Genomic DNA, 144,179 nt, shown 5'->3' with positions numbered 1-144,179 from the left:
GTACTTTCTGATATTTTATTTACAGTAAATAATATACATTTGGTGTAATTTTTGATATTTTATGTACAGTATATTAAATATAATTACTGTAGTTTTTGATAGTTTATTTACAGTATATATAACACATATTTCGTGTACTTTTTGATATTTTATGTACAGTATGTAATATATATTTACTGTAATTTTTGATATTTTATTTACTGTATATAAAATGTATTTGGTGTACTTTTAGTTAATATTATATGTACAATATATGAAATATATTTACTGTACATTTTGATATTTTATGTAGAGTATATAAGGTATATTAGGTGTCCTTTTGATATTTTATGTAAATTATATAATATATATTTGGTGTAGTTTGTGATGTTTTACATAGGGTGTGTAATATATATTTACTGTACTTTTTGGTATTTTATTTACAGTAAATAATATACATTTTGTGTAATTTTTGATATTTTATGTACAGTATATTAATATAATTACTGTATTTTTTGATAGTTTATTTAGAGTATATATAACACATATTTGGTGTACATTTTGACATTTTATGTACAGTATGTGATATATATTCACTGTAATTTTTGATATTTTATTTACACTATATAAAATGTATTTGGTGTACTTTTAGTTAATATTATATGTACAATATATGAAATATATTTACTGTACTTTTGATATTTTATGTACAGTATATAAGATATATTTGGTGTCCTTTCGATATTTTATGCAAATTATATAATATATATTTGGTGTAGATTGTGATATTTTACATATGGTGTGTAATATATATTTACTGTACTTTTTGATATTTTATTTACAGTAAATATCATACATTTGGTGTAATTTTTGATGTTTTATGTACAGTATATTATATATAATTACTGTAGTTTTTGATAGTTTATTTACAGTATATATAAAACATATTTGGTGTACTTTTTGATATTTTATGTACAGTATGTAATATATATTTACTGTAATTTTTGATATTTTATTTACACTATATAAAATGTATTTGGTGTACTTTTAGTTAATATTATATGTACAATATATGAAATATATTTACTGTACTTTTTGGTATTTTATGAACAGTATATAAGATATATTTGGTGTCCTTTTGATATTTTATGTAAATTATATAATATATATCTGGTGTAGTTTGTGATATTTTACACAGGGTGAGTAATACATATTTACTGTACTTTTTGATATTTTATTTACAGTAAATAATATACATTTGGTGTAATCTTTGATATTTTATTTACATTATATTAAATATAATTACTGTAGCATTTTATAGTTTATTTACAGTATATATAACACATATTTGGTGTACTTTTTGATATTTTATGTACAGTATGTAATATATATTTACTGTACTTTTTGATATTTAATTTACAGTATATACAATGTGTTTGGTGTACTTTTAGTTAATATTATATGTACAATATATGAAATATATTTACTGTACATTTTGATACTTTATGTAGAGTATATAAGATATATTTGGTGTCCTTCTGATATTTTATGTAAATTATATAATATATATTTGGTGTAGATTGTGATATTTTACATATGGCGTGTAATATATATGTACTGTACTTTTTGATATTTTATTTACAGTAAATAATATACATTTGGTGTAATTTTTGATATTTTATGTACAGTATATTAAGTATAATTACTGTAGTTTTTGATAGTTTATTTACAGTATATATAACACATATTTGGTGTACTTTTTGATATTTTATGTACAGTATGTAATATATATTCACTGTAATTTTTGATATTTTATTTACACTATATAAAATTTATTTGGTGTACTTTTAGTTAATATTATATGTACAATATATGAAATATATTTACTGTAATTTTTGATGTTTTATGTACAGTATATAAGATATATTTGTGTCCTTTTGATATTTTATGTAAATTATATAATATATATTTGTCGTAGATTGTGATATTTTACATATGGTGTGTAATATATATTTACTGTACTTTTTGATATTTTATTTACACTATATAAAATGTATTTGGTGTACTTTTAGTTAGTATTATATGTACAATATATGAAATATATTTACTGTACTTTTTGATATTTTATGTACAGTATATAAGATATATTTGTTGTCCTTTTGATATTTTATGTAAATTATATAATATATATTTGGTGTAGATTGTGATATTTTACATATGGTGTGTATTATATATGTACTGTATTTTTGATATTTTATTTACAGTAAATAATATACATTTGGTGTAATTTTTGATATTTTATGTACACTATATTAAATATAATTACTGAAGTTTTTGATAGTTAATTTACAGTATATATAACACATATTTGGTGCACTTTTTGATATTTTAGGTACAGTATGAAATATATATTTACTGTAATTTTTGATGTTTTATTTACGGTATATAAAATCTATTTGGTGTACTTTTAGTTAATATTATATGTAAAATATATGAAATATATTTACTGTACAATTTGATATTTTATGTACAGTTTATAAGGTATATTTGGTGTCCTTTTGATATTTTATGTAAATTATATAATATATATGGTGTAGTTTGTGATATTTTACACAGGGTGTGTAATATATATTTACTGTACTTTTTGGTATTTTATTTACGGTAAATAATATACATTTGGTGTAATTTTTGATATTTTATGTACAGTATATTAAATATAATTACTGTAGTTTTTGATAGTTTATTTACAGTATATATAACACATATTTGGTGTACTTTTTGATATTTTATGTACAGTATGTAATATATATTTACTGAAATTTTTGATATTTTATTTACACTATATAAAATGTATTTGGTGTACTTTTAGTTAATATTATATGTACAATATATGAAATATATTTACTGTACTTTTTGATATTTTATGAACAGTATATAAGATATATTTGGTGTCCTTTTGATATTTTATGTAAATTATATAAGATATATTTTGTGTAGATTGTGATATTTTACATATGGTGTGTAATATATATTTACTGTACTTTTTGATATTTTATTTACAGTAAATAACATAAATTTGGTGTAATTTTTGATATTTTATGTACAGTATATTAAATATAATTACTGTAGTTTTGATAGTTTATTTAGACTATATAAAACATATATTTGGTGTAATTTTTGGTAATTTATGTACAGTATGTAATATATATTTACTGAAATTTTTGATCTTTTATTTACACTATATAAAATGTATTTGGTGTACATTTAGTTAATATTATATGTACAATATATGAAATATATTTACTGTACATTTTGATATTTTATCTACAGTATATAAGATATATTTGGTGTCCTTTTTATATTTTATGTAAATTATATAATATATATTTGATGTAGTTTTTGATATTTTACATAGGGTGTGTAGTATATATTTACTGTCCTTTTTGATATTTTATTTACAGCATATAATTTACATTTGGTGTAATTTCTTATATTTTATATACCGTACATTGAATATAATTACTGTAGTTTTTGATATTTACAGTATATATAACACATATGTGGTGTACTTTTTGATATTTTATGTACAGTATGTAATATATGTTTACTGTAATTTTTGATATTTTATTTACAGTATATAATGTACTTTTGGTGTAATTTTTGATATTTTATGTACTGTATATTAAACATAATTACTGTAGACTTTGATAGTTTATTTACAGTATATATAACACATATTTGGTGTACTTTTTGATATATTATGTACAATATGTTATGTATATTTACTGTAGATTTTGATATTTTATTTACAGTATATAAAATGTATTTCGTGTACTTTTAGTAAATATTATATGTACAACATATGAAATATATTTACTATACTTTTTGATATTTTATGTAGAGTATATAAGATATATTTGGTGTCCTTTTGATATTTTATGTAAATTATATAATATATATTTGGTGTAGTTTTTGATATTTTACATAGGGTGTGTAGTATATATTTACTGTCCTGTTTGATATTTTATTTACAGTATGTAATATACATTTCGTGTAATTTTTGATATTTTATGTACAGTATATTAAATATAATTACTGTAGTTTTTGATAGTTTATTTACAGTATATATAACACATATTTGGTGTACTTTTTGATATTTTATGTACTGTATGTAATATATATTTACTGTACCTTTTCATATTTTATTTACTATATATAATGTATTTGGTGTACTTTTAGTTAATATTATATGTACAATATATGAAATATATTTACTGTACTTTTTGATATTTTATTTACAGTATATAAGATATATTTGGTGTCCTTTTGATATTTTATGTAAATTATATAATATATATTTTGTGTAGATTGTGATATTTTACATATGGTGTGTAATATATATTTACTGTATTTTTGATATTTTATTTACAGTAAATAACATACATTTGGTGTAATTATTGATATTTTATGTACAGTATATTAAATATAATTATTGTAGTTTGTGATAGTTTATTTACAGTATATATAACACATATTTGGTGTACTTTTTGATATTTTATGTACAGTATGTAGTATATATTTACTGTACTTTTTGATATTCTATTTACAGTACATAAAATGTATTTGGTGTACTTTTAGTTAATATTATATGCACAATATATGAAATATATTTACTGTACTTTTTGATATTTTATGTACAGTATATAAGATATATTTAGTGTCCTTTTGATATTTTATGTAAATTATATAATATATATTTGGTGTAGTTTTTGATATTTTACATAGGGTGTGTAATATATATTTACTGTAATTTTTGATATTTTAGATTATATAATATACTTTTGGTGTAATTTTTGATATTTTATGTACAGTATATTAAATATAATTACTGTAGATTTTGATAGTTTCTTTACAGTATATATAACACGTATTTGGTGTACTTTTTGATATTTTATGTACAATATGTAATATATATTTACTGTACTTTTCGATATTCTATTTACAGTACATAAAATGTATTTGGTGTACTTTTAGTTAATATTATATGCACAATATATGAAATATATTTACTGTACATTTTGATATTTTACTTACAGTATATAAGATATATTTGGTGTCCTTTTGATATTTTATGTAAATTATATAATATATATTTGGTGTAGTTTTTGATATTTTACATAGGGTGTGTAGTATATATTTACTGTCCTGTTTGATATTTTATTTACAGTATATAATTTACATTTCGTGTAATTTTTGATATTTTATGTACAGTATATTAAATATAATTACTGTAGTTTTTGAAAGTTTATTTACAGTATATATAACAAATATTTGGTGTACTTTTTGATATTTTATGTACTGTATGTAATATATATTTACTGAAACTTTTGATATTTTATTTACAATATATATAATGTATTTGGTGTACTTTTAGTTAATATTATATGTACAATATATGAAATATATTTACTGTACATTTTGATATTTTATGTACAGTACATAAGATATATTTGGTGTCCTTTTGATATTTTATATAAATTATATAATATATATTTTGTGTAGATGGTGATATTTTACATATGGTGTGTAATATATATTTACTGTATTTTTGATATTTTATTTACAGTAAATAACATACATTTGGTGTAATTTTTGATATTTTATGTACAGTATATTAAATATAATTACTGTAGATTGTGATAGTTTATTTACAGTATATATAACACATATTTGGTGTACTTTTTGATATTTTATGTACAGTATGTAATATATATTTACTGTACTTTTTGATATTCTATTTACAGTACATAAAATGTATTTGGTATACTTTTAGTTAATATTATATGCACAATATATTTAACATATTTACTGTACTTTTTGATATTTTATGTACAGCATATAAGATATATTTAGTGTCCTTTTGATATTTTATGTAAATTATATAATATATATTTGGTGTAGTTTTTGATATTTTACATAGGGTGTGTAATATATATTTACTGGAATTTTTGATATTTTAGAGTATATAATATACATTTGGTGTAATTTTTGATATTTTATCTACAGTATATTAAATATAATTACTGTAGTTTTTGATAGTTTATTTACAGTATATATAACACGTATTTGGTGTACTTTTTGATATTTTATGTACAGTATGTAATATATACTGTACTTTTTGATATACTATTTACAGTACATAAAATGTATTTGGTGTACTTTTAGTTAATATTATATGCACAATATATGAAATATATTTACTGTACTTTTTGATATTTTATGTACAGTATATAAGATATATTTAGTGTCCTTTTGATATTTTATGTAAATTATATAATATATATTTGGTGCAGTTTTTGATATTTTACATAGGGTGTGTAATATATATTTACTGTAATTTTTGATATTTTAGAGTATATAATATTCATTTGGTGTAATTTTTGATATTTTATGTACAGTATATTAAATATAATTACTGTAGTTTTTGATAGTTTATTTACAGTATATATAACACGTATTTGGTGTACTTTCTGATATTTTATGTACAATATGTAATATATATTTACTGTACTTTTTGATATTCTATTTACAGTACATAAAATGTATTTGGTGTACTTTTAGTTAATATTATATGCACAATATATGAAATATATTTAGTGTACATTTTGATATTTTATCTACAGTATATAAGATATATTTGGTGTCCTTTTTATATTTTATGTAAATTATATAATATATATTTGATGTAGTTTTTGATATTTTACATAGGGTGTGTAGTATATATTTACTGTCCTTTTTGATATTTTATTTACAGCATATAATTTACATTTGGTGTAATTTCTGATATTTTACATACCGTACATTGAATATAATTACTGTAGTTTTTGATATATACAGTATATATAACACATATGTGGTGTACTTTTTGATATTTTATGTACAGTATGTCATATATATTTACTGTGTTTTTGATATTCTATTTACAGTACATAAAATGTATTTGGTGTACTTTTAGTTAATATTATATGCACAATATATGAAATATATTTACTGTACTTTTTGATATTTTATGTACAGTATATAAGATATATTTAGTGTCCTTTTGATATTTTATGTAAATTATATAATATATATTTGGTGTAGTTTTTGATATTTTACATAGGGTGTGTAATATATATTTACTGTAATTTTTGATATTTAAGAGTATATAATATACATTTGGTGTAATTTTTGATATTTTATGTACAGTATATTAAATGTAATTACTGTAGTTTTTGACAGTTTATTTACAGTATATATAACACGTATTTGGTGTACTTTTTGATATTTTATGTACAGTATGTAATATGTATTTACTGTACTTTTTGATACTTTATTTACAGTATATAAAATGTATTTGGTGTACTTTTAGTTAATATTATATGTACAATATATGAAATATATTTACTGTACTTTTTGATATTTTATGTAAAGTATATAAGATATAATTGGTGTCCTTATGACATTTTATGTAAATTATATAATATATATTGGTTGAGATTGTGATATTTTACATATGGTGTGCAATATATATTTACTGTACTTTTTGATATTTTATTTACACTAAATAACATACATATGGTGTAATTTTTGATATTTTATGTACAGTATATTAATTGTAATTACTGTAGTTTTTGATAGTTTATTTACAGTATATATAACACATATATGGTGTACTTTTTGATATTTTATGTACAGTATGTAATATATATTTACTGTAATTTTTGATATTTTATTTACAGTTTATAATATACTTTTGGTGTAATTTTTGATATTTTATGTACTGTATATTAAACATAATTACTGTAGATTTTGATAGTTTATTTACAGTATATATAACACATATTTGATGTACTTTTTGATATATTATGTACAATATGTAATGTATATTTACTGTATATTTGATATTTTATTTACAGTATATAAAATGTATTTGGTGTACTTTTAGTTAATATTATATGTACAATATATGAAATATATTTACTGTACATTTTGATATTTTATGTACAGTATATAAGATATATTTGGTGTCCTTTTGATTTTTTATGTAAATTATATACTATATATTTTCTGTAGATTGTGATATTTTACATATGGTGTGTAATATATATTTACTGTATTTTTGATATTTTATTTATAGTAAATAACATACATTTGGTGTAATTTTTATATTTTAAGTACAGTATATTAAATATAATTACTGTAGTTTTTGATAGTTTATTTACAATATATATAACACGTATTTGGTGTACTTTTTGATATTTTAAAGTACAGTATGTAATATATATTTACTGTAATTTTTGATATTCTATTTACAGTTCATAAAATGTATTTGGTGTACTTTTAGTTAATATTATATGCACAATATATGAAATATATGTACTGTACATTTTGATATTTTATCTACAGTATATAAGATATATTTGGTGTCCTTTTTATATTTTATGTAAATTATATAATATATATTTGGTGTAGTTTTTGATATTTTACATAGGGTGTGTAGTATATATTTACTGTCCTTTTTGATATTTTATTTACAGCATATAATTTACATTTGGTGTAATTTCTGATATTTTATATACCGTACATTGAATATAATTACTGTAGTTTTTTATATTTACAGTATATGTAACATATATGTGGTGTACTTTTTGATATTTTATGTACAGTATGTATTATATATTTACTGTAATTTTTGATATTTTATTTACAGTATATAATATACTTTTGTTGTAATTTTTGATATTTTATGTACTCTATATTAAACATAATTACTGTAGACTTTGATAGTTTTTTTACAGTATATATAACACATATTTGGTGTACTTTTTGATATATTATGTACAATATGTAATGTATATTTACTGTACTTTTTGATATTTTATTTACAGTATATAAAATGTATTTGGTGTACTTTTAGTAAATATTATATGTACAATATATGAAATATATTTACTATACTTTTTGATATTTTATGTACAGTATATAAGATATATTTGGTGTCCTTTTGATATTTTATGTAAATTATATAATATATATTTGGTGTAGTTTTTGATATTTTACATAGGGTGTGTAGTATATATTTACTGTTCTGTTTGATATTTTATTTACAGTATATAATATACATTTCGTGTAATTTTTGATATTTTATGTACAGTATATTAAATATAATTACTGTAGTTTTTGATAGTTTATTTACAGTATATATAACACATATTTGGTGTACTTTTTGATATTTTATGTACCGTATGTAATATATATTTACTGAAACTTTTGATATTTTATTTACAATATATATAATGTATTTGGTGTACTTTTAGTTAATATTATATGTATAATATATGAAATATATTTACTGTACATTTTGATATTTTATCTACAGTATATAAGATATATTTGGTGTCCTTTTGATATTTTATATAAATTATATAATATATATTTTGTGTAGATTGTGATATTTTACATATGGTGTGTAATATATATTTACTGTATTTTTGATATTTTATTTACAGTAAATAACATACATTTGGTGTAATTTTTGATATTTTATGTACAGTATATTAAATATAATTACTGTATTATTGATAGTTTATTTACAGTATATATAACACATATTTGGTGTACTTTTTGATATTTTATGTACAGTATGTAATATATATTTACTGTACTTTTTGATATTCTATTTATAGTACATAAAATGTATTTGGTATACTTTTAGTTAATATTATATGCACAATATATGAAATATATTTACTGTACTTTTTGATATTTTATGTACAGCATATAAGATATATTTAGTGTCCTTTTGATATTTTATGTAAATTATATAATATATATTTGGTGTAGTTTTTGATATTTTACATAGGGTGTGTAATATATATTTACTGGAAATTTTGATATTTTAGAGTATATAATATACATTTGGTGTAATTTTTGATATTTTATGTACAGTATATTAAATATAATTACTGTAGTTTTTGATAGTTTATTTACAGTATATATAACACATATTTGGTGTACTTTTTGATATATTATGTACAATATGTAATGTATATTTACTGTACTTTTTGATATTTTATTTACAGTATATAAAATGTATTTGGTGTACTTTTAGTTAATATTATATGTACAATATATGAAATATATTTACTGTACATTTTGATATTTCATGTACAGTATATAAGATATATTTGGTGTCCTTTTGATATTTAATGTAAATTATATAATATATATTTTGTGTAGATTGTGATATTTTACATATGGTGTGTAATATATATTTACTATATTTTTGATATTTTATTTACAGTAAATAACATACATTTGGTGTAATTTTTGATATTTTATGTACAGTATATTTAATATAATTACTGTAGTTTGTGATAGTTTATTTACAGTATATATAACACGTAATTGGTGTACTTTTTGATATTTTATGTACAGTATGTAATATATATTTACTGAACTTTTTGAAATTCTATTTACAGTACATAAAATGTATTTGGTGTACTTTTAGTTAATATTATATGGACAATATATGAAATATATTTACTGTACATTTTGATATTTTATCTACAGTATATAAGATATATTTGGTGTCCTTTTTATATTTTATGTAAATTATATAATATATATTTGATGTAGTTTTTGATATTTTACATAGGGTGTGTAGTATATATTTACTGTCCTTTTTGATATTTTATTTACAGCATATAATTTACATTTGGTGTAATTTCTGATATTTTATATACCGTACATTGAATATAATTACTGTAGTTTTTGATATTTACAGTATATATAACACATATGTGGTGTACTTTTTGATATTTTATGTACAGTATGTAATATATATTTACTGTAATTTTTGATATTTTATTTACAGTATATAATATACTTTTGGTGTAATTTTTGATATTTTATGTACAGTATATTAAATATAATTACTGTAGTTTTTGATAGTTTATTTACAGTATATATAACACATATTTGGTGTACTTTTTGAAATTTTATGTACTGTATGTAATATATATTTGCTGTACCTTTTGATATTTTATTTACAATATATATAATGTATTTGGTGTACTTTTAGTTAATATTATATGTACAATATATGAAATATATTTACTGTACTTTTTGATATAATATGTACAGTATATAAGATATATTTGGTGTCCTTTTTATATTTTATGTAAATTATATAATATATATTTTGTGTAGATTGTGATATTTTACATATGGTGTGTAATATATATTTACTGTATTTTTGATATTTTATTTACAGTAAATAACATACATTTGGTGTAATTTTTGATATTTTATGTACAGTATATTAAATATAATTACTGTAGTTTTTGATAGTTTATTTACAGTATATATAACACATATTTGGTGTACTTTTTGAAATTTTATGTACTGTATGTAATATATATTTACTGTACCTTTTGATATTTTATTTACAATATATATAATGTATTTGGTGTACTTTTAGTTAATATTATATGTAAAATATATGAAATATATTTACTGTACTTTTTGATATATTATGTACAGTATATAAGATATATTTGGTGTCCTTTTTATATTTTATGTAAATTATATAATATATATTTTGTGTAGATTGTGATATTTTACGTATGGTGTGTAATATATATTTACTGTATTTTTGATATTTTATTTACAGTAAATAACATACATTTGGTGTAATTTTTGATATTTTATGTACAGTATGTAATATATACTGTACTTTTTGATATACTATTTACAGTACATAAAATGTATTTGGTGTACTTTTAGTTAATATTATATGCACAATATATGAAATATATTTACTGTACTTTTTGATATTTTATGTACAGTATATAAGATATATTTAGTGTCCTTTTGATATTTTATGTAAATTATATAATATATATTTGGTGCAGTTTTTGATATTTTACATAGGGTGTGTAATATATATTTACTGTAATTTTTGATATTTTAGAGTATATAATATTCATTTGGTGTAATTTTTGATATTTTATGTACAGTATATTAAATATAATTACTGTAGTTTTTGATAGTTTATTTACAGTATATATAACACGTATTTGGTGTACTTTCTGATATTTTATGTACAATATGTAATATATATTTACTGTATATTTGATATTCTATTTACAGTACATAAAATGTATTTGGTGTACTTTTAGTTAATATTATATGCACAATATATGAAATATATTTACTGTACATTTTGATATTTTATCTACAGTATATAAGATATATTTGGTGTCCTTTTTATATTTTATGTAAATTATATAATATATATTTGATGTAGTTTTTGATATTTTACATAGGGTGTGTAGTATATATTTACTGTCCTTTTTGATATTTTATTTACAGCATATAATTTACATTTGGTGTAATTTCTGATATTTTATATACCGTACATTGAATATAATTACTGTAGTTTTTGATATTTACAGTATATATAACACATATGTGGTGTACTTTTTGATATTTTATGTACAGTATGTAATATATATTTACTGTAATTTTTGATATTTTATTTACAGTATATAATATACTTTTGGTGTAATTTTTGATATTTTATGTACTGTATATTAAACATAATTACTGTAGATTTTGATAGTTTATTTACAGTATACATAACACATATATGGTGTACTTTTTGATATATTATGTACAATATGTAATGTATATTTACTGTACTTTTTGATATTTTATCTACAGTATATAAAATGTATTTGGTGTACTTTTAGTTAATATTATATGTACAATATATGAAATATATTTACTGTACATTTTGATATATTATGTACAGTATATAAGATATATTTGGTGTCCTTTTGATTTTTTATGAAAATTATATACTATATATTTTCTGTAGATTGTGATATTTTACATATGGTGTGTAATATATATTTACTGTATTTCTGATATTTTATTTACAGTAAATAACATACATTTGGTGTAATTTTTGATATTTTATGTACAGTATATTAAATATAATTACTGTAGGTTTTGATAGTTTATTTACAGTATATATAACACGTATTTGGTGTACTTTTTGATATTTTAAAGTACAGTATGTAATATATATATACTGTAATTTTTGATATTCTATTTACAGTACATAAAATGTATTTGGTGTACTTTTAGTTAATATTAAATGCACAATATATGAAATATATTTACTGTACATTTTGATATTTTATCTACAGTATATAAGATATATTTGGTGTCCTTTTTATATTTTATGTAAATCATATAATATATATTTGATGTAGTTTTTGATATTTTACATAGGGTGTGTAGTATATATTTACTGTCCTTTTTGATATTTTATTTACAGCATATAATTTACATTTGGTGTAATTTCTGATATTTTATATACCGTACATTGAATATAATTACTGTAGTTTTTGATATTTACAGTATATATAACATATATGTGGTGTACTTTTTGATATTTTATGTACAGTATGTATTATATATTTACTGTAATTTTTGATATTTTATTTACAGTATATAATATACTGTTGTTGTAATTTTTGATATTTTATGTACTCTATATTAAACATAATTACTGTAGACTTTGATAGTTTATTTACAGTATATATAACACATATTTGGTGTACTTTTTGATATATTATGTACAATATGTAATGTATATTTACTGTAGTTTTTCATATTTTATTTACATTATATAAAATGTATTTGGTGTACTTTTAGTAAATATTATATGTACAACATATGAAATATATTTACTATACTTTTTGATATTTTATGTACAGTATATAAGATATATTTGGTGTCCTTTTGATATTTTATGTAAATTATATAATATATATTTGGTGTAGTTTTTGATATTTTACATAGTGTGTGTAGTATATATTTACTGTCCTGTTTGATGTTTTATTTACAGTATATCATATACATTTCGTGTAATTTTTGATATTTTATGTACAGTATATTAAATATAATTACTGTAGTTTTTGATAGTTTATTTACAGTATTTATAACACATATTTGGTGTACTTTTTGAAATTTTATGTACTGTATGTAATATATATTTACTGTAACTTTTTATATTTTATTTACAATATACATAATGTATTTGGTGTACTTTTAGTTAATATTATATGTACAATATATGAAATATATTTACTGTACTTTTTGATATGTTATGTACAGTATATAAGATATATTTGGTGTCCTTTTTATATTTTATGTAAATTATATAATATATATTTTGTGTAGATTGTGATATTTTACATATGGTGTGTAATATATATTTACTGTATTTTTGATATTTTATTTACAGTAAATAACATACATTTGGTGTAATTTTTTTTTTTTTATGTACAGTATATTAAATATAATTACTGTAGTTTGTGATAGTTTATTTACAGTATATATAACACATATTTGGTGTACTTTTTGATATTTTATGTACAGTATGTAATATATATTTACTGTACTTTTTGATATTCTATTTACAGAACATAAAATGTATTTGGTGTACTTTTAGTTAATATTATATGCACAATATATGAAATATATTTAGTGTACTTTTTGATATTTTATGTACAGTATATAAGATATACTTAGTGTCCTTTTGATATTTTATGTAAATTATATAATATATATTTGGTGCAGTTTTTGATATTTTACATAGGGTGTGTAATATATATTTACTGTAATTTTTGATATTTTAGAGTATATAATATTCATTTGGTGTAATTTTTGATATTTTATGTACAGTATATTAAATATAATTACTGTAGTTTGTGATAGTTTATTTACAGTATATATAACACATATTTGGTGTACTTTTTGATATTTTATGTACAGTATGTAATATATACTTACTGTAATTTTTGATATTTTATTTACAGTATATAATATACATTTGGTGTAATTTTTGATATTTTATGTGCTGTATATTAAACATAATTACTGTAGATTTTGAAAGTTTATTTACAGTATATATAACACATATTTGGTGTAATTTTTGATATATTATGTACAATATGTAATGTATATTTACTGTACTTTTTGATATTTTATTTACAGTATATAAAATATATTTGGTGTACTTTTAGTAAATATTATATGTACAACATATGAAATATATTTACTATACTTTCTGATGTTTTATGTACAGTATATAAGATATATTTGGTGTCCTTTTGATATTTTATGTAAATTATATAATATATATTTGGTGTAGTTTTTGATATTTTACATAGGGTGTGTAGTATATATTTACTGTCCTGTTTGATATTTTATTTACAGTATATGATATACATTTCGTGTAATTTTTGATATTTTATGTACAGTATATTAAATATAATTACTGTAGTTTTTGATAGTTTATTTACAGTATATATAACACATATTTGGTGTTCTTTTTGATATTTTATGTACTGTATGTAATATATATTTACTGTACCTTTTGATATTTTATTTACAATATATATAATGTATTTGGTGTACTTTTAGTTAATATTATATGTACAATATATGAAATATATTTACTGTAATTTTTGATATTTTATGAACAGTATATAAGATATATTTGGTGTCCTTTTTATATTTTATGTAAATTATATAATATATATTTTGTGTAGATTGTGATATTTTACATATGGTGTGTAATATATACTTACTGTATTTTTGATATTTTATTTACAGTAAATAACATACATTTGGTGTAATTTTTGATATTTTATGTACAGTATATTAAATATAATTACTGTAGTTTGTGATAGTTTATTTACAGTATATATAACACATATTTGGTGTACTTTTTGATATTTTATGTACAGTATGTAATATATATTTACTGTACATTTTGATGTTCTATTTACAGTACATAAAATGTATTTGGTGTACTTTTAGTTAATATTATATGCACAATATATGAAATATATTTACTGTACTTTTTGATATTTTATGTACAGTATATAAGATATATTTAGTGTCCTTTTGATATTTTATGTAAATTATATAATATATATTTGGTGTAGTTTTTGATATTTTACATAGGGTGTGTAATATATATTTACTGTAATTTTTGATATTTTAGAGTATATAATATATATTTGGTGTAATTTTTGATATTTTATGTACAGTATATGAAATATAATTACTGTAGTTTGTGATAGTTTATTTACAGTATATATAACACGTATTTGGTGTACTTTTTGATATTTTATGTACAATATGTAATATATATTTACTGTATTTTTGATATTCTATTTAAAGTACATAAAATGTATTTGGTGTACTTTTAGTTAATATTATATGCACAATATATGAAATATATTTACTGTACATTTTGATATTTTATCTACAGTATATAAGATATATTTGGTGTCCTTTTTATATTTTATGTAAATTATATAATATATATTTGATGTAGTTTTTGATATTTTACATAGGGTGTGTAGTATATATTTACTGTCCTTTTTGATATTTTATTTACAGCATATAATTTACATTTGGTGTAATTTCTGATATTTTATATACCGTATATTGAATATAATTACTGTAGTTTTTGATATTTACAGTATATATAACACATATGTGGTGTACTTTTTGATATTTTATGTACAGTATGTAATATATATTTACTGTAATTTTTGATATTTTATTTACAGTATATAATATACTTTTGGTGTAATTTTTGATATTTTATGTACTGTATATTAAGCATAATTACTGTAGACTTTGATAGTTTATTTACAGTATATATAACACATATTTGGTGTACTTTTTGATATATTATGTACAATATGTAATGTATATTTACTGTAGTTTTTGATATTTTATTTACAGTATATAAAATGTATTTGGTGTACTTTTAGTAAATATTATATGTACAACATATGAAATATATTTACTATACATTTTTATATTTTATGTACAGAATATAAGATATATTTGGTGTCCTTTTGATATTTTATATAAATTATATAATATATATTTGGTGTAGTTTTTGATATTTTACATAGGGTGTGTAGTATATATTTACTGTCCTGTTTGATATTTTATTTACAGTATATAATATACATTTGGTGTAATTTTTGATATTTTATTTACAGTATATTAAATATAATTACTGTAGTTTTTGATAGTTTATTTACAGTATATATAACACATATTTGGTGTACTTTTTGATATTTTATGTACTGTATGTAATATATATTTACTGTAAATTTGATATTTCATTTACAATATATATAATGTATTTGGTGTACTTTTAGTTAATATTATATGTACAATATATGAAATATATTTACTGTACATTTTGATATTTTATGTACAGTATATAAAATATATTTGGTGTCCTTTTGATATTTTATATAAATTATATAATATATATTTTGTGTAGATTGTGATATTTTACATATGGTGTGTAATATATATTTACTGTATTTTTGATCTATTGTTTACAGTAAATAACATACATTTGGTGTAATTTTTGATATTTTATGTACAGTATATTAAATATAATTACTGTAGTTTGTGATAGTTTATTTACAGTATATATAACACATATTTGGTGTACTTTTTGATATTTTATGTACAGTATGTAATATATATTTACTGTACTTTTTGATATTCTATTTACAGTACCTAAAATGTATTTGGTGTACTTTTAGTTAATATTATATGCACAACATATGAAATGTATTTACTGTACTTTTTGATATTTTATGTACAGTATATAAGATATATTTAGTGTCCTTTTGATATTTTATGTAAATTATATAATATATATTTGGTGTAGTTTTTGATATTTTACATAGGGTGTGTAATATATATTTACTGTAATTTTTGATATTTAAGAGTATATAATATACATTTGGTGTAATTTTTGATATTTTATGTACAGTATATTAAATGTAATTACTGTAGTTTTTGACAGTTTATTTACAGTATATATAACACGTATTTGGTGTACTTTTTGATATTTTATGTACAGTATGTAATATGTATTTACTGTACTTTTTGATACTTTATTTACAGTATATAAAATGTATTTGGTGTACTTTTAGTTAATATTATATGTACAATATATGAAATATATTTACTGTACTTTTTGATATTTTATGTAAATTATATAAGATATAATTGGTGTCCTTATGATATTTTATGTAAATTATAAAATATATATTGGTTGAGATTGTGATATTTTACATATGGTGTGCAATATATATTTACTGTACTTTTTGATATTTTATTTACACTAAATAACATACATATGGTTTAATTTTTGATATTTTATGTACAGTATATTAATTGTAATTACTGTAGTTTTTGATAGTTTATTTACAGTATATATAACACATATATGGTGTACTTTTTGATATTTTATGTACAGTATGTAATATATATTTACTGTAATTTTTGATATTTTATTTACAGTATATAATATACTTTTGGTGTAATTTTTGATATTTTATGTACTGTATATTAAACATTATTACTGTAGATTTTGATAGTTTATTTACAGTATATATAACACATATTTGGTGTACTTTTTGATATATTATGTACAATATGTAATGTATATTTACTGTATTTTTGATATTTTATTTACAGTATATAAAATGTATTTGGTGTACTTTTAGTTAATATTATATGTACAATATATGAAATATATTTACTGTACATTTTGATATTTTATGTACAGTATATAAGATATATTTGGTGTCCTTTTGATTTTTTATGTAAATTATATACTATATATTTTCTGTAGATTGTGATATTTTACATATGGTGTGTAATATATATTTACTGTATTTTTGATATTTTATTTACAGTAAATAACATACATTTGGTGTAATTTTTGATATTTTAAGTACAGTATATTAAATATAATTACTGTAGTTTTTGATAGTTTATTTACAGTATATATAACACGTATTTGGTGTACTTTTTGATATTTTAAAGTAAAGTATGTAATATATATTTACTGTAATTTTTGATATTCTATTTACAGTTCATAAAATGTATTTGGTGTACTGTTAGTTAATATTATATGCACAATATATGAAATATATTTACTGTACATTTTGATATTTTATCTACAGTATATAAGATATATTTGGTGTCCTTTTTATATTTTATGTAAATTATATAATATATATTTGGTGTAGTTTTTGATATTTTACATAGGGTGTGTAGTATATATTTACTGTCCTTTTTGATATTTTATTTACAGCATATAATTTACATTTGGTGTAATTTCTGATATTTTATATACCGTACATTGAATATAATTACTGTAGTTTTTGATATTTACAGTATATATAACATATATGTGGTGTACTTTTTGATATTTTATGTACAGTATGTATTATATATTTACTGTAATTTTTGATATTTTATTTACAGTATATAATATACTTTTGTTGTAATTTTTGATATTTTATGTACTCTATATTAAACATAATTACTGTAGACTTTGATAGTTTTTTTACAGTATATATAACACATATTTGGTGTACTTTTTGATATATTATGTACAATATGTAATGTATATTTACTGTAGTTTTTGATATTTTATTTACAGTATATAAAATGTATTTGGTGTACTTTTAGTAAATATTATATGTACAACATATGAAATATATTTACTATACTTTTTGATATTTTATGTACAGTATATAAGATATATTTGGTGTCCTTTTGATATTTTATGTAAATTATATAATATATATTTAGTGTAGTTTTTGATATTTTACATAGGGTGTGTAGTATATATTTACTGTCCTGTTTGATATTTTATTTACAGTATATAATATACATTTCGTGTAATTTTTGATATTTTATGTACAGTATATTAAATATAATTACTGTATTTTTGATAGTTTATTTACAGTATATATAACACATATTTGGTGTACTTTTTGATATTTCATGTACCGTATGTAATATATATTTACTGAAACTTTTGATATTTTATTTACAATATATATAATGTATTTGGTGTACTTTTAGTTAATATTATATGTACAATATATGAAATATATTTACTGTACATTTTGATATTTTATCTACAGTATATAAGATATATTTGGTGTCCTTTTGATATTTTATATAAATTATATAATATATATTTTGTGTAGATTGTGATATTTTACATATGGTGTGTAATATATATTTACTGTATTTTTGATATTTTATTTACAGTAAATAACATACATTTGGTGTAATTTTTGATATTTTATGTACAGTATATTAAATATAATTACTGTAGTTTGTGATAGTTTATTTACAGTATATATAACACATATTTGGTGTACTTTTTGATATTTTATGTACAGTATGTAATATATATTTACTGTACTTTTTGATATTCTATTTATAGTACATAAAATGTATTTGGTATACTTTTAGTTAATATTATATGCACAATATATGAAATATATTTACTGTACTTTTTGATATTTTATGTACAGCATATAAGATATATTTAGTGTCCTTTTGATATTTTATGTAAATTATATAATATATATTTGGTGTAGTTTTTGATATTTTACATAGGGTGTGTAATATATATTTACTGGAAATTTTGATATTTTAGAGTATATAATATACATTTGGTGTAATTTTTGATATTTTATGTACAGTATATTAAATATAATTACTGTAGTTTTTGATAGTTTATTTACAGTATATATAACACATATTTGGTGTACTTTTTGATATATTATGTACAATATGTAATGTATATTTACTGTACTTTTTGATATTTTATTTACAGTATATAAAATGTATTTGGTGTACTTTTAGTTAATATTATATGTACAATATATGAAATATATTTACTGTATATTTTGATATTTCATGTACAGTATATAAGATATATTTGGTGTCCTTTTTATATTTTATGTAAATTATATAATATATATTTTGTGTAGATTGTGATATTTTACATATGGTGTGTAATATATATTTACTGTATTTTTGATATTTTATTTACAGTAAATAACATACATTTGGTGTAATTTTTGATATTTTATGTACAGTATATTAAATATAATTACTGTAGTTTTTGATAGTTTATTTACAGTATATATAACACATATTTGGTGTACTTTTTGAAATTTTATGTACTGTATGTAATATATATTTACTGTACCTTTTGATATTTTATTTACAATATATATAATGTATTTGGTGTACTTTTAGTTAATATTATATGTAAAATATATGAAATATATTTACTGTACTTTTTGATATATTATGTACAGTATATAAGATATATTTGGTGTCCTTTTTATATTTTATGTAAATTATATAATATATATTTTGTGTAGATTGTGATATTTTACATATGGTGTGTAATATATATTTACTGTATTTTTGATATTTTATTTACAGTAAATAACATACATTTGGTGTAATTTTTGATATTTTAAGTACAGTATATTAAATATAATTACTGTAGGTTTTGATAGTTTATTTACAGTATATATAACACGTATTTGGTGTACTTTTTGATATTTTAAAGTACAGTATGTAATATATATATACTGTAATTTTTGATATTCTATTTACAGTACATAAAATGTATTTGGTGTACTTTTAGTTAATATTAAATGCACAATATATGAAATATATTTACTGTACATTTTGATATTTTATCTACAGTATATAAGATATATTTGGTGTCCTTTTTATATTTTATGTAAATCATATAATATATATTTGATGTAGTTTTTGATATTTTACATAGGGTGTGTAGTATATATTTACTGTCCTTTTTGATATTTTATTTACAGCATATAATTTACATTTGGTGTAATTTCTGATATTTTATATACCGTACATTGAATATAATTACTGTAGTTTTTGATATTTACAGTATATATAACATATATGTGGTGTACTTTTTGATATTTTATGTACAGTATGTATTATATATTTACTGTAATTTTTGATATTTTATTTACAGTATATAATATACTGTTGTTGTAATTTTTGATATTTTATGTACTCTATATTAAACATAATTACTGTAGACTTTGATAGTTTATTTACAGTATATATAACACATATTTGGTGTACTTTTTGATATATTATGTACAATATGTAATGTATATTTACTGTAGTTTTTCATATTATATTTACAGTATATAAAATGTATTTGGTGTACTTTTAGTAAATATTATATGTACAACATATGAAATATATTTACTATACTTTTTGATATTTTATGTACAGTATATAAGATATATTTGGTGTCCTTTTGATATTTTATGTAAATTATATAATATATATTTGGTGTAGTTTTTGATATTTTACATAGTGTGTGTAGTATATATTTACTGTCCTGTTTGATGTTTTATTTACAGTATATCATATACATTTCGTGTAATTTTTGATATTTTATGTACAGTATATTAAATATAATTACTGTAGTTTTTGATAGTTTATTTACAGTATTTATAACACATATTTGGTGTACTTTTTGAAATTTTATGTACTGTATGTAATATATATTTACTGTAACTTTTTATATTTTATTTACAATATATATAATGTATTTGGTGTACTTTTAGTTAATATTATATGTACAATATATGAAATATATTTACTGTACTTTTTGATATATTATGTACAGTATATAAGATATATTTGGTGTCCTTTTTATATTTTATGTAAATTATATAATATATATTTTGTGTAGATTGTGATATTTTACATATGGTGTGTAATATATATTTACTGTATTTTTGATATTTTATTTACAGTAAATAACATACATTTGGTGTAATTTTTGATATTTTATGTACAGTATATTAAATATAATTACTGTAGTTTGTGATAGTTTATTTACAGTATATATAACACATATTTGGTGTACTTTTTGATATTTTATGTACAGTATGTAATATATATTTACTGTACTTTTTGATATTCTATTTACAGAACATAAAATGTATTTGGTGTACTTTTAGTTAATATTATATGCACAATATATGAAATATATTTAGTGTACTTTTTGATATTTTATGTACAGTATATAAGATATACTTAGTGTCCTTTTGATATTTTATGTAAATTATATAATATATATTTGGTGCAGTTTTTGATATTTTACATAGGGTGTGTAATATATATTTACTGTAATTTTTGATATTTTAGAGTATATAATATTCATTTGGTGTAATTTTTGATATTTTATGTACAGTATATTAAATATAATTACTGTAGTTTTTGATAGTTTATTTACAGTATATATAACACGTATTTGGTGTACTTTTTGATATTTTATGTACAATATGTAATATATATTTACTGTACTTTTTGATATTCTATTTACAGTACCTAAAATGTATTTGGTGTAGTTTTAGTTAATATTATATGCACAATATATGAAATATATTTACTGTACATTTTGATATTTTAACTACAGTATATAAGATATATTTGGTGTCCTTTTTATATTTTATGTAAATTATATAATATATATTTGATGTAGTTTTTGATATTTTACATAGGGTGTGTTGTATATATTTACTGTCCTTTTTGATATTTTATTTACAGCATATAATTTACATTTGGTGTAATTAGTGATATTTTATATACCGTATATTGAATATAATTACTGTAGTTTTTGGTATTTACAATATATATAACACATATGTGGTGTACTTTTTGATATTTTATGTACAGTATGTAATATATATTTAATGTAATTTTTGATATTTTATTTACAGTATATAATATACTTTTGGTGTAATTTTTGATATTTTATGTACTGTATATTAAACATAATTACTGTAGATTTTGATAGTTTATTTACAGTATATACAACACATATTTGGTGTACTTTTTGATATATTATGTACAATATGTAATGTATATTTACTGTAGTTTTTGATATTTTATTTACAGTATATAAAATGCATTTGGTGTACTTTTAGTAAATATTATATGTACAACATATGAAATATATTTACTATACTTTTTGATATTTTATGTACAATATATAAGATATATTTGGTGTCCTTTTGATATTTTATGTAAATTATATAATATATATTTGTTGTAGTTTTTGATATTTTACATAGGGTGTGTAGTATATATTTACTGTCCCGTTTGATATTTTATTTACAGTATAAAATATACATTTCTTGTAATTTTTGATATTTTATGTACAGTATATTAAATATAATTACTGTAGTTTTTGATAGTTTATTTACAGTATATACAACACTTATTTGGTGTACTTTTTGATATTTTATGTACTGTATGTAATATATATTTACTGTAATTTTTGATATTTTATTTACAATATATATAATGTATTTGGTGTACTTTTAGTTAATATTATATGTACAATATATGAAATATATCTACTGTACATTTTGATATTTTATGTACAGTATGTAAGATATATTTGGTGTCCTTTTGATATTTTATGTAAATTATATAATATATATATTGTGTAGATTGTGATATTTTACATATGGTGTGTAATATATATTTACTGTATTTTTGATATTTTATTTACAGTAAATAACATACATTTGGTGTAATTTTTGATATTTTATGTACAGTATATTAAATATAATTACAGTAGTTTGTGATAGTTTATTTACAGTATATATAACACATATTTGGTGTACTTTTTGATATTTTATGTACAGTATGTAATATATATTTACTGTACTTTTTGATATTCTATTTACAGTACATAAAATGTATTTGGTGTTCTTTTAGTTAATATTATATGCACAATATATGAAATATATTTACTGTACTTTTTGATATTTTATGTACAGTATATAAGATATATTTAGTGTCCTTTTGATATTTTATGTAAATTATATAATATATATTTGGTGCAGTTTTTGATATTTTACATATGGTGTGTAATATATATTTACTGTATTTTTGATATTTTATTTACAGTAAATAACATACATTTGGTGTAATATTTGATATTTTATGTACAGTATATTAAATATAATTACAGTAGTTTGTCATAGTTTATTTACAGTATATATAACACATATTTGGCATACTTTTTGATATTTTATGTACAGTATGTAATATATATTTACTGTACTTTTTGATATTCTATTTACAGTACATAAAATGTATTTGGTGTACTTTTAGTTAATATTATATGCACAATATATGAAATATATTTACTGTACATTTTGATATTTTATCTACAGTATATAAGATATATTTGGTGTCCTTTTTATATTTTATGTAAATTATATAATATATATTTGATGTAGTTTTTGATATTTTACATAGGGTGTGTAGTATATATTTACTGTCCTTTTTGAGATTTTATTTACAGCATATAATTTATATTTGGTGTATTTTCTGATATTTTATATACCGTACATTGAATATAATTACTGTAGTTTTTGATATTTACAGTATATATAACACATATGTGGTGTACTTTTTGATATTTTATGTACAGTATGTAATATATATTTACTGTAATTTTTGATATTTTATTTACAGTATATAATATACTTTTGGTGTAATTTTTGATATTTTATGCACTGTATATTAAACAAAATTACTGTAGATTTTGATAGTTTATTTACAGTATATATAACTCATATTTGGTGTACTTTTTGATATATTATGTACAATATGTAATGTATATTTACTGTAGTTTTTGATATTTTATTTACAGTATATAAAATGTATTTGGTGTACTTTTAGTAAATATTATATGTACAACATATGAAATATATTTACTATAATTTTTGATATTTTATGTACAGTATATAATATATATTTGGTGTCCTTTTGATATTTTATGTAAATTATATAATATATATTTGGTGTAGTTTTTGATATTTTACATAGGGTGTGTAGTATATATTTACTGTCCTGTTTGATATTTTATTTACAGTAAATAACATACATTTGGTGTAATTTTTGATATTTTATGTACAGTATATTAAATATAATTACAGTAGTTTGTGATAGTTTATTTACAGTATATATAACACATATTTGGTGTACTTTTTGATATTTTATGTACTGTATGTAATATATATTTACTGTACTTTTTGATATTTTATTTACAATATATATAATGTATTTGGTGTACTTTTAGTTTATATTATATGTACAATATATGAAATATATTTACTGAACATTTTGATATTTTATATACAGTATATAAGATATATTTGGTGTCCTTACGATATTTTATGTAAATTATATAATATATATTTTGTGTAGATTGTGATATTTTACATATGGTGTGTAATATATATTTACTGTACTTTTTGATAGTTTATTTACAGTATATTATACATTTGGTGTAATTTTTTATATTTTATGTACACTATATTAAATATAATTATTGTACTTTTAGATAGTTTATTTACAGTATATATAACACATATTTGGTGTACTTTTTGATATTTTATGTACAGTATGTAATATATATTTACTGTACTTTTTGATATTTTATTTACAGTACATAAAATGTATTTGGTGTACTTTTAGTTAATATTATATGCACAATATATGAAAAATATTTACTGTAATTTTTGATGTTTTATGTAGAGTATATAAAATATATTTGGTGTCCTTTTCATATTTTATGTAAATTATATAATATATATTTGGTGTAGTTTTTGATATTTTATATAGGGTGTGTAGTATATATTTACTGTCCTGTTTGATATTTTATTTACAGTATATAATATACATTTGGTGTAATTTCTGATATTTTATATACAGTATATTAAATATAATTACTGTAGTTTTTGATAGTTTATTTACAGTATATATAACACATATTTGGTGTACTTTTTGATATTTTATGTACTGTATGTAATATATATTTACTGTAATTTTGATATTTTATTTACAATATATATAATGTATTTGGTGTATTTTTAGCTAATATTATATTTACAATATATGAAATATATTTACTGTACATTTTGATATTTTATGTACAGTATATAAGTTATATTTGGTGTCCTTTTGATATTTTATGTAAATTATATAATATATATTTGGTGTAGTTTGTGATATTTTCCATAGGGTGTGTAATATATATTTACTGTAATTTTTGATATTTTATTTAGAGTATATAATATACATTTGGTGTAATTTTTGATATTTTATGTACAGTATATTAAATATAATTACTGTAGTTTTTGATAGTTTATTTACAGTATATATAACACGTATTTGGTGTACTTTTTGATATTTTATGTACATTATGTAATACATATTTACTGTACTTTTTGATACTTTATTTACAGTATATAAAATGTATTTGGTGTACTTTTAGTTAATATTATATGTTCAATATATGAAATATATTTACTGTACATTTTGATATTTACGTACAGTATATAAGATATATTTGGTGTCCTTTTGATATTTTATGTAAATTATATAATATATATTTGGTTTAGTTTGTGATAATTTACATAGGGTGTGTAATATATATTTACTGTACTTTTTGATATTTTATTTACAGTAGATTATATATTTGGTGTAATTTTTTATATTTTATGTAGAGTATATTAAGTATAATTATTGTAGTTTTTGATAGTTTATTTACAGTATATATAACACATATTTGATGTACTTTTCGATATTTAATGTACAGTATGTAATATATGCTTACTGTACTTTTTGATATTTTATTTACAGTACATAAAATGTATTTGGTGTACTTTTAGTTAATATTATGTGCACAATATATGAAATATATTTACTGTACTTTTTGATATTTTATGTACCGTATATAAGATATATTTGGGGTCCTTTTGATATTTTAAGTAAACTTAATATATATTTGTAGTTTTTGATATTTTACATAGAGTGTAATATATATTTACTGTCCTTTTTGATATTTTATTTTCAGTATACAATATATATTTGGTGTAATTTTTGATATATTATATAAATTATATAATATATATTTGGTGTAGTTTTTGATATTTTACATAGGGTGTGCAGTATATATTTACTGTCCTTTTTGATATTTTATATACAGTATATAACATACATTTGGTGTAATTTTTGATATTTAATATACAGTATGTTAAATATAATTACTGTAGTTTTTGATAGTTTATTTACAGTATATATAACACATATTTGGTTTACTTTTGGATATTTTATGTACAGTATGTAATATATATTTACTGTAATTTTTGATATTTTATTTAGAGTATATAAAATGTATTTTGTGTACTTTTAGTTAATAATATATGTAAAATATATGAAGTATATTTACTGTACATTTTGATATTTTATGTACAGTATATAAGGTATATTTGGTGACCTTTTGATATTTTATGTAAATTATATAATATATATTTGGTGTAGTTTGTGATATTTTACATAGGGTGTGTAATATATATTTACTGTACTTTTTGGTATTTTATTTACAGGAAATATTATACATTTGGTGTAATTTTTGATATTTTATGTACAGTATATTAAATATAATTACTGTAGTTTTTGATAGTTTATTTACACTATATATAACACATATTTGGTGTACTTTTTGATAATTTATATACAGTATGTAATATATATTCACTGTAATTTTTCATATTTTATTTACACTATATAATATGTATTAGGTGTACTTTTAATTAATATTATTTATACAATATATGAAATATATTTACTGTACATTTTGATATTTTATGTACATTATATAAGATATATTTGGTGTCCTTTTGATATTTTATGTAAATTATATAATATATATTTGTTGTATATTGTGATATTTTACATATGGGGTGTAATATATATTTACTGTACTTTTTGATATTTTATTTACAGTATATAAAATGTATTTGGTGTACTTTTAGTTAATATTATATGTACAACATATGAAATATATTTACTGTACTTTTTGATATTTTATGTACAGTATATGAGATATATTTGGTGTTCTTTTGATATTTTATGTAAATTATATAATATATATTTGGTGTAGATTGTCATATTTTACAGATGGTGTGTAATATATATTTACTGTAATATTTGATATTTTATTTACACTATATAAAATGTATTTGGTGTACTTTTAGTTTATATTATATGTACAATATATGAAATATACTTACTGTACATTTTGATATTTTATGTACAGTATATAAGATATATTTGGTGTCCTTTTGATATTTTTTGTGAATTATATAATATATATTTGGTGTAGATTGTGATATTTTACATATGGTGTGTAATATATATTTACTGTACTTTTTGATATTTTATTTACAGTAAATAATATACATTTGGTGTAATTTTTTATATTTTATGTACAGTATTTAAAATATAATTACTGTAGTTTTTGATAGTTAATTTAGAGTATATATAACACATATTTGGTGTACTTTTTGATATTTTAAGTACAGTATGTAATATATATTTACTGTACTTTTTGATATTTTATTTACAGTATATAAAATGTATTTGGTGTAATTTTAGGTAATATTATTTGTACAATATGTGAAATATATTTACTGTAGTTTTTGATATTTTACGTACAGTATATGAGATATATTTGGTGTCCTTTTGATATTTTATGTAAATTATGTAATATATATTTGGTGAAATTTTTGATATTTTACATAGGGTGTGTAATATATATTTACTGTATTTTTGATATTTTTTTGACACTATATAATGTACATTTGGAGTAATTTTTGATATTTTATGTACAGTATATTAAACATATTTACTGTAGTTTTTGATAGTTTATTTACAGTATACATAACACATATTTGGTGTACTATTTGATATTTTATGTACAGTATGTAATATATATTTACTGTACTGTTTGATATTTTATTTAGAGTATATAAAATGTATTTGGTGTACTTTTAGTTAATAATATATATACAATATATGAGCCATATTTACTGTACATTTTGATATTTTATGTACAGTATATAATATATACTTGGTGTACTTTTGATATTTTATGTAATTTATATAATATATATTTGGTGTAGTTTTTGATATTTTCCATAGGGTGTGTAATATATATTTAATGTACTTTTTGATATGTTATTTAGAGTATATAATATTCATTTGGTGTAATTTTTGATATTTTATGTACAGTATATTAAATATAATTACTGTAGTTTTTGATAGTTTATTTACCGTATATATTACACATATTTCGTGTACTTTTTGATATATTTTGTACAGTATCTAATGTATATTTACTGTACCTTTTGATATTTTATTTACAATATATATAATGTATTAGGTGTACTTTTAGTTAATATTATATGTACAATATATGAAATATATTTACTGTACATTTTGATATTTTATGTACAGTATATAAGATATATTTGGTGTCCTTTTGATATTTTATATAAATTATATAATATATATTTTGTGTAGATTGTGATATTTTACATAGGGTGTGTAATATATATTTACTGTATTTTTGATATTTTATTTACAGTAAATAACATACATTTGGTGTAATTTTTGATATTTTATGTACAGTATATTAAATATAATTACTGTAGTTTGTGATAGTTTATTTACAGTATATATAACACATATTTGGTGTACTTTTTGATATTTTATGTACAGTATGTAATATATATTTACTGTACCTTTTGATATTTTATTTTCAATATATATAATGTATTTGGTGTACTTTTAGTTAATATTATATGTACAATATATGAAATATATTTACTGTAATTTTTGATATTTTATGAACAGTATATAAGATATATTTGGTGTCCTTTTGATATTTTATGTAAATTATATAATATATATTTTGTGTAGATTGTGATATTTTACATATGGTGTGTAATATATACTTACTGTATTTTTGATATTTTATTTACAGTAAATAACATACATTTGGTGTAATTTTTGATAGTTTATGTACAGTATATTAAATATAATTACTGTAGTTTGTGATAGTTTATTTACAGTATATATAACATATTTGGTGTACTTTTTGATATTTTATGTACAGTATGTAATATATATTTACTGTACTTTTTGATATTCTATTTACAGTACATAAAATGTATTTGGTGTACTTTTAGTTAATATTATATGCACAATATATGAAATATATTTACTGTACTTTTTGATATTTTATGTACAGTATATAAGATATATTTAGTGTCCTTTTGATATTTTATGTAAATTATATAATATATATTTGGTGTAGTTTTTGATATTTTACATAGGGTGTGTAATATATATTTACTGTAATTTTTGATATTTTAGAGTATATAATATACATTTGGTGTAATTTTTGATATTTTACGTACAGTATATTAAATATAATTACTGAAGTTTGTGATAGTTTATTTACAGTATATATAACACGTATTTGGTGTACTTTTTGATATTTTATGAACAATATGTAATATATATTTACTGTAATTTTTGATATTCTATTTACAGTACATAAAATGTATTTGGTGTACTTTTAGTTAATATTATATGCACAATATTTGAAATATATTTACTGTACATTTTGATATTTTATCTACAGTATATAAGATATTTTTGGTGTCCTTTTTATATATTATGTAAATTATATAATATATATTTTATGTAGTTTTTGATATTTTACATAGGGTGTGTAGTATATATTTACTGTCCTTTTTGATATTTTACTTACAGCATATAATTTACATTTGGTGTAATTTCTGATATTTTATATACCGTATATTGAATATAATTACTGTAGTTTTTGATATTTACAGTATATATAACACATATGTGGTGTACTTTTTGATATTTTATGTACAGTATGTAATATATATTTACTGTACTTTTTGATATTCTATTTACAGTACATAAAATGTATTTGGTGTACTTTTAGTTAATATTATATGCACAATATATGAAATATATTTACTGTACATTTTGATATTTTATCTACAGTATATAAGATATTTTTGGTGTCCTTTTTATATTTTATGTAAATTATATAATATATATTTGATGTAGTTTTAGATATTTTACATAGGGTGTGCAGTATATATTTACTGTCCTTTTTGATATCTTATTTACAGCACATAATTTACATTTGGTGTAATTTCTGATATTTTATATACCGTACATTGAATATAATTACTGTAGTTTTTGATATTTACAGTATATATAACACATATGTGGTGTACTTTTTGATATTTTATGTACAGTATGTAATATATATTTACTGTAATTTTTGATATTTTATTTACAGTATATAATATACTTTTGGTGTAATTTTTGATATTTTATGTACTGTATATTAAACATAATTACTGTAGATTTTGATAGTTTATTTACAGTATATATAACACATATTTGGTGTACTTTTTGATATATTATGTACAATAAGTAATGTATATTTACTGTACTTTTTGATATTTTATTTACAGTATATAAAATGTATTTGGTGTAATTTTAGTTAATATTATATGTACAATATATGAAATATATTTACTGTACATTTTGATATTTTATGTACAGTATATAAGATATATTTGGTGTCCTTTTGATATTTTTTGTAAATTCTATAATATATATTTTGTGTAGATTGTGATATTTTACATATGGTGTGTAATATATATTTACTGTATTTTTCATATTTTATTTACAGTAAATAGCATACATTTGGTGTAATTTTTGATATTTTATGTACAGTATATTAAATATAATTACTGTAGTTTTTGATAGTTTACTTACAGTATATATAACACGTATTTGGTGTACTTTTTAATATTTTATGTACACTATGTAATATGTATTTACTGTACTTTTTGATACTTTATTTACAGTATATAAAATGTATTTGGTGTACTTTTAGTTAATATTATATGCACAACATATGAAATATATTTACTGTACTTTTTGATACTTTATGTAAAGTATATAAGATATAATTGGTGTCCTTATGATATTTTATGTAAATTATATAATATATATTGGTTGTGAATGTGATATTTTACATATGGTGTGCAATATATATTTACTGTACTTTTTGATATTTTATTTACACTAAATAACATACATATGGTGTAATTTTTGATATTTTATGTACAGTATATTAATTATAATTACTGTAGTTTTTGATAGTTTATTTACAGTATATATAACACATATATGGTGTACTTATTGATATTTTATGTACAGTACGTAATATATATTTACTGAAATTTTTGATATTTTATTTACAGTATATAAAATGTATTTGGTGTACTTTTAGTTAATATTATATGTACAATATATGAAATATATTTACTGTACATTTTGATATTTTATGTACAGTATATAAGATATATTTGGTGTCCTTTTGATATTTTATGTAAATTATATCATATATATTTGGTCTAGATTGTGATATTTTACATATGGTGTGTAATATATATTTACTGTATTTTTGATATTTTATTTACAGTAAATAACATACATTTGGTGTAATTTTTGATATTTTATGTACAGTGTATTAATTATAATTACTGTAGTTTTTGATAGTTTATTTACAGTATATATAACATATATATGGTGTACTTATTGATATTTTATGTACAGTACGTAATATATATTTACTGAAATTTTTGATATTTTATTTACAGTATATAAAATGTATTTGGTGTACTTTTAGTTAATATTATATGTACAATATATGAAATATATTTACTGTACATTTTGATATTTTATGTACAGTATATAAGATATATTTGGAGTCCTTTTGATATTTTATGTAAATTATATAATATATATTTTGTGTAGATTGTGATATTTTACATATGGTGTGTAATATATATTTACTGTATTTTTGATATTTTATTTACAGTAAATAACATACATTTGGTGTAATTTTTGATATTTTATGTACAGTATATTAAATATAATTACTGTAGTTTGTGATAGTTTATTTACACTGTATATAACACATATTTGGTGTACTTTTTGATATTTTATGTACAGTATGTAATATATATTTACTGTAATTTTTGATATTCTATTTACAGTACATAAAATGTATTTGGTGTACTTTTAGTTAATATTATATGCACAATATATGAAATATATTTACTGTACATTTTGATATTTTATCTACAGTATATAAGATATATTTGGTGTCCTTTTTATATATTATGTAAATTATATACTATATATTTGATGTAGTTTTTGATATTTTACATAGGGTGTGTAGTATATATTTACTGTCCTTTCTGATATTTTATTTGCAGCATATAATTTACATTTGGTGTAATTTCTGATATTTTATATACCGTACATTGAATATAATTACTGTAGTTTTTGATATTTACAGTATATATAACACATATGTGGTGTACTTTTTGATATTTTATGTACAGTATGTAATATATATTTACTGTAATTTTTGATATTCTATTTACAGTGCATAATATACTTTTGGTGTAATTTTTGATATTTTATGTACCGTATATTAAACATAATTACTGTAGACTTTGCTAGTTTATTTACAGTATATATAACACATATTTGGTGTACTTTTTGATATATTATGTACAATATGTAATGTATATTTACTGTAGTTTTTGATATTTTATTTACAGTATATAAAATGTATTTGGTTTATTTTTAGTAAATATTATATGTACAACATATGAAATATATTTACTATACTTTTTGATATTTTATGTACAGTATATAAAATATATTTGGTGTCCTTTTGATATTTTATATAAATTATATAATATATATTTTGTGTACTTTTTGATATTTTACATAGGGTGTGTAGTATATATTTACTGTCCTGTTTGATATTTTATTTACAGTATATAATATACATTTGGTGTAATTTTTGATATTTTATGTACAGTATATTAAATATAATTACTGTAGTTTTTGATAGTTTATTTACAGTATATATAACACATATTTGGTGTACTTTTTGATATTTTATGTACTGTATGTAATATATATTTACTGTACCTTTTGATATTTTATTTACTATATATAATGTATTTGGTGTACTTTTAGTTAATATTATATGTACAATATATGAAATATATTTACTGTACATTTTGATATTTTATGTACAGTATATAAGATATATCTGGTGTCCTTTTGATATTTTATATAAATTATATAATATATATTTTGTGTAGATTGTGATATTTTACATATGGTGTGTAATATATATTTACTGTATTTTTGATATTTTATTTACAGTAAATAACATACATTTGGTGTAATTTTTGATATTGTATGTACAGTATATTAAATATAATTACTGTAGTTTGTGATAGTATATTTACAGTATATACAACACATATTTGGTGTACTTTTTGATATTTTATGTACAGTATGTAATATATATTTACTGTACTTTTTGATATTCTATTTACAGTACATAAAATGTATTTGGTGTACTTTTAGTTAATATTATATGTACAACATATGAAATATATTTACTGTAATTTTTGATATTTTATGTACAGTATAGAAGATATATTTAGTGTCCTTTTGATATTTTATGTAAATTGTATAATATATATTTGGTGTAGTTTTTGATATTTTACATAGGGTGTGTAATATATATTTACTGTAATTTTTGATATTTAAGAGTATATAATATACATTTGGTGTAATTTTTGATATTTTACGTACAGTATATTAAATATAATTACTGAAGTTTGTGATAGTTTATTTACAGTATATATAACACGTATTTGGTGTACTTTTTGATATTTTATGAACAATATGTAATATATATTTACTGTAATTTTTGATATTCTATTTACAGTACATAAAATGTATTTGGTGTACTTTTAGTTAATATTATATGCACAATATTTGAAATATATTTACTGTACATTTTGATATTTTATCTACAGTATATAAGATATTTTTTGTGTCCTTTTTATATATTATGTAAATTATATAATATATATTTTATGTAGTTTTTGATATTTTACATAGGGTGTGTAGTATATATTTACTGTCCTTTTTGATATTTTACTTACAGCATATAATTTACATTTGGTGTAATTTCTGATATTTTATATACCGTATATGGAATATAATTACTGTAGTTTTTGATATTTACAGTATATATAACACATATGTGGTGTACTTTTTGATATTTTATGTACAGTATGTAATATATATTTACTGTACTTTTTGATATTCTATTTACAGTACATAAAATGTATTTGGTGTACTTTTAGTTAATATTATATGCACAATATATGAAATATATTTACTGTACATTTTGATATTTTATCTACAGTATATAAGATATTTTTGGTGTCCTTTTTATATTTTATGTAAATTATATAATATATATTTGATGTAGTTTTTGATATTTTACATAGGGTGTGCAGTATATATTTACTGTCCTTTTTGATATCTTATTTACAGCACATAATTTACATTTGGTGTAATTTCTGATATTTTATATACCGTACATTGAATATAATTACTGTAGTTTTTGATATTTACAGTATATATAACACATATGTGGTGTACTTTTTGATATTTTATGTACAGTATGTAATATATATTTACTGTAATTTTTGATATTTTATTTACAGTATATAATATACTTTTGGTGTAATTTTTGATATTTTATGTACTGTATATTAAACATAATTACTGTAGATTTTGATAGTTTATTTACAGTATATATAACACATATTTGGTGTACTTTTTGATATATTATGTACAATAAGTAATGTATATTTACTGTACTTTTTGATATTTTATTTACAGTATATAAAATGTATTTGGTGTAATTTTAGTTAATATTATATGTACAATATATGAAATATATTTACTGTACATTTTGATATTTTATGTACAGTATATAAGATATATTTGGTGTCCTTTTGATATTTTTTGTAAATTCTATAATATATATTTTGTGTAGATTGTGATATTTTACATATGGTGTGTAATATATATTTACTGTATTTTTCATATTTTATTTACAGTAAATAGCATACATTTGGTGTAATTTTTGATATTTTATGTACAGTATATTAAATATAATTACTGTAGTTTTTGATAGTTTACTTACAGTATATATAACACGTATTTGGTGTACTTTTTAATATTTTATGTACACTATGTAATATGTATTTACTGTACTTTTTGATACTTTATTTACAGTATATAAAATGTATTTGGTGTACTTTTAGTTAATATTATATGCACAACATATGAAATATATTTACTGTACTTTTTGATACTTTATGTAAAGTATATAAGATATAATTGGTGTCCTTATGATATTTTATGTAAATTATATAATATATATTGGTTGTGAATGTGATATTTTACATATGGTGTGCAATATATATTTACTGTACTTTTTGATATTTTATTTACACTAAATAACATACATATGGTGTAATTTTTGATATTTTATGTACAGTATATTAATTATAATTACTGTAGTTTTTGATAGTTTATTTACAGTATATATAACACATATATGGTGTACTTATTGATATTTTATGTACAGTACGTAATATATATTTACTGAAATTTTTGATATTTTATTTACAGTATATAAAATGTATTTGGTGTACTTTTAGTTAATATTATATGTACAATATATGAAATATATTTACTGTACATTTTGATATTTTATGTACAGTATATAAGATATATTTTGTGTCCTTTTGATATTTTATGTAAATTATATCATATATATTTGGTCTAGATTGTGATATTTTACATATGGTGTGTAATATATATTTACTGTATTTTTGATATTTTATTTACAGTAAATAACATACATTTGGTGTAATTTTTGATATTTTATGTACAGTATATTAATTATAATTACTGTAGTTTTTGATAGTTTATTTACAGTATATATAACATATATATGGTGTACTTATTGATATTTTATGTACAGTACGTAATATATATTTACTGAAATTTTTGATATTTTATTTACAGTATATAAAATGTATTTGGTGTACTTTTAGTTAATATTATATGTACAATATATGAAATATATTTACTGTACATTTTGATATTTTATGTACAGTATATAAGATATATTTGGAGTCCTTTTGATATTTTATGTAAATTATATAATATATATTTTGTGTAGATTGTGATATTTTACATATGGTGTGTAATATATATTTACTGTATTTTTGATATTTTATTTACAGTAAATAACATACATTTGGTGTAATTTTTGATATTTTATGTACAGTATATTAAATATAATTACTGTAGTTTGTGATAGTTTATTTACACTATATATAACACATATTTGGTGTACTTTTTGATATTTTATGTACAGTATGTAATATATATTTACTGTAATTTTTGATATTCTATTTACAGTACATAAAATGTATTTGGTGTACTTTTAGTTAATATTATATGCACAATATATGAAATATATTTACTGTACATTTTGATATTTTATCTACAGTATATAAGATATATTTGGTGTCCTTTTTATATATTATGTAAATTATATACTATATATTTGATGTAGTTTTTGATATTTTACATAGAGTGTGTAGTATATATTTACTGTCCTTTCGGATATTTTATTTGCAGCATATAATTTACATTTGGTGTAATTTCTGATATTTTATATACCGTACATTGAATATAATTACTGTAGTTTTTGATATTTACAGTATATATAACACATATGTGGTGTACTTTTTGATATTTTATGTACAGTATGTAATATATATTTACTGTAATTTTTGATATTCTATTTACAGTGCATAATATACTTTTGGTGTAATTTTTGATATTTTATGTACCGTATATTAAACATAATTACTGTAGACTTTGATAGTTTATTTACAGTATATATAACACATATTTGGTGTACTTTTTGATATATTATGTACAATATCTAATGTATATTTACTGTAGTTTTTGATATTTTATTTACAGTATATAAAATGTATTTGGTTTATTTTTAGTAAATATTATATGTACAACATATGAAATATATTTACTATACTTTTTGATATTTTATGTACAGTATATAAGATATATTTGGTGTCCTTTTGATATTTTATATAAATTATATAATATATATTTTGTGTACTTTTTGATATTTTACATAGAGTGTGTAGTATATATTTACTGTCCTGTTTGATATTTTATTTACAGTATATAATATACATTTGGTGTAATTTTTGATATTTTATGTACAGTATATTAAATATAATTACTGTAGTTTTTGATAGTTTATTTACAGTATATATAACACATATTTGGTGTACTTTTTGATATTTTATGTACTGTATGTAATATATATTTACTGTAACATTTGATATTTTATTTACTATATATAATGTATTTGGTGTACTTTTAGTTAATATTATATGTACAATATATGAAATATATTTACTGTACATTTTGATATTTTATGTACAGTATATAAGATATATCTGGTGTCCTTTTGATATTTTATATAAATTATATAATATATATTTTGTGTAGATTGTGATATTTTACATATGGTGTGTAATATATATTTACTGTATTTTTGATATTTTATTTACAGTAAATAACATACATTTGGTGTAATTTTTGATATTGTATGTACAGTATATTAAATATAATTACTGTAGTTTGTGATAGTATATTTACAGTATATACAACACATATTTGGTGTACTTTTTGATATTTTATGTACAGTATGTAATATATATTTACTGTACTTTTTGATATTCTATTTACAGTACATAAAATGTATTTGGTGTACTTTTAGTTAATATTATATGTACAACATATGAAATATATTTACTGTACTTTTTGATATTTTATGTACAGTATAGAAGATATATTTAGTGTCCTTTTGATATTTTATGTAAATTGTATAATATATATTTGGTGTAGTTTTTGATATTTTACATAGGGTGTGTAATATATATTTACTGTAATTTTTGATATTTAAGAGTATATAATATACATTTGGTGTAATTTTTGATATTTTATGTACAGTATATTAAATATAATTACTGTAGTTTTTGATAGTTTATTTACAGTATATATAACACGTATTTGGTGTACTTTTTGATATTTTATGTACAGTATGTTATATGTATTTACTGTATTTTTGATACTTTATTTACAGTATATAAAATGTATTTGGTGTACTTTTAGTTAATATTATATGTACAATATATGAAATATATTTACTGTACTTTTTGATATTTTATGTAAGGTATATAAGATATAATTGGTGTCCTTATGATATTTTATGTAAATTATATAATATATATTGGTTGAGATTGTGATATTTTACATATGGTGTGCAATATATATTTACTGTACTTTTTGATATTTTATGTACACTAAATAACATATATATGGTGTAATTTTTGATATTTTTTGTACAGTATATTAATTATAATTACTGTAGTTTTTGATAGTTTATTTACAGTATATATAACACCTATATGGTGTACTTATTGACATTTTATGTACAGTACGTAATATATATTTACTGAAATTTTTGATATTTTATTTACAGTATATAAAATGTATTTGGTGTACTTTTAGTTAACATTATATGTACAATATATGAAATATATTTACTGTACATTTTGATATTTTATGTACAGTATATAAGATATATTTGGTGTCCTTTTGATATTTTATGTAAATTATATAATATATATTTTGTGTAGATTGTGATATTATGCATATGGTGTGTAATATATATTTACTGTATTTTTGATATGTTATTTACACTAAATAACATACATTTGGTGTAATTTTTGATATTTTATGTACTGTATATTAAATATAATTACTGTAGTTTGTGATAGTTTATTTACACTGTATATAACACATATTTGGTGTACTTTTTGATATTTTATGTACAGTATGTAATATATATTTACTGTAATTTTTGATATTCTATTTACAGTACATAAAATGTATTTGGTGTACTTTTAGTTAATATTATATGCACAATATATGAAATATATTTACTGTACATTTTGATATTTTATCTACAGTATATAAGATATATTTGGTGTCCTTTTTATATATTATGTAAATTATATACTATATATTTGATGTAGTTTTTGATATTTTACATAGAGTGTGTAGTATATATTTACTGTCCTTTCGGATATTTTATTTGCAGCATATAATTTACATTTGGTGTAATTTCTGATATTTTATATACCGTACATTGAATATAATTACTGTAGTTTTTGATATTTACAGTATATATAACACATATGTGGTGTACTTTTTGATATTTTATGTACAGTATGTAATATATATTTACTGTAATTTTTGATATTCTATTTACAGTGCATAATATACTTTTGGTGTAATTTTTGATATTTTATGTACCGTATATTAAACATAATTACTGTAGACTTTGATAGTTTATTTACAGTATATATAACACATATTTGGTGTACTTTTTGATATATTATGTACAATATCTAATGTATATTTACTGTAGTTTTTGATATTTTATTTACAGTATATAAAATGTATTTGGTTTATTTTTAGTAAATATTATATGTACAACATATGAAATATATTTACTATACTTTTTGATATTTTATGTACAGTATATAAGATATATTTGGTGTCCTTTTGATATTTTATATAAATTATATAATATATATTTTGTGTACTTTTTGATATTTTACATAGGGTGTGTAGTATATATTTACTGTCCTGTTTGATATTTTATTTACAGTATATAATATACATTTGGTGTAATTTTTGATATTTTATGTACAGTATATTAAATATAATTACTGTAGTTTTTGATAGTTTATTTACAGTATATATAACACATATTTGGTGTACTTTTTGATATTTTATGTACTGTATGTAATATATATTTACTGTAACATTTGATATTTTATTTACTATATATAATGTATTTGGTGTACTTTTAGTTAATATTATATGTACAATATATGAAATATATTTACTGTACATTTTGATATTTTATGTACAGTATATAAGATATATCTGGTGTCCTTTTGATATTTTATATAAATTATATAATATATATTTTGTGTAGATTGTGATATTTTACATATGGTGTGTAATATATATTTACTGTATTTTTGATATTTTATTTACAGTAAATAACATACATTTGGTGTAATTTTTGATATTGTATGTACAGTATATTAAATATAATTACTGTAGTTTGTGATAGTATATTTACAGTATATACAACACATATTTGGTGTACTTTTTGATATTTTATGTACAGTATGTAATATATATTTACTGTACTTTTTGATATTCTATTTACAGTACATAAAATGTATTTGGTGTACTTTTAGTTAATATTATATGTACAACATATGAAATATATTTACTGTACTTTTTGATATTTTATGTACAGTATAGAAGATATATTTAGTGTCCTTTTGATATTTTATGTAAATTGTATAATATATATTTGGTGTAGTTTTTGATATTTTACATAGGGTGTGTAATATATATTTACTGTAATTTTTGATATTTAAGAGTATATAATATACATTTGGTGTAATTTTTGATATTTTATGTACAGTATATTAAATATAATTACTGTAGTTTTTGATAGTTTATTTACAGTATATATAACACGTATTTGGTGTACTTTTTGATATTTTATGTACAGTATGTTATATGTATTTACTGTATTTTTGATACTTTATTTACAGTATATAAAATGTATTTGGTGTACTTTTAGTTAATATTATATGTACAATATATGAAATATATTTACTGTACTTTTTGATATTTTATGTAAAGTATATAAGATATAATTGGTGTCCTTATGATATTTTATGTAAATTATATAATATATATTGGTTGAGATTGTGATATTTTACATATGGTGTGCAATATATATTTACTGTACTTTTTGATATTTTATGTACACTAAATAACATATATATGGTGTAATTTTTGATATTTTTTGTACAGTATATTAATTATAATTACTGTAGTTTTTGATAGTTTATTTACAGTATATATAACACCTATATGGTGTACTTATTGACATTTTATGTACAGTACGTAATATATATTTACTGAAATTTTTGATATTTTATTTACAGTATATAAAATGTATTTGGTGTACTTTTAGTTAACATTATATGTACAATATATGAAATATATTTACTGTACATTTTGATATTTTATGTACAGTATATAAGATATATTTGGTGTCCTTTTGATATTTTATGTAAATTATATAATATATATTTTGTGTAGATTGTGATATTATGCATATGGTGTGTAATATATATTTACTGTATTTTTGATATGTTATTTACACTAAATAACATACATTTGGTGTAATTTTTGATATTTTATGTACTGTATATTAAATATAATTACTGTAGTTTGTGATAGTTTATTTACACTGTATATAACACATATTTGGTGTACTTTTTGATATTTTATGTACAGTATGTAATATATATTTACTGTACTTTTTGATATTCTATTTACAGTACATAAAATGTATTTGGTGTACTTTTAGTTAATATTATATGCACAATATATGAAATATATTTACTGTACATTTTGATATTTTATCTACAGTATATAAGATATATTTGGTGTCCTTTTTATATTTTATGTAAATTATATACTATATATTTGATGTAGTTTTTGATATTTTACATAGGGTGTGTAGTATATATTTACTGTCCTTTTTGATATTTTATTTGCAGCATATAATTTACATTTGGTGTAATTTCTGATATTTTATATACCGTACATTGAATATAATTACTGTAGTTTTTGATATTTACAGTATATATAACACATATGTGGTGTAATTTTTGATATTTTATGTACAGTATGTAATATATATTTACTGTAATTTTTGATATTTTATTTACAATATATAATATACTTTTGGTGTAATTTTTGATATTATATGTACTGTATATTAAACATAATTACTGTAGACTTTGATAGTTTATTTACAGTATATATAACACATATTTGGTGTACTTTTTGATATATTATGTACAATATGTAATGTATATTTACTGTAGTTTTTGATATTTTATTTACAGTATATTAATTATAATTACTGTAGTTTTTGATAGTTTATTTATAGTACATATAACACATATTTGGTGTACTTTTTGATATTTTATGTACTGTATGTAATATATATTTACTGTACCTTTTGATATTTTATTTACAATATATATAATGTATTAGGTGTACTTTTAGTTAATATTATATGTACAATATATGAAATATATTTACTGTACATTTTGATATTTTATGTACAGTATATAAGATATATTTTGTGTCCTTTTGATATTTTATATAAATTATATAATATATATTTTGTGTAGATTGTGATATTTTACATATGGTGTGTAATATATATTTACTGTATTTTTGATATTTTATTTACAGTAAATAACATACATTTGGTGTAATTTTTGATATTTTATGTACAGTATATTAAATATAATTAATGTAGTTTGTGATAGTTTATTTACAGTATATATAACACATATTTGATGTACTTTTTGATATTTTATGTACAGTGTGTAATATATATTTACTGTACTTTTTGATATTCTATTTACAGTACATAAAATGTATTTGGTGTACTTTTAGTTAAGATTATATGCACAATATATGAAATATATTTACTGTACATTTTGATATTTTATCTACAGTATATAAGATATATTTGGTGTCCTTTTTATATTTTATGTAAATTATATAATATATATTTGATGTAGTTTTTGATATTTTACATAGGGTGTGTAGTATATATTTACTGTCCTTTTTGATATTTTATTTACAGCATATAATTTACATTTGGTGTAATTTCTGATATTTTATATACCGTACATTGAATATAATTACTGTAGTTTTTGATATTTACAGTATATATAACACATATGTGGTGTACTTTTTGATATTTTATGTACAGTATGTAATATATATTTACTGTAATTTTTGATATTTTATTTACAGTATAGAATATACTTTTGTTGTAATATTTGATATTTTATGTACCGTATATTAAACATAATTACTGTAGACTTTGATAGTTTATTTACAGTATATATAACACATATTTGGTGTACTTTTTGATATATTATGTACAATATCTAATGTATGTTTACTGTAGTTTTTGATATTTTATTTACATTATATAAAATGTATTTGGTGTATTTTTAGTAAATATTATATGTACAACATATGAAATATATTTACTATACATTTTGATATTTTATGTACAGTATATAAGATATAATTGGTGTCCTTTTGATATTTTATATAAATTATATAATATATATTTGGTGTAGTTTTTGATATTTTACATAGGGTGTGTAGTATATATTTACTGTCCTGTTTGATATTTTATTTACAGTATATAATATACATTTGGTGTAATTTTTGATATTTTATGTACAGTATATTAAATATAATTACTGTAGTTTTTGATAGTTTATTTACAGTATATATAACACATATTTGGTGTACTTTTTGATATTTTATGTACTGTATGTAATATATATTTACTGTACCTTTTGATATTTTATTTACTATATATAATGTATTTGGTGTACTTTTAGTTAATATTATATGTACAATATAAGAAATATATTTACTGTAATTTTTGATATTTTATGAACAGTATATAAGATATATTTGGTGTCCTTTTGATATTTTATGTAAATTATATAATATATATTTTGTGTAGATTGTGATATTTTACATATGGTGTGTTATATATACTTACTGTATTTTTGATATTTTATTTACAGTAAATAACATACATTTGGTGTAATTTTTGATATTGTATGTACAGTATATTAAATATAATTACTGTAGTTTGTGATAGTTTATTTACAGTATATATAACACATATTTGGTGTACTTTTTGATATTTTATGTACAGTATGTAATATATATTTACTGTACTTTTTGATATTCTATTTACAGTACATAAAATGTATTTGGTGTACTTTTAGTTAATATTATATGTACAACATATGAAATATATTTACTGTACTTTTTGATATTTTATGTACAGTATATAAGATATATTTAGTGTCCTTTTGATATTTTATGTAAATTATATAATATATATTTGGAGTAGTTTTTGATATTTTACATAGGGTGTGTAATATATATTTACTGTAATTTTTGATATTTAAGAGTATATAATATACATTTGGTGTAATTTTTGATATTTTATGTACAGTATATTAAGTATAATTACTGTAGTTTTTGATAGTTTATTTACAGTATATATAACACGTATTTGGTGTACTTTTTGATATTTTATGTACAGTATGTTATATGTATTTACTGTACTTTTTGATACTTTATTTACAGTATATAAAATGTATTTGGTGTACTTTTAGTTAATATTATATGTACAATATATGAAATATATTTACTGTACTTTTTGATATTTTATGTAAAGTATATAAGATATAATTGGTGTCCTTATGATATTTTATGTAAATTATATAATATATATTGGTTGAGATTGTGATATTTTACATATGGTGTGCAATATATATTTACTGTACTTTTTGATATTTTATTTACACTAAATAACATACATATGGTGTAATTTCTGATATTTTATGTACAGTATATTAATTATAATTACTGTAGTTTTTGATAGTTTATTTACAGTATATATAACACATATATGGTGTACTTATTGATATTTTATGTACAGTACATAATATATATTTACTGAAATTTTTGATATTTTATTTACAGTATATAAAATGTATTTGGTGTACTTTTAGTTAATATTATATGTACAATATATGAAATATATTTACTGTACATTTTGATATTTTATGTACAGTATATAAGATATATTTGGTGTCCTTTTGATATTTTATGTAAATTATATAATATATATTTTGTGTAGATTGTGATATTTTACATATGGTGTGTAATATATATTTACTGTATTTTTGATATTTTATTTACAGTAAATAACATACATTTGGTGTAATTTTTGATATTTTATGTACAGTATATTAAATATAATTACTGTAGTTTGTGATAGTTTATTTACACTATATATAACACATATTTGGTGTACTTTTTGATATTTTATGTACAGTATGTAATATATATTTACTGTACTTTTTGATATTCTATTTACAGTACATAAAATGTATTTGGTGTACTTTTAGTTAATATTATATGCACAATATATGAAATATATTTACTGTACATTTTGATATTTTATCTACAGTATATAAGATATATTTGGTGTCCTTTTTATATTTTATGTAAATTATATACTATATATTTGATGTAGTTTTCGATATTTTACATAGGGTGTGTAGTATATATTTACTGTCCTTTTTGATATTTTATTTGCAGCATATAATTTACATTTGGTGTAATTTCTGATATTTTATATACCGTACATTGAATATAATTACTGTAGTTTTTGATATTTACAGTATATATAACACATATGTGGTGTAATTTTTGATATTTTATGTACAGTATGTAATATATATTTACTGTAATTTTTGATATTTTATTTACAATATATAATATACTTTTGGTGTAATTTTTGATATTATATGTACTGTATATTAAACATAATTACTGTAGACTTTGATAGTTTATTTACAGTATATATAACACATATTTGGTGTACTTTTTGATATATTATGTACAATATGTAATGTATATTTACTGTAGTTTTTGATATTTTATTTACAGTATATTAATTATAATTACTGTAGTTTTTGATAGTTTATTTATAGTACATATAACACATATTTGGTGAACTTTTTGATATTTTATGTACTGTATGTAATATATATTTACTGTATCTTTTGATATTTTATTTACTATATATAATGTATTAGGTGTACTTTTAGTTAATATTATATGTACAATATATGAAATATATTTACTGTACATTTTGATATTTTATGTACAGTATATAAGATATATTTGGTGTCCTTTTGATATTTTATATAAATTATATAATATATATTTTGTGTAGATTGTGATATTTTACATATGGTGTGTAATATATATTTACTGTATTTTTGATATTTTATTTACAGTAAATAACATACATTTGGTGTAATTTTTGATATTTTATGTACAGTATATTAAATATAATTACTGTAGTTTGTGATAGTTTATTTACAGTATATATAACACATATTTGATGTACTTTTTGATATTTTATGTACAGTGTGTAATATATATTTACTGTACTTTTTGATATTCTATTTACAGTACATAAAATGTATTTGGTGTACTTTTAGTTAAGATTATATGCACAATATATGAAATATATTTACTGTACATTTTGATATTTTATCTACAGTATATAAGATATATTTGGTGTCCTTTTTATATTTTATGTAAATTATATAATATATATTTGATGTAGTTTTTGATATTTTACATAGGGTGTGTAGTATATATTTACTGTCCTTTTTGATATTTTATTTACAGCATATAATTTACATTTGGTGTAATTTCTGATATTTTATATACCGTACATTGAATATAATTACTGTAGTTTTTGATATTTACAGTATATATAACACATATGTGGTGTAATTTTTGATATTTTATGTACAGTATGTAATATATATTTACTGTAATTTTTGATATTTTATTTACAGTATAGAATATACTTTTGGTGTAATTTTTGATATTATATGTACTGTATATTAAACATAATTACTGTAGACTTTGATAGTTTATTTACAGTATATATAACACATGTTTGGTGTACTTTTTGATATATTATGTACAATATGTAATGTATATTTACTGTAGGTTTTGATATTTTATTTACAGTATATTAATTATAATTACTGTAGTTTTTGATAGTTTATTTACAGTATATATAACACATATTTGGTGTACTTTTTGATATTTTATGTACTGTATGTAATATATATTTACTGTACATTTTGATATTTTATTTACAATATATATAATGTATTAGGTGTACTTTTAGTTAATATTATATGTACAATATATGAAATATATTTACTGTACATTTTGATATTTTATGTACAGTATATAAGATATATTTGGTGTCCTTTTGATATTTTATATAAATTATATAATATATATTTTGTGTAGATTGTGATATTTTACATATGGTGTGTAATATATATTTACTCTATTTTTGATATTTTATTTACAGTAAATAACATACATTTGGTGTAATTTTTGATTTTTTATGTACAGTATATTAAATATAATTACTGTAGTTTGTGATAGTTCATTTACAGTATATATAACACGTATTTGGTGTACTTTTTGATATTTTATGTACAGTATGTAATATATATTTACTGTACTTTTTGATATTCTATTTACAGTACATAAAATGTATTTGGTGTACTTTTAGTTAATATTATATGCACAACATATGAAATATATTTACTGTACTTTTTGATATTTTATGTACAGTATATAAGATATATTTAGTGTCCTTTTGATATTTTATGTAAATTGTATAATATATATTTGGTGTAGTTTTTGATATTTTACATAGGGTGTGTAATATATATTTACTGTAATTTTTGATATTTAAGAGTATATAATATACATTTGGTGTAATTTTTGATATTTTATGTACAGTATATTAAGTATAATTACTGTAGTTTTTGATAGTTTATTTACAGTATATATAACACGTATTTGGTGTACTTTTTGATATTTTATGTACAGTATGTTATATGTATTTACTGTATTTTTGATACTTTATTTACAGTATATAAAATGTATTTGGTGTACTTTTAGTTAATATTATATGTACAATATATGAAATATATTTACTGTACTTTTTGATATTTTATGTAAAGTATATAAGATATAATTGGTGTCCTTATGATATTTTATGTAAATTATATAATATATATTGGTTGAGATTGTGATATTTTACATATGGTGTGCAATATATATTTACTGTACTTTTTGATATTTTATGTACACTAAATAACATATATATGGTGTAATTTTTGATATTTTTTGTACAGTATATTAATTATAATTACTGTAGTTTTTGATAGTTTATTTACAGTATATATAACACCTATATGGTGTACTTATTGACATTTTATGTACAGTACGTAATATATATTTACTGAAATTTTTGATATTTTATTTACAGTATATAAAATGTATTTGGTGTACTTTTAGTTAACATTATATGTACAATATATGAAATATATTTACTGTACATTTTGATATTTTATGTACAGTATATAAGATATATTTGGTGTCCTTTTGATATTTTATGTAAATTATATAATATATATTTTGTGTAGATTGTGATATTATGCATATGGTGTGTAATATATATTTACTGTATTTTTGATATGTTATTTACACTAAATAACATACATTTGGTGTAATTTTTGATATTTTATGTACTGTATATTAAATATAATTACTGTAGTTTGTGATAGTTTATTTACACTGTATATAACACATATTTGGTGTACTTTTTGATATTTTATGTACAGTATGTAATATATATTTACTGTACTTTTTGATATTCTATATACAGTACATAAAATGTATTTGGTGTACTTTTAGTTAATATTATATGCACAATATATGAAATATATTTACTGTACATTTTGATATTTTATCTACAGTATATAAGATATATTTGGTGTCCTTTTTATATTTTATGTAAATTATATACTATATATTTGATGTAGTTTTTGATATTTTACATAGGGTGTGTAGTATATATTTACTGTCCTTTTTGATATTTTATTTGCAGCATATAATTTACATTTGGTGTAATTTCTGATATTTTATATACCGTACATTGAATATAATTACTGTAGTTTTTGATATTTACAGTATATATAACACATATGTGGTGTAATTTTTGATATTTTATGTACAGTATGTAATATATATTTACTGTAATTTTTGATATTTTATTTACAATATATAATATACTTTTGGTGTAATTTTTGATATTATATGTACTGTATATTAAACATAATTACTGTAGACTTTGATAGTTTATTTACAGTATATATAACACATATTTGGTGTACTTTTTGATATATTATGTACAATATGTAATGTATATTTACTGTAGTTTTTGATATTTTATTTACAGTATATTAATTATAATTACTGTAGTTTTTGATAGTTTATTTATAGTACATATAACACATATTTGGTGTACTTTTTGATATTTTATGTACTGTATGTAATATATATTTACTGTACCTTTTGATATTTTATTTACAATATATATAATGTATTAGGTGTACTTTTAGTTAATATTATATGTACAATATATGAAATATATTTACTGTACATTTTGATATTTTATGTACATTATATAAGATATATTTTGTGTCCTTTTGATATTTTATATAAATTATATAATATATATTTTGTGTAGATTGTGATATTTTACATATGGTGTGTAATATATATTTACTGTATTTTTGATATTTTATTTACAGTAAATAACATACATTTGGTGTAATTTTTGATATTTTATGTACAGTATATTAAATATAATTAATGTAGTTTGTGATAGTTTATTTACAGTATATATAACACATATTTGATGTACTTTTTGATATTTTATGTACAGTGTGTAATATATATTTACTGTACTTTTTGATATTCTATTTACAGTACATAAAATGTATTTGGTGTACTTTTAGTTAAGATTATATGCACAATATATGAAATATATTTACTGTACATTTTGATATTTTATCTACAGTATATAAGATATATTTGGTGTCCTTTTTATATTTTATGTAAATTATATAATATATATTTGATGTAGTTTTTGATATTTTACATAGGGTGTGTAGTATATATTTACTGTCCTTTTTGATATTTTATTTACAGCATATAATTTACATTTGGTGTAATTTCTGATATTTTATATACCGTACATTGAATATAATTACTGTAGTTTTTGATATTTACAGTATATATAACACATATGTGGTGTACTTTTTGATATTTTATGTACAGTATGTAATATATATTTACTGTAATTTTTGATATTTTATTTACAGTATAGAATATACTTTTGTTGTAATATTTGATATTTTATGTACCGTATATTAAACATAATTACTGTAGACTTTGATAGTTTATTTACAGTATATATAACACATATTTGGTGTACTTTTTGATATATTATGTACAATATCTAATGTATGTTTACTGTAGTTTTTGATATTTTATTTACATTATATAAAATGTATTTGGTGTATTTTTAGTAAATATTATATGTACAACATATGAAATATATTTACTATACATTTTGATATTTTATGTACAGTATATAAGATATAATTGGTGTCCTTTTGATATTTTATATAAATTATATAATATATATTTGGTGTAGTTTTTGATATTTTACATAGGGTGTGTAGTATATATTTACTGTCCTGTTTGATATTTTATTTACAGTATATAATATACATTTGGTGTAATTTTTGATATTTTATGTACAGTATATTAAATATAATTACTGTAGTTTTTGATAGTTTATTTACAGTATATATAACACATATTTGGTGTACTTTTTGATATTTTATGTACTGTATGTAATATATATTTACTGTACCTTTTGATATTTTATTTACTATATATAATGTATTTGGTGTACTTTTAGTTAATATTATATGTACAATATAAGAAATATATTTACTGTAATTTTTGATATTTTATGAACAGTATATAAGATATATTTGGTGTCCTTTTGATATTTTATGTAAATTATATAATATATATTTTGTGTAGATTGTGATATTTTACATATGGTGTGTTATATATACTTACTGTATTTTTGATATTTTATTTACAGTAAATAACATACATTTGGTGTAATTTTTGATATTGTATGTACAGTATATTAAATATAATTACTGTAGTTTGTGATAGTTTATTTACAGTATATATAACACATATTTGGTGTACTTTTTGATATTTTATGTACAGTATGTAATATATATTTACTGTACTTTTTGATATTCTATTTACAGTACATAAAATGTATTTGGTGTACTTTTAGTTAATATTATATGTACAACATATGAAATATATTTACTGTACTTTTTGATATTTTATGTACAGTATATAAGATATATTTAGTGTCCTTTTGATATTTTATGTAAATTATATAATATATATTTGGAGTAGTTTTTGATATTTTACATAGGGTGTGTAATATATATTTACTGTAATTTTTGATATTTAAGAGTATATAATATACATTTGGTGTAATTTTTGATATTTTATGTACAGTATATTAAGTATAATTACTGTAGTTTTTGATAGTTTATTTACAGTATATATAACACGTATTTGGTGTACTTTTTGATATTTTATGTACAGTATGTTATATGTATTTACTGTACTTTTTGATACTTTATTTACAGTATATAAAATGTATTTGGTGTACTTTTAGTTAATATTATATGTACAATATATGAAATATATTTACTGTACTTTTTGATATTTTATGTAAAGTATATAAGATATAATTGGTGTCCTTATGATATTTTATGTAAATTATATAATATATATTGGTTGAGATTGTGATATTTTACATATGGTGTGCAATATATATTTACTGTACTTTTTGATATTTTATTTACACTAAATAACATACATATGGTGTAATTTCTGATATTTTATGTACAGTATATTAATTATAATTACTGTAGTTTTTGATAGTTTATTTACAGTATATATAACACATATATGGTGTACTTATTGATATTTTATGTACAGTACATAATATATATTTACTGAAATTTTTGATATTTTATTTACAGTATATAAAATGTATTTGGTGTACTTTTAGTTAATATTATATGTACAATATATGAAATATATTTACTGTACATTTTGATATTTTATGTACAGTATATAAGATATATTTGGTGTCCTTTTGATATTTTATGTAAATTATATAATATATATTTTGTGTAGATTGTGATATTTTACATATGGTGTGTAATATATATTTACTGTATTTTTGATATTTTATTTACAGTAAATAACATACATTTGGTGTAATTTTTGATATTTTATGTACAGTATATTAAATATAATTACTGTAGTTTGTGATAGTTTATTTACACTATATATAACACATATTTGGTGTACTTTTTGATATTTTATGTACAGTATGTAATATATATTTACTGTACTTTTTGATATTCTATTTACAGTACATAAAATGTATTTGGTGTACTTTTAGTTAATATTATATGCACAATATATGAAATATATTTACTGTACATTTTGATATTTTATCTACAGTATATAAGATATATTTGGTGTCCTTTTTATATTTTATGTAAATTATATACTATATATTTGATGTAGTTTTCGATATTTTACATAGGGTGTGTAGTATATATTTACTGTCCTTTTTGATATTTTATTTGCAGCATATAATTTACATTTGGTGTAATTTCTGATATTTTATATACCGTACATTGAATATAATTACTGTAGTTTTTGATATTTACAGTATATATAACACATATGTGGTGTAATTTTTGATATTTTATGTACAGTATGTAATATATATTTACTGTAATTTTTGATATTTTATTTACAATATATAATATACTTTTGGTGTAATTTTTGATATTATATGTACTGTATATTAAACATAATTACTGTAGACTTTGATAGTTTATTTACAGTATATATAACACATATTTGGTGTACTTTTTGATATATTATGTACAATATGTAATGTATATTTACTGTAGTTTTTGATATTTTATTTACAGTATATTAATTATAATTACTGTAGTTTTTGATAGTTTATTTATAGTACATATAACACATATTTGGTGAACTTTTTGATATTTTATGTACTGTATGTAATATATATTTACTGTATCTTTTGATATTTTATTTACTATATATAATGTATTAGGTGTACTTTTAGTTAATATTATATGTACAATATATGAAATATATTTACTGTACATTTTGATATTTTATGTACAGTATATAAGATATATTTGGTGTCCTTTTGATATTTTATATAAATTATATAATATATATTTTGTGTAGATTGTGATATTTTACATATGGTGTGTAATATATATTTACTGTATTTTTGATATTTTATTTACAGTAAATAACATACATTTGGTGTAATTTTTGATATTTTATGTACAGTATATTAAATATAATTACTGTAGTTTGTGATAGTTTATTTACAGTATATATAACACATATTTGATGTACTTTTTGATATTTTATGTACAGTGTGTAATATATATTTACTGTACTTTTTGATATTCTATTTACAGTACATAAAATGTATTTGGTGTACTTTTAGTTAAGATTATATGCACAATATATGAAATATATTTACTGTACATTTTGATATTTTATCTACAGTATATAAGATATATTTGGTGTCCTTTTTATATTTTATGTAAATTATATAATATATATTTGATGTAGTTTTTGATATTTTACATAGGGTGTGTAGTATATATTTACTGTCCTTTTTGATATTTTATTTACAGCATATAATTTACATTTGGTGTAATTTCTGATATTTTATATACCGTACATTGAATATAATTACTGTAGTTTTTGATATTTACAGTATATATAACACATATGTGGTGTAATTTTTGATATTTTATGTACAGTATGTAATATATATTTACTGTAATTTTTGATATTTTATTTACAGTATAGAATATACTTTTGGTGTAATTTTTGATATTATATGTACTGTATATTAAACATAATTACTGTAGACTTTGATAGTTTATTTACAGTATATATAACACATATTTGGTGTACTTTTTGATATATTATGTACAATATGTAATGTATATTTACTGTAGGTTTTGATATTTTATTTACAGTATATTAATTATAATTACTGTAGTTTTTGATAGTTTATTTACAGTATATATAACACATATTTGGTGTACTTTTTGATATTTTATGTACTGTATGTAATATATATTTACTGTACATTTTGATATTTTATTTACAATATATATAATGTATTAGGTGTACTTTTAGTTAATATTATATGTACAATATATGAAATATATTTACTGTACATTTTGATATTTTATGTACAGTATATAAGATATATTTGGTGTCCTTTTGATATTTTATATAAATTATATAATATATATTTTGTGTAGATTGTGATATTTTACATATGGTGTGTAATATATATTTACTCTATTTTTGATATTTTATTTACAGTAAATAACATACATTTGGTGTAATTTTTGATTTTTTATGTACAGTATATTAAATATAATTACTGTAGTTTGTGATAGTTCATTTACAGTATATATAACACGTATTTGGTGTACTTTTTGATATTTTATGTACAGTATGTAATATATATTTACTGTACTTTTTGATATTCTATTTACAGTACATAAAATGTATTTGGTGTACTTTTAGTTAATATTATATGCACAACATATGAAATATATTTACTGTACTTTTTGATATTTTATGTACAGTATATAAGATATATTTAGTGTCCTTTTGATATTTTATGTAAATTATATAATATATATTTGGTGTAGTTTTTGATATTTTACATAGGGTGTGTAATATATATTTACTGTAATTTTTGATATTTAAGAGTATATAATATACATTTGGTGTAATTTTTGATATTTTATGTACAGTATATTAAGTATAATTACTGTAGTTTTTGATAGTTTATTTACAGTATATATAACACGTATTTGGTGTACTTTTTGATATTTTATGTACAGTATGTTATATGTATTTACTGTACTTTTTGATACTTTATTTACAGTATATAAAATGTATTTGGTGTACTTTTAGTTAATATTATATGTACAATATATGAAATATATTTACTGTACTTTTTGATATTTTATGTAAAGTATATAAGATATAATTAGTGTCCTTATGATATTTTATGTAAATTATATAATATATATTGGTTGAGATTGTGATATTTTACATATGGTGTGCAATATATATTTACTGTATTTTTTGATATTTTATTTACACTAAATAACATACATATGGTGTAATTTTTGATATTTTATGTACAGTATATTAATTATAATTACTGTAGATTATGATAGTTTATTTACAGTATATATAACACATATATGGTGTACTTATTGATATTATATGTACAGTACGTAATATATATTTACTGAAATTTTTGATATTTTATTTACAGTATGTAAAATGTATTTGGTGTACTTTTTGTTAATATTATATGTACAATATATGAAATATATTTACTGTACATTTTGATATTTTATGTACAGTATATAAGATATATTTGGTGTCCTTTTGATATTTTATGTAAATTATAAAATATATATTTTGTGTAGATTGTGATATTTTACATATGGTGTGTAATATATATTTACTCTATTTTTGATATTTTATTTACTGTAAATAACATACATTTGGTGTAATTTTTGATATTTTATGTACAGTATATTAAATATAATTACTGTAGTTTGTGATAGTTTATTTACACTATATATAACACATATTTGGTGTACTTTTTGATATTTTATGTACAGTATGTAATATGTATTTACTGTACTTTTTGATATTCTATTTACAGTAAATAAAATATATTTGGTGTACTTTTAGTTAATATTATATGCACAATATATGAAATATATTTACTGTACATTTTGATATTTTATCTACAGTATATAAGATATATTTGGTGTCCTCTTTATATATTATGTAAATTATATAATATATATTTGATGTAGTTATTGATATTTTACATAGGGTGTGTAGTATATATTTACTGTCCTTTTTGATATTTTATTTACAGCATATAATTTACATTTGGTGTAATTTCTGATATTTTATATACCGTACATTGAATTTAATTACTGTAGTTTTTGATATTTACAGTATATATAACACATATGTGGTGTACTTTTTGATATTTTATGTACAGTATGTAATATATATTTACTGTAATTTTTGATATTTTATTTACAGTATATAATATGTATTTGGTGTACTTTTAGTTAATATTATATGTACAATATATGAAATATATTTACTGTACATTTTGATATTTTATGTACAGTATATAAGATATATTTGGTGTCCTTTTGATATTTTATGTAAATTATATAATATATATTTTGTGTAGATTGTGATATTTTACATATGGTGTGTAATATATACTTACTGTATTTTTGATATTTTATGTACCGTATATTAAATATAATTACTGTAGTTTGTGATAGTTTATTTACACTATATATAACACATATTTGGTGTACTTTTTGATATTTTATGTACAGTGTGTAATATATATTTACTGTTCTTTTTGATATTCTATTTACAGTTCATAAAATGTATTTGGTGTACTTTTAGTTAATATTATATGCACAACATATGAAATATATTTACTGTACTTTTTGATATTTTATGTACAGTATATAAGATATATTTAGTGTCCTTTTGATATTTTATGTAAATTATATAATATATATTTGGTGTAGTTTTTGATATTTTACATAGGGTGTGTAATATATATTTACTGTAATTTTTGATATTTAAGAGTATATAATATACATTTGGTGTAATTTTTGATATTTTATGTACAGTAAATTAAATATAATTACTGTAGTTTTTGATAGTTTATTTACAGTATATATAACACGTATTTGGTGTACTTTTTGATATTTTATGTACAGTATGTAATATGTATTTACTGTATTTTTGATACTTTATTTACAGTATATAAAATGTATTTGGTGTACTTTTAGTTAATATTATATGTACAATATATGAAATATATTTACTGTACTTTTTGATATTTTATGTAAAGTGTATAAGATATAATTGGTGTCCTTATGATATTTTATGTAAATTATATAATATATATTGGTTGAGATTGTCATATTTTACATATGGTGTGCAATACATATTTACTGTACTTTTTGATATTTTATTTACAGTAAATAACATACATTTGGTGTAATTTTTGATATTTTATGTACAGTATATTAAATATAATTACTGTAGTTTGTGATAGTTTATTTACAGTATATATAACACATATTTGGTGTACTTTTTGATATTTTATGTACAGTATGTAATATATATTTACTGTACTTTTTGATATTCTATTTACAGTTCATAAAATGTATTTGGTGTACTTTTAGTTAATATTATATGCACAATATATGAAATATATTTACTGTACATTTTGATATTTTATCTACAGTATATAAGATATATTTGGTGTCCCTTTTATATTTTCCGTAAATTATATACTATATATTTGATGTAGTTTTCGATATTTTACGTAGGGTGTGTAGTATATATTTACTGTCCTTTTTGATATTTTATTTGCAGCATATAATTTACACTTGGTGTAATTTCTGATATTTTATATACCGTACATTGAATATAATTACTGTAGTTTTTGATATTTACAGTATATATAACACATATGTGGTGTACTTTTTGATATTTTATGTACAGTATGTAATATATATGTACTGTAACTTTTGGTATTTTATTTACAGTATATAATATACCTTTGGTGTAATTTTTGATATTTTATATACTGTATATTAAACATAATTACTGTAGACTTTGATAGTTTATTTACAGTATATATAACACATATTTGGTGTACTTTTTGATATATTATGTACAATATGTAATGTATATTTACTGTAGTTTTTGATATTTTATTTACAGTATATAAAATGTATTTGGTGTACTTTTAGTAAATATTATATGTACATCATATGAAATATATTTACTATACTTTTTGATATTTTATGTACAGTATATAAGATATATTTGGTGTCCTTTTGATATTTTATGTAAATTATACAACATATATTTGGTGTAGTTTTTGATATTTTACATAGGGTGTGTAATATATATTTATTGTAATTTTTGATATTTAAGAGTTTATAATATACATTTGGTGTAATTTTTGATATTTTATGTACAGTATATTAAATATAATTACTGTAGTTTTTGATAGTTTATTTACAGTATATATAACACGTATTTGGTGTACTTTTTGATATTTTATGTACAGTATGTAATATGTATTTACTGTACTTTTTGATACTTTATTTACAGTATATAAAATGTATTTGGTGTACTTTTAGTTAATATTATATGTACAATATATGAAATATATTTACTGTACTTTTTGATATTTTATGTACAGTATATAAGATATATTTGGTGTCCTTTTGATATTTTATGTAAATTATATAATATATATTTGGTGTAGTTTTTGATATTTTACATAGGGTGTGTAGTATATATTTACTGTCCTGTTTGATATTTTATTTACAGTATATAATATACATTTCATGTAATTTTTGATATTTTATGTACAGTATATTAAATATAATTACTGTAGTTTTTGATAGTGTATTTACAGTATATATAACACATATTTGGTGTACTTTTTGATATTTTATGTACAGTATGTAATATATATTTACTGTAACTTTTGACATTTTATTTACAATATATATAATGTATTAGGTGTACTTTTAGTTAATATTATATGTACAATATATGAAATATATTTACTGTACATTTTGATATTTTATGTACAGTATATAAGATATATTTGGTGTCCTTTTGATATTTTATATAAATTATATAATATATATTTTGTGTAGATTGTGATATTTTACATATGGTGTGTAAGATATATTTACTGTATTTTTGATATTTTATTTACAGTAAATAACATACATTTGGTGTAATTTTTGATATTTTATGTACAGTATATTAAATATAATTACTGTAGTTTGTGATAGTTTATTTACAGTATATATAACACATATTTGGTGTACTTTTTGATATTTTATGTACAGTATGTAATATATATTTACTGTACTTTTTGATATTCTATTTACAGTACATAAAATGTATTTGGTGTACTTTTAGTTAATATTATATGCACAACATATGAAATATATTTACTGTACTTTTTGATATTTTATGTACAGTATATAAGATATATTTAGTGTCCTTTTGATATTTTATGTCAATTATATAATATATATTTGGTGTAGTTTTTGATATTTTACATAGGGTGTGTAATATATATTTACTGTAATTTTTGATATTTAAGAGAATATAATATACATTTGGTGTAATTTTTGATATTTTATGTACAGTATATTAAATATAATTACTGTAGATTTGATAGTTTATTTACAGTATATATAACACGTATTTGGTGTACTATTTGATATTTTATGTACAGTATGTAATACATATTTACTGTAATTTTTGATATTCTATTTACAGTACATAAAATGTATTTGGTGTACTTTTAGTTAATATTATATGCACAACATATGAAATATATTTACTGTACTTTTTGATATTTTACGTACAGTATATAAGATATATTTAGTGTCCTTTTGATATTTTATGTAAATTATATAATATATATTTGGTGTAGTTTTTGATATTTTACATAGGGTGTGTAATATATATTTACTGTAATTTTTGATATTTAAGAGTTTATAATATACATTTGTTGTAATTTTTGATATTTTATGTACAGTATATTAAATATAATTACTGTAGTTTTTGATAGTTTATTTACAGTATATATAACACGTATTTGGTGTACTTTTTGATATTTTATGTACAGTATGTAATATGTATTTACTGTACTTTTTGATACCTTATTTACAGTATATAAAATGTATTTGGTGTACTTTTAGTTAATATTATATGTACAATATATGAAATATATTTACTGTACTTTTTGATATTTTATGTACAGTATATAAGATATATTTGGTGTCCTTTTGATATTTTATGTAAATTTTATAATATATATTTGGTGTAGTTTTTGATATTTTACATAGGGTGTGTAGTATATATTTACTGTCCTGTTTGATATTTTATTTACAGTATATAACATACATTTCGTGTAATTTTTGATATTTTATGTACAGTATATTAAATATAATTACTGTAGTTTTTGATAGTTTATTTACAGTATATATAACACATATTTGGTGTACTTTTTGATATTTTATGTACTGTATGTAATATATATTTACTGTACCTTTTGATATTTTATTTACACTATATAATATGTATTAGGTGTACTTTTAGTTAATATTATATGTACAATATATGAAATATATTTACTGTACATTTTGATATTTTATGTACAGTATATAAGATATATTTGGTGTCCTTTTGATATTTTATATAAATTATATAATATATATTTTGTGTAGATTGTGATATTTTACATATGGTGTGTAATATATATTTACTGTATTTTTGAAATTTTATTTACAGTAAATATACATTTCGTGTACTTTTTGATATTTTATGTACAGTATGTAATATATATTTACTGTACTTTTTGATATTATATTTACAGTACATAAAATGTATTTGGTGTACTTTTAGTTAATATTATATGTACAATATATGAAATATATTTACTGTACATTTTGATATTTTATGTACACTATATAAGATATATTTGATGTCCTTTTGATATTTTATGTAAATTATATAATATATATTTTGTGTAGATTGTGATATTTTACATATGATGTGTAATACATATTTACTGTATTTTTGATATTTTATTTACAGTAAATAACATACATTTCGTGTAATTTTTGATATTTTATGTACAGTATATTAAATATAATTACTGTAGTTTGTGATAGTTTATTTACAGTATATATAACACATATTTGGTGTACTTTTTGATATTTTATGTACACTATGTAATATATATTTACTGTATTTTTGATATTCTATTTACAGTACATAAAATGTATTTGGTGTACTTTTAGGTAATATTATATGCACAATATATGAAATATATTTACTGTACATTTTCATATTTTATCTACAGTATATAAGATATATTTGGTGTCCTTTTTATATTTTATGTAAATTATATAATATATATTTTGTGTAGATTGTGATATTTTACATATGGTGTGTAATATATATTTACTGTATTTTTGATATTTTATTTACAGTAAATAACATACATTTGGTGTAATTTTTGATATTTTATGTACAGTATATTAAATATAATTACTGTAGTTTGTGATAGTTTATTTACAGTATATATAACACATATTTGGTGTACTTTTTGATATTTTATGTACAGAATGTAATATATATTTACTGTACTTTTTGATATTTTATATACAGTATATAAAATGTATTTGGTGTACTTTTAGTTAATATTATATGTACAATATATGAAATATATTTACTGTAATTTTTGATATTTTATGTACAGTATAGAAGATATATTTGGTGTCCTTTTGATATTTTATGTAAATTACATAATATATATTTGGTGTAGTTTGTGATATTTTACATAGGGTGTGTAATATATGTTTACTGTACTTTTTGATATTTTATTTACAGTATATAATATACATTTGGTGTAATTTTTGATATTTTATGTACAGTATAGTAAATATAATTACTGTAGTTTTTGATAGTTTATTTACAGTATATATAACACATATTTGGTGTACTTTTTGATATTTTATGTACAGTATGTAATATATATTTACTGTACTTTTTGATATTTTATTTTCAGTATACAGAATGTATTTGGTTTACTTTTAGATAATAATATATGTACAATGTATGAAATATAATTACTGTACATTTTGATATTTTATGTACAATATATAAGATATATTTGGTGTTCTTTTTATATTCTATGCAAATTATATAATATATATTTGGTGTAATTTTTGATATTTTACATAGGTTGTGTAGTATATATTTACTGTACTATTTGATATTTTATTTACAGTATTTAATTTATATTTGGTGTAATTTTTGATATTTTATATACAGTACGTTGAATATGATTACTGTAGTTTTTGATATTTACAGTATATACAGCACATATTTGGTGTAATTTTTGATATTTTATGTACAGTATATAAGATATAATTGGTGTCTTTTTGATATTTTATGTAAATTATATAATATATATTTTTAGTTTTTGATATTTTACATAGAGTGTGATATATATTTACTGTCCTTTCTGATTTTTTATTTACAGTATATAATATACATTTGGTGTAATTTTTGATATTTTATGTACAATATATTATATATAATTACTGTAGTTTTTGATAGTTTATTTACAGTATATATAACACATATTTGGTGTACTTTTTGATATTTTATGTAGACTATGTAATATATATTTTCTGTACTTTTTGATATTTTATTTCCAGTATACAAAATGTATTTGGGTAATTTTAGTTAATATTATATGTACAATATATGAAATATATTTACTGTACATTTTGATATTTTATGTACAGTATATAAGATATATTTGGTGTCCTTGTGATATTTTATGTAAATTATATAATATATAATTGGTGTAGTTTGTGATAATTTACATAGGGTGTGTAATATATATTTACTGTACTTTTTGATATTTTATTTACAGTATATTATATATTTGGTGTAATTTTTTATATTTTATGTAGAGTATATTAAATATAATTATTGTAGTTTTTGATAGTTTATTTACAGTATATATAACACATATTTGGTGTACTTTTCGATATTTAATGTACAGTATGTAATATATGTTTACTGTACTTTTTGATATTCTATTTACAGTACATAAAATGTATTTGGTGTACTTTTAGTTAATATTATATGCACAATATATGAAATCTATTTACTGTACTTTTTGATATTTTATGTACAGTATATAAGATATATTTAGTGTCCTTTTTGTATTTTATGTAATTTATATAATATATATTTGGTGTAGTTTTTGATATTTTACATGGGGTGTGTAATGTATATTTACTGTAATTTTTGATATTTTATTTAGAGTATATAATATACATTTGGTGTAATTTTTGATATTTTATGTACAGTATATTAAATATAATTACTGTAGTTTTTGATAGTTTATTTACAGTATACATAACACGTATTTGGTGTACTTTTTGATATTTTATGTACAGTATGTAATATATATTTTCTGTACTTTTTGATAATTTATTTACAGTATATAAAATGTATTTGGTGTACTTTTAGTTAATATTATATGTACAATATATGAAATATATTTACTGTACTTTTTGATACTTTATGTACAGTATATAAGATATATTTGGTGTCCTTTTGATATTTTATGTAAATTATATAATATATATGTGGTGTAGATTGTGATATTTTACATACGGTGTATAATATATATGTACTGTACTTTTTGATATTTTATTTACAGTAAATAATATACATTTGGTGTAATTTTTGATATTTTATGTACAGTATATTTAATATAATTACTGTAGTTTTTGATAGTTTATTTACAGTATATATGACACATATTTGCTGTACTTTTTGATAGTTTATGTACATTATGTAATATATATTCACTGAAATTTTTGATATTTTATTCACACTATATAAAATTTATTCGGTGTACTTTTAGTTAATATTATATGTACAGTATATGAAATATATTTACTGTAATTTTTGATATTTTATGTACAGTATATAAGATATATTTGGTGTCCTTTTGATATTTTATGTAAATTATATAATATATATTTGGCGTAGATTGTGATATTTTACATATGGTGTGTAATATATGTTTACTGTAATTTTTGATATTTTATTTACAGTATATAAAATGTATTTGGTGTACATTTAGTTAATATTATATGCACAATATATGAAATATATTTACTGTATTTTTGATATTTTATGTACAGTATATAATATATATTTGGTGTCCTTTTGATATTTTATGTAAATTATATAATATGTATTTGGTGTAGTTTTTGATATTTTACATAGAATTTAATATATATTTACTATCCTTTTTGATACTTTATTTACAGTATATAATATACGTTTGGTGTAATTTTTGATATTTTATGTACAGTATATTAAATATAATTACTGTAGTTTTTGATAGTTTATTTACAGTATATATAACACATATTTGGTGAAAATTGTGTTATTGTAACTATTTACCGCTATCTCTCTTTCACGGCTCTCCATCAGTTGTGAACATCTATTGGTTTATCCCAAGTCACTAAGCATATTTTTATTAGGTACACCTGTTTTTCCTTATACAGCTGTTTCTGGACTATAGGGTCGCATACTCATAAACCCACTGTAACTCAGAAACGCATCTAATATTCCAATAATCCCATCATAACGTTGAAAAATCATAAATGAAACCACCGTAAGTCACGGTGTGTCCGTGGATATGGGCGTCATCAATTCCATTGTATTCAGTAATGCTGTACACCATTAACAATGGCAGACTGATTGGGAGTGGATATTGATAGCATTATAAAAGTCAGTTATTAGAGGGATACTTCTTTAACCTGACTGAAGAACTGATCTAATGGCTTTAGTACAGTGCATGATTATGTGAGATGTTTTGAGACAGAGTAGTACATTTGTGAATGAAGTTTTTTCACTTAGTAGGAACCATTGTGTGTGGAAAAGTGAGAAAATTGCTTTCTGCTGTAGAGTCTGGCATTCATTGTAGACTTAAGCTTATTTTTCTGTGAGCAAATCTTATTCAATAATATACTACTCTTTATACTAAAAAACAGAAACAGTGGTGATGTGTGGTCATTATGCTCAGCAAACTAATCCAGGGAAAGAAAACCAAACGCCACATTCTCACTTATAATGAGAGCTGAAAAAGGAGATCACATGGACACAGGAAGGGGAACAACACTCACTGGGGCCTTTCGGGAGGCAGAGCGTTAAGAAAAACAGCTACTGCATGCTGGGCTTAATACCTAGGTGATGGGTTGACAGGTGCAGCGAACCACCATGGCACACGTTTACCTTAGTAACAAATCTGCACATCCTGCACATATACCCCAGAACTTAGAAACGAAACGAAACAAAAGAAAACGAAAAAGCAATAGCAAAACGCTAAAGGCAAAATAAAGTTTCAAACTCAGAACGTGACAGACCAATGTTTGGTTCAAATCATGGTTCTCAACCCAGGTGCCATAAGGCCAGGATAAAGAATTTGATTACATATTGTAAATAAGACATGCAGCAAATGACCAGAAAGATTATTCTCAACATATGTGTGTCTTCTAATTCAATGGTGACGCTATCTACCGGGACATAGCTTTAGATTCCAAAGGGCCGAGTCCCGCCAGACAGGCCTCCCACACTAATAACAATGGGAAGCCCCACGTTGTTTTACCTGTGCTTCTCAGCAACTGGCTATAAATCAGGTTGCCACCACTCCCAGATTTAGTTGCATTCATTGGCTGGAAGAGCTCACAGCACGCAGGGAAACACTTACATTTGCCGTTGTATTTTAGCGGACTTTGCCAAAAGTTCAGAAATAAATGCGGGGCCCGGCGTGTGGGGAGGGGTGCACTACCTTCCAGGAAGTGTTATCCACAAGCTCTCTGAACCCAGTCCTTTTGGGTTTTTATGGAGACCTCATTCTATAGGCATGACGGGTTAAACCATAGGCTATTGGTGATCAACTCCACCTGAGGCTCTCAACCCTCCCTGGAAATTGGGGTTGAGGCTTTGCCATTCTCAGTCTGACTAAAAGAATTTACCCAAACGGAATTTTAAAACAGATGAGCATAACTGGAATCTTAATTAGATGATTGGATTATCTGGAGCCACACCTTGATATTCCTAACCCGAGCACCCTCATCCAACGAATGCTCCACCCAACTGGCTCCCAAGTCTCTACGTGGTTCCAGAGCAAAAGAATGTTTCTACAACGCATATCTCCACCTTTTCTTCAAAGTCTTTTCCCTTACACGGAAAGACTCCTTAAACTGCCATGCATCCGGATCAGGGGGAGGTATGGTTACACCGCAGATCTGTGGATCTCCGGGGTTTGATTGTGGCAAGGATGCTGCTGGTGTCAAAACCACAACGTGGGAACCACAGAACCACTAGTTGGTTTTCAGTGTTTCAGTGCATACAATTCCTAATATATCTGGCCAAGAAAACTTGTAAGTTCTTAGATTGTCCCAAAGGTGGCGCATGAAATCAAAGCAGGAGAACAGTTTCCTAGGAGGTGTAGCCTGGGAAAGTTGGGGGTGACTGATGGAAAGGAGGAGTGAAGCTCCGCCCTTTCCGCTGCTAGGCTGCGCCCGAGGCTATTTAAACCCACCCTGGCTGGCCTGTACTCAGATCTTCGCGGAGCGGATCAGCGGCCGGAGCGGTTGGCGGACTCTGCGTTGACTTGGAGCTCACAGCGTCTTGCGACTTGGAAGCGGATTCAGAGGACAGGACAGAACACTTGGGCAAGTGAATCTCTGTCTGTCTGTCTGTCTGTCTGTCTGTCTCATTGGTTGGTTGATTTCCATTTTCTTAAGGGGTACATACCTCACACCGCGCACACACACACACACACGCACACACACTCCTTCCTTCTGCGAGTTAGAAAATTAGTAGGGGCCCCTGGGAGCTGCAGGTTTCCTAATCATGTCTGCACCTAAGAACAGTAGGGTCTTGTCCGGCTCTTCTTATGAACGGTCCCCCAGCACGGACTCCCCAAGGTCCATGCGAGCCTCACCCAGCTTCTCCCTCTCCCCTCTCAGAAACTCAGGCTTCAGGGGAAGCTCCTCACCAGGGATCCGGAGCTACCATTCACCATCCCCTAGGGCTTCACCACACTCACCTCTGTCATCACCAGAATCCCACAAGCTCCCATTTCCCTGTCCTCACCGTGATGGGCAATCAATGAAGCCATTGGGCTCTCCCGTGTCCTCCTCTGAGGATTCCTCAGAGTCCCCACGTTCATCAATAATATACCACATGTTCTTACTGCCATCACCCAGCAGCTCACCCCCAGCTCTCGGGGGATCTCCTGTGTCTCCCAGCTACTCTCCAAACAACCCCAGATTTCAGCTGGAGTCAGCCCCCCACACCCGGGAATCACCTACAAACTCACGAGCCTCACGGTGCTCCACCCCTGTGTCTTTCATCTCTTCACCCCCAGGCCTCAGGGACTCTCCTGTGGCTCCCAGTTACTCTCCAGCCATCCCCAGGTTCCTGCGGGAGTCAGCCCCATGCACCCAGGAGTCCCCCAGAGACTCCCACGTCTCGGGAGAATATGAGCGGTCCCCCAGCCCTGACTCCTCAAGATTCATGCCTGCCTCACCCAGCTTCTCCCTCTCCCCTCCCAGAAACTCAGACCCAAGGGGCAGCTCCTCACCAGGGATGTGGAAGTACTCTACATCACCCCGCAGGGCTTCACCACTCTCACATCCATCATCAACAGAATTCCACAACTTTACGTTTCCCTTTCCTAACCAAGCAGGACAGTCACTCATGTCATTGTGTTCTCCCGTGTCCTCCTCTGGAGATTCTTCACAGTCACCTCATTCATCAATAATATACCATATGTTCTTACTGCCATCATCCAGCAGCTCACCCCCAGCCACCCATGACTCTCCTGTCTGTCCCAGCTACTCTCCAACTACGCCCAGATTTCAGCGGGAGTCTCTACCCCACACCCCAGAAACACCTACAAACTCACAGACCTCAGGGAGATCCTCGCCAGTCTCTCTCACGTCTTCACCCCCAGCCCTTACGGACCCTCCAGTCTGTCCCAGCTACTCTCCAACCACGCCCACATTTCAGCGCGGGTCAGTTCCAGGAACCCAGGGATCACCACCAAGCCCACCACTTTCACTGAGTTACTCCCCAGTCTCTAGCACGTCTTTATCTCCAACCCTCAGGGACTCGCCTGTCTGTCCCAGCTACTCTCCAAACACGCCCACACTTCAGCGGGAGTCCGTTGCAGGCACCCAGAAATCACCACCAAACTCACCAATTTCACTGCGTTACTCCCCAGTCTCTCTCATGTCTTCACCATCCCTCAGGGACTCTCCCGTCTGTCCCAGCTACTCTCCAACCACGCCCACATTTCAGCTGCAGTCAGTTCCAGGCACCCCGGAATCACCACCAAACTCCCCAATTTCACTCAGTTACTCCTCACTCTCTAGCACGTCTTTATCTCCAACCCTCAGGGACTCTCCTGTGTGTCCCAGCTACTCTCCAACCACGCCCACACTTCAGCGGGAGTCAGTTCCAAGCACCCAGGAAGCACCACCAAACTCCCCAATTTCACTCACTTACTCTCCAGTCTCTCTCATGTCTTCACCAGCCCTCAGGGACTCTCCTGTCTGTCCCAGCTACTCTCCAACCACGCACACATTTCAGCTGGAGTCAGTCCCAGGCACCCCGGAGTCACCACCAAACTCACCAGTTTCACTGAGGTACTCCCCGGTCTCTCTCATGTCTTCACCCCCAGCCCTCAGGGACTCTCCTGTGTGTCCCAGCTACTCTCCAACCATGCCCAGATTTCAGCGGGAGTCAGTTCCAGGCACCCAGGTATCACCACCAAACTCAGCAGTTTCGCTGAGTTACTCCCCAGTCTCTGTCATGTCTTCACCCCCAGCCCCCTGGGACTCTCCTGTCTGTCCCAGCTACTCTCCCACCACGCCCAGATTTCAGCGGCACTCAGCCTCCCACACTCCGGAATCACCTACAGACTCACAGACTTCACTGAGGTCCTCCCTGGTCTCTCTCAGGTCTTTGCCCTCAGCCCACAGGGACTCCTGTGTCTCTTTCAGCTACTCTCAAAACTTCGCTAGATTCCAGCTGGAGTCAGTTCCAGGCACCCACGATACACCACCGAACTCACGAATTTCACTGACTTACTCCCCAGTCTCCCTCATGTTCTCACCCCCAGCCCTCAAGGACTCTTCTGTCTCTCTCAGCTACACTCCGACCGTCTCCAGATTTCACCTGGAGTCAGCTTCCCGCACCCAGGAATCACCTACAAACTCACGGACCTTACTGCAACCCTCCCCCATTTCTTTCACCTCTTCACCCCCTGCCTTCAGGGACTCTCCTGGGTCTCCCAGCTTCTCTCCAGCCTTCCCCACATTTCTGCCACAGTCAGCCCCAGGCACCCAGGACAACCCTAGACACTCACAGGCCTCACGAGACTATCTCCCTATGACCTGTACCTATACAGGGATGGCTCCCACGCATCCCTCAGTGACCCCAAACCCATCTCCACTTACACTCAGACACTCCCAGGGCCTGACAGCTACTCCCCGTTATTGTCCTTCAGTTCGAAGCCCTGGCCAATCTACTAGCCCACATGACGCAGTTACCTGGCCATTTCTCCACGGTTCCCGTGAGGGCCCCACACCCAGCCGCACAAGAGCCCCTCCTGCATTCCGTCCTCACACGCAGGCTTGTCCATCTACTTGCTACTGTCACACTCTTGCCAGCAGAAGAGGCCCCTGTAATGGGCGATATCACCACCCAGTCTATCCTCACCCCACAGCTGTGCAGCGGGACCCTCCTGCTGGCCCACGTGGCTGCCAGAGCCCATGCTGGCACGACGCTCCAGCAGGTCGGCGTCCCTGCGGGCCACACTACCGGTGACATGGCTAGCATGACCCTCCTTCCTGGCAGTGACACTGTTGATGTGAACCCCAGTTTCACATCTGTCATTTGTAAATAGGACCATTTTCCCTTTTCGCTCTCCCTTCCATTCACAGGGCTTCTCATTCTCTCTCTTTCTGCCTCCGTTTCAGATATTTACTCACCTTTTTCTCTCTCACTATGTCTGCCGTGGTCTCCATGAGAGTGCGCCACAGAAGATTCCCCCATTAAAAGTCATGAATTGAGTGGCTTTTAGTATACCTGTGGTGGTGCACATTCAATTTTAATTCGCAATCCATTGTAGAACGTCTTATCACCCCCGACCAGAGAAAAACCCTGTAGACATTAGTCACTCCTCATTCTGTCTCAAACCTTCGCCCTGACCCTCAGCCCTAGGTAGCAACTACCTAGTGCGATCAATCCCATATGCATAGATTTCCATATTGTGGACATTTCCTATCAACGGAATTGCACAATAGGTGAGCTGTTATGACTGACACAACACGTAGCACAATATTTTCAAGATTCATCCACATTGTAGGCTTACCCACAGGGGGAAACCATTTTTTGGGGGGTTTTAGTAACACCGGGTGTTTTGTCCTTCCTTTCGTCCTTCCTTCCTTCCTTCCTTCCTTCATTCCTTCCTACCTTCCTTCTTTCTTTCCTTCCTTCCTTCCTTCCTCCTATTTCTCTCTTACTCCTTCTGCCCTCTCTCTTTCATATGCCTTAGGTGCATCCCATATTCTGCGTTTTTTGGGAGAAATCCTCGACAGGTGCAGGAAAATTGTGTTATTGTAAGTATTTACCGCTATCTCTCTTTCACGGCTCTCCATCAGTTGTGAACATCTATTGGTTTATCCCAAGTCACTAAGCATATTCTTATGAGGTACACCTGTTTTTCCTTATACAGCTGATTCTGGAGTATAGGGTCGCATACTCATAAACCCACTGTAACTCAGAAACGCACCTAATATTCCAATAATCCCATCATAACGTTGAAAAATCATAAATGAAACCACCGTAAGTCACGGTGTGTCCGTGGATATGGGCGTCATCAATTCCATTGTATTCAGTAATGCTGTACACCATTAACAATGGCAGACTGATTGGGAGTGGATATTGATAGCATTATAAAAGTCAGTTATTAGAGGGATACTTCTTTAACCTGACTGAAGAACTGATCTAATGGCTTTAGTACAGTGCATGATTATGTGAGATGTTTTGAGACAGAGTAGTACATTTGTGAATGAAGTTTTTTCACTTAGTAGGAACCATTGTGTGTGGAAAAGTGAGAAAATTGCTTTCTGCTGTAGAGTCTGGCATTCATTGTAGACTTAAGCTTATTTTTCTGTGAGCAAATCTTATTCAATAATATACTACTCTTTATACTAAAAAACAGAAACAGTGGTGATGTGTGGTCATTATGCTCAGCAAACTAATCCAGGGAAAGAAAACCAAACGCCACATTCTCACTTATAATGAGAGCTGAAAAAGGAGATGACATGGACACAGGAAGGGGAACAACACTCACTGGGGCCTTTCGGGAGGCAGAGCGTTAAGAAAAACAGCTACTGCATGCTGGGCTTAATACCTAGGTGATGGGTTGACAGGTGCAGCGAACCACCATGGCACACGTTTACCTTAGTAACAAATCTGCACATCCTGCACATATACCCCAGAACTTAGAAACGAAACGAAACAAAAGAAAACGAAAAAGCAATAGCAAAACGCTAAAGGCAAAATAAAGTTTCAAACTCAGAACGTGACAGACCAATGTTTGGTTCAAATCATGGTTCTCAACCCAGGTGCCATAAGGCCAGGATAAAGAATTTGATTACATATTGTAAATAAGACATGCAGCAAATGACCAGAAAGATTATTCTCAACATATGTGTGTCTTCTAATTCAATGGTGACGCTATCTACCGGGACATAGCTTTAGATTCCAAAGGGCCGAGTCCCGCCAGACAGGCCTCCCACACTAATAACAATGGGAAGCCCCACGTTGTTTTACCTGTGCTTCTCAGCAACTGGCTATAAATCAGGTTGCCACCACTCCCAGATTTAGTTGCATTCATTGGCTGGAAGAGCTCACAGCACGCAGGGAAACACTTACATTTGCCGTTGTATTTTAGCGGACTTTGCCAAAAGTTCAGAAATAAATGCGGGGCCCGGCGTGTGGGGAGGGGTGCACTACCTTCCAGGAAGTGTTATCCACAAGCTCTCTGAACCCAGTCCTTTTGGGTTTTTATGGAGACCTCATTCTATAGGCATGACGGGTTAAACCATAGGCTATTGGTGATCAACTCCACCTGAGGCTCTCAACCCTCCCTGGAAATTGGGGTTGAGGCTTTGCCATTCTCAGTCTGACTAAAAGAATTTACCCAAACGGAATTTTAAAACAGATGAGCATAACTGGAATCTTAATTAGATGATTGGATTATCTGGAGCCACACCTTGATATTCCTAACCCGAGCACCCTCATCCAACGAATGCTCCACCCAACTGGCTCCCAAGTCTCTACGTGGTTCCAGAGCAAAAGAATGTTTCTACAACGCATATCTCCACCTTTTCTTCAAAGTCTTTTCCCTTACACGGAAAGACTCCTTAAACTGCCATGCATCCGGATCAGGGGGAGGTATGGTTACACCGCAGATCTGTGGATCTCCGGGGTTTGATTGTGGCAAGGATGCTGCTGGTGTCAAAACCACAACGTGGGAACCACAGAACCACTAGTTGGTTTTCAGTGTTTCAGTGCATACAATTCCTAATATATCTGGCCAAGAAAACTTGTAAGTTCTTAGATTGTCCCAAAGGTGGCGCATGAAATCAAAGCAGGAGAACAGTTTCCTAGGAGGTGTAGCCTGGGAAAGTTGGGGGTGACTGATGGAAAGGAGGAGTGAAGCTCCGCCCTTTCCGCTGGTAGGCTGCGCCCGAGGCTATTTAAACCCACCCTGGCTGGCCTGTACTCAGATCTTCGCGGAGCGGATCAGCGGCCGGAGCGGTTGGCGGACTCTGCGTTGACTTGGAGCTCACAGCGTCTTGCGACTTGGAAGCGGATTCAGAGGACAGGACAGAACACTTGGGCAAGTGAATCTCTGTCTGTCTGTCTGTCTGTCTGTCTGTCTCATTGGTTGGTTGATTTCCATTTTCTTAAGGGGTACATACCTCACACCGCGCACACACACACACACACGCACACACACTCCTTCCTTCTGCGAGTTAGAAAATTAGTAGGGGCCCCTGGGAGCTGCAGGTTTCCTAATCATGTCTGCACCTAAGAACAGTAGGGTCTTGTCCGGCTCTTCTTATGAACGGTCCCCCAGCACGGACTCCCCAAGGTCCATGCGAGCCTCACCCAGCTTCTCCCTCTCCCCTCTCAGAAACTCAGGCTTCAGGGGAAGCTCCTCACCAGGGATCCGGAGCTACCATTCACCATCCCCTAGGGCTTCACCACACTCACCTCTGTCATCACCAGAATCCCACAAGCTCCCATTTCCCTGTCCTCACCGTGATGGGCAATCAATGAAGCCATTGGGCTCTCCCGTGTCCTCCTCTGAGGATTCCTCAGAGTCCCCACGTTCATCAATAATATACCACATGTTCTTACTGCCATCACCCAGCAGCTCACCCCCAGCTCTCGGGGGATCTCCTGTGTCTCCCAGCTACTCTCCAAACAACCCCAGATTTCAGCTGGAGTCAGCCCCCCACACCCAGGAATCACCTACAAACTCACGAGCCTCACGGTGCTCCACCCCTGTGTCTTTCATCTCTTCACCCCCAGGCCTCAGGGACTCTCCTGTGGCTCCCAGTTACTCTCCAGCCATCCCCAGGTTCCTGCGGGAGTCAGCCCCATGCACCCAGGAGTCCCCCAGAGACTCCCACGTCTCGGGAGAATATGAGCGGTCCCCCAGCCCTGACTCCTCAAGATTCATGCCTGCCTCACCCAGCTTCTCCCTCTCCCCTCCCAGAAACTCAGACCCAAGGGGCAGCTCCTCACCAGGGATGTGGAAGTACTCTACATCACCCCGCAGGGCTTCACCACTCTCACATCCATCATCAACAGAATTCCACAACTTTACGTTTCCCTTTCCTAACCAAGCAGGACAGTCACTCATGTCATTGTGTTCTCCCGTGTCCTCCTCTGGAGATTCTTCACAGTCACCTCATTCATCAATAATATACCATATGTTCTTACTGCCATCATCCAGCAGCTCACCCCCAGCCACCCATGACTCTCCTGTCTGTCCCAGCTACTCTCCAACTACGCCCAGATTTCAGCGGGAGTCTCTACCCCACACCCCAGAAACACCTACAAACTCACAGACCTCAGGGAGATCCTCGCCAGTCTCTCTCACGTCTTCACCCCCAGCCCTTACGGACCCTCCAGTCTGTCCCAGCTACTCTCCAACCACGCCCACATTTCAGCGCGGGTCAGTTCCAGGAACCCAGGGATCACCACCAAGCCCACCACTTTCACTGAGTTACTCCCCAGTCTCTAGCACGTCTTTATCTCCAACCCTCAGGGACTCGCCTGTCTGTCCCAGCTACTCTCCAAACACGCCCACACTTCAGCGGGAGTCCGTTGCAGGCACCCAGAAATCACCACCAAACTCACCAATTTCACTGCGTTACTCCCCAGTCTCTCTCATGTCTTCACCATCCCTCAGGGACTCTCCCGTCTGTCCCAGCTACTCTCCAACCACGCCCACATTTCAGCTGCAGTCAGTTCCAGGCACCCCGGAATCACCACCAAACTCCCCAATTTCACTCAGTTACTCCTCACTCTCTAGCACGTCTTTATCTCCAACCCTCAGGGACTCTCCTGTGTGTCCCAGCTACTCTCCAACCACGCCCACACTTCAGCGGGAGTCAGTTCCAAGCACCCAGGAAGCACCACCAAACTCCCCAATTTCACTCACTTACTCTCCAGTCTCTCTCATGTCTTCACCAGCCCTCAGGGACTCTCCTGTCTGTCCCAGCTACTCTCCAACCACGCACACATTTCAGCTGGAGTCAGTCCCAGGCACCCCGGAGTCACCACCAAACTCACCAGTTTCACTGAGGTACTCCCCGGTCTCTCTCATGTCTTCACCCCCAGCCCTCAGGGACTCTCCTGTGTGTCCCAGCTACTCTCCCACCACGCCCAGATTTCAGCGGCACTCAGCCTCCCACACTCCGGAATCACCTACAGACTCACAGACTTCACTGAGGTCCTCCCTGGTCTCTCTCAGGTCTTTGCCCTCAGCCCACAGGGACTCCTGTGTCTCTTTCAGCTACTCTCAAAACTTCGCTAGATTCCAGCTGGAGTCAGTTCCAGGCACCCACGATACACCACCGAACTCACGAATTTCACTGACTTACTCCCCAGTCTCCCTCATGTTCTCACCCCCAGCCCTCAAGGACTCTTCTGTCTCTCTCAGCTACACTCCGACCGTCTCCAGATTTCACCTGGAGTCAGCTTCCCGCACCCAGGAATCACCTACAAACTCACGGACCTTACTGCAACCCTCCCCCATTTCTTTCACCTCTTCACCCCCTGCCTTCAGGGACTCTCCTGGGTCTCCCAGCTTCTCTCCAGCCTTCCCCACATTTCTGCCACAGTCAGCCCCAGGCACCCAGGACAACCCTAGACACTCACAGGCCTCACGAGACTATCTCCCTATGACCTGTACCTATACAGGGATGGCTCCCACGCATCCCTCAGTGACCCCAAACCCATCTCCACTTACACTCAGACACTCCCAGGGCCTGACAGCTACTCCCCGTTATTGTCCTTCAGTTCGAAGCCCTGGCCAATCTACTAGCCCACATGACGCAGTTACCTGGCCATTTCTCCACGGTTCCCGTGAGGGCCCCACACCCAGCCGCACAAGAGCCCCTCCTGCATTCCGTCCTCACACGCAGGCTTGTCCATCTACTTGCTACTGTCACACTCTTGCCAGCAGAAGAGGCCCCTGTAATGGCCGATATCACCACCCAGTCTATCCTCACCCCACAGCTGTGCAGCGGGACCCTCCTGCTGGCCCACGTGGCTGCCAGAGCCCATGCTGGCACGACGCTCCAGCAGGTCGGCGTCCCTGCGGGCCACACTACCGGTGACATGGCTAGCATGACCCTCCTTCCTGGCAGTGACACTGTTGATGTGAACCCCAGTTTCACATCTGTCATTTGTAAATAGGACCATTTTCCCTTTTCGCTCTCCCTTCCATTCACAGGGCTTCTCATTCTCTCTCTTTCTGCCTCCGTTTCAGATATTTACTCACCTTTTTCTCTCTCACTATGTCTGCCGTGGTCTCCATGAGAGTGCGCCACAGAAGATTCCCCCATTAAAAGTCATGAATTGAGTGGCTTTTAGTATACCTGTGGTGGTGCACATTCAATTTTAATTCGCAATCCATTGTAGAACGTCTTATCACCCCCGACCAGAGAAAAACCCTGTTGACATTAGTCACTCCTCATTCTGTCTCAAACCTTCGCCCTGACCCTCAGCCCTAGGTAGCAACTACCTAGTGCGATCAATCCCATATGCATAGATTTCCATATTGTGGACATTTCCTATCAACGGAATTGCACAATAGGTGAGCTGTTATGACTGACACAACACGTAGCACAATATTTTCAAGATTCATCCACATTGTAGGCTTACCCACAGGGGGAAACCATTTTTTGGGGGGTTTTAGTAACACCGGGTGTTTTGTCCTTCCTTTCGTCCTTCCTTCCTTCCTTCCTTCCTTCATTCCTTCCTACCTTCCTTCTTTCTTTCCTTCCTTCCTTCCTTCCTCCTATTTCTCTCTTACTCCTTCTGCCCTCTCTCTTTCATATGCCTTAGGTGCATCCCATATTCTGCGTTTTTTGGGAGAAATCCTCGACAGGTGCAGGAAAATTGTGTTATTGTAAGTATTTACCGCTATCTCTCTTTCACGGCTCTCCATCAGTTGTGAACATCTATTGGTTTATCCCAAGTCACTAAGCATATTCTTATGAGGTACACCTGTTTTTCCTTATACAGCTGATTCTGGAGTATAGGGTCGCATACTCATAAACCCACTGTAACTCAGAAACGCACCTAATATTCCAATAATCCCATCATAACGTTGAAAAATCATAAATGAAACCACCGTAAGTCACGGTGTGTCCGTGGATATGGGCGTCATCAATTCCATTGTATTCAGTAATGCTGTACACCATTAACAATGGCAGACTGATTGGGAGTGGATATTGATAGCATTATAAAAGTCAGTTATTAGAGGGATACTTCTTTAACCTGACTGAAGAACTGATCTAATGGCTTTAGTACAGTGCATGATTATGTGAGATGTTTTGAGACAGAGTAGTACATTTGTGAATGAAGTTTTTTCACTTAGTAGGAACCATTGTGTGTGGAAAAGTGAGAAAATTGCTTTCTGCTGTAGAGTCTGGCATTCATTGTAGACTTAAGCTTATTTTTCTGTGAGCAAATCTTATTCAATAAAATACTACTCTTTATACTAAAAAACAGAAACAGTGGTGATGTGTGGTCATTATGCTCAGCAAACTAATCCAGGGAAAGAAAACCAAACGCCACATTCTCACTTATAATGAGAGCTGAAAAATGAGATCACATGGACACAGGAAGGGGAACAACACTCACTGGGGCCTTTCGGGAGGCAGAGCGTTAAGAAAAACAGCTACTGCATGCTGGGCTTAATACCTAGGTGATGGGTTGACAGGTGCAGCGAACCACCATGGCACACGTTTACCTTAGTAACAAATCTGCACATCCTGCACATATACCCCAGAACTTAGAAACGAAACGAAACAAAAGAAAACGAAAAAGCAATAGCAAAACGCTAAAGGCAAAATAAAGTTTCAAACTCAGAACGTGACAGACCAATGTTTGGTTCAAATCATGGTTCTCAACCCAGGTGCCATAAGGCCAGGATAAAGAATTTGATTACATATTGTAAATAAGACATGCAGCAAATGACCAGAAAGATTATTCTCAACATATGTGTGTCTTCTAATTCAATGGTGACGCTATCTACCGGGACATAGCTTTAGATTCCAAAGGGCCGAGTCCCGCCAGACAGGCCTCCCACACTAATAACAATGGGAAGCCCCACGTTGTTTTACCTGTGCTTCTCAGCAACTGGCTATAAATCAGGTTGCCACCACTCCCAGATTTAGTTGCATTCATTGGCTGGAAGAGCTCACAGCACGCAGGGAAACACTTACATTTGCCGTTGTATTTTAGCGGACTTTGCCAAAAGTTCAGAAATAAATGCGGGGCCCGGCGTGTGGGGAGGGGTGCACTACCTTCCAGGAAGTGTTATCCACAAGCTCTCTGAACCCAGTCCTTTTGGGTTTTTATGGAGACCTCATTCTATAGGCATGACGGGTTAAACCATAGGCTATTGGTGATCAACTCCACCTGAGGCTCTCAACCCTCCCTGGAAATTGGGGTTGAGGCTTTGCCATTCTCAGTCTGACTAAAAGAATTTACCCAAACGGAATTTTAAAACAGATGAGCATAACTGGAATCTTAATTAGATGATTGGATTATCTGGAGCCACACCTTGATATTCCTAACCCGAGCACCCTCATCCAACGAATGCTCCACCCAACTGGCTCCCAAGTCTCTACGTGGTTCCAGAGCAAAAGAATGTTTCTACAACGCATATCTCCACCTTTTCTTCAAAGTCTTTTCCCTTACACGGAAAGACTTCTTAAACTGCCATGCATCCGGATCAGGGGGAGGTATTGTTACACCGCAGATCTGTGGATCTCCGGGGTTTGATTGTGGCAAGGATGCTGCTGGTGTCAAAACCACAACGTGGGAACCACAGAACCACTAGTTGGTTTTCAGTGTTTCAGTGCATACAATTCCTAATATATCTGGCCAAGAAAACTTGTAAGTTCTTAGATTGTCCCAAAGGTGGCGCATGAAATCAAAGCAGGAGAACAGTTTCCTACGAGGTGTAGCCTGGGAAAGTTGGGGGTGACTGATGGAAAGGAGGAGTGAAGCTCCGCCCTTTCCGCTGCTAGGCTGCGCCCGAGGCTATTTAAACCCACCCTGGCTGGCCTGTACTCAGATCTTCGCGGAGCGGATCAGCGGCCGGAGCGGTTGGCGGACTCTGCGTTGACTTGGAGCTCACAGCGTCTTGCGACTTGGAAGCGGATTCAGAGGACAGGACAGAACACTTGGGCAAGTGAATCTCTGTCTGTCTGTCTGTCTGTCTGTCTGTCTCATTGGTTGGTTGATTTCCATTTTCTTAAGGGGTACATACCTCACACCGCGCACACACACACACACACGCACACACACTCCTTCCTTCTGCGAGTTAGAAAATTAGTAGGGGCCCCTGGGAGCTGCAGGTTTCCTAATCATGTCTGCACCTAAGAACAGTAGGGTCTTGTCCGGCTCTTCTTATGAACGGTCCCCCAGCACGGACTCCCCAAGGTCCATGCGAGCCTCACCCAGCTTCTCCCTCTCCCCTCTCAGAAACTCAGGCTTCAGGGGAAGCTCCTCACCAGGGATCCGGAGCTACCATTCACCATCCCCTAGGGCTTCACCACACTCACCTCTGTCATCACCAGAATCCCACAAGCTCCCATTTCCCTGTCCTCACCGTGATGGGCAATCAATGAAGCCATTGGGCTCTCCCGTGTCCTCCTCTGAGGATTCCTCAGAGTCCCCACGTTCATCAATAATATACCACATGTTCTTACTGCCATCACCCAGCAGCTCACCCCCAGCTCTCGGGGGATCTCCTGTGTCTCCCAGCTACTCTCCAAACAACCCCAGATTTCAGCTGGAGTCAGCCCCCCACACCCGGGAATCACCTACAAACTCACGAGCCTCACGGTGCTCCACCCCTGTGTCTTTCATCTCTTCACCCCCAGGCCTCAGGGACTCTCCTGTGGCTCCCAGTTACTCTCCAGCCATCCCCAGGTTCCTGCGGGAGTCAGCCCCATGCACCCAGGAGTCCCCCAGAGACTCCCACGTCTCGGGAGAATATGAGCGGTCCCCCAGCCCTGACTCCTCAAGATTCATGCCTGCCTCACCCAGCTTCTCCCTCTCCCCTCCCAGAAACTCAGACCCAAGGGGCAGCTCCTCACCAGGGATGTGGAAGTACTCTACATCACCCCGCAGGGCTTCACCACTCTCACATCCATCATCAACAGAATTCCACAACTTTACGTTTCCCTTTCCTAACCAAGCAGGACAGTCACTCATGTCATTGTGTTCTCCCGTGTCCTCCTCTGGAGATTCTTCACAGTCACCTCATTCATCAATAATATACCATATGTTCTTACTGCCATCATCCAGCAGCTCACCCCCAGCCACCCATGACTCTCCTGTCTGTCCCAGCTACTCTCCAACTACGCCCAGATTTCAGCGGGAGTCTCTACCCCACACCCCAGAAACACCTACAAACTCACAGACCTCAGGGAGATCCTCGCCAGTCTCTCTCACGTCTTCACCCCCAGCCCTTACGGACCCTCCAGTCTGTCCCAGCTACTCTCCAACCACGCCCACATTTCAGCGCGGGTCAGTTCCAGGAACCCAGGGATCACCACCAAGCCCACCACTTTCACTGAGTTACTCCCCAGTCTCTAGCACGTCTTTATCTCCAACCCTCAGGGACTCGCCTGTCTGTCCCAGCTACTCTCCAAACACGCCCACACTTCAGCGGGAGTCCGTTGCAGGCACCCAGAAATCACCACCAAACTCACCAATTTCACTGCGTTACTCCCCAGTCTCTCTCATGTCTTCACCATCCCTCAGGGACTCTCCCGTCTGTCCCAGCTACTCTCCAACCACGCCCACATTTCAGCTGCAGTCAGTTCCAGGCACCCCGGAATCACCACCAAACTCCCCAATTTCACTCAGTTACTCCTCACTCTCTAGCACGTCTTTATCTCCAACCCTCAGGGACTCTCCTGTGTGTCCCAGCTACTCTCCAACCACGCCCACACTTCAGCGGGAGTCAGTTCCAAGCACCCAGGAAGCACCACCAAACTCCCCAATTTCACTCACTTACTCTCCAGTCTCTCTCATGTCTTCACCAGCCCTCAGGGACTCTCCTGTCTGTCCCAGCTACTCTCCAACCACGCACACATTTCAGCTGGAGTCAGTCCCAGGCACCCCGGAGTCACCACCAAACTCACCAGTTTCACTGAGGTACTCCCCGGTCTCTCTCATGTCTTCACCCCCAGCCCTCAGGGACTCTCCTGTGTGTCCCAGCTACTCTCCAACCATGCCCAGATTTCAGCGGGAGTCAGTTCCAGGCACCCAGGTATCACCACCAAACTCAGCAGTTTCGCTGAGTTACTCCCCAGTCTCTGTCATGTCTTCACCCCCAGCCCCCTGGGACTCTCCTGTCTGTCCCGGCTACTCTCCCACCACGCCCAGATTTCAGCGGCACTCAGCCTCCCACACTCCGGAATCACCTACAGACTCACAGACTTCACTGAGGTCCTCCCTGGTCTCTCTCAGGTCTTTGCCCTCAGCCCACAGGGACTCCTGTGTCTCTTTCAGCTACTCTCAAAACTTCGCTAGATTCCAGCTGGAGTCAGTTCCAGGCACCCACGATACACCACCGAACTCACGAATTTCACTGACTTACTCCCCAGTCTCCCTCATGTTCTCACCCCCAGCCCTCAAGGACTCTTCTGTCTCTCTCAGCTACACTCCGACCGTCTCCAGATTTCACCTGGAGTCAGCTTCCCGCACCCAGGAATCACCTACAAACTCACGGACCTTACTGCAACCCTCCCCCATTTCTTTCACCTCTTCACCCCCTGCCTTCAGGGACTCTCCTGGGTCTCCCAGCTTCTCTCCAGCCTTCCCCACATTTCTGCCACAGTCAGCCCCAGGCACCCAGGACAACCCTAGACACTCACAGGCCTCACGAGACTATCTCCCTATGACCTGTACCTATACAGGGATGGCTCCCACGCATCCCTCAGTGACCCCAAACCCATCTCTACTTACACTCAGACACTCCCAGGGCCTGACAGCTACTCCCCGTTATTGTCCTTCAGTTCGAAGCCCTGGCCAATCTACTAGCCCACATGACGCAGTTACCTGGCCATTTCTCCACGGTTCCCGTGAGGGCCCCACACCCAGCCGCACAAGAGCCCCTCCTGCATTCCGTCCTCACACGCAGGCTTGTCCATCTACTTGCTACTGTCACACTCTTGCCAGCAGAAGAGGCCCCTGTAATGGCCGATATCACCACCCAGTCTATCCTCACCCCACAGCTGTGCAGCGGGACCCTCCTGCTGGCCCACGTGGCTGCCAGAGCCCATGCTGGCACGACGCTCCAGCAGGTCGGCGTCCCTGCGGGCCACACTACCGGTGACATGGCTAGCATGACCCTCCTTCCTGGCAGTGACACTGTTGATGTGAACCCCAGTTTCACATCTGTCATTTGTAAATAGGACCATTTTCCCTTTTCGCTCTCCCTTCCATTCACAGGGCTTCTCATTCTCTCTCTTTCTGCCTCCGTTTCAGATATTTACTCACCTTTTTCTCTCTCACTATGTCTGCCGTGGTCTCCATGAGAGTGCGCCACAGAAGATTCCCCCATTAAAAGTCATGAATTGAGTGGCTTTTAGTATACCTGTGGTGGTGCACATTCAATTTTAATTCGCAATCCATTGTAGAACGTCTTATCACCCCCGACCAGAGAAAAACCCTGTAGACATTAGTCACTCCTCATTCTGTCTCAAACCCTCTCCCTGACCCTCAGCCCTAGGTAGCAACTACCTAGTGCGATCAATCCCATATGCATAGATTTCCATATTGTGGACATTTCCTATCAACGGAATTGCACAATAGGTGAGCTGTTATGACTGACACAACACGTAGCACAATATTTTCAAGATTCATCCACATTGTAGGCTTACCCACAGGGGGAAACCATTTTTTGGGGGGTTTTAGTAACACCGGGTGTTTTCTCCTTCCTTTCGTCCTTCTTTCCTTCCTACCTTCCTTCCTTCCTTCCTTCCTTCCTACCTTCCTTCTTTCTTTCCTTCCTTCCTTCCTTCCTCCTATTTCTCTCTTACTCCTTCTGCCCTCTCTCTTTCATATGCCTTAGGTGCATCCCACATTCTGCGTTTTTTGGGAGAAATCCTCGACAGGTGCAGGAAAATTGTGTTATTGTAACTATTTACCGCTATCTCTCTTTCACGGCTCTCCATCAGTTGTGAACATCTATTGGTTTATCCCAAGTCACTAAGCATATTTTTATTAGGTACACCTGTTTTTCCTTATACAGCTGTTTCTGGACTATAGGGTCGCATACTCATAAACCCACTGTAACTCAGAAACGCGTCTAATATTCCAATAATCCCATCATAACGTTGAAAAATCATAAATCAAACCACCGTAAGTCACGGTGTGTCCGTGGATATGGGCGTCATCAATTCCATTGTATTCAGTAATGCTGTACACCATTAAGAATGGCAGACTGATTGGGAGTGGATATTGATAGCATTATAGAAGTCAGTACATATTTGGTGTAGTTTTTGATATTTTACATAGAGTGTGTAATATATATTTACTGTAATTTTAGATATTTTTTTTACAGTATATAGTTTACATTTCTAGTAATTTTTGATATTTTATGTACAGTATATTTAATATAATTACTGTATTTTTTGATTGTTTATTTACAATATATATAACACATATTTGGTGTAGTTTTTGATATTTTACATAGAGTGTGTAATAAATATTTAGTGTACTATTTGATATTTTATTTACAGTATATAATATGCATTCAGTGTAATTTTTGATATTTTATGTACAGTATATTAAATATAATTTCTGTAGTTTTTACAGTTTATTTAGAGCATATATAACACATATTTGGTGTACTTTTTGATATTTTATGTACAGTATGTAATATATATTTACTGAACTACTGGATATTTTATTTACAGTATATAAAATGTATTTGGTGTACTTTTAGTTAATATTATATGTACAATATATGAAATATATTTACTGTACTTTTTGATATTTTATGTACAGTATATAATATCTATTTGGTGTACTTTTGATATTTTATGTAAATTATATAATATATATTTGGCGTAGTTTTTGATATTTTACATAGAATTTGTAACATATATTTACTGTAATTTTAGATATTTTTTTACAGTATATAGTATACATTTCGTGTAATTTTTGATATTTTATGTACAGTAGATTAAATATAATTACTGTAGTATTCGGCAGTTTATTAACAGTATATATAACACATATTTGGTGTACTTTTTGATATTTTATGTTCAGTATGTAATATATATTCACTGCAATTTTTGATATTTTATTTACACTATATAAAATTTATTTGGTGTACTTTCAGTTAATATTATATGTACAATATATGAAATATATTTACTGTACTTTTTGATATTTTATGTACAGTATATAAGATATATTTGGTGTCCTTTTGATAGTTTATGTAAATTATATAATATATATTTGGTGTAGATTGTGATATTTTACATATGATGTGTAATATATATTTACGGTAGATTTTGATGTTTTCTTTACACTATATAAAATGTATTTGGTGTACTTTTAGTTAATATTATATGTACAATAATTGAAATATATTTACTGTAAATTTTGATATTTTATGTAGAGTATATAAGATATATTTGGTGTCCTTTCGATATTTTATGTAAATTATATAATATATATTTGGTGTAGATTGTGATATTTTACATATGGTGTGTAATATATATTTACTGTACTTTTTGATATTTTTTACAGTAAATAATATACATTTGGTGTAATTTTTGATATTTTAATGACAGTATATTAAATATAATTACTGTAGTATTGATAGTTTATTTACAGTATATATAACACATATTTGGTTTACTTTTTGATATTTTATGTACAGTATGTAATATATATTTACTGTAATTTTTGATATTTTATTTACAGTATATAAAATGTATTTGGTGTACTTTTAGTTAATATTATATGTACAATATACGAAATATATTTACTGTACTTTTTGATATTTTATGTACATTATATAAGGTATATTTGGTGTCCTTTTGATATTTTATGTAAATTATATAATATATATTTGGTGTAGTTTGTGATATTTTACATAGGGTGTGTAATATATATTTACTGTACTTTTTGGAATTTTATTTACAGTAAACAATATACATTTGGTGTAATTTTTGATATTTTATGCACAGTATATTAAATATAATTACTGTAGTTTTTGATAGTTTATTTACAGTATATATAACACATATTTTGTGTACTTTTTGATATTTTATGTACAGTATGTAATGTATATTTACTGTAATTTTTGATATTTTATTTACACTATATAAAATGTATTTGGTGTACTTTTAGTTAATATTATATGTACAATATATGAAATATATTTACTGTACATTTTGATATTTTATGTACAGTATATAAGATATATTTGGTGTCCTTTTGATAATTTATGTAAATTACATAATATATATTTTGTGTAGATTGTGATATTATACATATGGTGTGTAATATATATTTAGTGTACTTTTTGATATTTTATTTACACTATATAAAATGTATTCGGTGTACTTTTAGTTAATATTATATGTACAATATATGAAATATATTTACTGTAATTTTTGATATTTTATGTACTTTATATAAGATATATTTGGTGTACTTTTGATATTTTATGTATATTATATAATATATATATGCAGTTTTCGATATTTTACATAGAGTGTAACACATATTCACTGGCCTTTTTGTTACTTCTTTACAGTATATAATATACATTTGGCGTAATTTTTGATATTTTATGTACACTATATTAAATATAATTACTGTAGTATTTTATAGTTTATTTACAGTATATATAACACATATTTGGTGTACTTTTTGATATTTTATGTACAGTATGTAATATATATTCACTGTAATTTTTGATATTTTATTTACACTATATAAAATGTATTTGGTGTACTCTTAGTTAATATTATATGTACAATATATGAAATATATTTACTGAACTTTTTGATATTTTATGTACAGTATATAAGATATATTTGGTGTCCTTTTGATATTTTATGTAAATTATATAATATATATTTGGTGTAGATTGTGATATTTTACATATGGTGTGTAATATATATTTACTGTACTTTTTGATATTTTATTTACAGTAAATAACATGCATTTGGTGTAATTTTTGATATTTTATGTACAGTATATTAAATATAATTACTGTAGTTTTTGATAGTTTATTTAGAGTATATATAACACATATTTGGTGTACTTTTTGCTGATTTATGTACAGTATGTAAAATATATTTACTGTAAATTTGATATGTTTTTTACAGTATATAAAATGTAATCGGTGTACTTTTAGTTAATATTATATATACAATATATGAAATATATTTACTGTACATTTTGATATTTTATGTACAGTATATAGGGTACATTTGGGGTCCTTTTGATATTTTATGCAAATTATATAATATATATTTGGTGTAGTTTGTGATATTTTACACAGGGTGTGTAATATATATTTACTGTACTTTTTGATATTTTATTTACAGTAAATAATATACATTTGGTGTAATTTTTGATATTTTATGTACAGTATATTAAATATAATTACTGTAGTTTTTGAGAGTTTATTTACAGTATATATAACACATATTTGGTGTACTCTTTGATATTTTATGTACAGTATGTAATATATATTTACTGTAATTTTTGATATTTTATTTACACTATATAAAATGTATTTGGTGTACTTTTAGTTAATATTAGATGTACAATATATGAAATATATTTACTGTACTTTTTGATATTTTATGTACATTATATAAGATATATTTGGTGTCCTTTTGATATTTTATGTAAATTATATAATATGTATATGGTGTAGATTGTGATATTTTACATATGGTGTGTAATATATATGTACTGTACTTTTTGATATTTTATTTACAGTATATAATATACATTTGGTGTAATTTTTGATATTTTATGTACAGTATATTAAATATAATTACTGTAGAATTTATAGTTTATTTACAGTATATATAACACATATTTGGTGTACTTTTTGATATTTTATGCACAGTATTTGATACATATTTACTGTCCTTTTTGAAATTTTATTTACAATATATAGTATACATTTGGTGTAATTTTTGATATTTTATGTACAGTATATTCAATATAATTACTGTAGTTTTTGATAGTTTATTTACAGTATGTATAACACATATTTGGTGTATTTTTTGACATTTTATGTAGACTATTTAATATATATTTACTGTAGTTTTTGATATTTTATTTACAGTATATAAAATGTATTTGGTGTAATTTTAGTTAATATTATATGTACAATATATGAAATATATTTACTGTATATATTGATATTTTATGTACAGTATATAAGATATATTTGGTGTCCTTTTGATATTTTATTTAAATTATATAATATATATTTTTATTTTTTGATATTTTACATAGAGTGTAATATATATTTACTGTCCTTTTTGACATTTTATTTACAGTATATAATATACATTTGGTGTAATTTTTGATATTTTATGTACAGTATATTAAATATAATTACTGTAGTTTTTGATAGTTTATTTACAGTATATATAACACATATTTGGTGTACTTTTTGATATTTTATGTACAGTATGTAATATATTTACTGTACTTTTTGATATATTGTTTACAGTATATAAAATGTATTTGGCGTACTTTTAGTTAATATTATATGTACAATATATGAAATATATATACTGTACTTGTTGATATTTTATGTAAAGTATATAAGATATATTTTGTGTAATTTTGATATTTTATGTAAATTATATAATATATATTTGTAGTTTTTGATATTTTACATAGAGTGTAATATATATTTAGTGTCCTATTTGATATTTTATTTACAGTGTATAATATAAATTTTGTGTAATTTTTGATATTTTATGTACAGTATATTAAATATAATTACTGTAGATTTTATAGTTTATTTACAGTATATATAACACATATTTGGTGTACGTTTTGATGTTTTATTTACAGTATATAATACATATTAACTGTAATTTTTGATATTTTATTTACACTATATAAAATGTATTTGGTGTAGTTTTAGTTAATATTATATGTACAATATATGAAATATATTTACTGAATATTTTGATATTTTATGTGCAGTATATAAGATATATTTGGTGTCCTTTTGATATTTTATGTAAATTATATAATATATATTTGGTGTAGATTGTGATATTTTACATATGGTGTGTAATATATATGTACTATACTTTTTGATATTTTATTTACAGTAAATAATATACATTTGGTTTAATATTTGATATTTTATGTACAGTATATTAAATATAATGACTGTAGTTTTTGATAGTTTATTTACAGTATATATAACACATATTTGCTTTACTTTTTGATATTTTATGTACAGTATGTAATATAAATTTACTGTACTTTTTGATATTTTATTTACAATATATAAAATGCATTTGGTGTACTTTTAGTTAATATTATATGTACAATATATTAAATATATTTACTGTATATTTTGATATTTTATGTACAGTATATAAGGTATATTTGGTGTCCTTTTGATATTTTATGTAAATTATATAATATATATTTGGTGTAGATTGTGATATTTTACATATGGTGTGTAATATACATTTACTGTACTTTTTGATATTTTATTTACAGTATATAATATACATTTGGTGTAATTTTTGATATTTTATGTACAGTATATTAAGTATAATTACTGTAGTTTTTATAGTTTATTTACAGTATACATAACACATATTTGGTGTACTTTTAGTTAATATTATAAGTACAATATATGAAATATATTTACTGTATTTTTGATATTTTATGTACAGTATATAAGATATATTTGGGGTCCTTTTGATATTTCATGTAAATTATATAATATATATTTGGTGTAGATTGTGATTTTTTACATATGGTGCGTAATATATATTTACTATATATTTGATATTTTCTTTACACTATAAAAATGTATTTGGTGTACTTTTAGTTAATATTATATGTACAATATATGAAATATATTTACTGTACATTTTGATATTTTATGTACAGTATATAAGATATATTTGGTGTCCTTTTGATATTTTATGTAAATTATATAATATATATTTGGTGTAGATTGTGATATTTTACATACGGTGTGTAATATATATTTACTGTACTTTCTGATATTTTATTTACAGTAAATAATATACATTTGGTGTAATTTTTGATATTTTATGTACAGTATATTAAATATAATTACTGTAGTTTTTGATAGTTTATTTACAGTATATATAACACATATTTCGTGTACTTTTTGATATTTTATGTACAGTATGTAATATATATTTACTGTAATTTTTGATATTTTATTTACTGTATATAAAATGTATTTGGTGTACTTTTAGTTAATATTATATGTACAATATATGAAATATATTTACTGTACATTTTGATATTTTATGTAGAGTATATAAGGTATATTAGGTGTCCTTTTGATATTTTATGTAAATTATATAATATATATTTGGTGTAGTTTGTGATGTTTTACATAGGGTGTGTAATATATATTTACTGTACTTTTTGGTATTTTATTTACAGTAAATAATATACATTTTGTGTAATTTTTGATATTTTATGTACAGTATATTAATATAATTACTGTATTTTTTGATAGTTTATTTAGAGTATATATAACACATATTTGGTGTACATTTTGACATTTTATGTACAGTATGTGATATATATTCACTGTAATTTTTGATATTTTATTTACACTATATAAAATGTATTTGGTGTACTTTTAGTTAATATTATATGTACAATATATGAAATATATTTACTGTACTTTTGATATTTTATGTACAGTATATAAGATATATTTGGTGTCCTTTCGATATTTTATGCAAATTATATAATATATATTTGGTGTAGATTGTGATATTTTACATATGGTGTGTAATATATATTTACTGTACTTTTTGATATTTTATTTACAGTAAATATCATACATTTGGTGTAATTTTTGATGTTTTATGTACAGTATATTATATATAATTACTGTAGTTTTTGATAGTTTATTTACAGTATATATAAAACATATTTGGTGTACTTTTTGATATTTTATGTACAGTATGTAATATATATTTACTGTAATTTTTGATATTTTATTTACACTATATAAAATGTATTTGGTGTACTTTTAGTTAATATTATATGTACAATATATGAAATATATTTACTGTACTTTTTGGTATTTTATGAACAGTATATAAGATATATTTGGTGTCCTTTTGATATTTTATGTAAATTATATAATATATATCTGGTGTAGTTTGTGATATTTTACACAGGGTGAGTAATACATATTTACTGTACTTTTTGATATTTTATTTACAGTAAATAATATACATTTGGTGTAATCTTTGATATTTTATTTACATTATATTAAATATAATTACTGTAGCATTTTATAGTTTATTTACAGTATATATAACACATATTTGGTGTACTTTTTGATATTTTATGTACAGTATGTAATATATATTTACTGTACTTTTTGATATTTAATTTACAGTATATACAATGTGTTTGGTGTACTTTTAGTTAATATTATATGTACAATATATGAAATATATTTACTGTACATTTTGATACTTTATGTAGAGTATATAAGATATATTTGGTGTCCTTCTGATATTTTATGTAAATTATATAATATATATTTGGTGTAGATTGTGATATTTTACATATGGCGTGTAATATATATGTACTGTACTTTTTGATATTTTATTTACAGTAAATAATATACATTTGGTGTAATTTTTGATATTTTATGTACAGTATATTAAGTATAATTACTGTAGTTTTTGATAGTTTATTTACAGTATATATAACACATATTTGGTGTACTTTTTGATATTTTATGTACAGTATGTAATATATATTCACTGTAATTTTTGATATTTTATTTACACTATATAAAATTTATTTGGTGTACTTTTAGTTAATATTATATGTACAATATATGAAATATATTTACTGTAATTTTTGATGTTTTATGTACAGTATATAAGATATATTTGTGTCCTTTTGATATTTTATGTAAATTATATAATATATATTTGTCGTAGATTGTGATATTTTACATATGGTGTGTAATATATATTTACTGTACTTTTTGATATTTTATTTACACTATATAAAATGTATTTGGTGTACTTTTAGTTAGTATTATATGTACAATATATGAAATATATTTACTGTACTTTTTGATATTTTATGTACAGTATATAATATATATTTGTTGTCCTTTTGATATTTTATGTAAATTATATAATATATATTTGGTGTAGATTGTGATATTTTACATATGGTGTGTATTATATATGTACTGTATTTTTGATATTTTATTTACAGTAAATAATATACATTTGGTGTAATTTTTGATATTTTATGTACACTATATTAAATATAATTACTGAAGTTTTTGATAGTTAATTTACAGTATATATAACACATATTTGGTGCACTTTTTGATATTTTAGGTACAGTATGAAATATATATTTACTGTAATTTTTGATGTTTTATTTACGGTATATAAAATCTATTTGGTGTACTTTTAGTTAATATTATATGTAAAATATATGAAATATATTTACTGTACAATTTGATATTTTATGTACAGTTTATAAGGTATATTTGGTGTCCTTTTGATATTTTATGTAAATTATATAATATATATGGTGTAGTTTGTGATATTTTACACAGGGTGTGTAATATATATTTACTGTACTTTTTGGTATTTTATTTACGGTAAATAATATACATTTGGTGTAATTTTTGATATTTTATGTACAGTATATTAAATATAATTACTGTAGTTTTTGATAGTTTATTTACAGTATATATAACACATATTTGGTGTACTTTTTGATATTTTATGTACAGTATGTAATATATATTTACTGAAATTTTTGATATTTTATTTACACTATATAAAATGTATTTGGTGTACTTTTAGTTAATATTATATGTACAATATATGAAATATATTTACTGTACTTTTTGATATTTTATGAACAGTATATAAGATATATTTGGTGTCCTTTTGATATTTTATGTAAATTATATAAGATATATTTTGTGTAGATTGTGATATTTTACATATGGTGTGTAATATATATTTACTGTACTTTTTGATATTTTATTTACAGTAAATAACATAAATTTGGTGTAATTTTTGATATTTTATGTACAGTATATTAAATATAATTACTGTAGTTTTGATAGTTTATTTAGACTATATAAAACATATATTTGGTGTAATTTTTGGTAATTTATGTACAGTATGTAATATATATTTACTGAAATTTTTGATCTTTTATTTACACTATATAAAATGTATTTGGTGTACATTTAGTTAATATTATATGTACAATATATGAAATATATTTACTGTACATTTTGATATTTTATCTACAGTATATAAGATATATTTGGTGTCCTTTTTATATTTTATGTAAATTATATAATATATATTTGATGTAGTTTTTGATATTTTACATAGGGTGTGTAGTATATATTTACTGTCCTTTTTGATATTTTATTTACAGCATATAATTTACATTTGGTGTAATTTCTTATATTTTATATACCGTACATTGAATATAATTACTGTAGTTTTTGATATTTACAGTATATATAACACATATGTGGTGTACTTTTTGATATTTTATGTACAGTATGTAATATATGTTTACTGTAATTTTTGATATTTTATTTACAGTATATAATGTACTTTTGGTGTAATTTTTGATATTTTATGTACTGTATATTAAACATAATTACTGTAGACTTTGATAGTTTATTTACAGTATATATAACACATATTTGGTGTACTTTTTGATATATTATGTACAATATGTTATGTATATTTACTGTAGATTTTGATATTTTATTTACAGTATATAAAATGTATTTCGTGTACTTTTAGTAAATATTATATGTACAACATATGAAATATATTTACTATACTTTTTGATATTTTATGTAGAGTATATAAGATATATTTGGTGTCCTTTTGATATTTTATGTAAATTATATAATATATATTTGGTGTAGTTTTTGATATTTTACATAGGGTGTGTAGTATATATTTACTGTCCTGTTTGATATTTTATTTACAGTATGTAATATACATTTCGTGTAATTTTTGATATTTTATGTACAGTATATTAAATATAATTACTGTAGTTTTTGATAGTTTATTTACAGTATATATAACACATATTTGGTGTACTTTTTGATATTTTATGTACTGTATGTAATATATATTTACTGTACCTTTTCATATTTTATTTACTATATATAATGTATTTGGTGTACTTTTAGTTAATATTATATGTACAATATATGAAATATATTTACTGTACTTTTTGATATTTTATTTACAGTATATAAGATATATTTGGTGTCCTTTTGATATTTTATGTAAATTATATAATATATATTTTGTGTAGATTGTGATATTTTACATATGGTGTGTAATATATATTTACTGTATTTTTGATATTTTATTTACAGTAAATAACATACATTTGGTGTAATTATTGATATTTTATGTACAGTATATTAAATATAATTATTGTAGTTTGTGATAGTTTATTTACAGTATATATAACACATATTTGGTGTACTTTTTGATATTTTATGTACAGTATGTAGTATATATTTACTGTACTTTTTGATATTCTATTTACAGTACATAAAATGTATTTGGTGTACTTTTAGTTAATATTATATGCACAATATATGAAATATATTTACTGTACTTTTTGATATTTTATGTACAGTATATAAGATATATTTAGTGTCCTTTTGATATTTTATGTAAATTATATAATATATATTTGGTGTAGTTTTTGATATTTTACATAGGGTGTGTAATATATATTTACTGTAATTTTTGATATTTTAGATTATATAATATACTTTTGGTGTAATTTTTGATATTTTATGTACAGTATATTAAATATAATTACTGTAGATTTTGATAGTTTCTTTACAGTATATATAACACGTATTTGGTGTACTTTTTGATATTTTATGTACAATATGTAATATATATTTACTGTACTTTTCGATATTCTATTTACAGTACATAAAATGTATTTGGTGTACTTTTAGTTAATATTATATGCACAATATATGAAATATATTTACTGTACATTTTGATATTTTACTTACAGTATATAAGATATATTTGGTGTCCTTTTGATATTTTATGTAAATTATATAATATATATTTGGTGTAGTTTTTGATATTTTACATAGGGTGTGTAGTATATATTTACTGTCCTGTTTGATATTTTATTTACAGTATATAATTTACATTTCGTGTAATTTTTGATATTTTATGTACAGTATATTAAATATAATTACTGTAGTTTTTGAAAGTTTATTTACAGTATATATAACAAATATTTGGTGTACTTTTTGATATTTTATGTACTGTATGTAATATATATTTACTGAAACTTTTGATATTTTATTTACAATATATATAATGTATTTGGTGTACTTTTAGTTAATATTATATGTACAATATATGAAATATATTTACTGTACATTTTGATATTTTATGTACAGTACATAAGATATATTTGGTGTCCTTTTGATATTTTATATAAATTATATAATATATATTTTGTGTAGATGGTGATATTTTACATATGGTGTGTAATATATATTTACTGTATTTTTGATATTTTATTTACAGTAAATAACATACATTTGGTGTAATTTTTGATATTTTATGTACAGTATATTAAATATAATTACTGTAGATTGTGATAGTTTATTTACAGTATATATAACACATATTTGGTGTACTTTTTGATATTTTATGTACAGTATGTAATATATATTTACTGTACTTTTTGATATTCTATTTACAGTACATAAAATGTATTTGGTATACTTTTAGTTAATATTATATGCACAATATATTTAACATATTTACTGTACTTTTTGATATTTTATGTACAGCATATAAGATATATTTAGTGTCCTTTTGATATTTTATGTAAATTATATAATATATATTTGGTGTAGTTTTTGATATTTTACATAGGGTGTGTAATATATATTTACTGGAATTTTTGATATTTTAGAGTATATAATATACATTTGGTGTAATTTTTGATATTTTATCTACAGTATATTAAATATAATTACTGTAGTTTTTGATAGTTTATTTACAGTATATATAACACGTATTTGGTGTACTTTTTGATATTTTATGTACAGTATGTAATATATACTGTACTTTTTGATATACTATTTACAGTACATAAAATGTATTTGGTGTACTTTTAGTTAATATTATATGCACAATATATGAAATATATTTACTGTACTTTTTGATATTTTATGTACAGTATATAAGATATATTTAGTGTCCTTTTGATATTTTATGTAAATTATATAATATATATTTGGTGCAGTTTTTGATATTTTACATAGGGTGTGTAATATATATTTACTGTAATTTTTGATATTTTAGAGTATATAATATTCATTTGGTGTAATTTTTGATATTTTATGTACAGTATATTAAATATAATTACTGTAGTTTTTGATAGTTTATTTACAGTATATATAACACGTATTTGGTGTACTTTCTGATATTTTATGTACAATATGTAATATATATTTACTGTACTTTTTGATATTCTATTTACAGTACATAAAATGTATTTGGTGTACTTTTAGTTAATATTATATGCACAATATATGAAATATATTTAGTGTACATTTTGATATTTTATCTACAGTATATAAGATATATTTGGTGTCCTTTTTATATTTTATGTAAATTATATAATATATATTTGATGTAGTTTTTGATATTTTACATAGGGTGTGTAGTATATATTTACTGTCCTTTTTGATATTTTATTTACAGCATATAATTTACATTTGGTGTAATTTCTGATATTTTACATACCGTACATTGAATATAATTACTGTAGTTTTTGATATATACAGTATATATAACACATATGTGGTGTACTTTTTGATATTTTATGTACAGTATGTCATATATATTTACTGTGTTTTTGATATTCTATTTACAGTACATAAAATGTATTTGGTGTACTTTTAGTTAATATTATATGCACAATATATGAAATATATTTACTGTACTTTTTGATATTTTATGTACAGTATATAAGATATATTTAGTGTCCTTTTGATATTTTATGTAAATTATATAATATATATTTGGTGTAGTTTTTGATATTTTACATAGGGTGTGTAATATATATTTACTGTAATTTTTGATATTTAAGAGTATATAATATACATTTGGTGTAATTTTTGATATTTTATGTACAGTATATTAAATGTAATTACTGTAGTTTTTGACAGTTTATTTACAGTATATATAACACGTATTTGGTGTACTTTTTGATATTTTATGTACAGTATGTAATATGTATTTACTGTACTTTTTGATACTTTATTTACAGTATATAAAATGTATTTGGTGTACTTTTAGTTAATATTATATGTACAATATATGAAATATATTTACTGTACTTTTTGATATTTTATGTAAAGTATATAAGATATAATTGGTGTCCTTATGACATTTTATGTAAATTATATAATATATATTGGTTGAGATTGTGATATTTTACATATGGTGTGCAATATATATTTACTGTACTTTTTGATATTTTATTTACACTAAATAACATACATATGGTGTAATTTTTGATATTTTATGTACAGTATATTAATTGTAATTACTGTAGTTTTTGATAGTTTATTTACAGTATATATAACACATATATGGTGTACTTTTTGATATTTTATGTACAGTATGTAATATATATTTACTGTAATTTTTGATATTTTATTTACAGTTTATAATATACTTTTGGTGTAATTTTTGATATTTTATGTACTGTATATTAAACATAATTACTGTAGATTTTGATAGTTTATTTACAGTATATATAACACATATTTGATGTACTTTTTGATATATTATGTACAATATGTAATGTATATTTACTGTATATTTGATATTTTATTTACAGTATATAAAATGTATTTGGTGTACTTTTAGTTAATATTATATGTACAATATATGAAATATATTTACTGTACATTTTGATATTTTATGTACAGTATATAAGATATATTTGGTGTCCTTTTGATTTTTTATGTAAATTATATACTATATATTTTCTGTAGATTGTGATATTTTACATATGGTGTGTAATATATATTTACTGTATTTTTGATATTTTATTTATAGTAAATAACATACATTTGGTGTAATTTTTATATTTTAAGTACAGTATATTAAATATAATTACTGTAGTTTTTGATAGTTTATTTACAATATATATAACACGTATTTGGTGTACTTTTTGATATTTTAAAGTACAGTATGTAATATATATTTACTGTAATTTTTGATATTCTATTTACAGTTCATAAAATGTATTTGGTGTACTTTTAGTTAATATTATATGCACAATATATGAAATATATGTACTGTACATTTTGATATTTTATCTACAGTATATAAGATATATTTGGTGTCCTTTTTATATTTTATGTAAATTATATAATATATATTTGGTGTAGTTTTTGATATTTTACATAGGGTGTGTAGTATATATTTACTGTCCTTTTTGATATTTTATTTACAGCATATAATTTACATTTGGTGTAATTTCTGATATTTTATATACCGTACATTGAATATAATTACTGTAGTTTTTTATATTTACAGTATATGTAACATATATGTGGTGTACTTTTTGATATTTTATGTACAGTATGTATTATATATTTACTGTAATTTTTGATATTTTATTTACAGTATATAATATACTTTTGTTGTAATTTTTGATATTTTATGTACTCTATATTAAACATAATTACTGTAGACTTTGATAGTTTTTTTACAGTATATATAACACATATTTGGTGTACTTTTTGATATATTATGTACAATATGTAATGTATATTTACTGTACTTTTTGATATTTTATTTACAGTATATAAAATGTATTTGGTGTACTTTTAGTAAATATTATATGTACAATATATGAAATATATTTACTATACTTTTTGATATTTTATGTACAGTATATAAGATATATTTGGTGTCCTTTTGATATTTTATGTAAATTATATAATATATATTTGGTGTAGTTTTTGATATTTTACATAGGGTGTGTAGTATATATTTACTGTTCTGTTTGATATTTTATTTACAGTATATAATATACATTTCGTGTAATTTTTGATATTTTATGTACAGTATATTAAATATAATTACTGTAGTTTTTGATAGTTTATTTACAGTATATATAACACATATTTGGTGTACTTTTTGATATTTTATGTACCGTATGTAATATATATTTACTGAAACTTTTGATATTTTATTTACAATATATATAATGTATTTGGTGTACTTTTAGTTAATATTATATGTATAATATATGAAATATATTTACTGTACATTTTGATATTTTATCTACAGTATATAAGATATATTTGGTGTCCTTTTGATATTTTATATAAATTATATAATATATATTTTGTGTAGATTGTGATATTTTACATATGGTGTGTAATATATATTTACTGTATTTTTGATATTTTATTTACAGTAAATAACATACATTTGGTGTAATTTTTGATATTTTATGTACAGTATATTAAATATAATTACTGTATTATTGATAGTTTATTTACAGTATATATAACACATATTTGGTGTACTTTTTGATATTTTATGTACAGTATGTAATATATATTTACTGTACTTTTTGATATTCTATTTATAGTACATAAAATGTATTTGGTATACTTTTAGTTAATATTATATGCACAATATATGAAATATATTTACTGTACTTTTTGATATTTTATGTACAGCATATAAGATATATTTAGTGTCCTTTTGATATTTTATGTAAATTATATAATATATATTTGGTGTAGTTTTTGATATTTTACATAGGGTGTGTAATATATATTTACTGGAAATTTTGATATTTTAGAGTATATAATATACATTTGGTGTAATTTTTGATATTTTATGTACAGTATATTAAATATAATTACTGTAGTTTTTGATAGTTTATTTACAGTATATATAACACATATTTGGTGTACTTTTTGATATATTATGTACAATATGTAATGTATATTTACTGTACTTTTTGATATTTTATTTACAGTATATAAAATGTATTTGGTGTACTTTTAGTTAATATTATATGTACAATATATGAAATATATTTACTGTACATTTTGATATTTCATGTACAGTATATAAGATATATTTGGTGTCCTTTTGATATTTAATGTAAATTATATAATATATATTTTGTGTAGATTGTGATATTTTACATATGGTGTGTAATATATATTTACTATATTTTTGATATTTTATTTACAGTAAATAACATACATTTGGTGTAATTTTTGATATTTTATGTACAGTATATTTAATATAATTACTGTAGTTTGTGATAGTTTATTTACAGTATATATAACACGTAATTGGTGTACTTTTTGATATTTTATGTACAGTATGTAATATATATTTACTGAACTTTTTGAAATTCTATTTACAGTACATAAAATGTATTTGGTGTACTTTTAGTTAATATTATATGGACAATATATGAAATATATTTACTGTACATTTTGATATTTTATCTACAGTATATAAGATATATTTGGTGTCCTTTTTATATTTTATGTAAATTATATAATATATATTTGATGTAGTTTTTGATATTTTACATAGGGTGTGTAGTATATATTTACTGTCCTTTTTGATATTTTATTTACAGCATATAATTTACATTTGGTGTAATTTCTGATATTTTATATACCGTACATTGAATATAATTACTGTAGTTTTTGATATTTACAGTATATATAACACATATGTGGTGTACTTTTTGATATTTTATGTACAGTATGTAATATATATTTACTGTAATTTTTGATATTTTATTTACAGTATATAATATACTTTTGGTGTAATTTTTGATATTTTATGTACAGTATATTAAATATAATTACTGTAGTTTTTGATAGTTTATTTACAGTATATATAACACATATTTGGTGTACTTTTTGAAATTTTATGTACTGTATGTAATATATATTTGCTGTACCTTTTGATATTTTATTTACAATATATATAATGTATTTGGTGTACTTTTAGTTAATATTATATGTACAATATATGAAATATATTTACTGTACTTTTTGATATAATATGTACAGTATATAAGATATATTTGGTGTCCTTTTTATATTTTATGTAAATTATATAATATATATTTTGTGTAGATTGTGATATTTTACATATGGTGTGTAATATATATTTACTGTATTTTTGATATTTTATTTACAGTAAATAACATACATTTGGTGTAATTTTTGATATTTTATGTACAGTATATTAAATATAATTACTGTAGTTTTTGATAGTTTATTTACAGTATATATAACACATATTTGGTGTACTTTTTGAAATTTTATGTACTGTATGTAATATATATTTACTGTACCTTTTGATATTTTATTTACAATATATATAATGTATTTGGTGTACTTTTAGTTAATATTATATGTAAAATATATGAAATATATTTACTGTACTTTTTGATATATTATGTACAGTATATAAGATATATTTGGTGTCCTTTTTATATTTTATGTAAATTATATAATATATATTTTGTGTAGATTGTGATATTTTACGTATGGTGTGTAATATATATTTACTGTATTTTTGATATTTTATTTACAGTAAATAACATACATTTGGTGTAATTTTTGATATTTTATGTACAGTATGTAATATATACTGTACTTTTTGATATACTATTTACAGTACATAAAATGTATTTGGTGTACTTTTAGTTAATATTATATGCACAATATATGAAATATATTTACTGTACTTTTTGATATTTTATGTACAGTATATAAGATATATTTAGTGTCCTTTTGATATTTTATGTAAATTATATAATATATATTTGGTGCAGTTTTTGATATTTTACATAGGGTGTGTAATATATATTTACTGTAATTTTTGATATTTTAGAGTATATAATATTCATTTGGTGTAATTTTTGATATTTTATGTACAGTATATTAAATATAATTACTGTAGTTTTTGATAGTTTATTTACAGTATATATAACACGTATTTGGTGTACTTTCTGATATTTTATGTACAATATGTAATATATATTTACTGTATATTTGATATTCTATTTACAGTACATAAAATGTATTTGGTGTACTTTTAGTTAATATTATATGCACAATATATGAAATATATTTACTGTACATTTTGATATTTTATCTACAGTATATAAGATATATTTGGTGTCCTTTTTATATTTTATGTAAATTATATAATATATATTTGATGTAGTTTTTGATATTTTACATAGGGTGTGTAGTATATATTTACTGTCCTTTTTGATATTTTATTTACAGCATATAATTTACATTTGGTGTAATTTCTGATATTTTATATACCGTACATTGAATATAATTACTGTAGTTTTTGATATTTACAGTATATATAACACATATGTGGTGTACTTTTTGATATTTTATGTACAGTATGTAATATATATTTACTGTAATTTTTGATATTTTATTTACAGTATATAATATACTTTTGGTGTAATTTTTGATATTTTATGTACTGTATATTAAACATAATTACTGTAGATTTTGATAGTTTATTTACAGTATACATAACACATATATGGTGTACTTTTTGATATATTATGTACAATATGTAATGTATATTTACTGTACTTTTTGATATTTTATCTACAGTATATAAAATGTATTTGGTGTACTTTTAGTTAATATTATATGTACAATATATGAAATATATTTACTGTACATTTTGATATATTATGTACAGTATATAAGATATATTTGGTGTCCTTTTGATTTTTTATGAAAATTATATACTATATATTTTCTGTAGATTGTGATATTTTACATATGGTGTGTAATATATATTTACTGTATTTCTGATATTTTATTTACAGTAAATAACATACATTTGGTGTAATTTTTGATATTTTATGTACAGTATATTAAATATAATTACTGTAGGTTTTGATAGTTTATTTACAGTATATATAACACGTATTTGGTGTACTTTTTGATATTTTAAAGTACAGTATGTAATATATATATACTGTAATTTTTGATATTCTATTTACAGTACATAAAATGTATTTGGTGTACTTTTAGTTAATATTAAATGCACAATATATGAAATATATTTACTGTACATTTTGATATTTTATCTACAGTATATAAGATATATTTGGTGTCCTTTTTATATTTTATGTAAATCATATAATATATATTTGATGTAGTTTTTGATATTTTACATAGGGTGTGTAGTATATATTTACTGTCCTTTTTGATATTTTATTTACAGCATATAATTTACATTTGGTGTAATTTCTGATATTTTATATACCGTACATTGAATATAATTACTGTAGTTTTTGATATTTACAGTATATATAACATATATGTGGTGTACTTTTTGATATTTTATGTACAGTATGTATTATATATTTACTGTAATTTTTGATATTTTATTTACAGTATATAATATACTGTTGTTGTAATTTTTGATATTTTATGTACTCTATATTAAACATAATTACTGTAGACTTTGATAGTTTATTTACAGTATATATAACACATATTTGGTGTACTTTTTGATATATTATGTACAATATGTAATGTATATTTACTGTAGTTTTTCATATTTTATTTACATTATATAAAATGTATTTGGTGTACTTTTAGTAAATATTATATGTACAACATATGAAATATATTTACTATACTTTTTGATATTTTATGTACAGTATATAAGATATATTTGGTGTCCTTTTGATATTTTATGTAAATTATATAATATATATTTGGTGTAGTTTTTGATATTTTACATAGTGTGTGTAGTATATATTTACTGTCCTGTTTGATGTTTTATTTACAGTATATCATATACATTTCGTGTAATTTTTGATATTTTATGTACAGTATATTAAATATAATTACTGTAGTTTTTGATAGTTTATTTACAGTATTTATAACACATATTTGGTGTACTTTTTGAAATTTTATGTACTGTATGTAATATATATTTACTGTAACTTTTTATATTTTATTTACAATATACATAATGTATTTGGTGTACTTTTAGTTAATATTATATGTACAATATATGAAATATATTTACTGTACTTTTTGATATGTTATGTACAGTATATAAGATATATTTGGTGTCCTTTTTATATTTTATGTAAATTATATAATATATATTTTGTGTAGATTGTGATATTTTACATATGGTGTGTAATATATATTTACTGTATTTTTGATATTTTATTTACAGTAAATAACATACATTTGGTGTAATTTTTTTTTTTTTATGTACAGTATATTAAATATAATTACTGTAGTTTGTGATAGTTTATTTACAGTATATATAACACATATTTGGTGTACTTTTTGATATTTTATGTACAGTATGTAATATATATTTACTGTACTTTTTGATATTCTATTTACAGAACATAAAATGTATTTGGTGTACTTTTAGTTAATATTATATGCACAATATATGAAATATATTTAGTGTACTTTTTGATATTTTATGTACAGTATATAAGATATACTTAGTGTCCTTTTGATATTTTATGTAAATTATATAATATATATTTGGTGCAGTTTTTGATATTTTACATAGGGTGTGTAATATATATTTACTGTAATTTTTGATATTTTAGAGTATATAATATTCATTTGGTGTAATTTTTGATATTTTATGTACAGTATATTAAATATAATTACTGTAGTTTGTGATAGTTTATTTACAGTATATATAACACATATTTGGTGTACTTTTTGATATTTTATGTACAGTATGTAATATATACTTACTGTAATTTTTGATATTTTATTTACAGTATATAATATACATTTGGTGTAATTTTTGATATTTTATGTGCTGTATATTAAACATAATTACTGTAGATTTTGAAAGTTTATTTACAGTATATATAACACATATTTGGTGTAATTTTTGATATATTATGTACAATATGTAATGTATATTTACTGTACTTTTTGATATTTTATTTACAGTATATAAAATATATTTGGTGTACTTTTAGTAAATATTATATGTACAACATATGAAATATATTTACTATACTTTCTGATGTTTTATGTACAGTATATAAGATATATTTGGTGTCCTTTTGATATTTTATGTAAATTATATAATATATATTTGGTGTAGTTTTTGATATTTTACATAGGGTGTGTAGTATATATTTACTGTCCTGTTTGATATTTTATTTACAGTATATGATATACATTTCGTGTAATTTTTGATATTTTATGTACAGTATATTAAATATAATTACTGTAGTTTTTGATAGTTTATTTACAGTATATATAACACATATTTGGTGTTCTTTTTGATATTTTATGTACTGTATGTAATATATATTTACTGTACCTTTTGATATTTTATTTACAATATATATAATGTATTTGGTGTACTTTTAGTTAATATTATATGTACAATATATGAAATATATTTACTGTAATTTTTGATATTTTATGAACAGTATATAAGATATATTTGGTGTCCTTTTTATATTTTATGTAAATTATATAATATATATTTTGTGTAGATTGTGATATTTTACATATGGTGTGTAATATATACTTACTGTATTTTTGATATTTTATTTACAGTAAATAACATACATTTGGTGTAATTTTTGATATTTTATGTACAGTATATTAAATATAATTACTGTAGTTTGTGATAGTTTATTTACAGTATATATAACACATATTTGGTGTACTTTTTGATATTTTATGTACAGTATGTAATATATATTTACTGTACATTTTGATGTTCTATTTACAGTACATAAAATGTATTTGGTGTACTTTTAGTTAATATTATATGCACAATATATGAAATATATTTACTGTACTTTTTGATATTTTATGTACAGTATATAAGATATATTTAGTGTCCTTTTGATATTTTATGTAAATTATATAATATATATTTGGTGTAGTTTTTGATATTTTACATAGGGTGTGTAATATATATTTACTGTAATTTTTGATATTTTAGAGTATATAATATATATTTGGTGTAATTTTTGATATTTTATGTACAGTATATGAAATATAATTACTGTAGTTTGTGATAGTTTATTTACAGTATATATAACACGTATTTGGTGTACTTTTTGATATTTTATGTACAATATGTAATATATATTTACTGTATTTTTGATATTCTATTTAAAGTACATAAAATGTATTTGGTGTACTTTTAGTTAATATTATATGCACAATATATGAAATATATTTACTGTACATTTTGATATTTTATCTACAGTATATAAGATATATTTGGTGTCCTTTTTATATTTTATGTAAATTATATAATATATATTTGATGTAGTTTTTGATATTTTACATAGGGTGTGTAGTATATATTTACTGTCCTTTTTGATATTTTATTTACAGCATATAATTTACATTTGGTGTAATTTCTGATATTTTATATACCGTATATTGAATATAATTACTGTAGTTTTTGATATTTACAGTATATATAACACATATGTGGTGTACTTTTTGATATTTTATGTACAGTATGTAATATATATTTACTGTAATTTTTGATATTTTATTTACAGTATATAATATACTTTTGGTGTAATTTTTGATATTTTATGTACTGTATATTAAGCATAATTACTGTAGACTTTGATAGTTTATTTACAGTATATATAACACATATTTGGTGTACTTTTTGATATATTATGTACAATATGTAATGTATATTTACTGTAGTTTTTGATATTTTATTTACAGTATATAAAATGTATTTGGTGTACTTTTAGTAAATATTATATGTACAACATATGAAATATATTTACTATACATTTTTATATTTTATGTACAGAATATAAGATATATTTGGTGTCCTTTTGATATTTTATATAAATTATATAATATATATTTGGTGTAGTTTTTGATATTTTACATAGGGTGTGTAGTATATATTTACTGTCCTGTTTGATATTTTATTTACAGTATATAATATACATTTGGTGTAATTTTTGATATTTTATTTACAGTATATTAAATATAATTACTGTAGTTTTTGATAGTTTATTTACAGTATATATAACACATATTTGGTGTACTTTTTGATATTTTATGTACTGTATGTAATATATATTTACTGTAAATTTGATATTTCATTTACAATATATATAATGTATTTGGTGTACTTTTAGTTAATATTATATGTACAATATATGAAATATATTTACTGTACATTTTGATATTTTATGTACAGTATATAAAATATATTTGGTGTCCTTTTGATATTTTATATAAATTATATAATATATATTTTGTGTAGATTGTGATATTTTACATATGGTGTGTAATATATATTTACTGTATTTTTGATCTATTGTTTACAGTAAATAACATACATTTGGTGTAATTTTTGATATTTTATGTACAGTATATTAAATATAATTACTGTAGTTTGTGATAGTTTATTTACAGTATATATAACACATATTTGGTGTACTTTTTGATATTTTATGTACAGTATGTAATATATATTTACTGTACTTTTTGATATTCTATTTACAGTACCTAAAATGTATTTGGTGTACTTTTAGTTAATATTATATGCACAACATATGAAATGTATTTACTGTACTTTTTGATATTTTATGTACAGTATATAAGATATATTTAGTGTCCTTTTGATATTTTATGTAAATTATATAATATATATTTGGTGTAGTTTTTGATATTTTACATAGGGTGTGTAATATATATTTACTGTAATTTTTGATATTTAAGAGTATATAATATACATTTGGTGTAATTTTTGATATTTTATGTACAGTATATTAAATGTAATTACTGTAGTTTTTGACAGTTTATTTACAGTATATATAACACGTATTTGGTGTACTTTTTGATATTTTATGTACAGTATGTAATATGTATTTACTGTACTTTTTGATACTTTATTTACAGTATATAAAATGTATTTGGTGTACTTTTAGTTAATATTATATGTACAATATATGAAATATATTTACTGTACTTTTTGATATTTTATGTAAATTATATAAGATATAATTGGTGTCCTTATGATATTTTATGTAAATTATAAAATATATATTGGTTGAGATTGTGATATTTTACATATGGTGTGCAATATATATTTACTGTACTTTTTGATATTTTATTTACACTAAATAACATACATATGGTTTAATTTTTGATATTTTATGTACAGTATATTAATTGTAATTACTGTAGTTTTTGATAGTTTATTTACAGTATATATAACACATATATGGTGTACTTTTTGATATTTTATGTACAGTATGTAATATATATTTACTGTAATTTTTGATATTTTATTTACAGTATATAATATACTTTTGGTGTAATTTTTGATATTTTATGTACTGTATATTAAACATTATTACTGTAGATTTTGATAGTTTATTTACAGTATATATAACACATATTTGGTGTACTTTTTGATATATTATGTACAATATGTAATGTATATTTACTGTATTTTTGATATTTTATTTACAGTATATAAAATGTATTTGGTGTACTTTTAGTTAATATTATATGTACAATATATGAAATATATTTACTGTACATTTTGATATTTTATGTACAGTATATAAGATATATTTGGTGTCCTTTTGATTTTTTATGTAAATTATATACTATATATTTTCTGTAGATTGTGATATTTTACATATGGTGTGTAATATATATTTACTGTATTTTTGATATTTTATTTACAGTAAATAACATACATTTGGTGTAATTTTTGATATTTTAAGTACAGTATATTAAATATAATTACTGTAGTTTTTGATAGTTTATTTACAGTATATATAACACGTATTTGGTGTACTTTTTGATATTTTAAAGTAAAGTATGTAATATATATTTACTGTAATTTTTGATATTCTATTTACAGTTCATAAAATGTATTTGGTGTACTGTTAGTTAATATTATATGCACAATATATGAAATATATTTACTGTACATTTTGATATTTTATCTACAGTATATAAGATATATTTGGTGTCCTTTTTATATTTTATGTAAATTATATAATATATATTTGGTGTAGTTTTTGATATTTTACATAGGGTGTGTAGTATATATTTACTGTCCTTTTTGATATTTTATTTACAGCATATAATTTACATTTGGTGTAATTTCTGATATTTTATATACCGTACATTGAATATAATTACTGTAGTTTTTGATATTTACAGTATATATAACATATATGTGGTGTACTTTTTGATATTTTATGTACAGTATGTATTATATATTTACTGTAATTTTTGATATTTTATTTACAGTATATAATATACTTTTGTTGTAATTTTTGATATTTTATGTACTCTATATTAAACATAATTACTGTAGACTTTGATAGTTTTTTTACAGTATATATAACACATATTTGGTGTACTTTTTGATATATTATGTACAATATGTAATGTATATTTACTGTAGTTTTTGATATTTTATTTACAGTATATAAAATGTATTTGGTGTACTTTTAGTAAATATTATATGTACAACATATGAAATACATTTACTATACTTTTTGATATTTTATGTACAGTATATAAGATATATTTGGTGTCCTTTTGATATTTTATGTAAATTATATAATATATATTTAGTGTAGTTTTTGATATTTTACATAGGGTGTGTAGTATATATTTACTGTCCTGTTTGATATTTTATTTACAGTATATAATATACATTTCGTGTAATTTTTGATATTTTATGTACAGTATATTAAATATAATTACTGTATTTTTGATAGTTTATTTACAGTATATATAACACATATTTGGTGTACTTTTTGATATTTCATGTACCGTATGTAATATATATTTACTGAAACTTTTGATATTTTATTTACAATATATATAATGTATTTGGTGTACTTTTAGTTAATATTATATGTACAATATATGAAATATATTTACTGTACATTTTGATATTTTATCTACAGTATATAAGATATATTTGGTGTCCTTTTGATATTTTATATAAATTATATAATATATATTTTGTGTAGATTGTGATATTTTACATATGGTGTGTAATATATATTTACTGTATTTTTGATATTTTATTTACAGTAAATAACATACATTTGGTGTAATTTTTGATATTTTATGTACAGTATATTAAATATAATTACTGTAGTTTGTGATAGTTTATTTACAGTATATATAACACATATTTGGTGTACTTTTTGATATTTTATGTACAGTATGTAATATATATTTACTGTACTTTTTGATATTCTATTTATAGTACATAAAATGTATTTGGTATACTTTTAGTTAATATTATATGCACAATATATGAAATATATTTACTGTACTTTTTGATATTTTATGTACAGCATATAAGATATATTTAGTGTCCTTTTGATATTTTATGTAAATTATATAATATATATTTGGTGTAGTTTTTGATATTTTACATAGGGTGTGTAATATATATTTACTGGAAATTTTGATATTTTAGAGTATATAATATACATTTGGTGTAATTTTTGATATTTTATGTACAGTATATTAAATATAATTACTGTAGTTTTTGATAGTTTATTTACAGTATATATAACACATATTTGGTGTACTTTTTGATATATTATGTACAATATGTAATGTATATTTACTGTACTTTTTGATATTTTATTTACAGTATATAAAATGTATTTGGTGTACTTTTAGTTAATATTATATGTACAATATATGAAATATATTTACTGTATATTTTGATATTTCATGTACAGTATATAAGATATATTTGGTGTCCTTTTTATATTTTATGTAAATTATATAATATATATTTTGTGTAGATTGTGATATTTTACATATGGTGTGTAATATATATTTACTGTATTTTTGATATTTTATTTACAGTAAATAACATACATTTGGTGTAATTTTTGATATTTTATGTACAGTATATTAAATATAATTACTGTAGTTTTTGATAGTTTATTTACAGTATATATAACACATATTTGGTGTACTTTTTGAAATTTTATGTACTGTATGTAATATATATTTACTGTACCTTTTGATATTTTATTTACAATATATATAATGTATTTGGTGTACTTTTAGTTAATATTATATGTAAAATATATGAAATATATTTACTGTACTTTTTGATATATTATGTACAGTATATAAGATATATTTGGTGTCCTTTTTATATTTTATGTAAATTATATAATATATATTTTGTGTAGATTGTGATATTTTACATATGGTGTGTAATATATATTTACTGTATTTTTGATATTTTATTTACAGTAAATAACATACATTTGGTGTAATTTTTGATATTTTAAGTACAGTATATTAAATATAATTACTGTAGGTTTTGATAGTTTATTTACAGTATATATAACACGTATTTGGTGTACTTTTTGATATTTTAAAGTACAGTATGTAATATATATATACTGTAATTTTTGATATTCTATTTACAGTACATAAAATGTATTTGGTGTACTTTTAGTTAATATTAAATGCACAATATATGAAATATATTTACTGTACATTTTGATATTTTATCTACAGTATATAAGATATATTTGGTGTCCTTTTTATATTTTATGTAAATCATATAATATATATTTGATGTAGTTTTTGATATTTTACATAGGGTGTGTAGTATATATTTACTGTCCTTTTTGATATTTTATTTACAGCATATAATTTACATTTGGTGTAATTTCTGATATTTTATATACCGTACATTGAATATAATTACTGTAGTTTTTGATATTTACAGTATATATAACATATATGTGGTGTACTTTTTGATATTTTATGTACAGTATGTATTATATATTTACTGTAATTTTTGATATTTTATTTACAGTATATAATATACTGTTGTTGTAATTTTTGATATTTTATGTACTCTATATTAAACATAATTACTGTAGACTTTGATAGTTTATTTACAGTATATATAACACATATTTGGTGTACTTTTTGATATATTATGTACAATATGTAATGTATATTTACTGTAGTTTTTCATATTATATTTACAGTATATAAAATGTATTTGGTGTACTTTTAGTAAATATTATATGTACAACATATGAAATATATTTACTATACTTTTTGATATTTTATGTACAGTATATAAGATATATTTGGTGTCCTTTTGATATTTTATGTAAATTATATAATATATATTTGGTGTAGTTTTTGATATTTTACATAGTGTGTGTAGTATATATTTACTGTCCTGTTTGATGTTTTATTTACAGTATATCATATACATTTCGTGTAATTTTTGATATTTTATGTACAGTATATTAAATATAATTACTGTAGTTTTTGATAGTTTATTTACAGTATTTATAACACATATTTGGTGTACTTTTTGAAATTTTATGTACTGTATGTAATATATATTTACTGTAACTTTTTATATTTTATTTACAATATATATAATGTATTTGGTGTACTTTTAGTTAATATTATATGTACAATATATGAAATATATTTACTGTACTTTTTGATATATTATGTACAGTATATAAGATATATTTGGTGTCCTTTTTATATTTTATGTAAATTATATAATATATATTTTGTGTAGATTGTGATATTTTACATATGGTGTGTAATATATATTTACTGTATTTTTGATATTTTATTTACAGTAAATAACATACATTTGGTGTAATTTTTGATATTTTATGTACAGTATATTAAATATAATTACTGTAGTTTGTGATAGTTTATTTACAGTATATATAACACATATTTGGTGTACTTTTTGATATTTTATGTACAGTATGTAATATATATTTACTGTACTTTTTGATATTCTATTTACAGAACATAAAATGTATTTGGTGTACTTTTAGTTAATATTATATGCACAATATATGAAATATATTTAGTGTACTTTTTGATATTTTATGTACAGTATATAAGATATACTTAGTGTCCTTTTGATATTTTATGTAAATTATATAATATATATTTGGTGCAGTTTTTGATATTTTACATAGGGTGTGTAATATATATTTACTGTAATTTTTGATATTTTAGAGTATATAATATTCATTTGGTGTAATTTTTGATATTTTATGTACAGTATATTAAATATAATTACTGTAGTTTTTGATAGTTTATTTACAGTATATATAACACGTATTTGGTGTACTTTTTGATATTTTATGTACAATATGTAATATATATTTACTGTACTTTTTGATATTCTATTTACAGTACCTAAAATGTATTTGGTGTAGTTTTAGTTAATATTATATGCACAATATATGAAATATATTTACTGTACATTTTGATATTTTAACTACAGTATATAAGATATATTTGGTGTCCTTTTTATATTTTATGTAAATTATATAATATATATTTGATGTAGTTTTTGATATTTTACATAGGGTGTGTTGTATATATTTACTGTCCTTTTTGATATTTTATTTACAGCATATAATTTACATTTGGTGTAATTAGTGATATTTTATATACCGTATATTGAATATAATTACTGTAGTTTTTGGTATTTACAATATATATAACACATATGTGGTGTACTTTTTGATATTTTATGTACAGTATGTAATATATATTTAATGTAATTTTTGATATTTTATTTACAGTATATAATATACTTTTGGTGTAATTTTTGATATTTTATGTACTGTATATTAAACATAATTACTGTAGATTTTGATAGTTTATTTACAGTATATACAACACATATTTGGTGTACTTTTTGATATATTATGTACAATATGTAATGTATATTTACTGTAGTTTTTGATATTTTATTTACAGTATATAAAATGCATTTGGTGTACTTTTAGTAAATATTATATGTACAACATATGAAATATATTTACTATACTTTTTGATATTTTATGTACAATATATAAGATATATTTGGTGTCCTTTTGATATTTTATGTAAATTATATAATATATATTTGTTGTAGTTTTTGATATTTTACATAGGGTGTGTAGTATATATTTACTGTCCCGTTTGATATTTTATTTACAGTATAAAATATACATTTCTTGTAATTTTTGATATTTTATGTACAGTATATTAAATATAATTACTGTAGTTTTTGATAGTTTATTTACAGTATATACAACACTTATTTGGTGTACTTTTTGATATTTTATGTACTGTATGTAATATATATTTACTGTAATTTTTGATATTTTATTTACAATATATATAATGTATTTGGTGTACTTTTAGTTAATATTATATGTACAATATATGAAATATATCTACTGTACATTTTGATATTTTATGTACAGTATGTAAGATATATTTGGTGTCCTTTTGATATTTTATGTAAATTATATAATATATATATTGTGTAGATTGTGATATTTTACATATGGTGTGTAATATATATTTACTGTATTTTTGATATTTTATTTACAGTAAATAACATACATTTGGTGTAATTTTTGATATTTTATGTACAGTATATTAAATATAATTACAGTAGTTTGTGATAGTTTATTTACAGTATATATAACACATATTTGGTGTACTTTTTGATATTTTATGTACAGTATGTAATATATATTTACTGTACTTTTTGATATTCTATTTACAGTACATAAAATGTATTTGGTGTTCTTTTAGTTAATATTATATGCACAATATATGAAATATATTTACTGTACTTTTTGATATTTTATGTACAGTATATAAGATATATTTAGTGTCCTTTTGATATTTTATGTAAATTATATAATATATATTTGGTGCAGTTTTTGATATTTTACATATGGTGTGTAATATATATTTACTGTATTTTTGATATTTTATTTACAGTAAATAACATACATTTGGTGTAATATTTGATATTTTATGTACAGTATATTAAATATAATTACAGTAGTTTGTCATAGTTTATTTACAGTATATATAACACATATTTGGCATACTTTTTGATATTTTATGTACAGTATGTAATATATATTTACTGTACTTTTTGATATTCTATTTACAGTACATAAAATGTATTTGGTGTACTTTTAGTTAATATTATATGCACAATATATGAAATATATTTACTGTACATTTTGATATTTTATCTACAGTATATAAGATATATTTGGTGTCCTTTTTATATTTTATGTAAATTATATAATATATATTTGATGTAGTTTTTGATATTTTACATAGGGTGTGTAGTATATATTTACTGTCCTTTTTGAGATTTTATTTACAGCATATAATTTATATTTGGTGTATTTTCTGATATTTTATATACCGTACATTGAATATAATTACTGTAGTTTTTGATATTTACAGTATATATAACACATATGTGGTGTACTTTTTGATATTTTATGTACAGTATGTAATATATATTTACTGTAATTTTTGATATTTTATTTACAGTATATAATATACTTTTGGTGTAATTTTTGATATTTTATGCACTGTATATTAAACAAAATTACTGTAGATTTTGATAGTTTATTTACAGTATATATAACTCATATTTGGTGTACTTTTTGATATATTATGTACAATATGTAATGTATATTTACTGTAGTTTTTGATATTTTATTTACAGTATATAAAATGTATTTGGTGTACTTTTAGTAAATATTATATGTACAACATATGAAATATATTTACTATAATTTTTGATATTTTATGTACAGTATATAATATATATTTGGTGTCCTTTTGATATTTTATGTAAATTATATAATATATATTTGGTGTAGTTTTTGATATTTTACATAGGGTGTGTAGTATATATTTACTGTCCTGTTTGATATTTTATTTACAGTAAATAACATACATTTGGTGTAATTTTTGATATTTTATGTACAGTATATTAAATATAATTACAGTAGTTTGTGATAGTTTATTTACAGTATATATAACACATATTTGGTGTACTTTTTGATATTTTATGTACTGTATGTAATATATATTTACTGTACTTTTTGATATTTTATTTACAATATATATAATGTATTTGGTGTACTTTTAGTTTATATTATATGTACAATATATGAAATATATTTACTGAACATTTTGATATTTTATATACAGTATATAAGATATATTTGGTGTCCTTACGATATTTTATGTAAATTATATAATATATATTTTGTGTAGATTGTGATATTTTACATATGGTGTGTAATATATATTTACTGTACTTTTTGATAGTTTATTTACAGTATATTATACATTTGGTGTAATTTTTTATATTTTATGTACACTATATTAAATATAATTATTGTACTTTTAGATAGTTTATTTACAGTATATATAACACATATTTGGTGTACTTTTTGATATTTTATGTACAGTATGTAATATATATTTACTGTACTTTTTGATATTTTATTTACAGTACATAAAATGTATTTGGTGTACTTTTAGTTAATATTATATGCACAATATATGAAAAATATTTACTGTAATTTTTGATGTTTTATGTAGAGTATATAAAATATATTTGGTGTCCTTTTCATATTTTATGTAAATTATATAATATATATTTGGTGTAGTTTTTGATATTTTATATAGGGTGTGTAGTATATATTTACTGTCCTGTTTGATATTTTATTTACAGTATATAATATACATTTGGTGTAATTTCTGATATTTTATATACAGTATATTAAATATAATTACTGTAGTTTTTGATAGTTTATTTACAGTATATATAACACATATTTGGTGTACTTTTTGATATTTTATGTACTGTATGTAATATATATTTACTGTAATTTTGATATTTTATTTACAATATATATAATGTATTTGGTGTATTTTTAGCTAATATTATATTTACAATATATGAAATATATTTACTGTACATTTTGATATTTTATGTACAGTATATAAGTTATATTTGGTGTCCTTTTGATATTTTATGTAAATTATATAATATATATTTGGTGTAGTTTGTGATATTTTCCATAGGGTGTGTAATATATATTTACTGTAATTTTTGATATTTTATTTAGAGTATATAATATACATTTGGTGTAATTTTTGATATTTTATGTACAGTATATTAAATATAATTACTGTAGTTTTTGATAGTTTATTTACAGTATATATAACACGTATTTGGTGTACTTTTTGATATTTTATGTACATTATGTAATACATATTTACTGTACTTTTTGATACTTTATTTACAGTATATAAAATGTATTTGGTGTACTTTTAGTTAATATTATATGTTCAATATATGAAATATATTTACTGTACATTTTGATATTTACGTACAGTATATAAGATATATTTGGTGTCCTTTTGATATTTTATGTAAATTATATAATATATATTTGGTTTAGTTTGTGATAATTTACATAGGGTGTGTAATATATATTTACTGTACTTTTTGATATTTTATTTACAGTAGATTATATATTTGGTGTAATTTTTTATATTTTATGTAGAGTATATTAAGTATAATTATTGTAGTTTTTGATAGTTTATTTACAGTATATATAACACATATTTGATGTACTTTTCGATATTTAATGTACAGTATGTAATATATGCTTACTGTACTTTTTGATATTTTATTTACAGTACATAAAATGTATTTGGTGTACTTTTAGTTAATATTATGTGCACAATATATGAAATATATTTACTGTACTTTTTGATATTTTATGTACCGTATATAAGATATATTTGGGGTCCTTTTGATATTTTAAGTAAACTTAATATATATTTGTAGTTTTTGATATTTTACATAGAGTGTAATATATATTTACTGTCCTTTTTGATATTTTATTTTCAGTATACAATATATATTTGGTGTAATTTTTGATATATTATATAAATTATATAATATATATTTGGTGTAGTTTTTGATATTTTACATAGGGTGTGCAGTATATATTTACTGTCCTTTTTGATATTTTATATACAGTATATAACATACATTTGGTGTAATTTTTGATATTTAATATACAGTATGTTAAATATAATTACTGTAGTTTTTGATAGTTTATTTACAGTATATATAACACATATTTGGTTTACTTTTGGATATTTTATGTACAGTATGTAATATATATTTACTGTAATTTTTGATATTTTATTTAGAGTATATAAAATGTATTTTGTGTACTTTTAGTTAATAATATATGTAAAATATATGAAGTATATTTACTGTACATTTTGATATTTTATGTACAGTATATAAGGTATATTTGGTGACCTTTTGATATTTTATGTAAATTATATAATATATATTTGGTGTAGTTTGTGATATTTTACATAGGGTGTGTAATATATATTTACTGTACTTTTTGGTATTTTATTTACAGGAAATATTATACATTTGGTGTAATTTTTGATATTTTATGTACAGTATATTAAATATAATTACTGTAGTTTTTGATAGTTTATTTACACTATATATAACACATATTTGGTGTACTTTTTGATAATTTATATACAGTATGTAATATATATTCACTGTAATTTTTCATATTTTATTTACACTATATAATATGTATTAGGTGTACTTTTAATTAATATTATTTATACAATATATGAAATATATTTACTGTACATTTTGATATTTTATGTACATTATATAAGATATATTTGGTGTCCTTTTGATATTTTATGTAAATTATATAATATATATTTGTTGTATATTGTGATATTTTACATATGGGGTGTAATATATATTTACTGTACTTTTTGATATTTTATTTACAGTATATAAAATGTATTTGGTGTACTTTTAGTTAATATTATATGTACAACATATGAAATATATTTACTGTACTTTTTGATATTTTATGTACAGTATATGAGATATATTTGGTGTTCTTTTGATATTTTATGTAAATTATATAATATATATTTGGTGTAGATTGTCATATTTTACAGATGGTGTGTAATATATATTTACTGTAATATTTGATATTTTATTTACACTATATAAAATGTATTTGGTGTACTTTTAGTTTATATTATATGTACAATATATGAAATATACTTACTGTACATTTTGATATTTTATGTACAGTATATAAGATATATTTGGTGTCCTTTTGATATTTTTTGTGAATTATATAATATATATTTGGTGTAGATTGTGATATTTTACATATGGTGTGTAATATATATTTACTGTACTTTTTGATATTTTATTTACAGTAAATAATATACATTTGGTGTAATTTTTTATATTTTATGTACAGTATTTAAAATATAATTACTGTAGTTTTTGATAGTTAATTTAGAGTATATATAACACATATTTGGTGTACTTTTTGATATTTTAAGTACAGTATGTAATATATATTTACTGTACTTTTTGATATTTTATTTACAGTATATAAAATGTATTTGGTGTAATTTTAGGTAATATTATTTGTACAATATGTGAAATATATTTACTGTAGTTTTTGATATTTTACGTACAGTATATGAGATATATTTGGTGTCCTTTTGATATTTTATGTAAATTATGTAATATATATTTGGTGAAATTTTTGATATTTTACATAGGGTGTGTAATATATATTTACTGTATTTTTGATATTTTTTTGACACTATATAATGTACATTTGGAGTAATTTTTGATATTTTATGTACAGTATATTAAACATATTTACTGTAGTTTTTGATAGTTTATTTACAGTATACATAACACATATTTGGTGTACTATTTGATATTTTATGTACAGTATGTAATATATATTTACTGTACTGTTTGATATTTTATTTAGAGTATATAAAATGTATTTGGTGTACTTTTAGTTAATAATATATATACAATATATGAGCCATATTTACTGTACATTTTGATATTTTATGTACAGTATATAATATATACTTGGTGTACTTTTGATATTTTATGTAATTTATATAATATATATTTGGTGTAGTTTTTGATATTTTCCATAGGGTGTGTAATATATATTTAATGTACTTTTTGATATGTTATTTAGAGTATATAATATTCATTTGGTGTAATTTTTGATATTTTATGTACAGTATATTAAATATAATTACTGTAGTTTTTGATAGTTTATTTACCGTATATATTACACATATTTCGTGTACTTTTTGATATATTTTGTACAGTATCTAATGTATATTTACTGTACCTTTTGATATTTTATTTACAATATATATAATGTATTAGGTGTACTTTTAGTTAATATTATATGTACAATATATGAAATATATTTACTGTACATTTTGATATTTTATGTACAGTATATAAGATATATTTGGTGTCCTTTTGATATTTTATATAAATTATATAATATATATTTTGTGTAGATTGTGATATTTTACATAGGGTGTGTAATATATATTTACTGTATTTTTGATATTTTATTTACAGTAAATAACATACATTTGGTGTAATTTTTGATATTTTATGTACAGTATATTAAATATAATTACTGTAGTTTGTGATAGTTTATTTACAGTATATATAACACATATTTGGTGTACTTTTTGATATTTTATGTACAGTATGTAATATATATTTACTGTACCTTTTGATATTTTATTTTCAATATATATAATGTATTTGGTGTACTTTTAGTTAATATTATATGTACAATATATGAAATATATTTACTGTAATTTTTGATATTTTATGAACAGTATATAAGATATATTTGGTGTCCTTTTGATATTTTATGTAAATTATATAATATATATTTTGTGTAGATTGTGATATTTTACATATGGTGTGTAATATATACTTACTGTATTTTTGATATTTTATTTACAGTAAATAACATACATTTGGTGTAATTTTTGATAGTTTATGTACAGTATATTAAATATAATTACTGTAGTTTGTGATAGTTTATTTACAGTATATATAACATATTTGGTGTACTTTTTGATATTTTATGTACAGTATGTAATATATATTTACTGTACTTTTTGATATTCTATTTACAGTACATAAAATGTATTTGGTGTACTTTTAGTTAATATTATATGCACAATATATGAAATATATTTACTGTACTTTTTGATATTTTATGTACAGTATATAAGATATATTTAGTGTCCTTTTGATATTTTATGTAAATTATATAATATATATTTGGTGTAGTTTTTGATATTTTACATAGGGTGTGTAATATATATTTACTGTAATTTTTGATATTTTAGAGTATATAATATACATTTGGTGTAATTTTTGATATTTTACGTACAGTATATTAAATATAATTACTGAAGTTTGTGATAGTTTATTTACAGTATATATAACACGTATTTGGTGTACTTTTTGATATTTTATGAACAATATGTAATATATATTTACTGTAATTTTTGATATTCTATTTACAGTACATAAAATGTATTTGGTGTACTTTTAGTTAATATTATATGCACAATATTTGAAATATATTTACTGTACATTTTGATATTTTATCTACAGTATATAAGATATTTTTGGTGTCCTTTTTATATATTATGTAAATTATATAATATATATTTTATGTAGTTTTTGATATTTTACATAGGGTGTGTAGTATATATTTACTGTCCTTTTTGATATTTTACTTACAGCATATAATTTACATTTGGTGTAATTTCTGATATTTTATATACCGTATATTGAATATAATTACTGTAGTTTTTGATATTTACAGTATATATAACACATATGTGGTGTACTTTTTGATATTTTATGTACAGTATGTAATATATATTTACTGTACTTTTTGATATTCTATTTACAGTACATAAAATGTATTTGGTGTACTTTTAGTTAATATTATATGCACAATATATGAAATATATTTACTGTACATTTTGATATTTTATCTACAGTATATAAGATATTTTTGGTGTCCTTTTTATATTTTATGTAAATTATATAATATATATTTGATGTAGTTTTAGATATTTTACATAGGGTGTGCAGTATATATTTACTGTCCTTTTTGATATCTTATTTACAGCACATAATTTACATTTGGTGTAATTTCTGATATTTTATATACCGTACATTGAATATAATTACTGTAGTTTTTGATATTTACAGTATATATAACACATATGTGGTGTACTTTTTGATATTTTATGTACAGTATGTAATATATATTTACTGTAATTTTTGATATTTTATTTACAGTATATAATATACTTTTGGTGTAATTTTTGATATTTTATGTACTGTATATTAAACATAATTACTGTAGATTTTGATAGTTTATTTACAGTATATATAACACATATTTGGTGTACTTTTTGATATATTATGTACAATAAGTAATGTATATTTACTGTACTTTTTGATATTTTATTTACAGTATATAAAATGTATTTGGTGTAATTTTAGTTAATATTATATGTACAATATATGAAATATATTTACTGTACATTTTGATATTTTATGTACAGTATATAAGATATATTTGGTGTCCTTTTGATATTTTTTGTAAATTCTATAATATATATTTTGTGTAGATTGTGATATTTTACATATGGTGTGTAATATATATTTACTGTATTTTTCATATTTTATTTACAGTAAATAGCATACATTTGGTGTAATTTTTGATATTTTATGTACAGTATATTAAATATAATTACTGTAGTTTTTGATAGTTTACTTACAGTATATATAACACGTATTTGGTGTACTTTTTAATATTTTATGTACACTATGTAATATGTATTTACTGTACTTTTTGATACTTTATTTACAGTATATAAAATGTATTTGGTGTACTTTTAGTTAATATTATATGCACAACATATGAAATATATTTACTGTACTTTTTGATACTTTATGTAAAGTATAGAAGATATAATTGGTGTCCTTATGATATTTTATGTAAATTATATAATATATATTGGTTGTGAATGTGATATTTTACATATGGTGTGCAATATATATTTACTGTACTTTTTGATATTTTATTTACACTAAATAACATACATATGGTGTAATTTTTGATATTTTATGTACAGTATATTAATTATAATTACTGTAGTTTTTGATAGTTTATTTACAGTATATATAACACATATATGGTGTACTTATTGATATTTTATGTACAGTACGTAATATATATTTACTGAAATTTTTGATATTTTATTTACAGTATATAAAATGTATTTGGTGTACTTTTAGTTAATATTATATGTACAATATATGAAATATATTTACTGTACATTTTGATATTTTATGTACAGTATATAAGATATATTTGGTGTCCTTTTGATATTTTATGTAAATTATATCATATATATTTGGTCTAGATTGTGATATTTTACATATGGTGTGTAATATATATTTACTGTATTTTTGATATTTTATTTACAGTAAATAACATACATTTGGTGTAATTTTTGATATTTTATGTACAGTGTATTAATTATAATTACTGTAGTTTTTGATAGTTTATTTACAGTATATATAACATATATATGGTGTACTTATTGATATTTTATGTACAGTACGTAATATATATTTACTGAAATTTTTGATATTTTATTTACAGTATATAAAATGTATTTGGTGTACTTTTAGTTAATATTATATGTACAATATATGAAATATATTTACTGTACATTTTGATATTTTATGTACAGTATATAAGATATATTTGGAGTCCTTTTGATATTTTATGTAAATTATATAATATATATTTTGTGTAGATTGTGATATTTTACATATGGTGTGTAATATATATTTACTGTATTTTTGATATTTTATTTACAGTAAATAACATACATTTGGTGTAATTTTTGATATTTTATGTACAGTATATTAAATATAATTACTGTAGTTTGTGATAGTTTATTTACACTGTATATAACACATATTTGGTGTACTTTTTGATATTTTATGTACAGTATGTAATATATATTTACTGTAATTTTTGATATTCTATTTACAGTACATAAAATGTATTTGGTGTACTTTTAGTTAATATTATATGCACAATATATGAAATATATTTACTGTACATTTTGATATTTTATCTACAGTATATAAGATATATTTGGTGTCCTTTTTATATATTATGTAAATTATATACTATATATTTGATGTAGTTTTTGATATTTTACATAGGGTGTGTAGTATATATTTACTGTCCTTTCTGATATTTTATTTGCAGCATATAATTTACATTTGGTGTAATTTCTGATATTTTATATACCGTACATTGAATATAATTACTGTAGTTTTTGATATTTACAGTATATATAACACATATGTGGTGTACTTTTTGATATTTTATGTACAGTATGTAATATATATTTACTGTAATTTTTGATATTCTATTTACAGTGCATAATATACTTTTGGTGTAATTTTTGATATTTTATGTACCGTATATTAAACATAATTACTGTAGACTTTGCTAGTTTATTTACAGTATATATAACACATATTTGGTGTACTTTTTGATATATTATGTACAATATGTAATGTATATTTACTGTAGTTTTTGATATTTTATTTACAGTATATAAAATGTATTTGGTTTATTTTTAGTAAATATTATATGTACAACATATGAAATATATTTACTATACTTTTTGATATTTTATGTACAGTATATAAAATATATTTGGTGTCCTTTTGATATTTTATATAAATTATATAATATATATTTTGTGTACTTTTTGATATTTTACATAGGGTGTGTAGTATATATTTACTGTCCTGTTTGATATTTTATTTACAGTATATAATATACATTTGGTGTAATTTTTGATATTTTATGTACAGTATATTAAATATAATTACTGTAGTTTTTGATAGTTTATTTACAGTATATATAACACATATTTGGTGTACTTTTTGATATTTTATGTACTGTATGTAATATATATTTACTGTACCTTTTGATATTTTATTTACTATATATAATGTATTTGGTGTACTTTTAGTTAATATTATATGTACAATATATGAAATATATTTACTGTACATTTTGATATTTTATGTACAGTATATAAGATATATCTGGTGTCCTTTTGATATTTTATATAAATTATATAATATATATTTTGTGTAGATTGTGATATTTTACATATGGTGTGTAATATATATTTACTGTATTTTTGATATTTTATTTACAGTAAATAACATACATTTGGTGTAATTTTTGATATTGTATGTACAGTATATTAAATATAATTACTGTAGTTTGTGATAGTATATTTACAGTATATACAACACATATTTGGTGTACTTTTTGATATTTTATGTACAGTATGTAATATATATTTACTGTACTTTTTGATATTCTATTTACAGTACATAAAATGTATTTGGTGTACTTTTAGTTAATATTATATGTACAACATATGAAATATATTTACTGTAATTTTTGATATTTTATGTACAGTATAGAAGATATATTTAGTGTCCTTTTGATATTTTATGTAAATTGTATAATATATATTTGGTGTAGTTTTTGATATTTTACATAGGGTGTGTAATATATATTTACTGTAATTTTTGATATTTAAGAGTATATAATATACATTTGGTGTAATTTTTGATATTTTACGTACAGTATATTAAATATAATTACTGAAGTTTGTGATAGTTTATTTACAGTATATATAACACGTATTTGGTGTACTTTTTGATATTTTATGAACAATATGTAATATATATTTACTGTAATTTTTGATATTCTATTTACAGTACATAAAATGTATTTGGTGTACTTTTAGTTAATATTATATGCACAATATTTGAAATATATTTACTGTACATTTTGATATTTTATCTACAGTATATAAGATATTTTTTGTGTCCTTTTTATATATTATGTAAATTATATAATATATATTTTATGTAGTTTTTGATATTTTACATAGGGTGTGTAGTATATATTTACTGTCCTTTTTGATATTTTACTTACAGCATATAATTTACATTTGGTGTAATTTCTGATATTTTATATACCGTATATGGAATATAATTACTGTAGTTTTTGATATTTACAGTATATATAACACATATGTGGTGTACTTTTTGATATTTTATGTACAGTATGTAATATATATTTACTGTACTTTTTGATATTCTATTTACAGTACATAAAATGTATTTGGTGTACTTTTAGTTAATATTATATGCACAATATATGAAATATATTTACTGTACATTTTGATATTTTATCTACAGTATATAAGATATTTTTGGTGTCCTTTTTATATTTTATGTAAATTATATAATATATATTTGATGTAGTTTTTGATATTTTACATAGGGTGTGCAGTATATATTTACTGTCCTTTTTGATATCTTATTTACAGCACATAATTTACATTTGGTGTAATTTCTGATATTTTATATACCGTACATTGAATATAATTACTGTAGTTTTTGATATTTACAGTATATATAACACATATGTGGTGTACTTTTTGATATTTTATGTACAGTATGTAATATATATTTACTGTAATTTTTGATATTTTATTTACAGTATATAATATACTTTTGGTGTAATTTTTGATATTTTATGTACTGTATATTAAACATAATTACTGTAGATTTTGATAGTTTATTTACAGTATATATAACACATATTTGGTGTACTTTTTGATATATTATGTACAATAAGTAATGTATATTTACTGTACTTTTTGATATTTTATTTACAGTATATAAAATGTATTTGGTGTAATTTTAGTTAATATTATATGTACAATATATGAAATATATTTACTGTACATTTTGATATTTTATGTACAGTATATAAGATATATTTGGTGTCCTTTTGATATTTTTTGTAAATTCTATAATATATATTTTGTGTAGATTGTGATATTTTACATATGGTGTGTAATATATATTTACTGTATTTTTCATATTTTATTTACAGTAAATAGCATACATTTGGTGTAATTTTTGATATTTTATGTACAGTATATTAAATATAATTACTGTAGTTTTTGATAGTTTACTTACAGTATATATAACACGTATTTGGTGTACTTTTTAATATTTTATGTACACTATGTAATATGTATTTACTGTACTTTTTGATACTTTATTTACAGTATATAAAATGTATTTGGTGTACTTTTAGTTAATATTATATGCACAACATATGAAATATATTTACTGTACTTTTTGATACTTTATGTAAAGTATATAAGATATAATTGGTGTCCTTATGATATTTTATGTAAATTATATAATATATATTGGTTGTGAATGTGATATTTTACATATGGTGTGCAATATATATTTACTGTACTTTTTGATATTTTATTTACACTAAATAACATACATATGGTGTAATTTTTGATATTTTATGTACAGTATATTAATTATAATTACTGTAGTTTTTGATAGTTTATTTACAGTATATATAACACATATATGGTGTACTTATTGATATTTTATGTACAGTACGTAATATATATTTACTGAAATTTTTGATATTTTATTTACAGTATATAAAATGTATTTGGTGTACTTTTAGTTAATATTATATGTACAATATATGAAATATATTTACTGTACATTTTGATATTTTATGTACAGTATATAAGATATATTTTGTGTCCTTTTGATATTTTATGTAAATTATATCATATATATTTGGTCTAGATTGTGATATTTTACATATGGTGTGTAATATATATTTACTGTATTTTTGATATTTTATTTACAGTAAATAACATACATTTGGTGTAATTTTTGATATTTTATGTACAGTATATTAATTATAATTACTGTAGTTTTTGATAGTTTATTTACAGTATATATAACATATATATGGTGTACTTATTGATATTTTATGTACAGTACGTAATATATATTTACTGAAATTTTTGATATTTTATTTACAGTATATAAAATGTATTTGGTGTACTTTTAGTTAATATTATATGTACAATATATGAAATATATTTACTGTACATTTTGATATTTTATGTACAGTATATAAGATATATTTGGAGTCCTTTTGATATTTTATGTAAATTATATAATATATATTTTGTGTAGATTGTGATATTTTACATATGGTGTGTAATATATATTTACTGTATTTTTGATATTTTATTTACAGTAAATAACATACATTTGGTGTAATTTTTGATATTTTATGTACAGTATATTAAATATAATTACTGTAGTTTGTGATAGTTTATTTACACTATATATAACACATATTTGGTGTACTTTTTGATATTTTATGTACAGTATGTAATATATATTTACTGTAATTTTTGATATTCTATTTACAGTACATAAAATGTATTTGGTGTACTTTTAGTTAATATTATATGCACAATATATGAAATATATTTACTGTACATTTTGATATTTTATCTACAGTATATAAGATATATTTGGTGTCCTTTTTATATATTATGTAAATTATATACTATATATTTGATGTAGTTTTTGATATTTTACATAGAGTGTGTAGTATATATTTACTGTCCTTTCGGATATTTTATTTGCAGCATATAATTTACATTTGGTGTAATTTCTGATATTTTATATACCGTACATTGAATATAATTACTGTAGTTTTTGATATTTACAGTATATATAACACATATGTGGTGTACTTTTTGATATTTTATGTACAGTATGTAATATATATTTACTGTAATTTTTGATATTCTATTTACAGTGCATAATATACTTTTGGTGTAATTTTTGATATTTTATGTACCGTATATTAAACATAATTACTGTAGACTTTGATAGTTTATTTACAGTATATATAACACATATTTGGTGTACTTTTTGATATATTATGTACAATATCTAATGTATATTTACTGTAGTTTTTGATATTTTATTTACAGTATATAAAATGTATTTGGTTTATTTTTAGTAAATATTATATGTACAACATATGAAATATATTTACTATACTTTTTGATATTTTATGTACAGTATATAAGATATATTTGGTGTCCTTTTGATATTTTATATAAATTATATAATATATATTTTGTGTACTTTTTGATATTTTACATAGGGTGTGTAGTATATATTTACTGTCCTGTTTGATATTTTATTTACAGTATATAATATACATTTGGTGTAATTTTTGATATTTTATGTACAGTATATTAAATATAATTACTGTAGTTTTTGATAGTTTATTTACAGTATATATAACACATATTTGGTGTACTTTTTGATATTTTATGTACTGTATGTAATATATATTTACTGTAACATTTGATATTTTATTTACTATATATAATGTATTTGGTGTACTTTTAGTTAATATTATATGTACAATATATGAAATATATTTACTGTACATTTTGATATTTTATGTACAGTATATAAGATATATCTGGTGTCCTTTTGATATTTTATATAAATTATATAATATATATTTTGTGTAGATTGTGATATTTTACATATGGTGTGTAATATATATTTACTGTATTTTTGATATTTTATTTACAGTAAATAACATACATTTGGTGTAATTTTTGATATTGTATGTACAGTATATTAAATATAATTACTGTAGTTTGTGATAGTATATTTACAGTATATACAACACATATTTGGTGTACTTTTTGATATTTTATGTACAGTATGTAATATATATTTACTGTACTTTTTGATATTCTATTTACAGTACATAAAATGTATTTGGTGTACTTTTAGTTAATATTATATGTACAACATATGAAATATATTTACTGTACTTTTTGATATTTTATGTACAGTATAGAAGATATATTTAGTGTCCTTTTGATATTTTATGTAAATTGTATAATATATATTTGGTGTAGTTTTTGATATTTTACATAGGGTGTGTAATATATATTTACTGTAATTTTTGATATTTAAGAGTATATAATATACATTTGGTGTAATTTTTGATATTTTATGTACAGTATATTAAATATAATTACTGTAGTTTTTGATAGTTTATTTACAGTATATATAACACGTATTTGGTGTACTTTTTGATATTTTATGTACAGTATGTTATATGTATTTACTGTATTTTTGATACTTTATTTACAGTATATAAAATGTATTTGGTGTACTTTTAGTTAATATTATATGTACAATATATGAAATATATTTACTGTACTTTTTGATATTTTATGTAAGGTATATAAGATATAATTGGTGTCCTTATGATATTTTATGTAAATTATATAATATATATTGGTTGAGATTGTGATATTTTACATATGGTGTGCAATATATATTTACTGTACTTTTTGATATTTTATGTACACTAAATAACATATATATGGTGTAATTTTTGATATTTTTTGTACAGTATATTAATTATAATTACTGTAGTTTTTGATAGTTTATTTACAGTATATATAACACCTATATGGTGTACTTATTGACATTTTATGTACAGTACGTAATATATATTTACTGAAATTTTTGATATTTTATTTACAGTATATAAAATGTATTTGGTGTACTTTTAGTTAACATTATATGTACAATATATGAAATATATTTACTGTACATTTTGATATTTTATGTACAGTATATAAGATATATTTGGTGTCCTTTTGATATTTTATGTAAATTATATAATATATATTTTGTGTAGATTGTGATATTATGCATATGGTGTGTAATATATATTTACTGTATTTTTGATATGTTATTTACACTAAATAACATACATTTGGTGTAATTTTTGATATTTTATGTACTGTATATTAAATATAATTACTGTAGTTTGTGATAGTTTATTTACACTGTATATAACACATATTTGGTGTACTTTTTGATATTTTATGTACAGTATGTAATATATATTTACTGTAATTTTTGATATTCTATTTACAGTACATAAAATGTATTTGGTGTACTTTTAGTTAATATTATATGCACAATATATGAAATATATTTACTGTACATTTTGATATTTTATCTACAGTATATAAGATATATTTGGTGTCCTTTTTATATATTATGTAAATTATATACTATATATTTGATGTAGTTTTTGATATTTTACATAGAGTGTGTAGTATATATTTACTGTCCTTTCGGATATTTTATTTGCAGCATATAATTTACATTTGGTGTAATTTCTGATATTTTATATACCGTACATTGAATATAATTACTGTAGTTTTTGATATTTACAGTATATATAACACATATGTGGTGTACTTTTTGATATTTTATGTACAGTATGTAATATATATTTACTGTAATTTTTGATATTCTATTTACAGTGCATAATATACTTTTGGTGTAATTTTTGATATTTTATGTACCGTATATTAAACATAATTACTGTAGACTTTGATAGTTTATTTACAGTATATATAACACATATTTGGTGTACTTTTTGATATATTATGTACAATATCTAATGTATATTTACTGTAGTTTTTGATATTTTATTTACAGTATATAAAATGTATTTGGTTTATTTTTAGTAAATATTATATGTACAACATATGAAATATATTTACTATACTTTTTGATATTTTATGTACAGTATATAAGATATATTTGGTGTCCTTTTGATATTTTATATAAATTATATAATATATATTTTGTGTACTTTTTGATATTTTACATAGGGTGTGTAGTATATATTTACTGTCCTGTTTGATATTTTATTTACAGTATATAATATACATTTGGTGTAATTTTTGATATTTTATGTACAGTATATTAAATATAATTACTGTAGTTTTTGATAGTTTATTTACAGTATATATAACACATATTTGGTGTACTTTTTGATATTTTATGTACTGTATGTAATATATATTTACTGTAACATTTGATATTTTATTTACTATATATAATGTATTTGGTGTACTTTTAGTTAATATTATATGTACAATATATGAAATATATTTACTGTACATTTTGATATTTTATGTACAGTATATAAGATATATCTGGTGTCCTTTTGATATTTTATATAAATTATATAATATATATTTTGTGTAGATTGTGATATTTTACATATGGTGTGTAATATATATTTACTGTATTTTTGATATTTTATTTACAGTAAATAACATACATTTGGTGTAATTTTTGATATTGTATGTACAGTATATTAAATATAATTACTGTAGTTTGTGATAGTATATTTACAGTATATACAACACATATTTGGTGTACTTTTTGATATTTTATGTACAGTATGTAATATATATTTACTGTACTTTTTGATATTCTATTTACAGTACATAAAATGTATTTGGTGTACTTTTAGTTAATATTATATGTACAACATATGAAATATATTTACTGTACTTTTTGATATTTTATGTACAGTATAGAAGATATATTTAGTGTCCTTTTGATATTTTATGTAAATTGTATAATATATATTTGGTGTAGTTTTTGATATTTTACATAGGGTGTGTAATATATATTTACTGTAATTTTTGATATTTAAGAGTATATAATATACATTTGGTGTAATTTTTGATATTTTATGTACAGTATATTAAATATAATTACTGTAGTTTTTGATAGTTTATTTACAGTATATATAACACGTATTTGGTGTACTTTTTGATATTTTATGTACAGTATGTTATATGTATTTACTGTATTTTTGATACTTTATTTACAGTATATAAAATGTATTTGGTGTACTTTTAGTTAATATTATATGTACAATATATGAAATATATTTACTGTACTTTTTGATATTTTATGTAAAGTATATAAGATATAATTGGTGTCCTTATGATATTTTATGTAAATTATATAATATATATTGGTTGAGATTGTGATATTTTACATATGGTGTGCAATATATATTTACTGTACTTTTTGATATTTTATGTACACTAAATAACATATATATGGTGTAATTTTTGATATTTTTTGTACAGTATATTAATTATAATTACTGTAGTTTTTGATAGTTTATTTACAGTATATATAACACCTATATGGTGTACTTATTGACATTTTATGTACAGTACGTAATATATATTTACTGAAATTTTTGATATTTTATTTACAGTATATAAAATGTATTTGGTGTACTTTTAGTTAACATTATATGTACAATATATGAAATATATTTACTGTACATTTTGATATTTTATGTACAGTATATAAGATATATTTGGTGTCCTTTTGATATTTTATGTAAATTATATAATATATATTTTGTGTAGATTGTGATATTATGCATATGGTGTGTAATATATATTTACTGTATTTTTGATATGTTATTTACACTAAATAACATACATTTGGTGTAATTTTTGATATTTTATGTACTGTATATTAAATATAATTACTGTAGTTTGTGATAGTTTATTTACACTGTATATAACACATATTTGGTGTACTTTTTGATATTTTATGTACAGTATGTAATATATATTTACTGTACTTTTTGATATTCTATTTACAGTACATAAAATGTATTTGGTGTACTTTTAGTTAATATTATATGCACAATATATGAAATATATTTACTGTACATTTTGATATTTTATCTACAGTATATAAGATATATTTGGTGTCCTTTTTATATTTTATGTAAATTATATACTATATATTTGATGTAGTTTTTGATATTTTACATAGGGTGTGTAGTATATATTTACTGTCCTTTTTGATATTTTATTTGCAGCATATAATTTACATTTGGTGTAATTTCTGATATTTTATATACCGTACATTGAATATAATTACTGTAGTTTTTGATATTTACAGTATATATAACACATATGTGGTGTAATTTTTGATATTTTATGTACAGTATGTAATATATATTTACTGTAATTTTTGATATTTTATTTACAATATATAATATACTTTTGGTGTAATTTTTGATATTATATGTACTGTATATTAAACATAATTACTGTAGACTTTGATAGTTTATTTACAGTATATATAACACATATTTGGTGTACTTTTTGATATATTATGTACAATATGTAATGTATATTTACTGTAGTTTTTGATATTTTATTTACAGTATATTAATTATAATTACTGTAGTTTTTGATAGTTTATTTATAGTACATATAACACATATTTGGTGTACTTTTTGATATTTTATGTACTGTATGTAATATATATTTACTGTACCTTTTGATATTTTATTTACAATATATATAATGTATTAGGTGTACTTTTAGTTAATATTATATGTACAATATATGAAATATATTTACTGTACATTTTGATATTTTATGTACAGTATATAAGATATATTTTGTGTCCTTTTGATATTTTATATAAATTATATAATATATATTTTGTGTAGATTGTGATATTTTACATATGGTGTGTAATATATATTTACTGTATTTTTGATATTTTATTTACAGTAAATAACATACATTTGGTGTAATTTTTGATATTTTATGTACAGTATATTAAATATAATTAATGTAGTTTGTGATAGTTTATTTACAGTATATATAACACATATTTGATGTACTTTTTGATATTTTATGTACAGTGTGTAATATATATTTACTGTACTTTTTGATATTCTATTTACAGTACATAAAATGTATTTGGTGTACTTTTAGTTAAGATTATATGCACAATATATGAAATATATTTACTGTACATTTTGATATTTTATCTACAGTATATAAGATATATTTGGTGTCCTTTTTATATTTTATGTAAATTATATAATATATATTTGATGTAGTTTTTGATATTTTACATAGGGTGTGTAGTATATATTTACTGTCCTTTTTGATATTTTATTTACAGCATATAATTTACATTTGGTGTAATTTCTGATATTTTATATACCGTACATTGAATATAATTACTGTAGTTTTTGATATTTACAGTATATATAACACATATGTGGTGTACTTTTTGATATTTTATGTACAGTATGTAATATATATTTACTGTAATTTTTGATATTTTATTTACAGTATAGAATATACTTTTGTTGTAATATTTGATATTTTATGTACCGTATATTAAACATAATTACTGTAGACTTTGATAGTTTATTTACAGTATATATAACACATATTTGGTGTACTTTTTGATATATTATGTACAATATCTAATGTATGTTTACTGTAGTTTTTGATATTTTATTTACATTATATAAAATGTATTTGGTGTATTTTTAGTAAATATTATATGTACAACATATGAAATATATTTACTATACATTTTGATATTTTATGTACAGTATATAAGATATAATTGGTGTCCTTTTGATATTTTATATAAATTATATAATATATATTTGGTGTAGTTTTTGATATTTTACATAGGGTGTGTAGTATATATTTACTGTCCTGTTTGATATTTTATTTACAGTATATAATATACATTTGGTGTAATTTTTGATATTTTATGTACAGTATATTAAATATAATTACTGTAGTTTTTGATAGTTTATTTACAGTATATATAACACATATTTGGTGTACTTTTTGATATTTTATGTACTGTATGTAATATATATTTACTGTACCTTTTGATATTTTATTTACTATATATAATGTATTTGGTGTACTTTTAGTTAATATTATATGTACAATATAAGAAATATATTTACTGTAATTTTTGATATTTTATGAACAGTATATAAGATATATTTGGTGTCCTTTTGATATTTTATGTAAATTATATAATATATATTTTGTGTAGATTGTGATATTTTACATATGGTGTGTTATATATACTTACTGTATTTTTGATATTTTATTTACAGTAAATAACATACATTTGGTGTAATTTTTGATATTGTATGTACAGTATATTAAATATAATTACTGTAGTTTGTGATAGTTTATTTACAGTATATATAACACATATTTGGTGTACTTTTTGATATTTTATGTACAGTATGTAATATATATTTACTGTACTTTTTGATATTCTATTTACAGTACATAAAATGTATTTGGTGTACTTTTAGTTAATATTATATGTACAACATATGAAATATATTTACTGTACTTTTTGATATTTTATGTACAGTATATAAGATATATTTAGTGTCCTTTTGATATTTTATGTAAATTATATAATATATATTTGGAGTAGTTTTTGATATTTTACATAGGGTGTGTAATATATATTTACTGTAATTTTTGATATTTAAGAGTATATAATATACATTTGGTGTAATTTTTGATATTTTATGTACAGTATATTAAGTATAATTACTGTAGTTTTTGATAGTTTATTTACAGTATATATAACACGTATTTGGTGTACTTTTTGATATTTTATGTACAGTATGTTATATGTATTTACTGTACTTTTTGATACTTTATTTACAGTATATAAAATGTATTTGGTGTACTTTTAGTTAATATTATATGTACAATATATGAAATATATTTACTGTACTTTTTGATATTTTATGTAAAGTATATAAGATATAATTGGTGTCCTTATGATATTTTATGTAAATTATATAATATATATTGGTTGAGATTGTGATATTTTACATATGGTGTGCAATATATATTTACTGTACTTTTTGATATTTTATTTACACTAAATAACATACATATGGTGTAATTTCTGATATTTTATGTACAGTATATTAATTATAATTACTGTAGTTTTTGATAGTTTATTTACAGTATATATAACACATATATGGTGTACTTATTGATATTTTATGTACAGTACATAATATATATTTACTGAAATTTTTGATATTTTATTTACAGTATATAAAATGTATTTGGTGTACTTTTAGTTAATATTATATGTACAATATATGAAATATATTTACTGTACATTTTGATATTTTATGTACAGTATATAAGATATATTTGGTGTCCTTTTGATATTTTATGTAAATTATATAATATATATTTTGTGTAGATTGTGATATTTTACATATGGTGTGTAATATATATTTACTGTATTTTTGATATTTTATTTACAGTAAATAACATACATTTGGTGTAATTTTTGATATTTTATGTACAGTATATTAAATATAATTACTGTAGTTTGTGATAGTTTATTTACACTATATATAACACATATTTGGTGTACTTTTTGATATTTTATGTACAGTATGTAATATATATTTACTGTACTTTTTGATATTCTATTTACAGTACATAAAATGTATTTGGTGTACTTTTAGTTAATATTATATGCACAATATATGAAATATATTTACTGTACATTTTGATATTTTATCTACAGTATATAAGATATATTTGGTGTCCTTTTTATATTTTATGTAAATTATATACTATATATTTGATGTAGTTTTCGATATTTTACATAGGGTGTGTAGTATATATTTACTGTCCTTTTTGATATTTTATTTGCAGCATATAATTTACATTTGGTGTAATTTCTGATATTTTATATACCGTACATTGAATATAATTACTGTAGTTTTTGATATTTACAGTATATATAACACATATGTGGTGTAATTTTTGATATTTTATGTACAGTATGTAATATATATTTACTGTAATTTTTGATATTTTATTTACAATATATAATATACTTTTGGTGTAATTTTTGATATTATATGTACTGTATATTAAACATAATTACTGTAGACTTTGATAGTTTATTTACAGTATATATAACACATATTTGGTGTACTTTTTGATATATTATGTACAATATGTAATGTATATTTACTGTAGTTTTTGATATTTTATTTACAGTATATTAATTATAATTACTGTAGTTTTTGATAGTTTATTTATAGTACATATAACACATATTTGGTGAACTTTTTGATATTTTATGTACTGTATGTAATATATATTTACTGTATCTTTTGATATTTTATTTACTATATATAATGTATTAGGTGTACTTTTAGTTAATATTATATGTACAATATATGAAATATATTTACTGTACATTTTGATATTTTATGTACAGTATATAAGATATATTTGGTGTCCTTTTGATATTTTATATAAATTATATAATATATATTTTGTGTAGATTGTGATATTTTACATATGGTGTGTAATATATATTTACTGTATTTTTGATATTTTATTTACAGTAAATAACATACATTTGGTGTAATTTTTGATATTTTATGTACAGTATATTAAATATAATTACTGTAGTTTGTGATAGTTTATTTACAGTATATATAACACATATTTGATGTACTTTTTGATATTTTATGTACAGTGTGTAATATATATTTACTGTACTTTTTGATATTCTATTTACAGTACATAAAATGTATTTGGTGTACTTTTAGTTAAGATTATATGCACAATATATGAAATATATTTACTGTACATTTTGATATTTTATCTACAGTATATAAGATATATTTGGTGTCCTTTTTATATTTTATGTAAATTATATAATATATATTTGATGTAGTTTTTGATATTTTACATAGGGTGTGTAGTATATATTTACTGTCCTTTTTGATATTTTATTTACAGCATATAATTTACATTTGGTGTAATTTCTGATATTTTATATACCGTACATTGAATATAATTACTGTAGTTTTTGATATTTACAGTATATATAACACATATGTGGTGTAATTTTTGATATTTTATGTACAGTATGTAATATATATTTACTGTAATTTTTGATATTTTATTTACAGTATAGAATATACTTTTGGTGTAATTTTTGATATTATATGTACTGTATATTAAACATAATTACTGTAGACTTTGATAGTTTATTTACAGTATATATAACACATGTTTGGTGTACTTTTTGATATATTATGTACAATATGTAATGTATATTTACTGTAGGTTTTGATATTTTATTTACAGTATATTAATTATAATTACTGTAGTTTTTGATAGTTTATTTACAGTATATATAACACATATTTGGTGTACTTTTTGATATTTTATGTACTGTATGTAATATATATTTACTGTACATTTTGATATTTTATTTACAATATATATAATGTATTAGGTGTACTTTTAGTTAATATTATATGTACAATATATGAAATATATTTACTGTACATTTTGATATTTTATGTACAGTATATAAGATATATTTGGTGTCCTTTTGATATTTTATATAAATTATATAATATATATTTTGTGTAGATTGTGATATTTTACATATGGTGTGTAATATATATTTACTCTATTTTTGATATTTTATTTACAGTAAATAACATACATTTGGTGTAATTTTTGATTTTTTATGTACAGTATATTAAATATAATTACTGTAGTTTGTGATAGTTCATTTACAGTATATATAACACGTATTTGGTGTACTTTTTGATATTTTATGTACAGTATGTAATATATATTTACTGTACTTTTTGATATTCTATTTACAGTACATAAAATGTATTTGGTGTACTTTTAGTTAATATTATATGCACAACATATGAAATATATTTACTGTACTTTTTGATATTTTATGTACAGTATATAAGATATATTTAGTGTCCTTTTGATATTTTATGTAAATTGTATAATATATATTTGGTGTAGTTTTTGATATTTTACATAGGGTGTGTAATATATATTTACTGTAATTTTTGATATTTAAGAGTATATAATATACATTTGGTGTAATTTTTGATATTTTATGTACAGTATATTAAGTATAATTACTGTAGTTTTTGATAGTTTATTTACAGTATATATAACACGTATTTGGTGTACTTTTTGATATTTTATGTACAGTATGTTATATGTATTTACTGTATTTTTGATACTTTATTTACAGTATATAAAATGTATTTGGTGTACTTTTAGTTAATATTATATGTACAATATATGAAATATATTTACTGTACTTTTTGATATTTTATGTAAAGTATATAAGATATAATTGGTGTCCTTATGATATTTTATGTAAATTATATAATATATATTGGTTGAGATTGTGATATTTTACATATGGTGTGCAATATATATTTACTGTACTTTTTGATATTTTATGTACACTAAATAACATATATATGGTGTAATTTTTGATATTTTTTGTACAGTATATTAATTATAATTACTGTAGTTTTTGATAGTTTATTTACAGTATATATAACACCTATATGGTGTACTTATTGACATTTTATGTACAGTACGTAATATATATTTACTGAAATTTTTGATATTTTATTTACAGTATATAAAATGTATTTGGTGTACTTTTAGTTAACATTATATGTACAATATATGAAATATATTTACTGTACATTTTGATATTTTATGTACAGTATATAAGATATATTTGGTGTCCTTTTGATATTTTATGTAAATTATATAATATATATTTTGTGTAGATTGTGATATTATGCATATGGTGTGTAATATATATTTACTGTATTTTTGATATGTTATTTACACTAAATAACATACATTTGGTGTAATTTTTGATATTTTATGTACTGTATATTAAATATAATTACTGTAGTTTGTGATAGTTTATTTACACTGTATATAACACATATTTGGTGTACTTTTTGATATTTTATGTACAGTATGTAATATATATTTACTGTACTTTTTGATATTCTATATACAGTACATAAAATGTATTTGGTGTACTTTTAGTTAATATTATATGCACAATATATGAAATATATTTACTGTACATTTTGATATTTTATCTACAGTATATAAGATATATTTGGTGTCCTTTTTATATTTTATGTAAATTATATACTATATATTTGATGTAGTTTTTGATATTTTACATAGGGTGTGTAGTATATATTTACTGTCCTTTTTGATATTTTATTTGCAGCATATAATTTACATTTGGTGTAATTTCTGATATTTTATATACCGTACATTGAATATAATTACTGTAGTTTTTGATATTTACAGTATATATAACACATATGTGGTGTAATTTTTGATATTTTATGTACAGTATGTAATATATATTTACTGTAATTTTTGATATTTTATTTACAATATATAATATACTTTTGGTGTAATTTTTGATATTATATGTACTGTATATTAAACATAATTACTGTAGACTTTGATAGTTTATTTACAGTATATATAACACATATTTGGTGTACTTTTTGATATATTATGTACAATATGTAATGTATATTTACTGTAGTTTTTGATATTTTATTTACAGTATATTAATTATAATTACTGTAGTTTTTGATAGTTTATTTATAGTACATATAACACATATTTGGTGTACTTTTTGATATTTTATGTACTGTATGTAATATATATTTACTGTACCTTTTGATATTTTATTTACAATATATATAATGTATTAGGTGTACTTTTAGTTAATATTATATGTACAATATATGAAATATATTTACTGTACATTTTGATATTTTATGTACATTATATAAGATATATTTTGTGTCCTTTTGATATTTTATATAAATTATATAATATATATTTTGTGTAGATTGTGATATTTTACATATGGTGTGTAATATATATTTACTGTATTTTTGATATTTTATTTACAGTAAATAACATACATTTGGTGTAATTTTTGATATTTTATGTACAGTATATTAAATATAATTAATGTAGTTTGTGATAGTTTATTTACAGTATATATAACACATATTTGATGTACTTTTTGATATTTTATGTACAGTGTGTAATATATATTTACTGTACTTTTTGATATTCTATTTACAGTACATAAAATGTATTTGGTGTACTTTTAGTTAAGATTATATGCACAATATATGAAATATATTTACTGTACATTTTGATATTTTATCTACAGTATATAAGATATATTTGGTGTCCTTTTTATATTTTATGTAAATTATATAATATATATTTGATGTAGTTTTTGATATTTTACATAGGGTGTGTAGTATATATTTACTGTCCTTTTTGATATTTTATTTACAGCATATAATTTACATTTGGTGTAATTTCTGATATTTTATATACCGTACATTGAATATAATTACTGTAGTTTTTGATATTTACAGTATATATAACACATATGTGGTGTACTTTTTGATATTTTATGTACAGTATGTAATATATATTTACTGTAATTTTTGATATTTTATTTACAGTATAGAATATACTTTTGTTGTAATATTTGATATTTTATGTACCGTATATTAAACATAATTACTGTAGACTTTGATAGTTTATTTACAGTATATATAACACATATTTGGTGTACTTTTTGATATATTATGTACAATATCTAATGTATGTTTACTGTAGTTTTTGATATTTTATTTACATTATATAAAATGTATTTGGTGTATTTTTAGTAAATATTATATGTACAACATATGAAATATATTTACTATACATTTTGATATTTTATGTACAGTATATAAGATATAATTGGTGTCCTTTTGATATTTTATATAAATTATATAATATATATTTGGTGTAGTTTTTGATATTTTACATAGGGTGTGTAGTATATATTTACTGTCCTGTTTGATATTTTATTTACAGTATATAATATACATTTGGTGTAATTTTTGATATTTTATGTACAGTATATTAAATATAATTACTGTAGTTTTTGATAGTTTATTTACAGTATATATAACACATATTTGGTGTACTTTTTGATATTTTATGTACTGTATGTAATATATATTTACTGTACCTTTTGATATTTTATTTACTATATATAATGTATTTGGTGTACTTTTAGTTAATATTATATGTACAATATAAGAAATATATTTACTGTAATTTTTGATATTTTATGAACAGTATATAAGATATATTTGGTGTCCTTTTGATATTTTATGTAAATTATATAATATATATTTTGTGTAGATTGTGATATTTTACATATGGTGTGTTATATATACTTACTGTATTTTTGATATTTTATTTACAGTAAATAACATACATTTGGTGTAATTTTTGATATTGTATGTACAGTATATTAAATATAATTACTGTAGTTTGTGATAGTTTATTTACAGTATATATAACACATATTTGGTGTACTTTTTGATATTTTATGTACAGTATGTAATATATATTTACTGTACTTTTTGATATTCTATTTACAGTACATAAAATGTATTTGGTGTACTTTTAGTTAATATTATATGTACAACATATGAAATATATTTACTGTACTTTTTGATATTTTATGTACAGTATATAAGATATATTTAGTGTCCTTTTGATATTTTATGTAAATTATATAATATATATTTGGAGTAGTTTTTGATATTTTACATAGGGTGTGTAATATATATTTACTGTAATTTTTGATATTTAAGAGTATATAATATACATTTGGTGTAATTTTTGATATTTTATGTACAGTATATTAAGTATAATTACTGTAGTTTTTGATAGTTTATTTACAGTATATATAACACGTATTTGGTGTACTTTTTGATATTTTATGTACAGTATGTTATATGTATTTACTGTACTTTTTGATACT

The sequence above is a fragment of the Pan paniscus genome, chromosome 23 (assembly GCF_029289425.2).
Source record: "Pan paniscus chromosome 23, NHGRI_mPanPan1-v2.0_pri, whole genome shotgun sequence".
Lineage (NCBI taxonomy): Eukaryota > Metazoa > Chordata > Mammalia > Primates > Hominidae > Pan > Pan paniscus.
The sequence above is the reverse complement of the archived record's forward strand: the minus strand, read 5'-3'. Positions refer to the sequence as shown.